Below are 144,179 nucleotides of genomic sequence, written 5' to 3'. Positions count from 1 at the left end.
TTATTTTTGAGACAGAGAGACAGAGCGTGAGCAGGGGAGGGGCAGAGAGAGAGAGGGAGACACAGAATCCAAAGCAGGCTCCAGGCTCCGAGCCATCAGCACAGAGCCCGATGCGGGGCTTGAAACCACACAAGGACCGTGAGATCATGATCTGAGCCAAAGTTGGATGCTTAACTGACTGAGCCACCCAGGTGCCCCTCACTGTATATTTTAGAATTTTAGCATGGATCAAGCCAAGCTGATAGAACAGAAACTTGGGGGCAGACCTAGGTAGCATGGAAACTTTATCTTCATAAAGATGGCACCAAAAATCAGTTTGGAGTAAAAGGATTGCTCTGCATATTGGATTGGCATATGGTGTGAGGTAAGGATCTGATTCAAATTGTGACCTGAATGTGAAAGGTAAAACTATAAAGTAGGGTTCTTAACATAGAACCTTTTGTTAATCTGAGGAGACCTATGGGCTCTTTCTCAGAATAATGTTTTTAAACATCTAAAATGAACTAGATAGGATTACCAAGGAAACCAATTAAGTAGAAATGCAGATATTTTAAAAATTCTGACGTAAAATACATGTTTCTTTATGAAAGCATTAAGTAAAGCTCTAGTAGTAAATCCAATGACTATGCAATTTTGAAATAGTGATGAACATGAAGAAAATTTTGAGATATCCATAACAACTGTAATAGAAGGTGAAGATATACTTAGTTTGTTCCAAGTTCACTGACACCTAGGATTCTAGGTTAATGCCCTCCAGGTTAAAACCTCCTTTCAGGGGCGCCTGGGTGGCGTGGTCGGTTAAGCATCCGACTTCAGCCAGGTCACGATCTTGCAGTCCGTGAGTTCGAGCCCCGCGTCAGGCTCTGGGCTGATGGCTCAGAGCCTGGAGCCTGTTTCCGATTCTGTGTCTCCCTCTCTCTCTACCCCTCCCCCATTCATGCTCTGTCTCTCTCTGTCCCAAAAATAAATAAACGTTGAAAAAAAAAAAAAACCTCCTTTCATACAGCTGATAGAAGTGGAGGACATTATTATGTTCGTTAGGCTAGGGAAGAACTTTTTTTTTTTTTTAATACAATTTATTGTCAAATTGGTTTCCATACAACACCCAGTGCTCATCCCAACAAGTGCCCTCCTCAATGCCCATCACCCATTTTCCCCTCTCCCTCACACCCTATCAACCCTCAGTTTGTTCTCTGTATTTAAGAGTCTCTTATGGTTTGCCTCCCTCCCTCTCTGTTTTTTTCCCCTTCCCCTCCCTCATGGTCTTCTGTTAAGTTTCTCGAGATCCACATATGAGTGAAAACATATGGTATCTGTCTTTCTCTGACTGGCTTATTTCACTCAGCATAAGACCCTCCAGTTCCATCCACGTTGCTACAAATGGCCAGACTTCATTCTTTCTCATCGCCAAGTGGTATTCCATTGTATGTATAAACCACCTCTTCTTTATCCATTCGTCAGTTGATCAACATTTGGGCTCTTTCCATAATTTGGCTATTGTTGAAAGCTACAAGCATTGGGGTACATGTGCCCCTATCCATCAGCACTCCTGTAAGGGAAGAACTTCTTATAGTGGCCCCCAAACACACAAGAAATTGATGAATTTATCTGCATTAAAATTCAACAGTTTTGTTCAATAAAGCTCACTAGACTTTAAGAAGGGGACGGGCAGAGAAAACTGCCACCTCCAAAACCAAGAAGGGATTAATATCTAGAACATACAAGTACCTTCTGTAAATCAATAAGAAAAAGACAGGAAAAGACAGCAGAAGGTGGGTAAAGCATAAGAACAGACAGTTCACAGAAGGGAAAATCCTGAATGTGTAATTAGTACATAATGAGATGCTCAACCTCACTTGTAATAAATAATCAGAAGATTAAAACATCAGTGGAATAGGTACTACTTTGCACCCTCCCATTTTCCATAAATAAAAAGCCTGTAACTACCAAGTGTTGGCAAGGATGTGGGAAAATGAGAACCCTCATGCACTGGTGATAGGATATAAACTTTTATAACCACTCTGAGAACAATCAGAATGATACTGAAACTAAGGAGTGCATGTCCTATGACTCAGCTCTCCTACACTGAGTATATGAACAGGGGATTCTGGCATGCTGTTTCCTAAGTGAACACACATCAGGATCTTGATCTCAGTGTTAGTGCTGGTGGATACTCGAGCCAATTTGATGTAAAAGTGGGAGGTGCATACTAATGGATGTATACAATGGAACATATATGGCCACAGGTACAATGTGCTATATACAGCCAACAGCCCAGATACACCCTTGGCTGATAGTGTTGAGTGAAAAAAGAAAGAGTACGAACATCAAAAGATTTATGCACATGCTCTTTAGTAAATTAAAAACGCATGCACACAGAAAAAACCCGCTACTGATTTTGTAAGGTACCTGTACCTTGAGATTGAATATACAAACAGACAATGGCTGGATAGAACTCTGACCCAGGATGTGCAGCAACCTCCCCAGGAGACCAAACCCTTATCTATGCTAATCAGCCCAGGAAGCCAGCCTGCTATGTCATTCTTGTAGGAATCAGACTGCTAGACAATCCAGAAGCTAAACAAGAACTTCTGATCCAAAATGGCCAGAACTTGATTAACAACCGACAGCTTCCCTAATATTTGTCCCCACTTCCAACCTAAGATGCCAATCGGAGAAAGCCAAACTTGCCACACAGGATGCTTTGCTTCTGGTTAGCCACCTCCAGCTTCGGCCCACAGCCTCTAATCAGGGCATACATGAAGTCTCCCCCTTCTCCCCGTGAAACTTTCCCACTCCTCCGCCTGCCTTTGAGTCTCAGCCAACATGCATGTGACCGTGGCTGACTCCTTTGCTAATAACAAGCTCGGAATGCATAGCCTTTGCTTATTCTCATTTGGTTGGTCTTTGCTTATTTCCGTGATTTCCAAAGATCTGCCGGGCACATTTGAGTGGCACCCTTTGTGCAGTGGGAATGACTTGGAATGGAGATCAGGGCTGTGCATGGACCCCTGTAGACTGCATGCCACAAATGTGAGGAAGGGATGGACAGAACTTTCAGAGGGCCGTGAAAAATAAACAAAGACATTTTATTTATTTATTTATTTATTTATTTATTTCAAGCTTCCTTTTAAAAAACTATTTATTGGGGAGGAGAGACACAGAGAGAGAGAGAGAGAGAGAGAGAGAGAGAATCTTAAGCAAGCTCCACACTGAGCTCCAACGTGGGGCTCGATCCCACAACCACGAGATCAATGATCTGAGCCGAAATCAAGAGTTGGATGCTCAACTGACTGAGCCACCCAGGTGCCCTTAAACAAAGACATTTTAAAAATGTTGGTTTAAATTTCTCTCTGCATGGTACCTTCCTTTTCTGAAATTTCTTCTACTGCCTGCTTCCAGGCTTTGCTCTGCTTGGACTTGGGGGCAAGTATCCAGATCATTCTTCAGTCAGATGAAGGTGCTCAAGGTATAAAAGGAAGCTGCACTCATCCCTGGCGTCTCCTGACACGTGGGTAGCCTGCCAAACCTGACCGTCTCTAAGAAGCTCTCCTACCTCAGCAAAGGCAGGAGGAGTCTTGAATCCAGGTTTTTCTGCCTATGGCCTGGTTTTCTGTCTGTTGGAGCACAGTTTAAAGCCGGGGTCCTCCTGACAACTCAGGGCAGGAGATTAAAGGACAAAAGAGCCCCAGTGATGTCATCTCACGCCTGTTGAGTGCACATTACTTTTCAAAACGATAAAGTCTTGTATGAAGGTTACAGTAGAGGACTCAGGTTCAGTTTAGCCCACTTATTAAGATATAGGCTATCAAGCCCCGATAGAAAAAATAAACAAACAACTAGTAGTTTACTTGGATTTATGCAGTTTGTCTAATCAATCGATCTATAAACATTATGCAAATGTGTGTAAACCCAAACCTCGCCCAGACTTTACGTATGCATTGTTATGTAAACGATCAATCTTGTTAATGCAAATATTAATATAAACCTGACATTAAACACAAGTTTACACAGCCTGGCTTGTTGAAGGCGGCTTGATTTACATTGAAATGTAAATAGCACCCGTGTTCTTTCCGGGGCTTTGGAAAACAGACTGATTAGAGTCCACTGGGCGGCCGTCCCCCTCGGGTTCCCCAGACCCACTCCCAACCCCTCCATTCAAAATGTCTCATGAGGAATTTCGGAGAGAATCGGGACTGCAGCTCATCGGTCCCTACTGGTGGGTGTCCTTGCTTTTGATATCCCTGTTCCTTCTGGCCTCCTTCGGGACTCCAATCTCCAAACCGGTGTCTCAGGGAGAGTCCTTCACCAGCTTTCACTCTCTCATGGGTTGAGGGCCAACAAGGTTTGCTATCGGGTGGCCTGCTGGGCAGCTCTGAGCAGGGGCAGGTCTCTGTTCAGTGTGCTCATCCCTCCTTCCCCTGGCTGGCCCCTTACCCTTCAAGTCTGTTTTATGTCACCTCACCTCTTCAGACAGGTCTTCCTGGGTATTCTCAGGTTTTCTCCTGAGCTGTCCTCGAGCATAGCACCCTGTACATCCCATTTGTGTTGCTTTTCTCAATTTGTGACGGCAGGTTGATTTCCGCGTTTACTCTTCCCATCCCCCCCCCCCCCCCCATGAGCTCCATGGGATCAGAGCTGTCTGTTTTGTTCGTCCTTTTCCACTCAGTGCCAGGCACATGAGGCATGCTTAGAAAAATTCTGTTGGGTGGATGGATGGTTGGACAGATCGACGCGTCTGCTCCAAGGCTTGTTGCTTAGCACAAAGATCCACCTTCCTTTCCATAGGCAGCCTCAGGAACTCACCTGGTTCTGTCTTTTCTTTTCGGACCTGGGTCCTGCCCTGAACACACAGAGGAAAAGTAGCTGTCATATATTCAACGTTTAGTGGGTTCCAGGTTTTACACAGGGTGCCTTACACCCATCATCTCGTCTGAACTTGAATCTTCAAGGAATATTTTTTCCAAAGATCGGGCCTTGACAGGGGAGTCAAAGGGAAAAGGTGCAGGCAGGGGTAGTGCAGGCCACAGCTCAGAGTCCAGACGTGAAGTTAACTAGACATGAGTTCAAATCGTGACTTCGCTTGTATGGATTGACATGGATTTTTACTGAATAATTGTTTCCTGTGGTTGTGGTGACAGTTAAGTAGGATTGAGAGCACAGCATGGGAATTTAGTAAATATCCGTAATTATTTCTAGCCCTTCCACAAAAGTTCAGACATCTAGAGACCAAGGACTGTGTTTATTCTCTTCAGTCACTTTGTCTTCTTTATCCTCTTTGAACCCTTGGTTGCTTTCTGCTCTCTCCTGCCCACCCAGTACACCTTCTGGTAGAGAATTTGTCTTTTTATTTTATTTTCATTTATCTATTTATTTTTTTTAAGTAAGCTTCACGCTCAGTGTGGAGCCCAACATGGGGCTTGTTCTCACGATCCTGAGATGAGACCTGAGCTGAGATCAAGAGTCAGATGCTTGGGGCGCCTGGGTGGCTCAGTCGGTTGAGCGTCCGACTTCAGCTCAGGTCACGATCTCGCAGTCCATGAGTTCAAGCCCCACGTCGGGCTCTGGGCTGATAGCTCAGAGCCTGGAGCCTGCTTCCGATTCTGTGTCTCCCTCTCTCTCTGCACCTCCCCTGTTCATGCTCTGTCTCTCTCTGCCTCAAAAATAAATAAACGTTAAAAAAAAAAAAAAGAGTCAGATGTTTAACCGACGGAGCCACCCAGATGCGCCCCCCCCCCTCCAACTTTCTAGTAGAGAATTTGTATGGGATGTACCTTCTGGGGCCTCCACTGAGATCAACGACCCCAAAGGGAGACTGAAGAAGTCAATGACCCAGTCATTTCCTTGTGGAAATGAAAGAAAGAGGTGCTAACATGATCTGGAGGTCTTATACATACCAATCAGTCCTAACCTTAAGGGTCCTGACACTAAGTGAGTGCAACTGGGCTTTGCAAGGCACAGCTAGCTGGTTGGTCACTACCACCAGCCAGAGCCTATCTAATACTGGGCATGTCTGTTTATATCTGACTCCCTCGGAAAGCAGGCCCAGTATCTTACTCATCTTTGTAAGTCACCAGCCAATCCAGTGCCCGCACACAGTGGGTGTCCAACCAATTTGTCGAATCAATACTTCCGTTCCAACCCCTCTCACCCATATTATTGGACCTTTACCTTGTTAGGGTGCTTTTTGGAGGGTCTACTTTTAAAGTTGTCTTTGATCTTCACCTGGGTGGGAATTGGGGGGTGCAACAAGACCATACAAATATAATTTCTCCTAGGGTCTCTACATGTCTAGGCAATGCCTGCCTGAAAACTGCCTGCTTATGGAGAGGCTCAGTCCTTGGCCAGATGGAGCTCTCGTCCAGCGAGTGAACCCCAATCATCAATAACAGCTGTGGGCCCCAGGAGCTCCCTGCAAAAGCAGAAATACCAGCTGATATGAGAAACTTCCCACTGACTGCAGTGAAAGCAAGAAAAACGAAACTGGAGTGTGAAGGTGGGGCTAAACTATTTCTCTCACATATTATTAACAATAACATCATTGTTTGAACAGGGCTTTGGAATTGATAAAATGCTCTTTATTGTATCATCTCGTTCATTTGTCTTCCAATTTGCAGATGGAGAAACTGCTCTGCGACAGGCCACGACAGCATCTGGAACCTTCTGTGATCAGCTGCCAGTATCCTTTAATGAGAACTCGTGTGTTCCTTGATATCTCTCTGGGAGCACTCAAGGTAAGTAAGGACCTTGTGGCGGTCAGCTGGATGACCCCTAGCTGAGTGACTGTAATTGTTCTGACCGTTATGGGCTCACAAACCCTTTTTTTTTTTTTTTTTTTTTTTTTTTTAGAGAAAGGAGATGTTCGCCAAGATGGGATTTTCCCAAAAGAATTCTTTAGAAAAAGTGCCAGAACTTTTACCTTCCACCTTGACAGTCCCCAGAGACAAACTGAAAGGACCTCGCTTAAATGCCTCATCCGAAGGGTATTTGCAATGCTGGCTTCATCATTCAAAGCAGGAAAGGCCTTTGTCATGGTCAAATGGCTTTAATGTGTTCTGAATGCTACATAAATTCAAAGTTGATGGCTCATTTATTTGTTGGATTGAAGTTTTATACAATAAACTAAGCCTTGGTATTTACTAATAACTTGTGCACTGCCCTTTGTTTGTTTAGAACAGCCAGAAGGCAAAGAAGTTGACCGAGTCCCTCATGGCCAATGTGGTATTCAGATCCTGGCATTTCCTGGGACAGTTTATGGATTGGTGGTGGGGATGATAAGAGGGTTGTTTGTGGAGGGGGCAAGGGACATTGTGGAGAAAGGAGAAGGGGAAACATTGCAGATACGTGTTTCCTTCCAGGCTAATTTGACATAGTCCCACCACACATGCTTCAACTGCTGAACTCAGTGAGCTGGGAATTCAGAACATTGAGTGACAGGCCAGGCTTGGCTGGTGACTTGTGGCATGACCTTGGAAGATTCATTTTCCCTTGCTGTGTCTCGCTGTCTCACTCTGGAAAAAAAAAAAAAAAAAAAAAAAGAAAGAAAGCAAGCAAGAAAAGAAAGCTTATAATAAATTCTATTCATTGTTCAAGGTGAGTTTCCTTAAACTACTCTCCTTTCTGGAGATCTTTGCTCTATACCTCTATCCCACCCACAAAAATCTCTCTCTTTCTCAGAATCCAAGAGGTATCATTTGTCCCATGTATTAGGGGCAGGAACACAGGCTTTGGTGGGCAACTGAGCTGGGTGTGAGTTCCAACTCGGCCACTCATCTCAATTTGAACAAGTTCATGGATGTTTCTGAGCTCCCATTTCCTTTTCTGTAACATGGGAATAACAGCATATATCTCATTATGTTGTCGTAGGAAGTATAGGATTGGATACATGTTGAGTCCTCTGTTAAGTGCCTGGAATTTAGGAAGTAGTACTCCTTACAAATAAGAGCAATATTAATTACAGCCTAAACTTTGCGGTCCAGCATAGATCGTTAGCTCCTTGGACTGGGTGACCTTCTGATCCTTCATAGCATTCAGCACATAGAGATTTTTTTCGTGGTATTTTCTGTGGCAATAGATGCTCACAGCCTATCTGTTCAAGACAGATAATGTGACCGCCTCTCAGAGGACTCACTGAGAGCAGAAGAATCTTTGGGTTTATTTGAAGGGCAAGAATGAGTTCTGGGAATGACACATGTGGGCAGTATCTGAAAATCTCTCCATTTCCATGGCTGAGGAAATAGATTCCTGTTAAGATTGGATCATAGGATTTGCCTTCAGCACCTCCTCATTTCCGGACAAAGACATTCTTCTTCCAGTCTCACTTATGAGGGCCACCAGCGGGCTCATAAGATGGGGTAGGTTCTAGTCACAAAAGGAGAAAATGGCTTGCTGGGCTAAAGCTTCAACTCAGGGTCTCTGGTATCTCATGGCCTCTTGGATGCTGGCACCTGACTGTCTGGGTCCTGACCTAAGGCTTGCGGCCCTTGAACACCCTGTAGATGACACTGGCAAGTCTTTCCCCTCCTTCCATGTTGGGCAAGTCTTAGTTTTTCCAGTCTGCGTATCTTCCCAAGTTATTTAGAGGAATTCAGACTGGTTTAAGCCAATCAACAGTAGTTCCATTCCCCAAATGTAGCCAGTGAGAATTGAACTCCTGAATAAGATTTCTTAACTCTAAAAAAAGGGATAAAAGGGGGGCACCTGGCTGCCTCAGTCAGTTGGGCATCTAGCTCTTTATCTCAGCTCAGGTCATGATTTCAGTGTTCATGGGATTGAGCCCCACGATGGGCTCTGTGCTGACAGCATGGAGCCTGCTTCAGAATCTCAGTCTCTGCCCCTTCCCCCCATCAAAATAAATAAACAAACTTTAAAAAAAGGGATAAAGGGATACCACAAAGAACTGGTTCCTTATATTATTAGGATTCTCCAGAGAACCAATAGGATCTGTGTGTGTGTGTGTGTGTGTGTGTGTGTGCATGTAGATATATATTTACTACAAGGAATTGGCTTACATGATTATGGAGACTGGTAAGTTCCCAGATCTGCGTGGTGAGTTGGTAAGTTGGAAACCTAGGAGAGCCTATGGTTTAGTTCCAGTCTGAGTCTGAAGTTCAGAGAACCAGGATCCAGTGGTGGAGTTCTAATCTGAAGGCCAGCAGGCCCAAGATCTAATAAAGGCTAATGTTTCAGTTGGAATCTAAAGGCTGGAAAAAGACCGATGTCCCAATGTGAAGGCAGTCAGGCAGAAGAATTCTGTCTTACCTGGCAGGGAGGGTCAGTCTCTGTGTTCTATTCAGGTCTTCAACCGATTAGATGTGGCTCACCCACATTAGGGGAGGCAATCTGCTTTACTCAGTATATTCATTTAAATCTCATCCAAATATACCTTCACAGAAATACCCAGAAGAATGTTTGATTAGATATCTGGGCAACCTGTGGTCTAGTCAAATTGACACATAAAACTGGCCATCACATTCACTTTCTGATTTGGTATACATCATTAGTTGATTGTGTCTCTCAAAAAGATATGTTGAAGTTCTAACCCTTGGTACTTTAGAAGCTGAACTTATTTGGGAACGGGGTTCTTGCAGGTGTAATTAGTTAAGATGAGGTCAAATTGGAATAGGGTGGGCCCTATTCCTACATGACTAGTGTCCTTATAAAAAGACGGAAATTTGGACACAGCTCCGGAGAGAAGGCCAGGTAATGACAAAGGCAGAGACTGGAATTATACAGCTGTAAGCCAAGAAATGCCAAGGATTTTGCAATACCAGAAGGTAAGAGAAAGGCATGGAAGAGATCCCTCATTGAAGCTCTCAGAAGGAACCAACCGTGCCCACACCTGTTTTCTGACTCTGGTGTTCACAACTATGGGACAATAAGTTTTCTCTTAAGCCACCAGTTTGTGGCACTTTTCTACAATAGCCCTCAGGAACAAACGTGTATGATGATGTCATGCCTGGGGCTGCTTACAGATACACTGAAGATTATGGTGCAGAGTCAGAAAAACATGGGTCTTTGATAAATTTGTTGAGCCTCTGAATTAACCAGCTCAGAAACTGCCCTACATCTAAATTTCTTGTAATAAGGATAGTACGTATCCTTATTGTCTCAACCATTTGGGATTGAATTTTCTGATACTTGCAGACAAGTGCATCTGACTAATGGACTGATCTCACATCTTCCCTGCTCAGACAGAGCCCCCTTCCGAGTTCCTTGTCTTTGTCAATGGCATCACCATTGACAATCATCACCCATCACCAGATGCCTAAAGGAGAAACCTGGTTGTCATCCTTGGGTGCCTGCTTCTTCCCTCATCCCTCTAACTTAATCACTCATTACGCTTTAACAATGACCTCCTTACTGGCTTTCAGTCTGGCCAGCCATCACTTCCTTGGTACTATCCTCCCTCCTCTGTGTTATCAGAGTAGCTTAACTGGACTCCCTGTGTCAAATCATGATGGACCTAAACCATTCTCTTCACTGAGACAGAGCGATGTTCTGTAATATATAATTTTTTCAGGTCATTCTCATTGTCTTTAGAGCAAAGTTCAAGTCCAAACTTCTTAGCCTGGTGTTTGTTGTCATTCATGGTTTGACTTCTGGTTGCTATTTCAGCCTCCTCTCTTATTACCTGTCCTCTGGTCAGACTTCGAACTGCTGAAATTTTCATTGTCTCTCTCTTGCCGCAGGACCTTTGCATATGCAGCTCCCTCAAGATGAAATGCTACCCACCTCTCTTGCCCTGTCCAGTGTTGACTCATTCTTCAGGCTTCAGCTCAGCCACTCCCTCCTCCAGGAGGCCTTTTCTGATACTCTGCCATGCTCTGGTTGGATATTTTCAGATTCTAGAACAACACGGATTCCACCCTTATCCTTCACACGGCCGAGAGGGCCCTGGGTTGTGGTGGCAAAAGCACCCGTGACTCTGAACCAGTGGCTCACAGCTGATAGGGAGCGAGGAGACCTAGGTTCTTGCGTGTCTGCCACTGAGGAGGTTGTGGGACCTTGGGAACGTTCCTGGCATCATCCAGTGAGGGAGTAGGGCTATGTCAGTAATTTTCAAACTATGTCCTTCAGAACCTGGGGGTTCCAGAGAGATGGCCCAGACAAGGGGCCAAAGAAGGGCAAAACAACTCCTAGATCCCATTCAAGTCTTACTTGAATCTGTATCATATATTGTGTTTCATAAGAATTTCTTCAAAAACAAAGAAAGTCATTAAGAGCTTAAAAATGTTAGAAAGCCACAAATCTTTCGTTTTTCGTTTCTTGTCTTTTAAAGTTTCTTTATTTTGTGAGAGTGTGTGTGCATGTGGTGGGGGGGAGGAGGACAGGAAAGGAGAGAGAATCCCAAGCAGGCTCCACACTGTCAGCGTGGAACTGTTGTGGGGCTCCGACTCACAAACCATGAAATCATGACCTGAGTTGAAATCAAGAGCTGGATGCTTGACCAGCTGAGCCACTCAGGTGCCCAGAGAAGCACGCATCTTTCTAACTAAGGTCTCGTTCAGCTGCCTTTGTAACAGAGGCAGGTGGAGAGGAGGAGAGGTTGAGGAAACAGGAGGCGAGCATGGCGATGTCTACGAGAGGAGGTGAGGAGAACGTCAACCTCCCCGATTGCTCTGGCCCGGTGAAACCCGGTCCAGGTTGTGGGAGAGGCTGTGTGCTGGGACCTGGTAGTAGGAGTCTGGAGTCCAGAAGGCCTGTGTCTTTCAGACTCTGAACCAGTGGCTCACAGCTCGTATGCTCAACAGAATCACCTGGGAGCTTTTAAGAAACACTGATGTCAAGGGCACTTCCTCGGACAACTGGACCATCTCCAGGGGTAGGGCTGAAGCATCTGGGTGATTCTGAAGCATCTAAACCCTGAGCGAGGAGGGGCTGTGATTGCCTTGCTCACCATCATATTCCTGGTGCCTAATGCATATGGTCAGCAGGCAATCAGCAACAGCAAATATTGAGTGAACAGGTGAGTAAATGAGTTTCATATTAGCAACTGATAGGATTTATACCACCGGCTTCAGGTTACTGCAACTTGCTGAGGTTCAGTTCTCTCATAGGCAAAGCGAGAAAAGTAATTTCTACTTGGAAATGATGCTTTGAGAATTAGCAATATGTCAAGTACCTTGCAGTGCATATTGGCACATAGTAGTTGGTTAATAAAATGGTACTATAATCAGGGCGCCCGGGGGGCTCAGTCAGTTAAGTGTCTGACTCTTGGTTTCAGCTCAGGTCATGATCTCATGGTTCGTGGGTTCGAGGCCCATGTTGGGCTCTATGCTGATGGCGCAGAGCCTTCTTGGGATTCTCTCCCCCTCTCTCTGCCCCCCCCCCCCAGTAAATAAACTTTAAAAAAAAATGGTACTGCAATCATTAGTGGTAATTGATATTGATCAGATCCAGACCAAAAATTAACTGGGTTCAAATGTGGCTGCCATGGATCAGTCAGGATCGCCTAACTTGGTGACAAATATCCCCTAAATTTCAGGGGGCATAACATAGCAATGGACTCTTGTCATCACAGGTTGGCTGGGGGCTGTCGGAGTTTCAGTCCTATGGAGCATTAGAGATGCTGTTTACCATGAGACTACAGAGGAATAGTCTAGAGCTCCTTCCAATGGCAAACAGCCCAGAAATGACCCACATAACTTCCACTCACTGTTGATTGGCCAGAACTAGTTAAATGGTTCTATCAACTGCAGGGGCCCAGAAAGTGCAATCTCACCAGGTGCTCTGAAGGCAGAGGACTGAAAGTTACATTGATGAGCAACAAAAAGTGATCAGCCCAGGGGGGTCTCAGTGGTCCGGCCTGACCACACACACCTAACTCCAAACAAAGACAGCACGTGTCAATGCCAGTTTGAGGAAAGGAGCTCTGAGTATTCGTCGTGCTTTGAGACCCACCATTAATTCCTCCCTTTGGAACTGGTGCTCGAACATAATTTTTAAACAACCTAATGAGATCGAACTTACGTCCCACAAATTTTACCAGTGACAAATTTCAATGATTTTTAGATTCACGGAGTTGTGCAACCATCACCCCAATTCAGCGTTTCCATCACCTGGTGCCTATTTGAAGTCAGTCCCCACCCCCACACCCAACCTCAAGCAAATATTAATCTGTCTCCACATATTGACCTTTTCTGAACACATCACCCAAATGAAAGCTTGCAATATGTGGTCTTTTGTGTTTGGCCTCTCACTTCACGTGTTTTTGAGGTTTATCCATGTGGCAGCTTTGTAGAGGGTTCAAAGGATTTGGGGGTGGTCAAAAACAATATATACGGTGCTCAGGATTGCATGAGAGGGTAAATCCCTTTCGGGATGAGACCATCCAGAGGCTTATGGTTCTGGGACCACCATCCAGAAAGCGAAGAGAACGAGGAACTCCCCACAGAAAGCTGGGTCAGAAAGGGGCTTTTGTGTCTCAGTGATGTCACTTAGTGCAGCAGTGGTCTCTGGGTCTGAGAGAAGCGCAGGAGTAGCTTGGGGTCTCTTTGACCCAGGATGTATCTTATCTACTGCTAGCAGAAATAGGATGACGTTTAGTGGGAAATGCAAAGCATGCAAGCTCTAAATGGTTAAAAATCTGCTTGTTTGGACTATTTTTAGAATAATTGGATGTATAAGAGTTTTGGTTTCATCAGGCTTTTTTGCTAATGGGTCTCAGCCTGCAGGAATAACCAACTTAGAGCTCAATACACAGAGACTTTATTTGGCTCATTTACATAACAAGCATATATCAACTATTGAATATAATTCCTTCCTTCCTTCCTTCCTTCCTTCCTTCCTTCCTTCCTTCCTTCCCTCCCACCCTCCCTCCCTCCTTCTTTCCTTCCTTCCTTCCTCCCTTCCTTCCCTCCCTCCCACCCTCCCTCCTTCTTTCCTTCCTTCCTTCCTTCCTTCCTTCCCTCTTTCCCTCTCTCCCTCCCTCCTTCCTTCCTCCCTTCCTTCCTTCCCTCCCACCCTCCCTCCCTCCTTCTTTCCTTCCTTCCTTCCTCCCTTCCTTCCCTCCCTCCCACCCTCCCTCCTTCTTTCCTTCCTTCCTTCCTTCCTTCCTTCCCTCTTTCCCTCTCTCCCTCCTTCCTTCCTTCCTCCCTTCCTTCCTTCCCTCCCACCCTCCCTCCCTCCTTCTTTCCTTCCTTCCTTCCTCCCTTCCTTCCCTCCCTCCCACCCTCCCTCCTTCTTTCCTTCCTTCCTTCCTTCCTTCCTTCCCTCTTTCCCTCTCTCCCTCCTTCCTTCCTTCCTCCCTTCCTTCCCTCCCTCCCACCCTCCCTCCTTCTTTCCTTCCTTCCTTCCTTCCTTCCTTCCTTCCTTCCTTCCTTCCCTCTTTCCCTCTCTCCCTCCTTCCTTCCTTCCTCCCTTCCTTCCTTCCCTCCCACCCTCCCTCCCTCCTTCTTTTCTTCCTTCCTCCCTTCCTTCCTCCCCTTCCTCCCTCCCTCCCTCCCTCCCTCCTTCCTTTCCCTTCCCTTTCTTTCTTCCTTTGTTTCTTTGTTTCTTTCTTTCTCTTTCTCTCTCTTCTTTCTTTCTTTCTTTCTTTCTTTCTTTCTCTTTCTCTCTCTTTCTGTGGAATAGTAGTCCCTTATATGATTCACCACATTTTGTTTATCCATTCATCAGTTGATGACCATATAGATGTTTCCAGTATTTGCTATTATAAATAATGGTGTTATGACCATTCACAAACAAGTCTTTTTTTTTTTTTTTTTTTTTTTTTTTTGAGATACGTTTTCATTTCTCTAGGGTGATTCCTGGGAGTGGCATAGCTAGGTCATATAAAAAGTTCATATTTACCTTTAAAAGAAACAAACTTTTTCTAAGGCAGCTGTAAACATTTTACATTATTGCCAGCCATGTATGAGGGCTCTAGGCTCCCCACATTCTTGCCAACATTTGTTATTGTCTGGTCTTATTGATTATAGCCATTCTAGTTCGTGCAAAGTAGTGTCTCATTGTGGTTTGAATTTGCATTTCCCTGACAACTAATGATGTTGAACATTTTTTACATGCTTATCAGTGATTCATATATCTTCTTTGGTGACACATCTATTCAAATCTTTTGCCCATTTTTAAACTGAGCTGTTGTCTTTTTTATTTATTCTGTTATTCATTCTGGACACAAGCCTTTTATCAGATATATAATTTGAAAATATTTTCTCCTGGTTTATGACTCGTTTCATTTTCTTAATGATATCTTTTGAAGCACAAAATTGTTAATTTTGATGAAACCTGATTTCTCAATGTTTTCTTTTGTCGATCATGTTTTTGGTGTTGCATATAAAGAACTCTTGGTCTAATCCATGGTCACATCACAGGGATTTATTCCAGTTTTTAATTTCTAGAAGTTTTATAATTTTAGTTTTAAATCTATGTCTATGGTCCATTTTGAATTCATTTTATGTGTATGGTGTGAAGTAAGGATCTAAATTCATCTTTCTGCACATGGATATTCAATTGTCCCAGTACCATTTGTTGAAAAGATTATTCTTCCCCCATTGACTGTCTTGGAATCTTTGTTGAAAATCTATTGACCATAACTATTTTTATTTGAGTTGATTTCTAATCTCAATTCTGTTTAATTTAAATATATATATATATATATATATATATATATATATATATATACACACACACACACATATCTCCTTATGCCAGTGTCAAACTGTCTTGATTACTATAGCTTTATAGTAAATTTTGAAGTGAAAGTTTTTATTCTTTTTCAAAATTGGTTTGGCTATTCTGGGACTTTTTGCCTTTTTAAGATCAGTCTTGTCACTTTCTGGAATTTTATTTTATTTTAAAGTTTATTTATTTCTTTTGAGACAGAGAGAGAGAGAGAGAGAGCACGAGCCATCGAGGGGCAGAGAAAGGGGGAGAGAGAATCCCAAGCAGGCTCTGTGCTGACAGCTTGTGAGATCATGGCCTGAACTACAATCAAGAGTCAGATGCTGAAGTGTCTGAGTCACCCAGGCGCCCCAAGTTCTGGAATTTTAATAGAGAGTATGTTGAAGCTAAAGATTAATATGGGCTACATAGAACATTGTTAATAATTAAATGCACCGCATGGGCAAATAATGATAATGTGGCATAAACAAAGTTAAAACCACAGCCTTTTGAGCCAAGAAGAAAAAAAATATAATTAATAAATTGAGACCATGCAACTAGGAAAAAAATAAAGATTAATTACGGGGTAACTGATTAAAAATTTTTTCCAATCCACTAATGTGTAATGTTTCTCATATATTCAGATTTTCTTTAACTTCTCTCCATAACGGTTTATAATTTTCAGTACACATGTCTGCAAGTCTTACACTGTATTGGTAAATCCATTCGTAAATATTTTATCCTTTTTGATACTATTATGAATGATATTGCTTTCTTCATTTCATTTGGTGGATTGTTGGTAATTACTATGTAGTAATTGATTTTTGCATACTGAGTTTTTTAAATTTAAATTTGAGTTAGCCAACATAGAGTACAATATTGGTTTTAGGAACAGAATTCAGTGACTCACCACCTACATACAATACCCAGTGCTCATCAAAAGTGCCCTTCTTGATATCTGTCACCCATCTAGCCCATCACCCACCTCCCGCCCTCCATCAACCCTCAGTTTGTTCTGTATCATTAAGAGTCTCTTGTGCTTTGTTTCTCTCTCCTCTCCCCCTCTTCTCATATGTTCATCTGTTTTGTTTCTTAAATTCCACATATGAGTTAAATCATCTGTCTGACACTGTCTTCCTATGCTTATCTCGCTTAGCATAATGTTTTCTAGCACCATCCACATCATTGCAAATGGCAAGGTTTCATTCTTTTTGATGACTGACTAATATTCCACTGTGTGTGTGTGTGTGTGTGTGTGTGTGTGTGTGTATCACATCTTTATCCATTCATCAGTCATTGGACATTTGCGCTGTCTCCATAGTTTGGTTATTGTTGATAATGCTGCTATAAACATTGGGGTGCATGCACCCGTTTGAATCTGTATTTTTGTACCCTTAGGGTAAATAGCTAATAGTGCAGTTGCTGGATCATAGGGTAGTTCTATTTTCAGTTTTTTGAGGAACCTCCATACTGTTCTCCAGAGTGGCTGCATTAGTTTGCATTCCCACTAATGGTGCAAGAGGGTTCCCGTTTCTCCGCCTCCTTGCCAACACCTGTCGTTTCTTGTGTTGTTAATTGTAGCCATTCTGACTGGTATGAGATGGTATAGTATCATGGTTTTGATTTGTATTTCCCTGATAGTGATGTTGAGCATCTTTTCATGTGCCTATTAGCCACATGGATATCTTCTTTGGAAAAGTATCTATTCATGTCGTCTGCTCATTTCTTAATTGGATTATTTGTTTTTTGGGTATTGAGTTTGATAAGTTCTTTATAAAATTTGGGTACTAACCCTTTATCAAATATGTCATTTGCAAATATCTTCTCCCATTCTGTAGGGTGCCTTTTAGTTTAGTGGATTGTTTCCTTCACTGTGCAGAAGAAGCTTCTTGTCTTCATGAAATTCCTATAGTTCGTGTTTGCTTTTGTCTCCCTTGCCTTTAGTGATGTGTCTAATAAGAAGTTCCTCCAGCCGATGTCAGAGAGGTTGCTGCCTGTGTTCTCCTCTAGGATTTTGATGGCTTCCTGACTCACATTTAGATCTTTCACCCATTTTGAATTTATTTTTGTGTAAAGTGGTCCAGTTTCATTCTTCTGCATCGCTGTCCAGTTTTCCCAACATCATTTGTTGAAGAGACTGTCTTTTTTCCATTGGATATTTTTTCCTGCTTTGTCAAAGATTTGTTGACCACATAGTTGTAGGTTATGTATTGATTTTATATTCGGTGACCTTGCTGTACTCATATATTAATTACAGTAAAAATAAAATTGTATGGATTCCTTAGGATTTTCTCCATACGGGATCATGTAATCTGTAAATAAAGACCCTTTTACTTCTTCCTTTTAATCTGAATGGTTTTAATTAAACACTTTTGCCTTACTGCACTAGCTAAAAGCTCTAGCCTAATGTTAAGTAAGAAGTGGCAAGAGAGGACATCCTTGCTTTGTTCCTGATCTTGAGGGAAGTGCATTAAGTTTTTCGCCAATAACTATGAAATTTAGCTGTAAGGTTTTCAGAGATGCTCTTTACCAGGTTGAAGAAGTTCCCTTCTATTCGTAGTTTGTTTGACAATATTTTACTAGAATGGGTGTTAGATTTTGCTAAATACTTCTTCTGCATCTACTGGGTTAATCATGTGGCTTTTGTGTTTTATTCTATTAATGTGGTGCTTTACATCAATTAATGTTTAGATGTTAAACCAATCTTGAATTACTGAGAGAAATCCTACATGGTCATGGTGTATAATTCTTTTTATATGTTTCTAGATTCATTTTCTTAATATTTTGTTGAAGATTTTTGCATCTATATTCATGAAGACATTATTCTGTAGCTTTATTTTCTTGTGATATCTTTCACTTTGGCATCAGGGTAATGGTGCCTTCGCACAATGATTTGGGAAGTGTTTCCATTCCCTGTATTTTCTGGGTGGGTTTCAGAATTATTGGTATTATTTATTATTTAAATATTTGATAAAATTCACTAATGAAGGCATCTGGATCTGGAGGTTTTTGTGTGTGAGGGGAGAGAATTTTTAATTAGCAATTTAATTTCTTTTTTGTTGTTGTTGTCATAGGTCTATTCATATTTTAAAATTTCTTTCTGAGTCCATTTTGATAATTTGTGTTCTTCAGGAATTTGTCAATTGCACTTATGTTGTCTAATTTGTTGCCATAATGTTGTTATACTAATCTGTTATAATTATTTTAATTTCTGTAGGGTAGGTAGTGATAGCCTCTCTTTCACACCAAGGATTTTTGCCATTTGTGTCTTCTTTTTTTTCTTGGTCAATCTAACTAAACCTTTGTCAATTTTGTTTATCTTTCCAAAGAATTTAATTTTGGTTCCATTGATTTTTCAGTGTTACTTTATTTTTTGTTTTGTTGATGTCCAAGTATAATTTTTATTCGTTTTTCTGTTTGATTTAGGTTTAGTTTGTTTCCTTTTTCTTGTTTCTGAAGATGGAAATGAAAATTTTTGATTTGATATCTTTCTTCTTTTTTAATACATTTAAGCATTTAAAGCTATACTTTTTCCTGTTAACACTGCTTTAGCTGCATCCCATAAATTGTTGATATGTTTTAATTTTCATTCATTTAAAAATATTTTCCAACTTTGCTTGTGAATTTTTTCTTTGACTCATTGGTTATTTTGTAGTGTGTTATTTAATTTCCAAATATTTGTGGATTTCTCAATTTTATTTCTATTGCTGATTTCTGATTTATTTCCTTGTGATTGGACTTTTTACCCCCTAACGCCTTCAATATGTCCTTCCACTGCCCTCTGGCCTCCATTGGTTTTAATATTTTTATTTATTTTATTTTTATTTTTATTTTTTAAATATATGAAGTTTATTGTCAAGTTGGTTTCCATACAACACCCAGTGCTCATCCCAAAAGGTGCCCTCCTCAATACTCATCACCCACCCCCCCCTCCCTCCCACCCCCCATCAACCCTCAGTTTGTGCTCAGTTCCACTGGTTTTAATAAAGAGTTAATTCTTAATTCTCTTTATGTGTAATGAGTCATTTTCCTCTTTGGTACATTCAAGTTTGTCTTTAACTTTCACCAGTTTGTATACGATTTAGGTGTGGATTTGTATTTAGATGTAGATCTATTTATATTAATTTTATTTAGAGTTCTTAGATCTTCTAGAATCTGTAGATTAATGTTTTCTCATCAAATTTGGGGATTTGCTGGCCATTATTTTTCAAATATTTTTATGTTCATTCTCTCACTTCTCTCCCTCTGAGGTTACAATTACATACATGTATTTTGGTATGCCTGATGGAGTCCTGATGGAGCTCTTTAAAGTTTCTCTGCCCCCCTCCTCCTTCTCCTTCCTCTGTTCTTCAGAGTGGATAATTTCTATTGATTTATATCCAAGGTCATGGACTCTTTATTATGCTATCTCAAATAAGACATTCAGCCCCTCTAGTGAAAATTCCATTTCACTTACTTTATTTTTCAATTCTAGGTTTCCCATTTGGTTCTTCTAAAATATAATTTCTTAATTTTTTTTAAGTTTATTTATTTTGAGAGAAAGAGAGAGAGCGAGCAGGGGAGGGGCAGAGAGAGAGAGAGGGAGAGAGAGGGAGAGAATACCAAGCAGGCTCTGCACTATCAGCACAGAGGCTGATGTGGAACTCAAACTCATGAACTGTGAGATCATGACCTGAGCTGAAACCGAGAGTCAGACACTTAACCAACTGTGCCACCCAGGTGCCCCTTAAAATATAATTTCTATCTGGATGTCTATATTCTGTATTTGATAAGTCATTGGGCATATTTTGCCCTAATTTTTTTTTAAGTTTATTTATTTATTTTGAGAGAGAGAGACCATGTGCAAGAGAGAGAAAGTGGAAGGGGCAGAGAGAGAGAGAGAGAGAGAGAGAAAATCCCAGTGCAGAGTCCAACGCAGGACTTGAACTCACAAACTGTGAGATCATGACCTAAGCTGAAACCAAGGGTCAGACGCTTAACCAACTGAGCCATCCAGGCACCCCTTACCTTAATTTTTAAAGTGCAATTTCTTTTAGGTGTTGAATGTATTTTGACCAGTCGCTTTGAAATTGTTTCCACCGTCTTAGAGGACCTCTCAGAGACAGTTTCTATTGATCGCTTTTCCCATTTTCCTGTTTCTTTGGATGTTCTGTAATTTTTTTTTGGAAGCTAGACATTTTAGATTATACATTATAGTAGCTCTGGAGTCTCACTCCCTCTCTTGGGAGTTGCTGTTATTGCTATTTTGTTTTGTTTTGTTTTGTTTATTGACTTGCCTGGACTTATTCTGTAGAGTATCTCCTTACTTCAGTATTGATAGCTGATATCTTTTTTGTTCTTGTTTTTATTTCGAAGTTTGGCTTCCTACCATTCACCCTCAGTTCAGCACAGCTCACTAACTGGTCCGAAGTTGGGCACCAACACATTGAGCCACCAAGCCTTCTGCCCTTTGCTAATGGATCTCTTCATGGATTGGGGAAGATATTTAAAGGCCAGGCATTTTATAAATCTGCTCCTGTCTTTACTCTCTACTGAGCCTGTTTGTGCCTTCTCTGCATGTCCACAAAGTCTCACATTCCTCTGGGGATGTGTACTTAGCTGGGGGCTTCTCCACTCTCTATTGAACTTGTACTCAGCCTTGAGCGTGATTACAGCCTCTCAGACCTCTAGGAATAGCTTGGAGCTTTCCTAGGCCCACTATGCCTGTTTTGTTCCCTATGTGTCCCTGTCAAATTTCTGCCTGGGCTTCCAGTCTATTGTTTGTCCCAACCAGTATCACAGCCTCAGAATACCTGTGATACTGGCCTTCCCCAGATGTTTGATAATGCAATCCCTACCGTTTCCCATGATTTCTGAGGGTGTAGGATTTTTTTCCATACTCCATTCCAAATCAGGTCTGCCTCCTCTGGAAGAAAAATCTGCTGTTTTTCACAGCTTGCCCTGCCCTGGTAGACCTACTAGACTGATGGAACTGAGGGGATACTGGGAACAGCCCCAGGCTAAAACACCCTAGGGTCCAGCCATCCTTAGCCAAGTTTCAGTAGGTTTACTTGAATAAACACTTCTCATTTTTTTGCATGTCTTTGGTCAGTCTCCAGTGTCTCAAAGTTGTTTTTGATAATTTTGTCCAGCTTTACAGTTGTCTGGTGGGAGAAAGAATTTGCAGAGCTTCTCTCTGCCGATCTGGAAATCCCACCTCCTCAATATAATTTGGGGTCATTATCTTTCTATTGTGCGCTGCTTTGCTGCGACTGCTGACTAGAGGCCCTGCCCTTTTCTTGCCAGGGGGTACCTCTGAGACACAGCTAAGCCATCAAACTCCCCTGATTCAAATATTAAGTTTTGACAGGAGAGATACAAAAACAGAAAAAGGTTTTACTCCATTCATTTTAGCCCCACCCTGACAAGATTCCCAATGATCTCCTGCTACCTACGTTTCCAGAGCTCCCCGGTTCCCACCATGTACAAAGCCTCGTTCTCTGGCCTTTTATCAATTGTGGAAGAACCTCTATGTCCATCCAAAAAATACCCTTCCCGCTCAAGTTAGCCAGAGCCTGTTTCTGTTGCGTGCAAACAAAGAACCTGACTGATACAGCTTTTCAAAGGATGTGCAAAAGGGAATCTTCTAAAGACTCCAGATAAGAGGCCAATTATTCACTTGACAGTTTTCAGGACTGCTGCAACACACACATGCCTGTGGGAAGCTCCTGAGCCGGCAGTGTGCTGTGTGTCTGATGAGATCCCACTGGAGGGGCCAAATCTGCACCTGTCACCATCCACAAAGAGGATCCAATTTTTATCCATTTCATCTGGAGAACCATCTGGGCTGGGAATAGCAGTAATAATAACAAATCATTGTCACCAGATTTCCTCACAGATAACACTTCTTTTTTGTTGCTCTTGTTAAAAATCAAGTTTTCGAGTCTGCCGGTGAATAAGCAGCCAGCAATCGTTTTAAAGGCTGTCCCGGGCTGTCGAGGGACTGGATCGGGACTGGGCCTAGGACCATGGCATAGAAGGGCTTGGCTGCTGGTAGTCTTTTCTGGAGGGGCAGGAGGTTAGGAGGAAAACCCCAGAAGGCTATGGTAGAAAGAAGTCATACTAAAAACTGTGCCTGGAGTGCTGGATAGACATGGGTTACTTACTAACATCATGTATGCATATTTAGGGTTTGTTTGGTGTGGGCCAGCATCAGGATGTGGGTGCTAAGTAATCTGTGATTTCTTTCAGAGCTTCTTTATGTATTTTGAGAGAGAGAGAGAGAGCAAGTACAAGTAGGGCAGAGGCAGAGAGAACGAGAGACAGAATCACAAGGAAACCCCATGCTCAGCGCAGAGCCTGATGCGGGGCTTGAACCCGTGAACTGTGAGCTCATGACCTGAGCCCAAATCAAGAGTTGGATGCTTAACCAACTGAGCCACCCAGGCACCTCAGTAATCTGTAATGTTAAGTAGCATTAATAGAGATAGATTACCTTAAACAAGGGCGATGATAGTCCTTCTCTATTTCAAGTTTCTCAGAGCACTCAAAGTTATGGCTTCATTTTGCCATCATATACTTAGCGTGCTACAGACTCATGAGAACACATCTAGAAGAGAACAATCAAGACGGCAAATTGACTTAAATGACCATGTGATGAACAATGGAAGGAACAGAAAGCATTTAGTTCATAGAGGAGAAAATAAGGGGGTAGATATAGAGAATGGGAGGTAGGATAGCTATTTTTAAAAACCTGCAGGTCTGACAGGTGAAAGAAGGATAAAATGTGTTCTCTCTGCCTCCAGTGACAGATCTGGGATCAATGGGCAGAAGCTACAGATAGACACATTTTAATTCCATATCCCTCTATGTGAAATACTTAAATATGTTTTCCCAAACATCACCTGAAAATGGGTTTTCACTTTATAATTCCAGTCAAATAATGTATTACTATGAAAACCAAAGCTATTAGTTTATAAAAGCTGACAATGATACATGGCAGGTAGGCTATGGCTATATGAATTGTGTGTGTGTGTGTGTGTGTGTGTGTGTGTATACACATAACATATGTAAGGTTTTTTTTACTTTTTTAAAAATTTAGCTTAGCAACCATACTACACAACCATACTACTGTTTCCTGTTTTAAAATTAATACAGTGTACAAACACTATTTGTAAAAGAACGATGTGTGTTTTGAGCATTTATTTGCTTAAGGGTGTTTAAGAGTTTAAAACAATTTGCAGAACCGTGTATAAGAGCTTTGAGAAATGGAAGACGATACGTCAATAAAGCCTTAAAGGAGAGGAGAGATCAGATAGCTGACAGTGAAAGGCTAACAGTGAACCTGGAGGAAAAGTGTAGGAATTAACAGAAGAGGAAACAGCCTGACAACTGTCGGGAGGAGCAGAGAATAATCTGTCACTGTAATCAAGGCAGATGCACACAGCTTAGAAAATGCTAGAGCCATGTGCACTGATCGTGGACAGGGGTACCCTACTGTAACAGTAATCGAAATGATCATCCATAGTCACAGGAGTAAGACTCAGGTCCACAGCTAGCTCATCCAACACCTTTGGGTGAATTAGAAAAAGTTCTCCTGCTGGGTACATACAGCTCTGTAGGTGAATCCCTCATAGAGTGGAACGTGGGCTAGACTTTACCCTTCTCATCCCCCTTCCACTGAGCTGCTCCATGCAGGGAATAGCCGATTCCACAGACCTGGAGAGTCCTGACATGATCTGTTCCTATACTCTGAAACCCATATACAGAGCTCTGTATCTGAACTCCTCAAGGGCTGTGTTAGAAGAATGAGGTTATTCATTGTGTTTGGAATGGAATGGAGTATGTTACCTTACATACAACTGGTAAGGGTGAACTTTCACAGCTATCCAAACTTGAAAGGTAAAGCTTTTTAAAGGAAAGTGGATTCCCCACGATTAGAGGGGATCAAGCAAAAGTTTGGTCATCGGAAATAAGAAAGCAATCTAGTTACTACAACCAAGATCTCAAGTCTGAGTAGAATTAAGACAAAGCCAGTGGGGCTGTGCCAGGGATTTTCAAATGTGAGGGTGCATCAGAGCCTCCTGGAGGTTTCAAGCACATACTGCGGACCCCACACCCCCAGAGTTTCTGATCTAACAAGTTCCCAGGTCATGCTGATGATGCTGATCCAGGGATCATACTCTGAGATTGCCCTAGACAGTCATTTGCAAATTTTAATGTGGGAACAAATCACTTGGAGACCTTGTTAAAATGCAGAATCCGATTCAGTGGGTCTGGATTGGGGCCTCAGAATCTGTATTCCCTGGACAAGTTTCCAGGTGCTGGCCCGGGGACCAGGATTTGAGTAGGAAGGGACTCAGACTGGTTCCAAGGCAGATGCTGAGCCTGAAGTCATGTGACAAATGATCTCGGCTGTAGAGACTAGAGGAGTGTCAGGCAGGGAGCCAGGTCATTCATTCATTCCAAAGATATGAGCACCAGGTTCTGTGAAAGGTGCTGGGAACACAGCATTGAACGACCAAAATGCTTGCTTTCATGGAGTTCACATTCCAGAGAAGCAAAGTCACATTTACAGCTCATTCCCCAAAACTCAGAGGATTCTTCTTCTGGCTTCAATATTTCATATCACAGCTTATCCTGAGAAAGGAGAAGAAATATAAAGGACTGCAGAAAAGTAGAATAACTTAAAATACTTTTTTTCTTCCCATTTTATTTAAGAAGCATAAAATTTCTCAGGCTTGTGAATAAATTTTTTCAGAAAAGATGTTCATATATTTATGTATGCATACTCACTTTTGCTTTCTCCAAATAATTTCTAAGAAAATGCATCTTAACGCTACTGTCGCGTAGAGGTACAGACGTAGTTAAAACCTGGACGTTGACTTTTCAATTGGTATAGTTCAAAGGTATGGATCAGGACAACGTTTGGAGGGTGTGCATGAGAATTTTCCATCACCTCTACCTTCCTCCCCCAAAGTCTGGGTGAGTAGGAAGGAAACACCCAGCAGATTGGTAGTCTGAGGTAGTGTGGTAACCAAAAACATGGGTTCAAATCCTGTCTCATCACTTATGCATCATGTGACCTAACAAAGTCTACTTTATAAGGTGGCTGAGCGAAAGAATGAAATAACATATGTAGGTCTCACAGCAAAGATAGTAAAGTCTCCATCAATAGTAACAATAGCAGGCTAGAGGTAGACCAGAAAGCCAATATAGTTCAGGGATATTTTTAAGAGACAGGCAAGCAATGTGGAGGGCTAGATATAGCCTAGGCTGCTAAGGTTCTCCTTGGCCAACTTTCCAGAAGGATACTGGGGATACAATAGAGTAATTTTGTTGGGATAAAAAGAAACATACCAACCAGATAATAAAGGACTGAGTTAGACTGAATGGGAAAGAGCTCCGTGGCTACAACTGAGGAGCCTTCCTTTCTAGGAGTAGGGTTAGCGGAATTCTGCAGTACATACGCAAGAACAGCTTTTAAATTTGTGATGCTTTTAAATATGCTTAAAATTACAACACCCAAAGCTGAAGAAGCTGCAATAAAGCTGCTACACCCATAAGTTTTCAGTGGCAAATTGATATTATCTTTTAGGAAAGTAATTTGGCAGTGTGAATTAGAAGTTACAAAAATGCTCATGCTCCTTCACTCTCATACTCTTTCACTTGAAAATGTGTTCTAAAAAATTATCCAAAAGAAGGAAAATGAGGAAAGCGATTTTTATCTATATTTGAGAAAACAAAGAGGAAGCAGCTATAGTAACTTTTATTTTTTATTGATGCAACTGACATCTAACATTGTGTAAGTTTAAGATACACAATGTATCGATCTGAAACATATATTTTAGTGTGACTACCACAGCAGCATTAGCCAACACCATCATCATGTGACATAATTGTTATTTCCTTTTTGTGATGAGAACATTTAAGATCTAATCTTTTAGTAACTGTCAATTACATAATACAGTATGCAACTATAGTATTGTTAACTATAATCACACTGCTGTACTTTAGATCTCCAGAATGTATTTATTTTCTGACTGCAAATTTCTACCCTTTGACCAACAACTCCCCAACTCCCCCAAGCCCCCATACCCTGGTAACTGCCATTTTACTCTCTGTTTCTGTAAGTTTGCTGTTTTTAGATTTTTAGGTCATATAAATGATATCATGTAGTGTTTTTCTCTCTGACTTATCTCGGGGTAATACCTTCAAGTCCATCCATAGTATCGCAAATGGCACGATTTCCTCCTTTTTCATAGCTGAATAATATTCCATTGTATATATACGCCACTTTCTATATCCATTCTTTGTCTATTCATCCACTGATGAACACTTAGGTGGTAACCATGTTTTGGCTATTGTGAACAATGCTGCAATAAACATAGGAATGCTGGTATCTTTTTGAGATCCTATTTTCACTTCCTTTGGATATATACCCAGAAGTGGATTGTTGGATCACAGGGTAATTCTATTTTTAATTTTTTGAGGAACCTCCATACTGTTTTCCACAGTGGCTGCACCAATTTGTATTCCCACCAACGGTGCACTTTTCTTTTTAGTCAGATTCAGTCCCACTTGTTAGTTTTTGCTTTTGTTGCTTGTGTTTTTGATATCATATCCAAAAAACTATTGCCAAGACCAGTATCAAGGAGCTTTATCCCTGTATTTTCACCTAGGAGTTTTATGCTTTTGGGTCTTATATTTACATCTTTAATCCATTTTTGAGCTAGTTTTTGTGAGTAGTGTTAGGGGTCCAATTTCATTCTTCTGCATGAGGTTATCTGGCTTTCCCACCACAATTTCTTGAAGAGACCATCCTTTCCCCATTGAGTCTTCTTGGCTCCCTTGTCGAATATTAGTTGACCCAATTTTGCAGATAGTTTCTGGGCTCGTGATTCTGTTCCATCGGTCTATGTGTGTATTTTTATGCCAGTACCATAATGTTTTGATTATTATATAACTTTGTGGCATAATTTAAGATCAGGATATGTGATCCCTCCAGCTTTGCTCCTCTTTTTCAGGACTTCATGGCTATTAGGAGTCTTTTGTGGTTCCACACAAATTATAAGATGGTTTTTTGTATTATGTGAAAAATGCCATTGGAATTTTGAAGAGGATTGCACTGAATTTGTAGATGGCTTTGGATAGTCCATTCTTTTCTGTAATAAACAGCCTGTGTTTGCAGCTGGGTACCTTTCTCATTCTGCTTCCTTCCTACAGAAGGTTGGAGATTCAGAGGCCTTTTTTTCATTTTGTGCTGCTTCTGACTCTTTCGGTCAAGATGGCATTGCTTTGGTCAAAAAAATTCGTTTGAAAAATGTCTGGTTTTTATGAATCTTATTAGAGTTCTCTTCATTAGACAAAAACCACAAAAGGTCTTTGAGACTGACCCTTCTCTATCTTAGACTGCCTGTAAGGCTGCTAAGGGTAATATCCCAAAAAGCCCAGAAGCTCTATTATTTAAGAGGTATGATCTACAAAGCAGGACTTGAAGATCCTCAGACACTTTTTTTCTGGTTGACAATGTCTATGAGATGCCGCCTTGAATCCTTCTGAAGTCTTTAAAAACATGTTTTAAAGTGACCCCTCTGACGTCATTTTTACCCTATGATCACATTTTCTTAAAAATCTTTTCCCAAGGCTCTTTCTTACTTTAAGAACCCTTTGCTGGCTCAAAATATTCTCTTGGGCCCTTTGTATTTCTTCTAAATTCTCCCTGAAAACTGAATGGTTGGTTCTTCAGCTTATCTGTTTATATCTCTCTGCTCTCATTTTATTATAGGCAGTCCAACAAAGGCGGGTGGGATCTTAAGCATTCTGCCTGGAAGTTTTCTTAGCTCAACTGCCGAGTTTACTGAATGCATTTTCTAATTATTGCAGGTGATAGTTTTGCTGAACCTTCCACCATTACACAACACTGGTCTTCAGCTTCTTGTAACATTTTCCTCACTTTGCTTTAAGCTCTCACTGACGTACTTCTCAAGGTCCTTCCAGCCCTTACCTCTTGCCCAGTGTCAAAGTCAGCACCACACGTTTTAGGTTTTTGTTACAGCAACCCCTCATCTCCAGGTACCAAAATTAATTTTGGTTAATATGGCTGCATGGGAAATTGCCTCCAAACTTACCAGTTTAAATGAACCGTTTAACTTTTCCTCAAAAATTTGTGCATCAGAAACTTGAAAAGGGCGCAGTTGAACAGTTCTCGCTTGAAGTTACTCATGCAGTTGCAGTAAGAGGTCAGCTGGGGCTGCAAACATCTGATGATTTGGCCGGACGTCCAAGATGGCTCATTCATATGGTGAGGAGTTGACACTCGTATCAGCTGCGAGCACATCAGGGTCATCAACCAGTTTGTACACATGGCCTCTCCAGCATGGTTGTCTCAGGATACTTGGCCTTCTTACGTGGTGCTAGTTTCCCTAGAACCAACATCCCCAAAGAACCAGGCAACAGCTGAACCCCCCCTCCCCTCCCAAAGAACCATGGCCCCATTTGAGCCAGTTCTGGATGTTACAGCATCACTCCTGCTGCCCTCTAATGGCTACAAGGAGGTCGCTAAAGTCACCCCAGATACGAGGGGAGGAAACACAGTGCCACCTCTCAACAGAGGAATGACAAAGAATTTGCAGGTATGTTTCAAAAACTGCCACACAACACATTAAATTCTCTAAGATCAAATACAAAAGGCAGAATCTAAGATTGTGTGGATACTGCGATTGAAGTGAGACACAAGGAATAGGCACGTGGAAAACACTGGAAATATGTGCAAAAATTATTCCAATTATTCTGTTGTTAAGGATGATTTTCTCCATTTATTTTATAGTAAGAAGGAAAGACAAGAAAACAACATATGCGACCTATTTCTAAGTGATTTTATATTTTTGCTTTCTAGCCTCTCCCATTTTTCTCATAGTTTACACTCGGGGTAACCATGAACAGTGAGGGTGAGAGGGGGCACTGACAGGGGGACTGGTTGGACAGGGAGGCAACACTGACTGTGGTGGGAACTGACTGAGCAGTGGTTGACTTGCCTTTATATGACACTTCCAGGACTACCTAATTTAGGGCCAGGAAGGAGTGCACCCACAGCTGTTATCTTCTTGGATACAGGCTCAAGAGCTCCCAAGGTAGGTTAATACATTCCATTACAATGAAATTCTGTCTCCCTCACGAAATAACTAACAGGAGAAATAAATCAAATAATGAAACTGAAAAACGGTACAAATCTGTGCTTGCTTTCAGCCACCCAACCAGTGCAGAGTCAAAGGCCACCTGTATGTTATACACCACAGCACATCTTGCTCCCCACATTCTGACATCCAGAGAGCTTTCTTGATCTGTTTTTGCTCACACAGCAGGGCCTAAACCACAGTATAGGTGGAAGAACTATTGTGAACTGAACTGTGTACTCCAAAAATTTGTATGTTGAAGCCATAACGCCCAGTGTGACAGTATTCAGAGACAGGGCCCATAATGAAATAATTAAGGTTCGATGAGGTCATCAGGGTGGGGCCCTAGTCCCACAGGACTGATGTCCTTATAAGAAGAGAAGACACAAGACAGCTCACTCTTTCAGTGCATGCACAGAGGGAAGGTGGCCATTTGCAAGCCAGGAAGAGGGGCCTCAGGAGTAATCCAACCTTCCCCTTGATCTTGGGACTTTCCAGCCCCCAGAACCATGTGACAATAAAATATCTGTTGTTTAGATCACCCAGTCTGTAGTGCTTTGTTATGGCGGCCAGAGCAGACGAATACTAGGCCCTTCAACTTGGCTTCTGGAGTCCTTTTGATATATCCCCATCATTAATTGAGTACTTTCTGGTACAACGTGATGTTTTAGGTCATCTAATGTCCTCCGTGCCTGTGGAAGGCAGAATAATGCCACCCATCCCAAAGATGTCCATATCTTAATTCTCCAAACCATGAATATCTTACCTTGAAGGCAACAGGCCCAATATGTATGCCACCATATACAATTGTTTTCCAGGAGAACGAAGAACAAATTTTGAAACACACACATTTGTAATTTTTCCTGATGCGAGAAATACTGAAAATGAACTTAACCGAAACTTAAGAAAATGAGGAGCTCTTTCAAGGATAAGGGTGGTGCAGTTCTTACCCCCTCTGCACAGGACAGGTAAGTGGAAATGGTCCAGGATGGACTTGGGTGGGTAGTAAGGAGAAATGGAGGACTTACACAATTGGAACAAGCCAGGCATGAACTGAGAACTATTCTTTGAGGGAAAACTTAGAACACATAAACCAATTCCCAGCAGTTCCAATGCGTCTGCCACAAAAGGCACAGGTCTAGGAGCTGAGGGGAAGACGAAAATGCTTGAGACACAGTTCCTGTCCTCAAGGAACTTATAATCTAGGGATAGATTCTCTTCTCCATGTGCAACCAGAGACATCACCTAGTATATACAAGGACATTATTCTGGTATTGGCAAGTAAACCAGATGACTCATTTAGTAATCCAAGTGATGCACCGATTTAAAAGAAAGAAAGCAGAAAGACACGGCAGTGAGAAATCGGATCGGAAAAGATCACCCCACATGGAGCTTTATTTCTCACAGCTGAAAGAAGGCTGGTACAAAAGAAACTACAGAATAGGACAGATCAAGGTCTTGTGAAACCACTTGGCTTTTGTGATCATCCCACCTATGTTTGCTGACCTTATAGTGTTCGCAGGAGCGTGGCAACTGAAGAACTCAAGAACACGAATGCCTGAAGCCACGTGGCAAGAACTCAAGCCACGAATGCGTGGCTGACGCTGCTGTCTTGACATTACCATAAGATAGTGAAGAAATTACCTGGACGATTTCACAAGGATTCTGCTAGTGTGTCCTCTTCTAAGCTTCTCATTGTTGACTTATTCCATATGAAACCCACCAGAGGTCTTCATGCTCAATGTCCTGTTTAAGTCATGAGTGCCATATGCCTTTTGCACCTTTGTAACTTATTGATAATTGAAATTTTTAAGAACTCTTAGATCCACATAGGAAATGTGTTTGTGTAGTGGCTCAAGCTCAGGTTTTAGAGTGATCGTCCCCGTACAAGGCCTTAGAAGCTTTACAGGCTATGTGAGCTTCATTGAGTTACTAAACTTTTCTGGACCTCAGTTTCTTTTCTGTAAAATGGGAATGACACTATAACAAACACACTCATGGTAAGTGGGGTCTGTACCTGGCTGACTCCGGGTCCGATTCCTTTGCAGGATGCTCAGGCCCTTCCAGAGAGACTGACTGAATCCAGTGAAGTTTCACCTTGGCTAAGCTATCAGTCCTCTGGCAAGCCCTAGAGCTGGGTGAGAAAACCCTTTCTTCCTTGTAGTGGAGCTAGGCGGAGTCAGCCTTGCCTAAACTCTAACACGTGGTAACATCTGGGGCCTTTCTAATGGCAGCTGAGTGAAGCTCATCCAAGCCACAAAGCAGCCAAAAGAGTACATGTCCGGGAAACTGACCTGCTGGGACTCCAAGATGGGTCTGGGGCCCATCAGAGCTATAAACTTTTGTTTGTACTTTGCTTTCCTGTCATTATCGCCTCACCTACACTAGGCCTCATTAAAAGTGACATCCCGATTTCTGATCCCCTGTGGAAACCGAATGGAAGTGGCTGCCTACTTTGGGGATTTGGTGGACACAAGAAGGAGAGCCCTCGCTTCTTAAGGTCAGCTGGCAGCGACAGTGGTGTCACCAACAGAGGGGGGGTAAAGGCACTGAATGGTGGCATGATGAAGAGGTCTGAATGGCAAAATCCGAGAGTCTGTGCCCAAGCACATGGGAGACGGCAACCCAAGGACTGAAATAGGCGGAAAATGCTGTGATGAAATGGAGGAGTATTTTCTGCAACTAAGTAGGCAGGGTCATGGAAATAGTCCCTTGGGTCACCAGCCCAACACCTTCCTTTGATAGAATACACACATACCTCTACCCAGTCAGTGGTGATGCTCACTGTATTTAACCACTGTGCTACTGTATTGACAAGGACCAGTTCAAAAGGATGTAGCTGGCCCTGGTGCTGAAGCTTCCAACTGTAGACAAAAGTCGCCGGTGACTTGGAAAGGCTATAGAACACTTTTACAAAAGAGACAAGGGGGCAATTGGGTTGTCCGTGATTTTCCCAACAAACCACAGATTCATTCCTGAGGCCAGTAGAATTTTCAACACCAATGCTTCTGAATTCTGAATTTTGATGCTGACGTTCTTTCTAGAGAACAGAGGGAATCAGATTTTCTGGATGTCCTGCTGTGTCAGGAATTAACCCTCTAGTTGCAGGGCACCAGGGTAGTCGGTGAAGCCCCAGAGGAGGGAATGGGTAGCTGCCGGTAATAAGAGGAAAATAGAGGACTTAGGTCAATGTCTATTTACCAAGTAGCATGAAAATACTCCAAAGTTTTGAAAACCAGGGCAGCTGGGTACTGATGCACACCAGTCTTACGCACACGAAATCCATATACAACGGACGTGTCCGCACCACCCTGATGTCGTTTCATGACAGCATTTAGATAGCAAGCTGAGGCTCTGCCCCGCCCCCCCCGACTTTAGCTGGGGATGGGATAGGTGAGCAACCATGCTTCAATTTAGGCCGCTTCCCGTGCTCAGACATGGGAGGGACATACCTTGCTCCACAGGCAGGGAAGCTACATGAGCGAGACCCTGGGCTACTGCCCCTTCCCCTTGAGTTTCCAAAGAGAAGCAGGTCCACATGCCCCAATTCCCATTTTAGGGCTGTACTCTGCCTTGCCTAAAAATAAAAGGTTGACTTATTTTTAACTTTAGCTCTTCTGCTTCTGGGCCTGCATGAATGCGAGTTGATTCGTAGCTGGCAAAATGAAACTATTTCCATGACCACAGAAACCCACTCAAGGTCCCGACAAATCCAACCCACACCCTCCTGCTCCCAATCAATAAGGCTGACTCAGTTTCCTGTTGACTCACAGCAGCCCTGGCCCTATCAGTCAGCTGGTTCCACAGGTTACAAGTGGCACGAGGCAGAACACAAGGTCCCTGGGACTCAGAATATCACACAGGGCCACTACGAGAGACTCAGAAGGAGTCTTCGGGCTGCCTGCACTGTCCTCATGGCCTAGACCTCCTTGCTAGGTTGAGCATTCCCAGGGTGCACTCTGGAATGAGAGCTTGAACAAGAGTGGCAAGTGCCAGGCCAGCTGGAAGCACAGGGCTGAGATTGCTGCTGAGCCAAAGGCCTCCCAACTCCTCATCCATTACTCGAAATCAAATACCTTGGGATTTTCATGCAACCTAACGGTCAGCTATTTAGAAAAACTGGATTCTAGATGAAATCCCCAGTCACTCTGGAAGAACATAAACTCTATTGCTGGTGATGTGGAAGGGCTCTAACGTGCTTTACATAAAGGGGAGAAGGGATAATTAGGTTGTCCATGATTTTCCCAATAAACCACGGATTCCTTACTGTGGTGACTGATAGAATTCTCAACACTAATCTCTTTTAATTCTGGGTTTTGATGCTGGGGTTCTTTCGAGAGAGCAGAAAGAATCAGATCTTAAAGGAATATATTCCTGGCTTAAGATCAACCTTTTTACATCCACTCTAGTGAATCTCCTTGCACAATTAACGACACTCATTCCTGCTGACAAAAGGGGTTGATAATCTTCTAATAAAAACATCCAACGGCAAGATGATGGAACAAAATACTTTATCTTCTCATAATTCTTAATTTTAATAAAATCCGCGGGCTCTGGGAGGAAGACTTACAAATGACAAGTAAATGGTTAGTTCCTCTTGGAGGCAGCAGCCAAGGAATTTCGGTGACAATCTGTAACCATACGAGAGAAACACACCTTCAAAGGCACACTAAACTCCTGTCTCTCCATCCTCAAGATGACGTTTTTGAGTAACCCTAAACAACTGTGAAACAGTGATGGTTAATTATATGGGTCAGCTTGGCGGGACCACAGTGGCCAAATACGTGGTCCCAACATTATTCTGGATGTTTCTGTGACAGTGTTTGTGGATGGGACTAACATTGAAACCAGTGGACCTTGAGTAAAGCAGGTCACCTTCCCTAAAGTAGGTGGGCCTCATCCACCAAAGACACCCCTCCAAGCAAGAGGGACTTCATCAGCAGGTGGTATTTAGACTTGGACCACAGCATTGGCTCTTCCCTGGTCTCCAGCCTGCAGTCCCATCCCACAAATTTTGTCACCTCTGTAATCACATGAGCCAATTACTTAAAATAAATTTCCTTCTATGTGTATACATATCCCATTGGTTCTTGTCTGGGGAATCCTGACTAATACCAATGTGTTTTCCTATTTCCCTAATTTGATTCCCTTCTTCTAGTCTTTTCACGGTCGTGGCTGAACAGTGGAATCACCAAGGGAGCTTTGAGAGACTCAGATGCCTGTGTCCCCCGACCACAGAGCCTGATTTGATTGGCAAGGGCTGTAGCCTGAGCATCAAGGTTTTAAAAGCCTCCCAGATGATTCAAAAGTGCAATCATGGTTGAAAAACATTTTTCTATGTCCGTTGGTCAAAAAATCTAAGTAAGAACTGGGCTAAAGTCTTCAACTATCCTATTCTTAACCAGCTGAATGGATCCTTTTGCTACAAATCACATGTGTATCAGGCTGTAGAGCAGGGTCACAATGTCCAGGGAATGGATGTTTTTCTCATCAACCTACTTGTGAGAGCTCTTTAGGTCACCAGGTGTGAACCACGTTACTCTGTGTTAACACAAATTCCTGCCTCCAAGAAGAAAAAAGTGCTTTAAAATTTCATCTCAAAGTTTGACATTAATTTTTTAATGCTGGCAAGTGGAGGGTTAATTTGCATCCATTTTATTCACAAGGAAACTGGGGCAAAACCAGACCGTTTCTTTGCACAGAATTCTTCCTAACACCATAACTGTCCAATGAAGGAATAAATTGCCTTTTCAGAATTTCTTCCCACAGTGAATCTCATGAAGTCATGGAACCATGTCTACGGCTATATTTGCACATGAGCAAAAATGACACACACACAAGGTTATCCATTAAAACCAGGTTTATGAAAGTAAAAGACTGGAAACAACCTAAATGTCTACCACGAGGGACTGGTTAAAAAATTATGGTGCATCCTAAAATGACATGCTATGCAGTCATAAAAGGGAATGAGGCAGTTCTTCATGCTCTGATGTGGAACGATCCAGTTGTGTGTTGGAGGTAGCTTGGACCAGTTCGTAAGGGCGGATTATTAGCCTGTGTTCCTAATTCTGCAGTCAGTGACCTCACACAGCTTGACATTGGCTATGGCGGCAGTTATGTCATGGGAATCTGTACATGCCACCCCATCCAAGCCCTCCTTACCCCATAAGCGCTGGTGCTAAACATTTATTAGCATATCACTGAAAAGATCTCCACCACCTACTGTCAAGTAAATAAAGCAAGCGGGAGCACACTGCGCCTCGTGTGCTAGCAACTGTATAACAACGGGGGACACTACATGTTAAAAACCTCTGATTCTTCAATATGTAAGTACAGAATTACCATATGACCCAGCAATTCTACTCCCAGGTATATACCCAAGAGGAATGAAGACATACGTCCATACAGAAACTTGTACACAAGTATTTGTAGCAGCATTAATCATAATAGCCAGTAGATAAAAACAACCCAGGGCCCCCCCGGGTGGCTCAGTCAGTTAAGCGTCTGACTTCGGCTCAGGTCACGATCTCGCAGCTTGTGGGTTCGAGCCCCTCGTCGGACTCTGTACCGACAGCCCAGAGCCTGGAGCCTGCTTCGGATTCTGTGTCTCCCTCTCTCTCTCTGCCCCTCCCCCGCTCACACTCTGTCTCTCTCTCTCAAAAAAATAAATAAACGTTTAAAAAAAATTAAAAAAAAACCAACCCAAATGTCCATCAACGGATGAATGAATAAATAACTGTGGTATGTGTGTACAATAGAATGCTATTTAGCCGTAAAAAGGAATAAAGAACAGATACATGCCTAAACCTCGACAACATTATGCTAAGTGAAAAAAAGCCCAAAAGAAAAGGTCATATATTCTGTGTGTGATTCCCTTTATATGATGTATCCCACACGGAGGCAAATCCATAGCGATGGAAAGCACTTTAGTGGTTACCAAGGAATGCGGGAAGGGGAAAATGGGGAGTAATTGTTACTTAACGGTGAGTTTTTGTGGTCTCTTTTTTCTGGGTTGATGAAACAGTTTGGAAACTAGAGGGAGGTGGTGGCTGTACAACATTATGAATACGCTAGAGGCCAGTGAACTGTACACTTTAAAATAGCTATATGTGAACTTCAATTTTTGAAGAAACAAAAAAGACCTCTGGGAGATGCACATAGAAACAGGTAAACTCATCGCCTCTGGGGAGGAGAACTCGGTATTTGGGAAACAGGGCGCAAGGGTGAGTTTGCCTTGTATGCCTTTTTGTACTTTATTCATTTTTTTTTTAATTTTTTTTTTAACATTTATTTATTTTTGGGACAGAGAGAGACAGAGCATGAACGGGGGAGGGCCAGAGAGAGAGGGAGACACAGAATCGGAAACAGGCTCCAGGCTCTGAGCTGTCAGCACAGAGCCCGACGCGGGGCTCGAACTCACGGACCGCGAGATCATGACCTGAGCCGAAGTCGGCCGCTTAACCGACTGAGCCACCCAGGCGCCCCATGCCTTTTTGTACTTTAAAATGTTGAAGTCTGTGGCCAAGAGAGGCTATGAAGATGCAGCGGATATATGCACACCCTCTACAAAGTGCAAGATAAATAAGTAAAGCATAAGTTAGTGGCAGATCACAGTTGGCTCAGAATCTACAAACTAAGGTCCTATCTCAGTTCTCCAAACACTAGCTTCCCAGGCGCCCGTTGGTTGGGTTAAATCTCCCATATTCCAGCAGGTGGGAGTATCTTCTCCAGAGGGCAACTGGACCTCTGGATTTACTCTGCCCCGTGAATGGAGGATGCAGCAGAATGCTCAGGAGGCCCGGTCATGGGGGTAGGTGAGGTGGATCTGGGAAACGGCCATATGTCCTTGGGTCAGGCACATGATGTCTGTGAGCCTCAGTTTTCTCCTCTGTAGAATGGGGATGATCAGACCTGCCTTTCAGAATTGATATGGCAGTGGTATAACTAAGATAAAATACGGGCATGTCTAGCATGTGACAGGCACTCGACGCCATCAATATTCTTTCCCAGGAAGACGGCCGTGCTGCAGGATTCTGCCTGCTCAGGAGAATCTACCCGGGGACTTACCACGAAAATTTGCTCAGCCTTCTTTGGGCAACGAGTCCAGCTGCTAGCACGATCTTTCTCCAGTATCTATGAGCCCTCCGTTTCTTTTGCCTTTACAAATCAAGACTATCGTTGAAGTAGAGAGGGAATAAAAAAGTGACAGAAGTAGGCTCCAAAGAGTAACTGGGGCTGAGATTTATTGAGTGCTTACCTTGGGCCTCGTATTTTACGTGTATTATTTGTAACACTTACAACAGCCCTAGAAGCGATAGATTTCAATTTTCATTTTACAGGGCACAGAGGGTTAAGTCACCTGCTCATGGTCACCTAGTGCTAACAAAGTTCCGAGCGGAGACTGGAGCCCAGGCGTGCCTGACTTTCCGCTTTATCGCACCCCGCTATGGAACCCAACTTTCAAATTCCCAAAGTCAACACTCCTGCTCTGTGTGTGGGCTTAGAACAATCAGAGAATGCAGACGAAAGCTGGAAGGGGCGCAAAAGAGTATGGAGCCTAACCCCCACCTGACAAGGGCCTCTGCTTAGACATCCCTGCTTCGGTGATGGGGAGCTCACCACCTCATGTGACAGCCCCTTCCATTTTTAGACAACCCCAATTACTAGGAAGACTCCTAATGTGCTATTTGCCACTCAGGTTCGCCTGCTATTTTCATTACCACCTCATACACCCTGATGAGGCCATCATTAAGACGCCCTCAACTGAAATCCGGAACCCCATTACCTCCTGGACTTGCAATAAGGCCCCTAACACCATTGCCAAATAAAGCTTCTCCAGAACATCAGCATTGCAGACAAAGTCATGAAAGGGATGTTGATTGCTGCTTCAAATGAGTCTGGGATAGGTGATTATCTCTTCCTGAGAAAAGGTTATTCTGGGTGGGATGTATTGTCACTCGGGACAGAGGTATATCGTATATTGCAGGAGTTTAAAATAATCAGAGTCGTGTGTATGCAACGCAATTCCTTGGTTAATTAAAATGCCGGGAAAAGCAACGAAAGCTGATTTTTGTGTTTCTCCTTTTCCTGGTTTTCAGCTTCTCTGGCAGTTTTCTGTGAGTTGAAGGGCAGTCAATTTTAGATGATCAAAAATGAGCTAATGTCGCTCGCTTCCTGCACCATGAGCTTACTGTAAGATCGAACAACCAGCAATGGAGATGAAAAATGGACAGGGATTAGAACGGGGGTATCCGAGGTCTTCCTGGTGTGTGAGCCGCGCTCATCGGATTCTCCGCGGGGGGGAACACAATATGTTTACGCGATTGTGTGAACCGCAGGAAGCGAAAAGATGCCAGGGTCAGAAGAGTGATGGGGCCCCTCTGGGATTTCAGGTGGCAAACAGGATTGAGAATCTTAACTTTAATGAAGACAACAAAAATCGCATAATTAACACACACTGTTAGCACCTCATTAGTCTCCCGGGGCTTAAGTTATGCTAAAAATAATCAACACGTTTTGCTTGGATAAGGTGCTCTTGCACGTGGCCACGAAGTCAGCCTTGGCCAGAGCAGAGTGAGACCATCCCTCTAGCTTTTCTCCAAATGCTCAAGAGCAGGTTTTGCCTTCATTCCGCAGGATGGATGATTAAAAACACATGTGGAGCTACGGAGTGGGAATAAGTGCATTATTGAAGTCTCTCTGACTCTGAGCCAGACTCCAAAATTGCACGCAACCCTATTTCACCACCCAGCCTGCCTCCTGCGTCAAGGCTGTCTCCTAAATAAACGTGACGGGGGCGGGGGCCGGGCGCTGGTGCTGGCTAGGAGGCAAGTCATGAGACAGGCAAGGTTTGTTCAGCCCCTTCCCTTCCCCTCCTCGTGGAATTCAAACCTGAATGCTTTGACCAATGGCATTTGGTGCTGCTCCAGGAATTCAGAGCTCAGGGAAGCTGTGGCCATGCCCTGAGCACCTGAGGCTCAGACATCCAGCTTCGTGGCAGCCCCAGCCACCCAGTGACGGCAACTGTGAGAAGGAACCCAAGTTTCTAGTGGACAGCCTCTATTCATGCTCAAGGTAACCAGCAGCAGTTAATTCACGGACCGAGACGAACCCTTCTCATCTGACCTTCTCGCTGTCTTTAGAAAAATCCTACATTACAGAACTTCCTTAGTGCCCTAAAGAACTAAAGATAAATACCTGGACCCGTGTGGCAGACAGGGCTAGCTGCCTACCTAGTACACATCCTCCCTTCCTTCTTAATAAGAAAAACTCAATTTTGTTAGGGTAGCAACACGTTCCGCTAAGAGCACTTGCTCTGCCAAATTTTGAAGCGTCGAGGGATGCCCCGGGGCCACGAGACATAAGCCAAAGAAGCCTGGGAAGTAGGGGGCTGCTACTCCTCCCCTTTCTTCTTCCTGCCTGAAATCAGAGTCAACATCCAGATGTGCAAAAGCCACGGCGCAGCCATGCGGCAACAGGCGTGAGGTCAGAAGTCTACACGCGGGAAAGCCCTGTGCCCTGACGGCATAACGGAGCCACCCTGCCGGCTCTAGACTTTGTGTTCTATGTGACAAACATCTAAGTGTTTCAACAACTTTTTATCATCTTTTCTGTTAGTTGCAGCCAAAAGCCCTCCTTGGCAGTCACTCTTGGGTTGAGCTAATTGCAAATTGCAGTCTGAATTCTGGTGCCCAGAGGAGATAAGGGAAAAAACATTTTTTGTTGAACACCGCCTGCATAAAAGGCCACTTCCTTGCAGGGTACGCTGTGCTAGTTTGGGCTCCAAATAAAAGGAACCCCTGGCTTGCACTAATTTACGTAACAAATCACAGAGTGGGAAGTCCAGAGGTAAAAAAGACACAGGTGCAGAACCATCATAGCCTCAGGGACCCAGATTATTCCATCCCTCTGCTTGGCCGTCCTTGGGGAACCCTGTGTGCCAGTTAAACTAGACTAATCAGAAACTTTCCCTGCTGAGCCCCTGCGTCTTGTTGGGTAGAGCTGGATACCTGAACAAAAGGAAAGGAAACGCAGGGATCGATCAGCCCAGGGAACCAAAGTGGGCTCTACACACGTTGCATCATCTGCGAATGCAGAAAACCCCAAAGTACAAAATGACGACGATGATTCTACCAGCTTACTGCCAACGCTGGTTTCAACACTGTCTGGCTGCTACTTAAAAAAGGAGGGCTTGTTTTCTTGTCCATTTTGCTAACATTTATGGTTCCAACTGAATGGTCTAATTCATTCATCCTATTTGACTGGTCTCATAACAGGAAGCAATTAAAGTTTCCCAAGGGACCAAACAGTCTACTTGTAAAAAGGGAATATTTGAAGAAAAAAAACACAATTCCTCCCTTCTTTTCCTCCCGAGTCACCTTCACTCTACTAGAGCGTGCTGAAGTCAACCCAAACTCTGTTTAAGTGGAAAGAAAAAGATTGCAAAGTCTGTTTAATAACAAAGCAAAATCATGGTTGCTTATTGGAAATAGTCTTTTTTTTTTTTTTCTTTTAGTGTGGAGCTAATGTTCTTAGGAATTTCCAGAACTGGTGCCTCACTGGGAATGGATGTGAAAAGTGATGACAGGATCACATGATGTACAGGCAGCTTCGCAAGAGTTAATTCCTCCCCAGAATGCTAATCTGCTAACGCATAAAGCCCCATGGTATTCAGTGGGGAACCAGGGGAGAACGAGTTGTACCAGGAACCGCCTGCCAGACGGACAGAGCCAGGACAGGACAGAGAGGCACCTGTGTTTTCCTTTGGGGAACCCTGTCTTTCCCTCTCTCCCCATGTGGTTCTGGTGTGCTGGCCTAACTCCTGGCTAGAGGGATGGGTCTATGACACAATCTCGTATTCCAATCTCAGGAGTTGGTTCTGATGGGCAAACATGACCCAAATAGGTTCTGTGAGACTCAACCTGGGACTCTGTTGGAATTATCAGGGGTTGCAGAGCTACTGGAATGTAAGCTCCTGGGGTTTTTAGTTACATGAACAAATAAAACCCCAATTACTGAATTTGACATGAGTTGCATTTGTGCAATGTAAGGAGATCCAGTTAATACAAGAAACACATAGTGCCAGTCTCTTGAGTCTTAAAGAGGAGACAGTCACCCGTGACTATATAAAAAAATTAATTTTATATTCACAACTGTCTCCTAACTCCACCCTAATATCTTTGTCTATTTCCTAGCTCAGTGTAGAAAATGAGACATCCTCAAAAACAAGTGATAAAATTACACAATGTGGTTACCATATGCCACACACTCTCTTATTACTTTTACATCCATATCTCCTTTAATCCTCACCCAATTCCGGTCTCTGCTCTTACGTGTGAGAACCCCAGGGTTCAGAGTGGGCAAATGCTGGGAGGGGTGCCAACTCAGTCAGCATGAGGTCAAGAGCAGTGCTCTCACCTCTCCTAAGGTCTCAGGGAGAGCGGGTCCAGCTAGCTTCAGTTGTTTTAACACCTTAACAAGACACCCAGCCCCGCAATGAAGTCTTCTCTTTTTACTCTAGAATGCTGGCTCATTGGAGGTCTGATCTCAAACGCTGCAAGACTGAATTTTAAGGACCAACAACGTATCATACAAAGTTCCATTTAAATGACTTTGCCTGGAAAGACTTTGAACTTGAGGCTATCCTCACACCAATGAGGTCAGCCCAACAGCTGCCAACCTTGTTATCAGGCCATTTACAAACGTTTCTGCTTTCCAAATTTATTAAAGTATAACTTACAAGCAATAAAATGCATGATCTTTGGCAAATGTAAACCCTCACGTAAGCATCCCATATTCAATATTCTGTATATAGAACACCTCATCACCCTAGAGAAACTTCTCAAGTCCCTCTGCAGCCAAGTCTAACACACTCATATCCAATGCCCCTGTACCCTAACCCCTTCACGATTCTGACTTTTATGATAATAGATTAGTTGAGCTGTTCCAGGACTTCATGTGAACAGAATCATACAGTATGCACTATTTTGTGCCTGGCTTCTGTCACTCAGGGTTAAATAGTGTTGAGGTCCATCCACATTGTTGTATGTGCCAACAGCTTTTTATTTCTGAACAATATTCAACTGTGGAAATATAACACAAATGATCTATTCACCTGCTGATGAACAATTGTGATGTTTCCAGTTTCCAGTAGAACTTACAATTAAAGCTCTTACATATACTCTTGTGTCTTTGTATAGACATACATTTTTGTTTCCCTTGAGTAAATATCTAGGGGAAAAAATCAGATCACATGTTAAATATGTATTTAACCCTATATGAAACTTACAGTTTTCCAAAGTGGTTGTACTGTTTTATACTCCCACCAAAATGTATGAGTTTTAGTTAATCTACGTCCTCACCAACGTTTACATTGCCAGTCTTTTTATTTTTAGCAGGCACCCTGATCAAGTGGCATTCGATCGTGATTTTGTTGTGCATTTTCATGATGACCAATAAAGACACTTATATTTATATATCTTCTTTTGTGAAGCCACTGGTTAAATTCTTTGATCTGTTTTTAAAATTGGGTCATCTTTCTTCTTCTTCTTATGTTCTGAGAGTTCTTTATATATTCTGGATACAAATCCTTTGGTAGATCTATGTATTAGGAATATTTTCTCCCAGGCTGTGATTTGTTTTTTCAGTTTCACAAGGGTGTCATTTTTACTTAAGATGAAGTCCGTTTGTCCATCTCTTCTCTTATGGCTTCTGCTTGTCGTCCTTCTATTAAGCAATCGTTACCCTCTTGAGGGTCACAAAGATTTACCTCCTATTCTAAAGTCTTACAATAGTCAGGTAGTATTAGTCTGTGAACTTTTTTTTTTCAGAATTATTTTAGCAATTCTAGATCCTTTGCTTTTCTACGTACGATGTGAAGCCACTTCTTCAATTTCTACAAATAAGTCTGCTGAGATTTTGACTAGAATTACAGTCAGATAATGGACATCTTGACAATACTGAATCTTATCATTCGTGAATATGGAATACCCGCTTTTACATCTACGTTAATATCTCTCAGAAACATTTTACATTTGTGTGCATTTTGTACACGTTAAGTACAGAGGTCTTAAATTCTTTCCCAAATTTATCGCTAAGTATTTTCTTCTTTGGTGCTGTTATAAATAGTATCTATTCTATTTTCAATTGTTTGTTGCTAGTATATAAAGTTCCAACTGATTTTTATTTTCTGACTTTGTATTATATGACCTTAAGTTCTCTTGTTATTCATAGTAGTGTTTTTTTAATAGCCCTTCGACTTTCCTATGTAGATAGTCGTGACGTTTGTATGTTTACTTTCTTCTCTCTCAATATCCATGCTTTTTATTATGTTTTTTTCTTGTCATATTGCCCTGGCTAGACTTCTACTACAATGTTGAGTGGAGGTGGAGAAAGCAAATATCCTTGCCTTGTTCCCTAAGTGGAAAGCGGTCAAGATTTCTCCATTAAGTATGCTAGTACCCGTAAGTTTTTCATAGCTGCCTTTAATAAAATTGAGGAAGGTCCCCTCTATTTCTAGTTTGCTAACAGTTTTTTATCTCACGAAAATAAAATATTTTTCTTCTTTATTCTGTTAATGTGGTGAATTGCATCCGTGAGTCTTCAAATGTTAAACCAATCTTGCATTTCTGAGATAAATTGTACTTGGCCATGATATATTTTCCACATATATTTTCTGGATTTCTTTTGCTATTATTTTTCTCAGGCCCACGAGGGATATTGGTCTATCAAGATTTTGGTTTCAAGGTTATGCGAGCCTCATAAAATGAAGTGAGAAGAATTTTCTCCTTTCTTCTCTGCAAGAGTTTGTGTACGTTTGGTGTAACTTCTCAAATATTTGATAAGCGTTTGGTAGAATTCACCAGTGAATCCATGTGGACTATACTTTGTGGGAAAAAAATTTTTAATTAGAAAATAGACTTTAAATATATGGGGCTATATTGCATTTATAACCATAAATTTGTTCAAAATATTTCCTTATCCTTTTGTTAGCTATAGGACATGAAGTGATATGCCTTTTGTATTTCTCACAATGGTAATTCAGATTTCTCTCTCTTTTAATTAGGCTTGCTAGAGCTTTATCAATTGTATAATCTTCAAAGAAGCTACTTTTGGCTTTTTTTAACTTTCGGTAATGTTTATCTGTTCTGAACTCCATTGATTTACGTTCCTATTTCTTTCCTTCTATATACATTGGGTTTAATTTGCTGCTACTTTTATAGCTTCATAACATTTAAACCTTTGTATTTTTCTAGGCATTTAAAATTATACATTTTCCTCTCAAAACTGCTTTGGCTACATCCCACAAATTTTGGTATGTTCCTTTCATTATGACTCACTCAGAAATATTTTCTAATTTCTCTTATGGGTTCTTTGGCTCACAGATTATTTAGTGTGCATGATTTAATTTCCATGCATTTGGGGATTTTCTAGATCTCTCAGTGTTACTGATTTCCATTTCTTACTTCATTGCAACCAGATAACATAGTCTGTAAAGCTTTCACCTTTTCAAATTTAATGAAACAGGACAGACTAGGATACGGTCTATCTTGGTGAATATTTCGTGTAAACTTGCAAAGAACACTTGTTCTGAATTCTTGGGAAAATATCATTTCAGTCATGTCGGTTGATAATGTTCAGATAATCTAAATACTATTTCTTCTATCAACTAGTAAGAGGGTATGTTAAAAATATGCAACTATGATTGCGGATTTATTTCTCTCTTTAGCTTTGTAAGTTTTTGTCTAGTGTATTTCAAGGCTTTGCTATTAGAGAGATAAACACTGAGGATTATTGTCTTTCTGATAAATGTGCCTTTATCATCATGAGCTGTCCAATTTCTGTGACCATGGCAACAGTCTTTGTCTTGAAATCTACCGTATCTGCTATTAAGACAACCATGCTCATTTTATGCTTACTGTTCACATGGTATATCTTTTTTCCATCCTTCTACTGCCAACCTATCTGTGTCTTTATATTTCATATGTAACTCTTGTAGGCAGCAAATAACCCTAATGAACTACTTCTTAATTTTTTTTAATTAAAAAAATTTTAATGTTTATTTGTTTGAGAGAGAGAGAGGGCCACAGAGTGTGAGGGGGGTGGTGGGGTAGAGAGAGAGAGGGAGACACAGAATCTGAAGCACGCTCCAGGCTATGAGCTGTCAGCACAGAGCCTGATGTGGGGCTCGAACTCACGAACCGGGAGATTCATGACCCGAGTCGAAGTCAGATGCTTAAGCGACTGAGTCACCCAGGTGCCCCTTAACTACTTTCTAAAAAATGAGAGGTATCACGTGGAAATCTGAATCTCTGGCGTCTCTTGAGGAGTGGAAGATCTGGCGGTAATGGGCTGCATTCCAATATGGCAACACATGGCTGGGCTGCCCCTGCCCCCAACAGACTTGGCATCTTGTGTTCTGCCCACGCACCGGGGGCTGGATTGCTATTTTTCAATGAGCTGCAAATATTTCTTCAGATAAAGATCTCCACTACAATATGAAGACACGAGGTAAATAAGAAGGCTGTGTGTTTAAAGGCAAAAAGGAAAGGCCATGCACTTGGCCTATTTTATTCATTGTATAACCTGTCTGGCCCCCACAGGCATTTGAATTTTCAATTCCTGTTACAGTAAATATTCAAGTTCCGTTTGAGATGATCTAACTTTGAGGCTTAGAATTAAGAAAAGGGAGGCTGGTTTCAGGCTATGCATAGCCATTTTCTTTTACAAATAGCTGCTCTCAGCTGCAAAAGCAATTTTAAGTCTATACTAGTGATTATATAATGAATATATGCTCACAAATGAAAAGACAACTTTATTCTGATAGATAAAACCCAACTAGAACAATGCTCTGATTATTAAGCATGTCTCCATAAGTAAAATAAAAGAGTTGAACCAATAGTTAGATCCCATCTCTTTTGCCTTGGCTTTTGAGGGAAATAGGCCAATGAGAGATAAACGCCTGTATTTGATGTACGTTTTGTGGAGAAAGACCAACGTGAAAAGCTTCTTACACCGCGATGGACAAAAGTTGAGGGAAACACCCAAAAAGTTCCACGTCTTGGTCCCTGGTTGGAGCCACCAGTAGATCCTCTCACCTCTCCATTGTGAGCAGAATGTCATAAGACCCGACTTTATCTCTCCTGTTCTTTCCAGAGAGGGCAAGGTGGTGCCCTGTACATCTGGGCCAGGGCCCAGAAGCACTATGAGGAGGTTCATGACTTTATTAGATTGCTCCAAAATTAATTCAATTTATTAACTACTCTAACTGTCCCAATCTTCCAGATGCTGCTGCCCCCATCAGTGGGCCTGGTGGGCGACAGTGATTTGGAAGCTCTGATGGGGGTTCCAACCCACTCCCTTTGGAACCATCACTTAAGAAGGGCCAGAACCATATTGGATTTGTTTTCTGAATGAATCACATGGCTGCTTCCCTATTTTCGTTCCCGGGCCTTGATTCTAAGGCTTTTTGAATCCTGTTAGCATGTAGATTTTCTAATTTCTCTTCTAGAACAGAAGCTGAGTCACAGGACCTCTCTTTTCTCTATAGTTGCTTCCAGCAACAATCTTCCATAACCCTAGCAGTAGAGAATATTCTATCGCCTTTGTCTCTAGATTTCACTCTCTACATGTCGCGACATGTGCTTTTTGCGCAAGTTCCTGAGGAGTTTTTCTGCCCATCTTTTCTGTTAGTTTGGTCATTCTAGGGTCTTGAGTGAGGACAGTATTGCTTCTTCAGGGTGAGGTTGCAGGGTGTGTGTGTGTGTGTGTGTGTGTGTGTGTGTGTGTGTGACAGCATGGGAAAAATGAAGAGATGGTGAACGGAGCCTCAAAACTGGTGAGGTACAAGGTCAAGAGCCTGACAGCTCAGCCACCTGGGCATGAGTCCCTCCTCTGTACCTATAGGTATGACACTGGACAAGTCAGTTAACTCCTGTGAGTCTATTTCCTTATCTGTAAAATATGGGAGTGACTATATCCTCCCTATAGGAGTATGCTTTGGTCTCTCATATATAGGTCTCTCCGAATAGACTACAAGCTGCTTGAAGGAAGGCTCTGATTTCTACAAGTTCCTAGTCATGATGCCCACCGAAGGGTCTGGCATCTAACCGTATCAGTTGGGCATGAATTTGGCTGCAAATAACAGAATCTCACTAACAGGAGAACGTATTGAGGTTTCTTTTCTCCTAGAACAAGAAGACTAGAGCTGCACGGGTGTTGGTTAAGGTGCTCAGTGGGGCACTGGGTTTCATTTAGTTTTTTTTCTTTTTTTTCACCACGTTTTCCATGAGGTTTCTGAGGACCTAGATTCTTTCCATCTTTCCCCTCTGTTGGCTTCTGCTCTCACTCTTGCCGACACGTAGTCCCAACGTGGCTGCCACGTCGTTAGACGTCGCAGCCACGTTCAAGGCAAGAGCAAGAGGAAAGAGGCACCAACCATTTCTGCCCCTTTTAAAATTCTGCCTTCCCCAAAGCGACATCAGGTTCTGGATCTCACTGCCGGATTACTGGGTCCCATGAGTGCCCCTGGGTGAAAGCAAGTGTCTGACTTTCCAGCTTCTGCAGTGGGGGGGGGGGGGGGGCAAGAAGAGGGAGGGGCAGGTGTGGTCGTTGTGCTCGGCAAGTATTTTTTTTAAAGTATGACGAGAAAGTAAGCTGAAAATGCTTCCCTTTTCCCAAGAGGAATACACTGTGCGATTATTTTGAGGAAAGAGGCACCACGCCCGATGTGCTTTTTGGTTATTCACGCTGCTATCTTGTTTTCAGACGGTAGGTAAAGCAGGAATGACCTGTTTCCTCTCGCAGATATGGGCAGGAAGGGGAACCGGAGGCAGGGTCAGGGCGCGTGCAGAGCTTCGCCTGGAAGGGTCTCACTCTGGTGCTTTCCTGAGAGTAACTTCCTTCGCACACCCTAGCCTTCTGGTCGGAAAAGGCACCGCTGTCGTGTCCTGTCATTGGTCATTCTCGTCACATGGCCAGCCAAGTGTAATTAGTTGAGAAGGTCCTGGTTCTGACTGGCTTTCATTACCTTCTGATTCGCACACATTGTCTTGACCTGTGAGCGGAAGGGTGACGCGTTCACAGGGAAGAGGAAACTTGCCAGAATGCTCCACGGACCCAGAATGCAATCTCCGTTCTTCACTGAGGAGCGGGGCTATTCACAGGGACGCAAAGGTGCACACAAATTGTTTAACAAGTGCCCGGCACACAAGAGCCACTTTAATAAATGCTAGATGTTATTAGTTTATTGCTATCACTAAGAATGATGCTTCTTTGCCCAACCTTACTAACAAGGACCTCCTTGCCCCTGTATTACCCTGATGTGTTTGGACAAAATGACCCAGATCCAAACTTAGACCCTGTTGTTCCCTGACTCCGTTTCCCTCCCTCTGGGGTGTCTGGGCCAACCTGAGGCAGCAAGACACAGTTGGGAGTCTTCTCAGGTGTGTTTAAAGTACTCGGGTTGGGTTAAACTATCATCACACAGAATTTGGCCTTTTAGGGACGCCACCTGGAGACCCTAATCGCTGCTTCGAAAAGTTTTCTCCTCGTGGGAACCGCTTTATTTCCTGGTGGAATTTTGTTCTATGCGTTTTCTGAACACAATGAAAAGGAAACTATAATCGGTGTCCCTGCACAAAGGAAGTTCAAAGTTCTCTAGCAGAGATCTCTTCTACACAGACAGAAGTACCTCAGACTGCATTTTCTAATACTGCTGCTTTTACAACACTCCCTTGATTTTTTCGGTTGTTGTATTAGACATTAACCGACGTGAAAAGAAAGAGAGGTCAGCAGTTCAGTGTCTGGCTGCAAGGCAGTCACTGATGCGAGGAGACAGCCGTGGGGGGCCGGCTCACCTGTTGTCTCTTTCTTTCATCTCTCAGCCTGCGAGGTAGTAAAGTGTAACGATTAAGGAGGCAGGCTTTAGGGATCAGAGTCTTGAGTTGAGCTCTCGACTTTGCCACTTACTAGGCTCTGCAACCTCGGGCCCCTTCCAGGTTCTTTCCGAACCTCATTTTCCTTATCTACCAAGTGGGCAAGCTAACGCCCATCCCACACCATGAATACAAACGTTACATAAAATAACCGTATGAGAAAGTGTTCCGCAAAGTGTTCAGTTGCCAGTTCGGAAAACCCAACCCAGACAACTTGAGCAAAATGGGAACGTATTGACTGACGTAAAAAAACAGAGCTTCAGGTACGGCTAGATCCAGGGGTGCAAACTCTGCCCCTGAGTCACGATTTCACTCAACTTTTATTCCGCTTCCCTCCACATTGGCCCAGTCTTCAGCTGGGTTCTCCCCCAGTGGGGGCCAGAGGGTGGCTAGAACTCCAGTCTTTCTAAAAGTCCCGGCAGAAGTGGAATTACATTTCACTGGCTCTGCGTGAGTTATCCTGGAACCAATGCAATGTTTTGATGAGTCACAAGCCCACCTCTGGAGTGAGGGATGAAGTCAATTCCACCTGCATGGAATGAAAATGCAGAAAACTGAGGTGCCGTTGCCAAAGGAAGGGTGGGGGCGAACAGAAGATCCCAGAGCTGGCTGCCCGCCAGAATGACCACCTTGAAAAAACGAGCAAACAAACAAACAGTTCTAGGAAGCTGGCAATTGGTTCACTCAGCCTCGGGTGGGGCCCAGAATCTAAGATTTTGAACAAGCTTTCCGGCTGCCAGGACTAGTATTTGGGTCTCTAGGGGCCCTGTCCGTCCCTTTGCAGCCTCACTCCTCACTCTGTACTGGATGGATCTGTCCACATCACTCTTCCCTCCCAGACTACGAACCCCCAGAGGGCAGGGGCTTCTGCAGGTTTGGGCACCCAGCATGGAGTGAGCACCCACAGAACATTTGTTGAAGGAAAGAAGGCTGGAGGGCGGACAAGCAGGCAGACAGGACTGCCTTCTCCCATGTGGGCTTTTCTGGGAGAGAAAAGCTGCTATTTCAGGAAAGTGCTGCTGTGATTGAGAAAACATGATGGCAGCAAAGGAAGGAAGGCCACTGGGGGAGGGGGGGATGTGGAAAAGGCTCGCGGTGCCCTGGGCCGCATACTCTCCAAAGACTTCTCGAGAACTTTAATGATAAAGCGACAACAGTGACGATGATTGCTGAGGAGTTTGATTGTGTGCCAGCCGCCGGGTTGACATCATATCCCCATTTTACAGATGATGAAAGGGAGGTCCCGGGGGAGCTGGTCCGGGAGCAAAGTCAGGATGTGACACAGCGGGGCCTGGGCAGCCGGAGTGCACGGGCCCCCCCCCCCCTCCCTCCTGCCTCTCACCTCTCAAAGGCTCTGGGATGAAAACACCACGTGTATCTGCAAGGGGCCCATTCCCTTCTTGGTAGCATCGAGCAAAAATAAGTCAACAGCTGAGGAAATCAGGGAAGAGCTAAAGGCCGCTCAAGAAAGAGACCATTGTACATCTCTCCAAACAGGCTGCTTTCTGTCTCCTTCTTATCCCCCTGCTGCCGGCTGAAGGTCACTGGCTCCGTCTGGGCGCCACTCAGTGGAGTCACAGGAAGGAACAACTGGCCAGGGAGCCCGGGGGCTGGGGAGGACGGAGGCGGGTGGAGTCAGAGGAGGAGGTGAGGCAATCGGACGACTAGGGACCTGGCCTACATTCCTTCGCAAAGTCAGCCCAATGGCCTTCTTTCCTTCCTCGCCGTGACCACTCCCCTGGGCCAGCTTCCCCTCGCTGCCCGCAAACAGCCCGGCCTCAGGAGCCAGCCTGCATTCCTGCGAACGCTGGGTGCAGCTCCCCGCTTCTCAGGAGGAAAGCTCTCTTGGAAGAGCGGGAAAGGTGGGTGCCAAGTTGGAGTTCGTTTCCTTCTTCCCAGAGCGCGTTTTTTGAGTCTGAAACTGGGGCGGGGCATGGGGGGGGGCGCTTCTTGGGAAAGCGACTGATCATCTAATGACAGAACCTGGCTGCTGGGGAGGGGACGAGCGGGGAGGTGGAGAAGGGGTGAGGGAGGCCTCCGGGGAGAAAGGAACTGTTGTCCTTTGCACCGCGGAGGCCAGTCCCAGTGGACTTTAGTGTCAGGAGTGATCCCGAGTGAGGAAGGCCGCCTCTCCCAGGACCTCCTCCTGCAGAACCACCTGCTTGGTTGGCGGAGGCACAGAGGGGGGCTCCTGGCCGGTTCAGGCTCACGTCCAGGGCTCCTTCTGGGAGTGGGCCGAGGGACCGGAACACGGGGAAGGTGTCAGAAGGGCCACCGTCTTCCCAGATCCAGACCCAGGAAGGAGGCACAGGCCTGGTGGCTTCCTTTGACCTCTTTCTCCAACGACCTGTCTCCCCTTCCAGACCAGGCACATAGCAGGGCCCCCCGAAACCACTTGGTCCTTCACAGCTCGATCTCAGGGGGACACGGTGTGTGTGTGAGAAAGGGGAGCCTCCCGGGGACCGGCCTCAGGACGTAGAAGTCCAGGTTGAGAACCAAGGAGTCCCGGCTCACCTGAGGTGGAGGAAGATGTTTTTTCTCTCAAGAGAAAAGGATCTCCTTAAAATGTTAATTATTACCCAGCCAATTCTGAAAAAAAGCTTCATCGACACACCCCGCGCCATCTGTTTTTGTTCTGTTTTTAAGGAAGAGTTTTCCAACTGGCAGAGCCCTCCTGGGGGGCAGGACGGCCAGCGGGGCTGGGGCAGGCAATGATGGTGGACAGCTTGAGGCTCAGGCCTGGGACGCTCCCCCACTTCCGCTCCTGCTCCCTGGGGCTCCAGGGCGGGAACCCCATACCAGGCCATGTCTGAGGTGGTGGTTCCCTGGACCTCACTTTCTGGGCTTCCTCTACTTCTCGCCACTCCTCCTGGGAGCCCTTCCCGGGCATCACGTCCTCCTGTCACGGCTTCAATAGCATCTCTCACCTGATTGTCCTGAAACTTCTTCTCCTTTTTTTTTTTTTTAATGTTTATTTATTTTTGAGAGAGGGAGGGGGAGAGAGAGAGAGAGAGCGAGCATGATGAGCCGGGGAGGGAGAGAGAGAGAGGAAGAGAGAGAACCCCAAGCAGGCTCCAAGCTGTCAGTACAGATCCCGACAAGGAACTCGGTGCCACAAACTGTGAGATCGTGACCTGAGTTGAAACTGAGAGCTGGATGCCGAACCTAGTGAGCCACCCAGGTGCCCCTGTCCCGAAACTTCTATCAGCAGCTTCCCTCTGGTCGCTACGAGTCGCCATGTACTAGGAACTTTCTACCAACCAGGCTCTATGCTAAGTGCCTTCGACTTGAGAGCCATTCGGTGTAGCGGCTAAACCTTGGCTTGGACCACACACTTTTAAATCTTGCCCTCAGCTATTCATTGTGTAACTTCGGGCGAGACACTTGCTTCTCTGTGCCTCAGTTTCCTGCCCTTTGGAATGGGGATAACAGTGACACCTACCCCATAGGGTTCATGGAAGACTTATACGAATCAACATATACAAAGTGCTTTTTAACAGCGCTTCTGTGTGTTTGATAAATGTTAACGATTCGAACTGTCTCCCTGAAGTCTCAGCCAGCCCCTGAGGTATGTATTATTATCCCCATTTGCAGATAAAAACAAAAAACAAAAAACAAAAAACACACTGAGGCTCAGGAAAGAGCTGGAGCCCCACCAGTTTTCAGTCCAGCAGTTACTCTGCCTAACTCTGCAATAAAAATAACTAAACCCTCAGAGAGTAAGTGGCAGAGGCAGGCTTCAGACAGTGAGTTCCAGAACCACCTTCTTGTACTCACCATACTAGATTGCCTTTCTGTAACGGTTACGGAAAGAAAAAAATCCTCAACCCCAGAGTTTATTTTTAAAATGATACCTGCTGTGGGGCTGGAGAAGACCCTTGAAAGTGCCGCTGACCTGACCCCTGAAGATGCACTTAAAAATATGAAACTGGCCTGCCATATAATACCTCATTTAATCCTCGCCGTGATCCTTGGTGACATTACCCTATTTTACAGGTAGCTAAGACAGAGCCAGTAACTCCCCCACAATATCGCCGTGAGCAAACGTTAGAACTGGGATTTGAACCTGTGTCTGACTCTCAAGCTCTGGCTGGGTCCCAGAATCTCTGACGGAGCTTTACAAAAATAATAATCCATGCCCACTGAATCAGAAGCTCTCGGGCAAGGCCTGGGCACGTGACTTTTATGAACCGGAATGTGACGTGCAGTCGTCACGGGAAACCCCTCCCAGTGACGCTGCCTTTTCCAAGTGCCAGACCTGTGTTTCCAAATGTCTACCAAACACCCCACGTGCGTCACCGACCAGACTCTCACCCCCGGGGGCTCGGCTGAACTCACCCTCCTCCCTGCTGTCCTCTCAGGGCCTCTGTCCATGGGCCCAGCCCAGTCTCCCCTGCTGGCTACTCAGTCATCGCGCCGGCTCGTGCGCCCCCACTGTCCGTGCTATCCAAGATGTCTCTCAAGTCCATACCCCTCCAGCACTGCTGCCTCCACCTTGGTGAAGGCCTTCACTGGTTCCCATCGGGGTTGCTGCAATTGGGCAACTCCTCTCCCTCCGGCTGTCTCTACTTCTCCCACACAAAATCTCCCCCCGTCCCTTAGACATGCCGTGTCCTTTCACAGGCTGTGAACACGTCAGGGTGTGCCTCCTGCCTGAAAGCAGTCTCCAGTCTGGTTCAGCTCAAAAACGGCTTGTCTTGGGAGACCAAGCTCAAATGTCATCTCCCCTGGGGAAGCGTTCCTGGCGTTCCCCTGGCGGGATGGGTACTACTTTCTCTGTCCTTCCCCAGCCCAGAGCTCATCCATCTCCAATCACAGGATGGTGTTAGAATGACTTGATGACATGCCTGTCCCTCGGTGAAGTCCTCATTCAACAATCACATATTAAATGTCTCCTTACAGCCAGGTGTGGGCCCAGGTGCTGGGGCTGATGAGGAGGAAAACCGAGTTTCTGTCTTCAAGTCTGCTGTGCCCGGCAGAGAAGAGGGGGCAGGACACTTCGGAGAGGGCACGGCTATTCTAAGGGCCGAGAGTGAGGGGTAGGAAGTCTTAACTGGTCTGTACAGGAGGATGCTTAGCGAGGGTGGCAGGGGGTGATGGGGGAGGGGAAGGTCTGGAAGGGCCATCCTTAAGTGCCCTGAGACTCTCCCCCCATTGCCCCATGACTTCCTCCAAGTGATGTAGACAGGACTTGAGAGGGCCATGATCACCCTGGCGGCTCAAAAAGATCCCCATGAGTTGCTTGAGACTGTGTCAAAGCCATCTTTACAAGCACAGCACCTGACCCAGGTCCCGGAGCACAGCAGGCCCAGAAAGGCACGGGGCCAAAGGCAGGAATGCGCGCTGGGCGAGGAAGCCCCTGGGGTCGGGGGTCCTCACGTTGCCAGGGACTAAGGCTCGCTCTGCTCCACCCCTGGGGGCGCCCGCAGGTGCCCGACTCCGGCCATGCTGGCGCAGGCGCTGCTGTGTGCCTACCTGCTGCTGGCGGCCCGCGCCTCGCGCGCCTGGTCCGACCCGGACCCGGAGGAGCCAGGCTCCAGCACGGCGGCGCAGATCCGCGACATGCACGAGAAAGTGACGGCGATCTGGCAGGAGATGACGCAGCGGCAGGCGGCGGGCGACCGCCCGGACGCCGCGCTCCACGCCGCCTGCCGGGTGCAGCCGTCGGCCACGCTGGACGCGGCGCAGCCCCGGGTGAGCGGCCTCGTGCTCTTCCGGCAGCAGGTGCCCGGCGCCCGGCTCGAGGCCTTCTTCGACCTGGAGGGCTTCCCGGCCGAGCCCAACAACTCCAGCCGCGCCATCCACGTGCACCAGTTCGGGGACCTGAGCCAGGGCTGCGACTCCACCGGCGCGCACTACAACCCGAGGGCCGTGCCGCACCCGCAGCACCCGGGCGACTTCGGCAACTTCGCCGTGCGCGACGGCCGCCTCTGGAAGTACCGCGGCGGCCTGGCCGCCTCGCTCTTCGGCCCGCACTCGATCGTGGGCCGCGCCGTGGTGGTCCACGCGGGCGAGGACGACCTGGGCCGGGGCGGCAACGCGGCCAGCGTGGAGAACGGCAACGCGGGCCCCCGGCTCGCCTGCTGCGTGGTGGGCGTGTGCGGGCCGCTGCCCTGGGCGCGCCAGGCGCAGGAGCACGCCGAGCGCCGGAAGCGGCGGCGGGACAGCGAGTGCAAGGCCGTCTGAGCGCGCCCCCCGCCCGGGGCGGGGCCCGCGGAGACCCCCTGCGGGCCCCGCCGCTCCTCCGCGCGCCAGGCACCTGCCCCCTGCCGGCCTTGACTGTCTCCCCCCAGCTCCCAGAGACACCTTCTGGCCCGGGGTCCCAGTTCTGCGCGGCTGAGGTCTCCCCGAAAATCCCCTCCACCCTGAGGCCTCCAACCACGTATGCGGTAACACCCCTCCTCATCCAGAGGGCAGGCCGTGCCCTCTGAGACCCCCATCTCGAGCTCTGAGGAGCCCTGGACGTATTGAAGTAACCCACCTACCCTCCCGGACCCCCCACCCCCACCCCAGCTTCCTTTCTACCCTCATTCCAGGAGCCCTGAACCAATCCTGCTATGCCCTAAGGGCTCAACTCCTCCCACCCCTTAGAGTCCTTCTAGGCGCTCTGAGACCCTTCCTGAGGTCACCTAGCCCCCCACCCCAACCGCCGACCCCCGACCTCTCACACACCATGCCAGCACATGCAGCCTGCAGTTAGGCGCCCCTGCCCGGTGTCCTCTGCTGTTGCTCGCCCGCTGCCACCCACAGAGAGGCCGATTGGCAGTCTTCCTGTTGCATATTAAAACTCAGCAATTCAGTCTTGCACTGGGGCCTTGGTTACTTTTGTTTGTTTGTTTGAGGCTCTGCTCCTAGGCTCAGCTACTATTTGGAAACCGCAAAGAGATTTCCCCAAAACAGGCAGGATTTCTCCTTATCCTCTTCTCTCTCTACATCTGCTGACCACGACGTGGGGTCTCTGGTTATCTTGTCCTTCCGTGTGGCTCCCAAGATGGAGGGCACCAGGATCACTCAGGAAAGTGAGAAAAGAAAAAACCAAAAAAACCCCCAAAAAACCCTGGGCATCCTGGGCTGGAATCCAAAGGGAAAGATGGACAGCCATTTGCAACAAGCTTCCTGGTGGTTCTGATGCTGGGGCCGCCAGCGTGACACAAGGCCAGTGCCACTTCGCTGGGTCCTGTGTCTCCTCACACGTGCCTCTGAGGGCAGCCTGAGGTCCCAGATGGTGAGAGGGCCAGTGAAGCAGTGTGACAGAGCAGTTTACAGGGCGGTTGGCTTTGGGATCTGAAGTTGCTGGCCTTCTCCACAGTCAGGATAAGGACAAGGCTTCTCTTGACTTCTTGACACAGAGGCGGTTGGAACAATGAAGCCCATGGGCAGGCTGATATTGACTAAGACTTGGATGTTCAGCCTGTCTTTTTGAAAATTATAATCTCTACACAGACTAGATTAGAATGCGTAGCCACCTTCATTTGTGCAATAAAAGCACCCAACAACTTTTTACGCTCCCTGGGCAGACCCACTTTCTAGCTGCGACTTCCATTCCTCCCAGACTCGAGGCAGTGAGTCAAACGGAACCTTCGCCAGAAACCCATCCCCGGTGGCTATTTTTACCGCTTACTAGGACTAACTTGTTATTTACAAATCTTTCCTTGAACCCAAGTGACAATTGGAGAGAAAGGTTTTTGCCTGGTGACTTTGCTCCACCAACTGTTCTCACTGGTTTGAAGCGTTCGCTTGAACCGTGCAGATTAGCGTTGAAAGGGGACTAGCAAACTGCTTCTTTAAATATCCTGATCCCAACAGATGTGTTTGCCTATCCCCACAGTTTAAAGTGGTGAAAACGAGGCAGGAAGCACATAGGACACACAGTGGAGAGGAATGAACACCCCACGGATGGATGCCCAACACCCCATCTTCCACTCGCTGCCCCGATTATAGGTTAAATTCAGGATCATCAAGGGAGGTTTGGATTTCTTTTTTAGAAGGAGACTGGTGCTTCTCATCACTTACCTTATGTCGTAGTCCATTTGGGCTGTCATAGAACAGTCCAGACTGGGTGGCCTATAAACAACACAACTTCATTTCTCACAGTTCTGGAGACTGGAAGTCCAAGGTCATGGCACCAGCATGGTCAGGTGAAAGCCCTCTTTGGGGTTCACACCCAGTGCCTTTCACTGTGTCCTCACATGGAGGAAGGAGTTAGGGATCTCTCTGAGCCCCTTTTATAAGGCTCCCCCCCTCATGACTTTGGGACACCTTTGGGAAAAGGTGTCACCTTCTGTTACCATCATCTTTGGGGGTTAGGATTTCAATGTATGAATTGGCGGGGGGGGGGCACAAACATTCAGATCATAGTATCTTCTGTTTTTAGTTTCTCTCTTTATGACCCTCAACCCTCCAAGACTAAAGAGGTAACCTAGCAGACCCATTCCATGTTCTTTCGGTCCATCGGTGGGAATTGGATTGATAAGCTCTTCCATGGGGCTCCAGAGGCGAGAAACAATGAAAGGAAATAATAGAAGGGTGAAGTGGCCTGTTTGGAACCCCCGCTCCGCCACACTTTTAGAAGCTGTGTGACCTGAGTTAAGTCACTTCACCTCTCTGGGCCTGGGTTTTCTCATCTGTAAGATAAGATCATTATATTGTATTGTTGTGAGAATTAAATCGAGTGTTATTTGTGAGAGCTGTATAAAGGGAGGACCTAAGTATCTAATAAATGTCTACTTAATAATGATGGCTAATGTCAGAAAAATAGCTACGTACCAACAGATTGAACGACCTTGTGTCCTAGTGAGTGCCTGCAACTAGAAAGATTCAAGTAGAGGAAACGTTGCTTCCACTTAGGTTTGAAAGAAAGTTTCTGCATCCGGTGAAGAGGCTGGCTTGCTGAACTTTGATCCCCGCTCCTGGGGGAGGGCAGGTAGAGTTCTGGGACGGAGGAAGATTGTGAGTGGTACAGGCAGGCATCTGGTTTTGGGCACAGAACTTGATGCGTGCGGCCAGACCCACCCACTGGACCCCACTTGGCCCCTGGAAGCTATTTTTACCCCTCTCATCTTACAGATCTGTTTTGTTAATCTCCTTATATTTGCTGTTTTGACTTCCCAGCCAGCTTGCTAATCAGTTTGCCTGTTTGACTCACAGGGTTTGCATTTGTCACTGAGACTTAAACACACACTTGTTTTGATTTCTTTTTGTAAAATTAGAAGCGTTTGATGTAATGACTCTACCTAGACACAGCTGGTAAAGTGAGAATAATGCTCGAGTTTGCACAGTTTAAACACAATGTAGACAATAATTAGAAATGCTATCTTTAGATGTTTAGGATAAGCTTTTTCTCAGAATTGCAGTGAATTTTTTTCCGAGTGGGGCTTTTCAGTGCATATATATATATATATATATATATGCAGAAATACTAAAAACGTAAGAAAATAGAGCAAATCAGTGAGTGCTTTGGTCAACTTGAAAGACTGCAGGAAATAAACTAACTGATTTTAGATCTGGCATTTTTGACGGAACGCATAAAATCTTTACATTCTCCATAATTTTCATGACTACCATACGATCTAATAATTTTAGGTGGCAGATTGCCACTGATAAGTTGTTACAATATGTTCAGAAGGAACGCTCAGTCTATATGCCTGGCCTGTGGCGAGGGTGGAGAGGGAGAATGGTGCAAATAATAAAGATAATCATCTGTATCGGGGAAAATTACTGCATGTTTATTTCAGGTAACAAAAAAATATATATAGTTATGTTACATGATGGTCATAGAATCCAATAACACAAAGTCTGCAAATGAATAGAAGTTACTTCTGTCTTTAAGTTAAACTACAAAATAGCAGCTGGTTTTCTCTTTTTCTTTCTTTTTTCTTTCTTTCTTTCATTCATTCTTTCTCTTTTCTTCCTTCTTTCTCATTCCTTCCTTCTTTCTTTCCTTCCTTCTCTTTCTTTTCTCCTTCCTTTTTCTTTCTTTTTCTTTCTTTCTTCCTTTCTTTTTCTTTCTTTCTTTCCCCTTCCTTCCTTCCTTTCCTTCCTTCCTTCCTTCCTTTCTCTTTCTTTCTCTTTTCTTTCTTTCACCAATTGTTTTAAATTTAATAGGCTATCACTGGCCTTGGCTAAGATCCAAAATATATTCCTGGGTTTACATAGATTCCAGAAAGTCTAACCTATCAGTATTGTACAAACTTTCCCTATAAAAAAAAAATCCCATTCAAGAGGTGATATGAAATGTAAGGCAGCACATCTGTATCTATCATCTTAAATTGCCTTCATGCTGTATCAACTTGTTTTGTTTTGTTTTCGTGAGCAATCATAATATCGAGAGACAGGCCCTTCTTATTTTTCTGCTTCTCATTTCTAATTAGATTCACTACTGAGCTCTCTACTGCATCTCGGAATTTCCAATTTTTCTCTGTGCAGAAAGACATCTGGAAAAAAGGAATATATTAAAGTAGTGAGTTAAGTAAGGGGAATCTTTTGGCTCTTTGACATCCTAACTGAGCTGTGTGATGGTACCCTCTGTATTATTAAGAGAGGTTGTTCCAAATGGAGGCGTCCAGAATGAAAGCAGAGGGCAGAGCAAAGAGAGGGCTTTTTCAAGGAGAAGTCGGATACCAAGCCATCCCAAGGGCTACAGGAAAGTGATGGAACCAGAAGAAAAGCGTGGCAAAGGCGTGCTGGAATTTTAAAGAAACGGACGAAAACACCAATGGGCAAGTAGCTGGTCTTTGAAATTCCTTGAGGAAGAGATTGAACCTTTTATGTCACATGGTGAATAGGGGCACAAATGCCCCAGTGGGAATAACACATCCCCAAGTTCACCCCAACATGTGAACGACTGATGCCAGTCGTTTAGAATTCCACATCGTCACAAAATTCCACGTCATCACAATGGTGTGTGTTTGGGATTGAGGACACAAGAGGACCCATAGGGGAAAATGAATTTAGCGTAAGATTGCCAACTGAGAGGAGGCCCCAGCAGGGACTGAGCTGAATGCCAGTAGGAGCCTCCTAGCTAGAGAGGCTTCTGGAATAGCCACGTGAGGTGAAGACCACAGAGGGGGAGGGGAAAGTGGACAGAGGAGGCATGGAAAAAGGAGTTAAGGAAGAGAAATGCCTGATTTTAAAAAGCCAATCCGTTTCCAGGGGCCTTAATTACAAGAAGGACAAACGCTCGTATGGAAAAATCCACACCTAAAGGCTCTCAGGTACAGAGCCGTCACAAGAAATGCAGTATGTGCAAACAAGCTCTCATTAAGAGGCCTGTCAGCTCTGTTTCATTTATCCAGACTGCTCTGCATTCTGCTGGCAACCGAGCTGGAAAAATAATGGAAGGACAGACATACTCGAAGAGTATGGGAACAAAGGTGGGAACGTTCCAGCTGCAAAACAGAACAGATGATAAAGAAGCCAGGGAGGAGCAGAGAGAAGATGGCATTTTTCTTAACAAACAAACAACCACTGCCCCTCCCCCCACCTCCAAACCCATGAGTAACGCAACATTCTGGCTTTTAAAGGGAAGAAAATGAAACAAGATCAGACATGGACTTCAGAGACAATGCTGTCGGTGGTCTATTTTAAATCCATTTCTAACTTTCCTGTACTTCTTCAGACCTGATTTTGTTTTGGTGTTCACCCTTTTAGAGTGTGCGTGTCCCGGGTCGGGCCCTCCCTAGTTCCCATGGTGATCTTACGGAACCTAACCCTTCGCAGGAATATTCCATCTCCCTTGCCAGGCGTTGGTGTAGACAGAGGCATGCGATAATTCTGACTGATGAAATGTGCCAAGAACTAGATTTCTTGCTCTTGCTCTTAAACACACACACCACACACACACACACACACACACACACACACACACACACAGGGAGAAACTTCCTTCTGCCTTTGGACACAAACGTAAGAACAGGTGACTGATGCTGGAGCTGTGGCAGCCATCTTGGCAGTTTGAGGGAGTAGCTGACACTGAGGTTCGGCAGAGCAGGAAGATGGGAACCCAGATACTCGATGACTTCTTGAATAAACCAGCCCAGGAATGCCCTACTTCTGAACTGCGTGTTACGTAATGTAATTCATTTCTCTATTAAGTTTCTTAAAGTATGAGTTGTAGCTGAGAGGACTCTGACTGACACAGGGTTACCTGGTGGAGGAGAGAGAATGCTGTATGCTGTATGCAGCTGTATGCTGTATGCTGTATGCTTCACGACGACTCTCAAAAAGACAGAAGACAACCATAAATAATTGCTGAAACCTGTCCTTTAATGTCTGTGGAACAGGAGAACCATGTCGGGCTAGGACAGCAGGGCTGGGGGAGTGTCACGTGCGTATGGGGCATTGTCAAGGTTACACATGTGACAGGATCAACTCATTGGCTCCGATTCCATCCATTGACACAAAACCCTCCCAGGCCCTCGGCACACACAGTTTGGCTTATCACTCCCTCCGACCTCCGTACCCCAAACCCCCCTCTCTCTGGGACTCAGCGTTTCCCTGCCCCTGACGGAATGGGACGGAGTTTATCGTAAGCCCTGCTTTCCAGAAGGTGATTCAATGGGCCCTAAAGATGTGCACCTGGCCGACCGTGTGTCAAAACCAGAGCTTCCGAGGGGAGAGATCTTTCTTTTTATTATTATTGTATTAAATCTGGCTGTGTTTTCCTTTGGTGGCTCTGGCGGACGATGCGGTCGCGCTGAACATTTGCAGATAGTTAAGGCCTCGTGCAGCAGGAAAATTATTTCTGTGGCTGCTGGCCTGTGCAAGGTCTGCAGCTGCAGAAGCGACCTCCCTGGAGAGGGAGTTGAGGGGGTGGGTCTGGAGAGCGGGGAGGCGCTGAAGCGCAGACCGATGAAAGGGGCATCGGGGCCTGACGGGCAGGGGCAGGTGGTGTGTCCAGATCCCAGCTCCTGTGTCCAGGGGCAACAGAGCACCGACTCGGCCGTGCCACCTCTCCCACTACTGGGGTGACCTCTAAGCGAGCGGGAAGAAAGCAGCGGGAGGTCCGCCCAGGCGCCCACGCTGGACCTTCTTGCCTACACTCCGCTCTCCTGCAGCGTAAGGCAGCACACGGCACAGCAGAGTAACGCCGCAGATGAGACGTGGCAGGGAGGTATCAGGGTGGGCCGGCCCTCCCCGCCCTCCCCCTCCCCCTCCCCCACCTGGAATCACAAGCGTGCTATTGACAGCTGATACTTCGGAGGAATTTTCAACTTTCCCAGCTGGGGAGCCTCTCTTTTTCCTGCAGGAGAGCCTCCCCAAGGAGTGATTCTGGTTCTCAGGGGGTGTTTGGAGCTTTGGGATCTGGTATCGGACCTTTCTGGGGAAATGAACGGAGTTCAGCGGAAAGAAAGGTCTATCATTCGACGAGCCTCTAATTTCCTGTGGCTCCAGATGCCACCTGCAAGAGCTCATTTGATCCCTAAGGAAAGAACCAGGAGGGATGGTATCTCCCCTGTTCCCACCCTTGGTGCTTGGCCCCACAGTCCCCCTTAAACGGGCTGTCATGAAGTTATCTTGTTTTCCTCTCTCTCTCCACCCTAGGGCCACTTGCTCTGTGTCTTGTCTTTAAAATCTCAGTACGTGGCAGCACAGAGGAAGCGAGGTGAAGGGTTCAAGGTTTCAGGTGGCACAGGGAACTGCTTATCTTGCCCTAACCCTACACGGCCATAAAACCCTATAGGCAGCGCAGGTTGAGTGGAGAGAACCAGCATTTCCAGGTTCTGGCTCTTATCTCATCTCAGAAACAAAAAATCAAAACACCCCTGGAGTCCCCTTCCTTGCCTTCTTATCCCCGCCCCCCCCCCCGCTCCCCCTCCCCCCCAGCCCCACTCCATCAGTCCAGGTCGATTAATCCTTCAGAATTACAGGCTGGAAAACTCAGCTCTAGCAGTCAGCAAACAGGGCTCAACAGGGGCTGTGGATTTCAAACCGGAAGCCCAGCCTTTTGAGCCTGCTTAAGCCCCTTTCCACCTGCCAGTCGGGGCCGTGACAGACAGGGCTGCGGGCAGGGTGCCAAGAACACCCGTGCTGGGAGGCCTTACGGGGCCCTGACATGATGAGGCGGAGCCGTGGGCCCTCTGGACCCATTACGCTCAATTACACCTTTCTCTCCAGCCGCCTAACCATTACAAAGACAGGGGCCTGATTAAAAACCCCATCCCTTTCAAGCTCTTCCCACAATCTTGATCGACAACATTAAATGCTAAGAGAAAAACATCTTATCTCTAATAAAACAAACGCCGACAGAAAGACGGAAGCCAAAACCCAGCCGTGTGGGGGACACGATGCTGCGCCCGGCCGTGTTCACCGCAGCACGTCTTCGGCACAAAGAGAGGACACTGGGAAGCTTGAGGACCGGCATTTAATAAATCGCACTGTGCTGGCATCATCAGCATGTTCAGTTTGCAACAGGACCTGTGTCCCTTCTCACTTGCAGACTTGGAAGTGTTTTAGGAGAGAGTCGCCTCCGAAAGCTGCTCTGATGCTTGATTCTTTACTGTCCCCTGTGCCTCTGACGCGACATCGCGGGGATCCCTTTCCCCTTCATGTTTTCACGGGGCTCCTCCTGCCTGCACCCTCCAGGGTCTCCTTGCTGTCCTCCACGGCGGAGGCTTCGGCCGCTGCCTGGCTGGACTCAATGGGGCCCTGGCAAGATTTGGGGGCCTCCCCCCTGGAGGTCAGGCCCAGCGTGGCTGTCCCCATCTCGTTCCTCTGAGCCTCCCCGGGACCTGCTCTTCTGGCCCCTTCTGGTTCTGCCTCTGCCTGTGCCTCTGTCAGTTTCGTGATTTCCCTTCCAAGCCTGTTCATTTCTTCTTCCTCAGAGGGTACCTGCGGTAATGAAGGATGAAAGGGGTTGCGTTGGTTCCCGTGGCTCTGGTTTGCCGGGGAGCTGATGGCGGGCCTTCCCGCGTCCTCGGGTGCTGTCAATGCCTCGGTGGCGGCACGACTTTCATCTCGTTCTTGCGTCTGGATCTCCCCTGAAACAGACCCAGGACAGCATCACACCTCTGGCAGGAAGTCAGCCCTCACTCCCTCTCTCCTCTCAACCCCAGGCCCACGTCACAGGGGCTCTCAGATAGAACATGCTGCTGGCGGGGGCCATGGGACCCACATTAAAAAAGAAAGCAGCTGCTCTGTGTCATTCACGGAGGGAAAGGGAGCCCTTGGCCACGTCCATAACCATCATTTCCGTGTGCCGTTAAATATCTAAATCGAGGCAGGTTTTATAGATGTTGCAGCTCAGGAAAGACCTGGGACCTTTAGTAATGACAAGAGGTGCTGGCTGCCTTCAGGGCAGGAAAGAGAACAGTTGGGAGGGATTTAGGGTCCCCCATCACTCTTTCTCCATCAGCACCTCATTCTTCGATGCAGACAGCTGATGTTTCCTCAGTTTCAATAACATGCCATGTGTAAAAGAAGCTTTAAGCTCCCCACGCCTCCTAACTAAATTGTTCCACCAAACTTCTCTAAATAACAGAGATTGTCGAGTTCAACTGGAGGGGGATGGATGGCAGAGAACGGGGTCTTGAGGACTGGTACCCAGCCCCATTTTCCTACTCATCGCTTTGTGATCAGGAGGACCCATCTGGTCTCCTTTCCTCAGACACAAAATGGGGGGGGGGGGCGGGACACTGACGTCCCTTCCAGACTGCAGGACTGAGACCCACTTGGGGAGCAGCTTCTTAGCACCCGATCATGTGCGCTCCACGCCAGACTCTGAGGCCCCCAGAAGTCAAGATTTTCTTAGCTCTCAGACCAAACAGTGGTGAAACGCATGCAAGAGCCTCACAGGGCTGATTTCAGGGGCAAGGGGCCTGGGGGGAACACTTCCTGGTACCCATAAGGGGGCCCGAGAGGAGTCTTACTGCGATTGGGCTGGCATCAGACACATGCAAATATTTTCAGGCTGACAGCTGGCATTTGGGGAAACTGGGGGACAAATGAGGGCAGTTAGAGGGAGTTGACCTTTTTTTTTTTTAAGTTTATTTATTTATTTTGAGAGTGAGTAGGGGAGGGGCGGGGGGGGGGAGCGGAGAGAATCCCAAGCAGGCTCCACGCTGTCAGCTCGGAGGCCAACTCAGGGCTCCAACTCATGAACTGTGAGATCATGACCTGAGCCGAAATCAAGAGTCCAACACTCAACCGACTGAGCCACCCAGGCGCCCTGAGAGTTGAGCTGTTCTGACCATGTGCTTTCCTGCTTAGAACCTTTCACTGGAGGCTTGCTGCTTTTAGGATAAATTTTCATTCCTTTCACTTAGGTCTTTGGCAGGATCCTAACTGATGAGTTCTTGCTTCAGTCCATAGCCTCAGTTCCCACGTTTCTTTCACTTCTGTGCATTTTATGCAGGCACCTTTGGTTTCTCCCTCTCTAAAGTGAATCGTACTGGCTAATGACCTTTAGGTGATTTTCTGTGCTGGGCTGAGTGCTCAGCGTTTTACATGTTTACCTTATTCTAGAATATAAGCAGGAGCCTCACCTGACCTGTTCACAGTGCCTGGCACATGCTAAGCACTCAAGAATGTTTATAAACAGTCCCTCACTTTCCTTTTTTTCTTTTGATGGAAGTATAACTTACATAAAAGTGTGCAAATCATTATGTCTACAGTTCACTGAATTCTTACACTGTGAATGCGCCCATGGAAGCAGCGGCCGGGACAAGAAGCAAAATATGACCAACCGCAGTGCCCCTCATCTCCCCCAGCTGTGTCTGCGCCTCCGAGGGAGCTTTGTACTTTTTACTTTTTTACCCCTAACTTGTTACTTATGTATAATTAGCTCATAAAAAATCACCTGAAGTATAAAATCTTACCTGATTAATTTTTAAACTTTGTCAATTTTCTTTTTAATTAGCATTTATTTACCTTTGAGAGAGAGACAGAGACAGAGGGTGAGCAGGGGAGGGACAGAGAGAGAGGGAGACACGGAATCGGAAACAGGCTCCAGGTTCCGAGCTGTCACCACAGAGCCTGATGCGGGGCTCGAGTCCATGAACCGTGAGGTCATGACCTAAGCCGAAGTTGGGTGCTTAACCGACTGAGCCACCCAGGGGCCTCAAACTTTGCCAGTGTTCTCTAGTGGATACTCACCAGACAGCTGATTAAATGTTTGAATCCGTGGACATATATATGAATAAATGAGTATATTAGTACATATATGTAAATGTCACACATAAATAAATGTGTTTAGGCTGTACTCAGGTTGCTACCCTAAAAGTTCCTAAAATGGCACTCTCAGAAAAAAAGATCTCTAACTCACGCAAACGTTTAGTGGCATCTGAGGTAGCTCAGGGAAGCAATAACATAATTTCCATACTAACGAAAAGAAAGTTTTTATGGTTGTTGTACGGGGGTTATGGGAAACACCGAGTCAAAACGAGCAAGTTTCCAGCATCGTGCAAGGAGCTGTATTCAAAAGGAGTAAATTATGGTCCTTTCTGCAGTTAAATTTTTCACCAACGTGAGATGAATAAACTCCGTCTGGAAATTACTCTTATGAAATTACTCCTTCCAAGACACTTAATAGTATATTCTGGTGCCCCTGAAAAATTAATTAACCTTACCCGTAACAACCTAACCCCTAAACCATTCGCGGTGTTTTTACTGTGGGTCAGGTTAATCTTCTCTACCTTAATTTACATCTAAGTGAGGGTGGTCTAAATTACACGGGGGCCTTTTGGTCGCCGGTACTTTGCCTCGTGCCATTTCTTTAGATGACATTCTGCTCATGTCCAAACGCATGAATCTTTTTTAAAATGGCAAACCTCTGAGATTACCAGGGAGAACTTTTCAACCTTTTTTTTTGGCTGGGGATTGGGGGGGAAGCGACATTGCTGTCATCCTTAGAGGTCAAAACACAGCGGCAAGAGGGGGATGGGCGAGGCTGTGGTTCTCCCGTTTGGTCTGGTCAGGGAGTTTGTTTGTTTGTTTGTTTGTTTGTTTGTTTTTCCTGAGAATGGCTGGATTTTCAGAGCCTCAGGACCATGAAAACATAGGCGCCAGGCTCCACCCAGGATTAGATTATAGGTCAACAGCAAGATTTTTCAATCCTCTCCTCCCTTGTTATCCAAAAGATGTCTAAAAAGTATGCACAAGTCATTGTCAGGAGACAAAGAAAAGTTCCCGAAAATGCCACAAACGCTGATCTATGTAACTAGGACCTCCGCTCCTTGCTGGAGGTGCAAAACCTGCCCTTAAGTCTGGGTTTATGGAATGTTGACTCCTAAACTGTGCCGAGTTTTGGTTTCCCCTTGAGAACAGACATGTTGCACTGCCATTTCCATGAAAGAAGGATTTTTGAACTGGCTCGGCATGGGAAGATATTATTAGAAAATAACAGTAATTATTCTGTGCTGTTTTAGCACGCAGGATTAGTATCATTAATCCTTACTAATAACAAACACGTGTCAATAATGATGACGCAATCGACCGGTAGAATTGCTTCATGGCGTAAATAGTAAGGAAAGAAAAAATGTTTTCTCAAAAAGATGAAGAAATAGTAGCTCTTTGTAGAAAGGCTGTTAGGCTCCTAAAACCGTGTCACCCTTGCACATTGGCCCGAAGGGGACATTCGTCTTCTTTTGTTAACTGATCTCTGCCGAGCTTTGTCCTCCCAAGTGTGGGCTTCTTTCAGTTGGAATTAATCAGAGATGCGGTGGGGATGAGACCTTCCCAGACGCTGACAGCCGCTACGTAAATGCTTCCTTGTTCCTACCGCACTGGTGAAGGACGGGGTTGGAACAATGAGAGGTAATGATGGAACTCTGGAAGCTATCATTTTGAATCAGGCCATTACTTATGCTACCCTGGTGAAAATCAAGCCGGTCTCATGTTCCATTTCAATTTCGCAGGCCTGGGCCCACCCACCCAGGGGCTAAACAAGCTCAGAGCAGATAGAGGGTTTCGGATCCAGTGTGGACACTGGATGCTGGCACGGGGTGACCATCAGCCAAGGCACGTTCCAGACTGCACCGGACCATGGTGTGTTACGGGCCAGATCTGCAAACAGCCACGTGCTGCTGGCTGGAAAGACCCGGCCTTGCCTTCTGGCCAATATGAAACCCACCCGAGTTGGGGATTCTCTCCAAGAATTCTCCCTGCGTATGCTTGGGGATCCTCTTTGTTGAAATCCCAGACCTGTCCAATTCTTCCCATTCCATGCACTATTATAAGTGATTGAGACAAGCTTCAAAATACAGCTGTACCCAGTGAGCCTTGCCGAGCCCAGCTCAGATTAGCAGAACTGCTGGTCTGACCCAAAGACTCATGATTAATAATACATAGTAGTTCCTTTCAGCCCTAGGTTTTGGGGTGGCTTGTTACACAATGGTAACAACTGTTTCAAACTGGTTAGTACAGCTGGATAAAAGCACAGTTTTCAAGTCAGATAATCATCAGGTCAGAAAGACAGGGTAGGCCAGTTTGCCGGTTACGATTTCAAGGGGGAGACAGTGGGGAGCCACCGAAGATTTCAGAGCAGGGTGCGCAGGTGTAGGAGAGCAGTGCTCCGGAAGCTTTACCCTACAGCACAAGGGAGGAGGATGGGAGTGAAGTAGGGAGGGTCCAGAAGATAGGGAAACCGGATGGAAGCCCTGCAGAGGAAGAAAAGAGGGTTGAGCCAAGCCAGAGGTGGGAGGAATGGAGGTGGGAGAGGGTCTGAAGAAGAGTGGCCACAGACCAGATGCGATGAGGAAGGAAAGCTGACAGGGGTCGATGAGGACTCCAAAGGCAGCTGCAGAGCCGAGAGGGTGGCAAAAAAAGGGAGGAAGCGTGGAGAGTTGGTGACGGCATACTTGAGAAGCCCACAGAATACTTAGGTGGTAAAGTCTGGACTTTGGCAAATAAGGGACTGTAACTCTGCAGATGGGACCCGGCTGGAAAAATATTTCGAGAATATTTTCATAGCGCTGATGGTTGCAGACATGACTCAGAGAGAGAGGAGACGGAGAGAAAATACCGGAATTGGGGAGAGACCCTTGGCACCTGCAAGCTGGGTATGTGAGTTACGTGCTACTGTGCCACAAGTTAACTCAAAACGTAGCAGCTGGAGACTCAGGAGCCTGGGAGCAATTGATCGGGGTGGCTCTCATTAGCGGTCTCTCATGAAGCTGTCACCAAAATGTTAACTGGGGGTGTTGTCATCTGAACGCTTGACTGGGGCTGCGGATTCTGCTTCACGGCTGGTGGCTGGAAGGCCTCAGTTCCAGACCGCATGAACAGCATGGAGGACTGCTTGGGTATCCTCAGCACATGGCAGCCGGCTTCCTCCAGGGAGGATGACTCAAGATAGAGACAGAAAGGAAGACCCCGTATGTCTTTTATGACCCAGCCTAGGAAGTCACATAAGGTTACTTGTGCCTTGTATTCTATTAGTCACCCAGATTAACCCTGATACGATGTGGAGGGGAATATGCGAGGGCATGAATACCAGGAAGTGAGGATCACTGGGGGCCATCCTGGAAGCTGGCGATCACACTAGGGATGAAAAAGACAGACGAAACTTGGAAAGATAGGAAGGAGACATAGTTTAGCTGGGGAAACAAGACTGCCACGTGGGAAGATAGCTGTATCTCACATTGTGAGATGGGCCCCTGTGGCACCCTCAACGGTACCTTCAAAACACTCTGCCTCCGGAAAGTGTGTCTGGTAGAGGAGAAGCTTTTATTCTCTCCTCTATATCATTTAAATGATTCCCAGGACACTTAACCTGTGCCAGACAATGGGCCAAGATTTCCCTGAGGTTGGCACCATCATCTCACCATTCTATGGATAAGGAGACGTGCAGAGGTTAGAAGTCCCACTTCTCAGAGCCAACACAATATGGGGTTGGAATATGAGCCCGACCTGTTCATATCCTGAGCCCTTTCTCTTAACCTTGATGCCACTGTTCTGAGTCCAGAGGCCTGCATTCTTTGGCTGGAAGCTCCAAACAAGACAGACCCACAGAAACAACAACAGGAAATGCAAGGAATGACCCCACGGGGCCACAGAAGCTGTAGGAAGGGGAAGAACTAATGCCCACTGAGCCCTTCCTCTGTGATCAGGTAGAGACAGAGAAATCAAGGTGTGCTTACTGACCGTCCTTGGAATTCGTTTTGTTCTCAGCAGGCTGCTCGATGAACTTCAGCAGGGGAGACCTTGATCTCTGTATGGTGGGAACAGCGGGGTCGCCGAACAGTATGGTGTCCTTGCCCCCTGTCGTGGAAAAGGGGAAAATGGACACAGGATGTCACCAGTGCGGTTATAGTTACATTCACCCCACACAATGGACTGGCCGTTTGGGTGAACAAGGCACTTTCTTTAATCACAGGCCATGCCGTGGAAGAGGAATGGCTGACCGGCCCCTTCTGTAGCGTGACGACCAGGCAGGGAGGTGCAGGGTCAGCTGTCTAGTGTCCTGAGAGTCTGCTGGGACATGGCTGCCAATAAATGCCACCGTTTGTTATGTTGGCCACAAACCGAATGGCTTTGGTCTGGGTTAGGTGAGAGCTAACCACCTAACTGCGGGGTGTTCGGGAGTGCAGGCTCTGGGACTACTACACGGTTTGTGTTCTGGACCCCGCCACTTGCTAGATGGCTGACTTCAGACAAGGGACTTAAGCCTCAGAGCCTTCCTCTGTAAAATGAGGAAGGACAGCACGCACCTCGCCGGGTAGTTGTGATGAAATGAACGGACTCGTGTGAAGCACTTAAGCATTTCATTAGCGCTCAGTGAATGTCACATCTTGAAATTATTGCTTTGCAGTGTAGACAGCTACATACACTCTAAACCCTTACACTAGGGGCGCCTGGGGGGCTCAGTCGGTTAAACATTCGACTTTGGCTCAGGTCATGGTCTCACGGTTTGTGGGTTCAAGCCGCAAGTCAGGCTCTGTGCTGACGGCTCAGAGCCCGGAGCCTGCTTCGGATTCTGTGTCTCCCTCTCTCTCTGCCCCTCCCCGCCCCCCCACTTTGTCTCGCTCTGTCTCTCAAAAATAAATAAATGTAAGCAAAATTTTTTTGAATTAAAAAAAACACACTCTACTTGCCATACACACTATATTTGATTTATTTCAATTTGATCATGTAGGCTGAGTACTAACTCTGTCATGTGGACGATAGTGTCAGGTCCCCCAAATTATCACAGCTAAACTTTCACTTACAACATCTACTCCCATACTGGCCAAACTCTTTCATCTATCAGGAACTGGTAGTATGAACACCCTAAGTGGATAGAGAAAGTCTGAGGAATGAAGAAGACCATTACAACTCTATTGTTGAGGCCATGGCAAGTTCTGGAAGTTAGGAGCAGGGAAGTGTGGCTTTGGACACAGTGCGGCTCATGGACACAGACACACAGACACAAAACACGTGGACATAAAGGGACACTGCCCAGGGGTCAGGAGGGCACGCCAAGCAGAATCTGATCCCAGACTTCTGTCCACGAGGCCTTGTGACTCTGAGGGTGGGAAGAGCAGTGCCCAAAATGAAAACCCCAGGGCTATGGATCCAGCCTGCTTAGCAGTCCAACTTTGAGCAAGACCTTTTTCTTTCTTTCTTTCTTTCTTTCTTTCTTTCTTTCTTTCTTTCTTTCTTTCTTTCTTTCTTGACAGTGCTAATTTTATGCTACTTTATTATTATTTTTTAAATATATGAAATTTATTGTCCAATTGGTTTCCATACAACACCCAGTGCTCATCCCAACAGGTGCCCTCCTCCATGCCCATCACCCACCCTCCCCTCCCTCCCACCCCCCATCAGCCCTCAGTTTGTTCTCAGTTTTTAAGAGTCTCTTATGCTTTGGCTCTCTCCCACTCTAACCTCTTTTTTTTTTCTTCTTCCCCTCCCCCATGGGTTCCTGTTAAGTCTCTCAGGATCCACATAAGAGTGAACACATATGGTAGCTGTCTTTCTCTGTGTGGCTTATTTCACTTAGCGTCACACTCTAAGCAAGACCTTTTCTAACTCCAAGCTACTCAGTCTCTCTGGGGCTCACATCAGGGGCCCTAAAGCTCTGTGATTTTACTCTGCTTCAGCCTCAGCAGATATAGAATGGTATTTCTATAAAGACGTTCCCTCCCTTAGAGAACCAGCTGAACCTTGGACTGCACCCCTGAGCCCTCAGTTTGTTTACAATACTGGCTTCCCAGTAGGGAACTTCATTTCCAAGACTGTAGTAGAGGGTCCGGCATATGGGAGGTGCTTAATAAATAGCTGATAAGTGTCTGGATAAATGGGTGATGGGTTCTTGGGACGTCTGATGTCTTGGTGGGCACCGGTGCCTGCTGCTGTTTCGGGCAGATGGCATATGTTGTCAGCAGCCACAGCACTCTGGTGTCTGCTGAGGGTCATCCCAGGAGAACAGAAATCTGATAGAAGCTGATCCTGAAGCTCCCCACCAGCACAGCTAGTGTCTAATGTGGAAGAAGCTCCAGAATCTTCAGGGACACAGTCTGGAGAAGTGTCCCAAAGAGAACTGTACATGTACAGGTTGGGATGTTATTAAGAGGCCCTCAGATGAAACAAACACCATCAGGTCTCCCTTTGTGCTGCAAAGATCCAATCTGGGAACACTTTGAGGGATTAGTGGTTACTATGAACCCATAGCAGATGCCTCAGGGTAAACTTCTTTTGCTTCTCTCCATCAAGGCAACAGTTACTGTCTTCAAGTTAGGAGCAGGACTGCGTTTCTTGAGCTTTCTCTAGCAGGTAGACTCGTTCTTGCAGGAAGAGACACACTCTGCCACTCTGTGTCCCAACCAGTCTTCCAAGTCCCCTCTGCCCTGGCGGCCGAAGAATCAGAATTACCGACTGAGCTGGGAGCTGGGTGCAGCCGAGTGACTAAGGTGGCCTGAGGGCCACCTCCTCCTGGCATGAGGAATTCTCTAGGGTGCAATGTCTCTGTGGCCCTCTCCAGCCACAGAACATCATCCTTTCCACAGTGGCTCCTCAAAAATGCTGGAGCCAGCACCATGAAACCTCTCCAAGAGTCTGAGCAACAAGAATTAGCAAAGGGAAACTGAAGCCGTCACTCTCCATGGCCAACCAAGGTGGGGGTTGGGGAGAAGATAAATACTTCCTGAAATTCCTGCCTGGAGAGATCATTTCCTGATCTGGAGGTAAAATGCCAAGATTTTGTCATTCCTGCAGCGTTTGAAGGATTCAAAGGCTTATCAGAAGGTGGTCCTATCGTTTCTAAGTCTGGATTCCATCTATGCTGATGAATGTGAGCTCTAATCTGATGGTCTGCTGTCTCATTGTTTCATTTTGATGCCTCCACCTGGAGGAGGAGGGGTGAGGCCAGGTGACCCACAAGGAGTCAGACCACAGGCGGTGTGGAAGGCCACAGAGGCACCTCCGTTTGCTGGGCGTGTGAATGTCTGGGAGCGCTCTTGATTCCCTGTAACACAACATCCCTCTCTCCCTTCTCCGAAGTGTGCCAAGTACTTTCAAAATGCACACTTTCCTCCTCAGGCTGATGCTTAGAGTGGAGAAGAGGGAAGTAAAATGAAAAACTCAAGGAGCCAGGCTCTGCTCTTGCCAGGTTTTTTTCTGGCTTTCAGTGTTTCTCTTCAGAGCAGGAGCTCGTCCAGGAAACCTCCCCTCAGAGCCCCCAAGCACCCACCCCTCTCCCTGCAGAGGCCAGCAAAGGGCTGGAGGGCTGAGGCTGGGGGGTGTCATTCCCTCCTGGGGGACCAGGTCAGCATCCCTTCCTTCTCGCAGGAGCCCCATGCCTTTCTGCCTCATAGGAACCAATTAAATAGTCTGGAGTGCCCTCTCCTATCCAGATGATTTCTCCATGCAGGCTGTGCTGTTGTCGAACTTGCCTTCCCAGCAAGATCCCAAACCTTCCCCAGTTCTATCAAACGACATCAAGAGCTACATATTGTGGGTGCAGAGAGTGAGGAGGGAGGAGAAGAGACTCAGAGAAAACTCACTGCTTGCTCAAAGCCCAGCGGTGACCCTGGCGTGGAGTGAGGCGGAATTCACCACAGTCCTTCGGAGTCTCAGGGCAGACTCTTCCGGCTCTGAACGCCTCTTCTCCAATCCACTTTGCTTTGAAATCCAGTCCCCGGGTGATCTGACTCACCCCATTCTTCTCTTCTCTGAACTGCAGGTCCCCAGGACAGGCGGAAACACCTGAGTTCCAATACCGGCCTCGGTGGCTGTAGGTTCCCTTGTAATTCCTGAGCCTTTGTTTCCTCATCAAAAATGGAGGGGGTTGGACTAGATCAGGAAAGGGAAATGTTTTCTCTCACATGGCAACTCGAACCAAGAGGTGGCTTCCTGGGAAGCCAGTGGGGATGTCTGTTCTGAAGGCCACATATGAGATCAGTATGGAAGAGTCATGTGATTGATTAGTAATGTCTGCCGCTGATGTAGGAATGGGTGTGTTCTAATATACCCCAAGGATTTGCCATCCTTGAACCCTTTGCTCTCAGCTGTCCTTCCAGATCTGACATTTGATGACTCTTCACATCGTTTACTCACACACACTAACACCTTTGTCACTCAGCACTTAGTTATATATCACTTCGTGCTTTCTTCTCATTGCCACGTGTGTATGCATCTTGCTGCCCTAATGGGACTATGGGTTCTTGGAAGGGGGCAAGGGGCATGTCTAGAATGCCCCGTACAGAACTGAATTCACAGAGGTGCTGCTCAAAAAGGTATCAACATGCTGATGGGCTGATATATTGGAGAAGACACTGATCCTTTCAAGATGCTAGCAAATAAGAGAGAGCTAGCAATTCTCTGAAACTACGGGGACTCAGTCCCCTCCAGGTGGCTGAAACACTGATATGGCTTCACCCTGGGGAGGGGAAGAGGAGGAAGAGGTGGAGAAGAAGAAAGGAAGAGAAGGAGGTGGGGGGGGGGGGTTGGGAAGAGGAGAGAAGGAGAGAGGAAGGAGGAGAGTGACCCTTGCTCCACTATTTGGTGTGTTAAAAGCACACCGTCAGCAATGAGCAGATAGAAGGGCCTGATTGGATTCATATTGCAAGAGGCCCTTCCCTTGTATTTCTCACCAGCGTTTAGAAATGATCGCAAGCCATGCCTCATTGTAACATCCTTCACAAGTGTACCAGAGCAGCTCTTTCCCTTACATTAAACTGTATCAGATCTGGGGAATCCCCACCGTTTTGTTTTGTTTTGTTTTGTTTTTTTCCTGTCCTCTCACTTTGTGTCTATGTGGGGGCCGGATACTAGAACCAACACAGCCATGGCATAAAATCCATTTAGCTGGGTCCCTGAAAGCTAATTTTACCGTTCAATATTTGCTTTGTACTAATTGAATTCTCTATTTCAATTGACTGCTCTAATCAGAAAAGTGCAATGATACATAGAGAATGCATTCCTATTTATTTACATGCAGGGGTGTTATTAATGCACTGCTGATACCAGACCCAAACACAGATATTTTAAATAGAACATACTCCCGAATCCTACTGAAACATTGTAGCTCAGGCCTTCAGGCAGCAAAAAAGAGGAAAGAAAAAATTGTTAGCGCATAATACAGCCATTCTAACCCAGACCAAACATCACCAGAGAGAGAGAGAGAGACAGAGAGAGAGAGAGAGAGAGAGAGAGAGAGAGAGAGAGAGAGAGAGAATTCTCGGCATTCCTTTACTTATTCAACTTCCATCTTTTTACATAAATCGTAGAAATAAAACACTGTGAAATTTCACTAAATCACTTGGAGGAAAAAAAAAAAAGTCAAAACTCCAGTACAGGCACAGAAATAGCAATCTGACTGCACAAAATAAACGATAAATTTGCCTGTGTTGAAATTCAATGCAATGAAAGAAAGGCCTTCAGAGAAGATAAGGTTTTAACTGCATCAAAAGGTTCTTGTGCAAAATGGATCATTCAAATCCCCAGAATGGCACTTGCCACTAATTAGTTCTGTTAGGTCTTTTGACATCAAGTTCAAGGAATCTCTGCTAAAATTTCCAATTTATGAAACGCACTTGCAGACAAACTAAGGCAGCTATTCAGGTTTACATTAGGAAAACGTGTTGTCCACGTCCCTATGGCAATTTTCATTTCTCACACGTTACTGGGAAGCAACTGATATGATTCAAGGGTACAGGAGGCTGGTTCGTGCAGAAAGGTTAAGTAACTAAAAATATGTGTACAATGTTGCTTCTAGGGAAAGAGTGGGTGGTGGAAAATGATAAATACAAGTTTCTGGAGAGTTTAAAGCAAAGGGGAATAGCTGACGGGGGTCTCATGAAGGGGGTATTTTATCAAGACAAAGAGGATAAATATAGCTAATTAAAGTGAGGCATCAGAGTTTCCTCACACAGAGTACAATTGTGGGAAAAAATCTCCAAAGGAAATTCTGATTTTCTTTTTTTTTTTAATTTTTTTTAATGTTTATTTATTTTTGAGACAGAGAGAGAGAGAGAGAGAGTGTGCAAGTGGGGGAGGGGCAGAGAGAGAGGGAGACACAGAATCTGAAACAGGCTCCAGGCTCTGAGCTGTCAGCACAGAGCCTGACGCGGGGCTCAAACCCACGGACCGCGAGATCATGACCTGAGCCGAAGTCGGACACTTAACCGACTGAGCCACCCAGGGGCCCCAGGAAATTCTGATTTTCAAGCTGCACAAATAGGATAGGGAAAGAGAAGGGAAGAAGGTGGAACTAACTGTTAGCTCTTATATGCATTTTTAGGAATGATAAATAGAATAAATTTTTGTCAGTTCTTATATTCAGTTTTAGATTGATGATTAAATTGTACAAACCTTTGTACATTCTTATATTCCTTTTAGGGATCATACTTAAAACGAACAAATCTTGGGGCATCTGGGTGGCTCAGGTGGTTAAGCATCCGACTCTTGACTTCCGCTCGGGTCATGACCTCACAGTTCGTGAGATCGAGCGCCATGTCGGGCTCTGCGCTGACAGTGTGGAGCCTGCTTGGGATTCTCTCTCTCCCTCTCTCTCTCTGCCCCTCCTCTGCTTGCTTTCATGTGTGCTCTCTCTCTCTCTCAAAATAAATAAACTTACAAACATAGAATAAAATGAACAAATCTTTATAAGATACCTATGGGTAAAAAAAAAAAGAAAAGAAACAATTTACTACACTCACAAAGGTGAAAAATAAAGCACACACAGACACATACAATGACAATTTCTGAATTTAGGGCAGCGAAACTTGGTAAGTCCATAGATGGGAATTTGTATATTTTTATTGAGTTTTCCCGATTGTTTTCCCAAATCGATGGCTTCTAAGTTTGAAGTGCTTGTAGATTTCTCCACAACGATCTCCAAATAAAAGGACATTTAAAAAGTAGAATCTTCTTTGCAAATTATGTGAGGGCTTCCTTAAAAAAAAAAGGAGAGAAAAGAATTTTCATGAAGATCTGCTTACCTGGAAGACTCCACAAACCAGAAACTTCCAGAGTTCTTAACTTTTTCTCCAATTCAGCCACCCGATTCCCTAGGATTCTGGAAAATGAGAGAAAATGGCAACAGACAGATTAATGAGTATCTTATCAGCTCTCAGGGCTGTGAGCAAGCTACTTGGGAAAACGCCGTGGTGCCCTGATAGAAAATGTTTTGAAATTTAAGGTATATGCAAAAAAAGTGTGTGTGTGTGTGTGTGTGTGTGTGTGTGTGTGTGTGTGTAAAGAATATATATTCTATTCATATACATTCCATTGAAAGTACATACGAAAACATATACAAACGAGTGATTAAAAAAATACTAAAATGTTGCCATGCGAGTCCTCTCCCACGTCGATTATTCCATCATTGCCCAAATATTTTACACAATTTCTATACGGGACTTTCTCATTGCTAGAGATTACAATTCATCTTGAATACCCTTAGTAGTATCACAGCTGATTCTCTGAGAGTGGATCTGAGTTCTGGAAACAACCAACTCTAACAAATAAGGTGGGTGAACATGCTCGGTAAAGTTGCTTTGAGTCAATAAAACAATAAGATCTGCCTTCTTATACCTAACCTACGTCCTACTGACGTCCCCACCCTTATTACCTAGCGTAATGCCTGGTTGATGGTAGGTGTTCGATAAACATATTTGATTACACAAAATGCCTTCCTTTTTCCAAGGCCTGTAATTATCTGTGGACGGAATTAAGAAATAGGCATTGCAAAAGAACTTCTAGCAATTGCAGAATCACTAGAAGAATTAATTATATTGCTTTCCAAGGTGACCATTCTGGCTCATTGTGACATATAGGTTCTAGAATGTAGATCTAAAAGATTATGCTGTTTACCTGGAGGCCAAACTTGGTCTACGTGCATGGAAAGACATAAATGCGGGCATATATTTCCCATGTTTCACTCTACGTGACATTAAATATAGTTGCGAAATGATTCCATAGTCATCTAAAACTTCAATCACTTCCCATTGGCCTGGAAACTGAAAAACCAGTCTTTATATTATTTGGGGGATTTTCTTGACCCTGCTGTGCTAACATGATGCGGAAATCACCTTCAAGGTCAAGTTTCGATTCCTTTCAGCAGGAGAAATCAGAACGCCAGAATTGTTCTCCTACCTCTCTTTACATTCCAGAGATAGCTGCACACACCCACATACATACAGAGGCATGAATATGTATATATCTGCACGTATATATATGGCTTTGGATCCCTCTTTATTTTACCTGAATTGACTTGCAGCATCTTAATTAATATTCTCTTTGAGTTCACAGAAAACTCTGACGTTACTAGATGTGGTTTTCTTCATCTAGGTACCTGGAGCTTTTCTTCTTTTCCTTAAGTCTTAAATTCTGCGAGGTCTTTATCAATTACTTTTCATTTTCACCCTATTTGTTGGGTCTATTCTGCTTTCGTGTCACCGACCCTTCAATAAACACCATTCTTCGTAATCTCGCTTTCAATATTTTGCTCAGACCTTCTGATCCAAGCTCCCTTTTCACCAGTTGATGGGTTTGAGATGCAATCACGGCAGAGTTCAAGTTGATGCCTGTTTCTTAACGAGATCAGATCATCTGTGTGTGGCTGCCTCTTGGAAAACAGAAGATAAGGCTTAACTCTTCTGTGTATACTGAAGGATGCCATCAGAACAACGTCTGAAGGCGTGGTGAAGAGACATTTGGTTCTTTTTTTTTTACTGATGTTCCCGGATAACACAGACCTGTCTCCCAGAAATGGGCTGAGGCGAATTTGCTGGTGTCCCCTACTTTGAGGGACCCTGCTTGTTTGTCAGCAGTGACTGTTCTCTTTGGCCTGACATAGGCATCTGATACAGAGCTGGAGGTAATAAAATGGACCAAGTGGAAACTGTACTGGTAGCAATGGTAGCAATAACGTCATCAATAACAATAGCAACCACACCACTGTTAACATGAACAGCAGAACTAATCTTTCCCGAGTCCTGGGTATGAGCCAAAGCCCGTGCTGAACACTTATGGAACTTACGTGATCTCAGCTGACCTGACAAAAACCCTGCGGGGTACACTGTATTATCTTCTTTTTACACGTGGACCCTAAGGAACTTGCTCAAGGACACGCAGTTTATCTTCAAGGTGTATCTTTTGCCCACCCCCAGCGCTCTCTTCCAGCCCATCCCACTCGATTGCTCCCACTGGGAAACAGAGGCGCAGAAGTTCGTTAACGTGCCTGAAAGCACAAGCAAGACTCGGCTGGTGATGAATCTGGATTTGAAGTCACAACTCGGTTTGTTGCCGAAGTGCAGGCTCTTAGCCAACACCTAACAATGGCACTTTAAAACAAGCACTCTTGCGTCAGGAACTAGTACTCTTTAAAAACTGTTCACGGGGCACCTGGGTGGCTCAGTTGGTTAAGCATCTCACTCTTGGTCTCAGCTCAGGTCATGATCTCATGGATGGTGAGATCAAGCCCTGCACCAGGCTGTGTGCTAACAGTGCGGAGCCTGCTTGGGATTCTCCGTCTCCCATTCTCTCTACCCATCCCCCACTCCCTCCCTCTCTCTCGCCCTCTCTCTCAAAAATAAACGAACATTAAAAAAACAAGTCTTGAACACTGTTCGTAATTGAAATATGGATGCAGCCGGGCTGACCCGAACAATATAACCCAAGATTCCTCAAATGACAAAAAAGGCTTTTCCTTGTTGGCTTCCCACTTAACAAATATGGCAGGGCGTCCACTGAACGTGGTGTGGTGCAGGGAGACAGGCGGCGGTATGCAGAGATGAAGACAGCAAAGTAGGAACAGGGTCCCTTGAATTCAATTAGACCGATTCAACGCACAATTATTGAGGCGGTAGGGGATGATAAAGGGAAGCAGCCTGGGTCCCTGTATTGGAGGGACTAAAAGTCTGGTGGGAGACAGACGTGTACAGAGATACATGCACAGAGCCTGTGGCAGGTCTGAATCACATTTATCAATCACTTATCCTCTTCTAGGTACTCCTCTAAGCACTGCACAGATATTATCTCCCTTAGCCCTTTGCAACAACCAGTGAGGCAGCCCTTAGTAAGTTTAGTTTGTATGTGAGGGAACTGAGATTCAAAGAGGTCAGCTAGCTTGTCCAGGGTGACACAGCTGGTAAGCGGAAGGTCCAGAATCAGAACCTGGCCCTGAACGTACACAAGCACTTACAGAGAACTGAAGACAAGAAGTGGAGTCAAGGAAAGACGGATCCAGAGTGGTTTTTAGGGACTCGGCTCATGAATGATCTTGTTGCCATGTTGAGAATGGTGAGACTTTTATACACTGGCAACAGGGAAAGACTGGAAGGTTTTAAGCAGAGAAGCAGCATAATGGCGTTTAGGGAAAGTATTCTTGATGTGGAGTTGAGAATGAACGGCACCAAGTATGAGCAGGAACAGAAAGACCAGTCAGAAGGGTGGTGCCCAAGTCAGCGATGGTGGGGGGCCCCAAACAAGCCACTGGGGATGTGGGAAGTCAACCAAAAGGAGTAATAACATGGAGGTGGGTGAGGAATTTGAAGTGCCGACAGGATATCCATGTAGACAGCTGGCCACGTGGGAGAAGGAAAGTCTGGGAGTGCAGAGAGGAGCACGTAGGCTGGGGAGTAGGTCTGCTCACCAGCAGAGTGTGAGAAGCCAGAGGAATAGGAGTCTCGAGTACCTCCCACATGAGGGAAGAAGGGACTCGAGAGGCACAGGTAGACCGGGAAGAGGAGAACCAGGCAAGGTGGGACCTGCAAGCCAAGAGGAGAGAGTGTTCCAGGTGGGACGGTGTGGTCAATATTGCCTCATTCTAGAAAGCGGTCACACTGGCTGAAAAAGTCCACCGAGAACATGTGCCTGACCCTTGAGAGAGATGTTTTAGGATGGTGGAGAGGGTGAAACCCAGAATCCAAGTGACAGGGTTGAGAGAAGCAGACTAGGAGAAACTTTAGGCGGTGAATACAGATGACTCTTCAAGTAGTGTAGCAGGGAATGGAAGGAGACAGCTAGGGCAGTAGCTCGAGGCATAAACAGGTTTGAGAGAGGTGTTTTTGTTTTTTGGGTTTTTTTTTTTTTTTTGTAGGATGGGGGAGATTTTAAAATAAGGTTTTTATTTAGCTATGGTTTGTTTTGGGGGGGGGGGGGTTTCGGCATATGTTTGCCTAGTGGTCTAGGAAATTCCCCAAGATGCCAGGCCTCTAGACAGATTTTCAGTAGTAGTTTCTGATAGTGCCAACCTCACAGGAGATCTGCAAAGACAGAACTAACTCAGGAGCTGACCACCACGGTACGTCTGCTCTTGCTCTGCAGACAACACAGGGAGCAGAAATTCCAGAGTGAGGGCCCCCGGGGAGAGCCTGGTCCAAAGAGGAAGAAGGGACTATGGCTCTACACACGCCTGGCAATAACCCTGCCCCCACCTCCACCTCAGGGAGCCTCCTTTTGAATCTCCACTCTGATCCATGAGAGCTCACCCTGCTATCAATATCTTGAACTTCCAAGCTACTTGCCATTGGCCAGGGAAGGGGCGGCGCAGTAAAAACAGTGTGAGCACAGCAGGAAGGGTAGTGAGAGACCAGCGTGTCCTTATTTATTCACCACCACCACCACCACCAGCACCCAACCACCGGCAAAGCGTTGCCTGGAAAACTGAATGTGGCGTTCAGGAAAATAGGACTTCAACACCTGCCCCTTCCACGACTGCTTTGCTACCTGTTGTTAGGTCACATGAACCTCATCCCTTCTTTGGCAAGCGTCAGACAACTGCCAGCTCTTTGGTGATAAGCACCTCAAGCCAAATTGGATTCATCAGTTCTTCAAGATGGCTCCCACTGGGCCTTCTCCAAGTGGGGGGAAACTGTCGGGCAGCGGAAGGCCAGTAGGGGGAGCACACGCTTACAGAACAGAATATTCTCACAATGCTCCACCAACCCAAAACTATTTTATTACTTTAGTCACAAAGGGCCCACTCAACGGGGATAACAGCAAGCAGACCAAGTTCAGATTCTATTCCTAGTTCCCACTCCATTTGTTGTCTAATTAGTTCCTTTACATGCTCCCAAATAAAACATTTATTGAAAGTATGAAACTTAAGACCTTCTAAGTATTAAAAATGGCACATTAGGTACTTTATGTACTGATATGAAGCAATCTTCAAGATCTATTGTTACGGGGGGAAAAAAAGGCAAGGTGCAAAACAGTGAAAAAAATGTTTTTTGGTGAATACTAGCTACCATTTGTAAAAAGAAAGAAAAGAAGGAAGGACAGAAGGAAAGAACAGAAAAGAAAGACTATCTCTATATAAATATACATGAGTATTCATATGTGTCTATATAAATATATTATACACTTACTTACATATGCATCCTTGGAAAGGATACGTAAGAAATAAGAAATGGTGGTTTCTTCCAGGAAAGGAGTTGGGTGGCTGAGTGATAGTAGTAACCAATAGACATATTGTTATTTAACCTTTTAAAATTTGAACCACGAGATGGCACAAAATTATTAAACAATAGTTGAAAAGGTGCATTACAACAAAATCAAACCTGGCAAAAGGAACATGTCTGTTTCTCAACAGAGGGTGAGAGCCCACGGAGCCTGGGGAGTGTGCTGGCTGTGCGGGTTATGGTAGGAACCCGTTAGGGAATCAGTGTGTCCCAACAGGTAGAAGTGTCAGGCTGATGGCTTGGGGTCCCTGAGTTTGGCAGGCAGCGGGACTCTGCTTTAAAAGTCCAGCCTTCTCCTGAAACCAGTATCACACTATATGTTAACGAACTAGAATTTAAATAAAAACTTGCAACAAACAAGCAAAAAAATAAAAGTCCAGCTTTTAAGTGGAGGCTTGTGATGCGTTCAGCTGGAGGGCAGGTATGAGAGCGCTGGGGCTGGAGGTTGTGCAGGAGGAACTGGGGTCTGAGGCTGGAGGATAGATGGGAAGGTCTTCCCAAGGAACAAGTGATAGTCTGGTGGGGACAAAGCAGGGGGGCAGGGGTGACATGTGCACTGAAGGCCCATGGCAAGGACTTGAAATACATACTGAATGCATGAAAACCATGAAGAGTATTAAGGGAGTAGGAACAGGGGCGCCTGGGTGGCTCAGTCAGCTGGGCGTCCGACTTCAGCTTAGGTCACGATCTCACAGTTTATGAGTTCGAGCCCCGTGTCAGCCTCTGGGCTGACAGCTCAGAGCCTGGAGCCTGCTTCAGATTCTGTGTCTCCCTCTCTCTCTGCCCCTCCCCTGCTCATACTCTGTCTCTCTGTCTCAAAAAAAAAAAAATAAGAAGAATAAAAATAAACCCTTAAAAATGATTTTAAAAAGGTGGGGGGGAATAGGTACAAAGGATTAGAAGATAGTTTCATCATCCATTCATTAAATAATCGTAAGTACCTACTATGGGCCCAGCACTATTCTACGTCCTGGGAGAGACCAGTGATTCTAATGAATAAACATTCTGGTCTTGGAACAGCTTCAACCTGCATGATGTGGAGGTTTGTGGAGCCGGGATGTCAGGATGGGGGGAAGACTCCATTAAATATTCTTCCAATCATGCTTTAAATGGCTGCATAATATCCTCTCTTAGGCCTAACCAGTCTCCAACATAAAAATACTTGGGTTGTTTCTGGTTTTTTTTCCCTCTTATAAACAAATCTATGGTGAACATCTTATGTATGCATCTTAGGGAATCATTCCGATCTTTTTTCCCTTTGGATAAATTCCTAGATGCTGACCATGTAGGTCAAAGGGCACAAGCACTTTGAAGGTTTTTTTTTTTTTAGTTTAGTTTATTATTATTATTATTATTATTTTTTTTTTTTGAGAGAGAGAGAGACGGAGAGAGCAGCAGAGGGGCAGAGAGAGAGAGAGGGAGAGAGAGAATCCCAAGCAGGCTCTGCATTGTCGGCACAGAGCCCCACACGGGGCTCACGCTCATGAACCGAGATCATGATCTGAGCGGAAATCAAGAGTCAGACGCTTGACTGACTGAGCCACCCAGGCACCCCTGAAGGGTCTTAAAGCGAACTAAGGAATGGATGGCCCAGAGTCGAGACTTGCTGAATGTGAGGAGCTGAAGGGTATCAGGGGGAAGCTGTCAACCTAGCAGCTGGCCATGTGGGTCTTGCTCTTGATGGTGAGGTGGGGACATGACTTCTGAGAAGAGCCTGAAGAGAGCCAGAGGTAAAGATTGGGGGGGGGGGGGAAGGATGCCCCCCTCCCAGGTAGGGAAGAAGAGCAGAAGACCTGGCAGAGGGGATGCCTGGGCGGCTCAGTCGGTTGAGCGACCGACTTCGGCTCAGGTCATGATCTCGCGGTTTGTGAGTTCGAGCCCCGCGTCGGGCTCTGTGCTGACAGCTCAGAGCCTGGAGCCTGCTTCGCATTCTGTGTCTCCCTCGCTCTCTGCCCCTCCCCCGCTCATGCTCTGTCTCTCTCTCTCTCTCTCTCTCTGTCAAAAATGAATAAACATAAAAAAAAAAAAAAAAAAAGAAAGAAAAGAAGTCCTGGCAGAGGCCTGGGGTGGAAGGGAGGAACGCGGAGAGAATCGAGGGGAAGAGGCAGCGGAGAAAGTCAGAGGAATTCTGAGAGAGCAGTGCAAGACGGGAACTGGGATGCAGAGAAACTGGAAAAGAAGCAGACTCAGAAAGTGGGGCTTGGTGGGGACTGGAGACCCTGCTGTGGAAAATTTGGGAAGAAGTCTTGGGAGGTGTTGAAGCGTAGGTGGTCTTTATTTCCCTTGCACGGCAGCCCCTCCCCCCTAGGCAGTGTGTGCTAAGATCCAGAACCCTGACACCCCCTCCTCTCCCTCCAGAATGACCCCCCCCCCGCCCCCCGGCCGAATCTGCATTTCTAAACAAGTGCCTCCAGGTAATTCTGACAGAGGTGCCCCCCCCCCCCCCACACACTTTGAGGGGGTGGCTGTTGAAGAACTAAAAGTGTCCTTATTCACAAGTACACTAGGTAAGCGGAATTTGAGGGGAGGTGCAGAGTGCGGAAAGGCTTTGGGGGTTCAGGGAGCTCTGTGTGGTTTCTGGGTGAAGAGGCAGGAGCCAGGGGAGGGGCAGACGTTGAACAGGTGGGAGGAGGCGTGCACAGGAGATGACGGTGTGGACCAACAGGAGGGCGGGCCAGTGTGTTTCGCAGAGATGGGGGAGAGGGTGGAAGGCACTGGCTCCATCCGAGAGTAAGTTTTGGGCTTCACAGTGAGTAGCATCTATTTTCTCGGTCAAGGAGAAGCTGAGGCTGCCTGCTGAGAATAGTCTAGGGTTTAGAAGACCTGACAAGTTTTGAAAGAGCCCCAGTGGGTGCTTTATAGGAGTCAGTGAGGACAAAGAAGGCTCGTGTGGAACACTGGTGGCTGCAGGGGATTCTTCCTGAATAAAATAGACCTGGTACCTATTCTGGGGAGATTTCCGTTTCTTCTCCCTCCCCTGAGAAGTATCTGAATTTTAGCACCTGACTGTTTCATTCCTTGGTTAAGATTTCTTTTAAGAGAATTTTAAAAACTTCTTCTGTCAATAAATTACCCTTGTCATCCCTCTGAGATTGCCCAGACTCCCTCCACTGCTCTCTGCCTTCTTTTATATGTATCTTCATCTCCTGCGTGATCTTCCCTTCACTCCTTGCTTCCCTCTTTTTTTTTTTTTTTTTCTATTTTGTTTTTACAATACTCTCAATCATTTTCCGGTTGCCTCTCTCCCTGTGCCCCCCCCCCCCCCCCAGCCCTCGCCAGGACCCTGATTCCCTCATCCCTCTCCTCCTTGCTGGAAGCCCGCTCACTCGTTCCATGCCTTCATTTTGGTTCTGTGAGTAGGTTTTATAAGCAGGACCCGCTACGTGAAAGATGGAAACGCAGGCCTCTTCGTTAGACAGTGATGAAGGATTTCAAGATGGCGACAGGGGGGCCCTGGACCAAGCGTGGGGCCTTTCTTGAGCATGGCCGCCCACCCTTGGAATCAGCTCTGTTTGCAATGTTTGTTGCTTTAACTTATTGTGTATTCACCATCGTCTGAACACCTCCAATTCCTCATGCGTCTCTAATTGCTATTTTAACTTGCTTGATGTTGCCCCTCGTAGTCAATATGTTTGTAAAAACCAACACACTCTGTTTTGACTATAGTTCTGTCCCACCACCGTTTTTGCTTATCTGGAAGAGTGACGCAACACTCCCTTCTGGGCCCGGCTGGCTGCCTGTGGAAATTGACGCTTGATGTTCCTCTCTGTCCGAACCCCTCAAAGTCATGCTGGAGGCTACGATGGCACTGAGGAGGTGCCTCCCCTGAAGGAAACCTTGCAGGAGAGGTAGGTTACATTCCCCAGGCAATGGCACTACCCAAATCACCCGTGTAATATGCATTTCTCAGCGAGTGGCTCAGAGTAAGTGTTCAATATGTAATGACAGGTAGTATTTCCTCACCCAAATCTGGCGAATGGCCAAGATGTTGTCATAATGCAGATGGACCATTCCAGTTTAGTTAAGTTTCCTTAACGTGAGGGCTCCCCCGCTTCCCCCAAAGGCCTGCAGACCCACCCGGCCGCCACCCACTGCTGGTAGGTAGACAGTGTCCCACCTCTCTCCCACCCACCGCCCACCCAAGGGTTTATCTACATACTTGCTGGTCTGCCTCTGGTGCTGGATGACCATGTTTTTCTCGTGGATTGTCTCTAGTAGGGCCGTTGCCAGAGATTTCAGATCAGAAATGGACTGTGGAGTAGCTGGGAGACTGCACCCATGATCCTCAGACAACAGATCCTGAACTAGGTGGGATTAAAGTTTACAACTCAGTGTTAAGTCCTTCTGAAACGCTGGAATGCAAACCAATGTCCATTCTTCCTGGATAACAAAGCTGGGATACGTTCCCAGCTCCTAAATGCTACGATGTTGTACTGAAGAATCCGCATCAAGTGTCAAAAGTAAAACAAAACAAAATTCAGCATGAGGGGTAAACGGAAAGTAAAAGGAGGAAGTTCTCGTGGACTTTTACCAACAATGTTTTAAAAGGATAATAATAATCTTTTGTATTTGTCCAGTCTTTTGCCCTTTCACAACATTTTCATACTAACTCATTTGAGGCTGAAAATTAAAAAAAAAAAAAAGAAAAAAAACTCACCTGGGAAGTATTATGTATTCCCATTTCACAGACAGGAATGCAAGGTGGTAATGGGTTAAAAATATTAGCTAAAGGTCACACAGCCTAGCAAATGGTAATGAGTCTGGTCCTGAGCTCCTCGCTTTGTGGCAAAGTTTCCTACGATGTGGTATGCTCGGTGGGTGGGAAGATCATATAGGGCATTACTTAAAATACAAAATATATTTTGTGCACGCATGTTTTTAGGAACTAAGAGTCACCACAAAAGAGATACCACTTGGACTTGCTTACCAGACAGAAACAAATAAATCTCACTGTCTACCTTTGAGCATCACTTCCTATATGCTTATATGCAGGTACACAAATTCATACATTTTTCTTTGAAAATGGGAAAAAGCTTTTCTTTTTGCACTTAAGCCTATTCCTCATCATTAATATTTTTTAAAACATAAAATAGAGCAGCTGCTTGGTAGCCCATATATAAAATATAGAGTAACTTCTTTAATTACTGTTGGACATTTATGTTATTTCCTATGTGGGTTTTTTGGGGGGGGGGTTGTTTTTATTTTAAGTAATGCAGGAAGAGCTTTCTTCAAGCAATAAGTTTTTCATACATCTGTCATTATTTCTTGCTGCTCAAAGGGGATGAGTTCAAGGCTTTTCGATATAGGTGGCCAAAGGGTTATCTAGAAAGGCCGTGCCAGGTTGACTGCTTGGCCATGGCTGGCATTCCCCACATCAGCACAAGGCTGGATCTCACCATTCAAACATGTTTGGCTGTCAGGGGTACCCAGGGCTAACCTCACATGAACCACCCCATATTTCTGTGGAGTATTGTGGTTTTCTGTTTAAAAACGATTCTAGGGTTTCCTTTTTTCAGTCAAGTGGAAAAACAAAAGTTGCTTGGACAAGTGCCTTGGTTATTAGGTGGGCTGGAGATTCAGCACTTTTTTCTTTCTTTTTTTTTCCCCCAGCCACTGTAGCTCTGATTAAGACTGCCGCCTGATTGTTCTGGTCTGCACGGCCGGCAGCCCGAGAGTGGGCCAGTCGGGCGTGTTCAACCTGAGGCTCACGTTGAGAACTGAATTCCCAAATATTAAGTGTCAGAAGCAAGCTCTCTGCTATTTATTCCCCTGGACTGTTCCTGGAAGATCATTATTTTTCATCAGAATCGACAAGGAGGAGGAACAAAATTGCAATCAATAAAAGCTTCTTTGAAAAAGGCACGTGTTCCGTGATAAAATGATTTCAGCAGCTATGAGACTTTTCTATTCTGGTCACAGAGGCCAGGAAAAGGGGAAACTCGATGAGGCTGGAACATGTACTCAGCGATGCTAAACTGGTGATGAGAGGGTAGGGGGAAGCATTCTTGAAAGAAGAGCCCAGTGGAGGGGAACAGATGCAAATGGGGTCCCGTCATTAGAAAAACATCTAATGTAGAGGTTCTCAAAGCAGGATCCCGGAACAGGCATCAGCATCACCTGGGAACACTTAAGAAATGCATATTCTCTGCACCCCCCCCCCCCCCTCCAGACCTGCTAAACCAAAACCTCTGTGTGTGGAGGGGACAGTAATCTGTGATTTCACAAGCCTTCCAGGCAAAGCTGATGCAGAGGCAGGTTTGGGAAGGCTGTTTTAAGAACCGCTTGGTTCCCAACCCATAAACCGAGATGTAGACCCACAGCCCCAGCGCCGGATTGTCATCAGAGGTCGACCCATACCTTGCTTTGCAGACAAGACTCCAGTTAGCGCACTGCTGCTGGATTTACTCTGGCCTTTTGAGTTTTTCCGTCTCTCGAGAGCATTCTAAAGCAGCATTAGGAAAAAATACAAATCTCTATAAAAAAAGCCAAATAATAGAAAAATACCTCCTTATAGTAGATGCATCCTCCCATCTGGCATGCAAGAACCCTGGCAAACTCCAGATGCGGACCCAACTTTTAAAATTCTGAGTCCCTGCCAAAGAGTTATGAAATGTATGGATCTGGTAAAGAGGTTTTTTGTTTTTTTTTTTTTTTAAGTTGGTGCCCAGCAGAATGGCAGTCATCACCTTCTCCTATATATAAAAGACACTCCGTGCATATTTGTTAAATTAAATCAAATCTGAAGCAAGAATTCCATCTAATGTGTGAAGTCACTAGTTATGGAAACCCCTTCTGAATAGACATGAGATGGAGAACAGGTTTACTTCCATATACCAATGCCAAAAGATTGTTATTAGTATTTGGAAGGCTTCCGTGGCTGGGCTGGAAGAAGACACGGTCGAAGAATGACATCGGTCACGGACACAAGATTAGGAAGTGTGACTGTGAACCAGAGTGCCATTCTGACAACAGACCCTTATGTTAAAATTGATATGCACCGTCTAGCCAATGCTTAGCACGTAGCAGAACCGAATAAAGGCTGTTAAATGAATGCATACACACATTTTTAAAATGTATGTATTAATTATACAACTTTAAAAGCTGTATTCTTCTTTGGCTCCATGTGTATATATAGACTGACGTAAAGTGTGGCCCCCACCGCATGGAAGAGGACGAACAGTGTAGAGACTTCTGAGGAAAAAAGCTAACGTCAAAAGCCAGGAAAACGAGAAGGTTCTCCCAAGCATCGAGACTGCTGTAAAACTTCACCCTCAGGAAGAGAAATCAATCTATTTTCAAAGCAGAGAAGCCCAGGAGACGTTTCTAATTATAACGCTCACAACCAACATCTGCAGAAATAGATATTATCAAGCTAATGGTGCCGGAATTAGTCTAAACAACAGTGGGAGAATTTAAACATTCTGTCCTTTTAGTGTGACGTGAACATTGTCTCTCGGATCGTGATTTCCCAATCTCTGTTTCTTTCTCGCTCAGAAACCATTTTCTTAGGCATGATTATGCGACAAATAGCGCCTGATGGCAGCATATTGCACAGAAAAGCAGCAGAAAAAGCGCTAATTCTACGTGCACCGAGGCCGTAACGTGGCCGTGTCCAGATTCGGGTGGTCTCTGTGTGCCCTGTCCCAGTAACGGCAACAGAAGGGACTCTTGCAAGAGCTGTTTCTGTTGTGTTTGTCGTTTGGGGTATAATTCTTCCTGGTTACCTCAGTTAAAGCTCTTATTCTGTCTGGGAGGGGAGGCAAGTACTCAAACGTCTTTGGCACATAAAAGGGAATTAAAATAGAATGGCATTTAGATGCGCGATAATGAATCATCACTAGTGTCACCATGACTTTCTACCTTGTACTTGGCAATGTTTGATTTCAAGAGGTTGACCTCTTCATGAAGTTGCTTTAGTCTCTCTTGAAGGTACCTAGAAAAGAAAACATTCAACTAGGGAGTGTTTGGGGACAAGATAAAAAAAATACACTCAAGTAGGAGAGGGGAAAAAAAAGAAAAGGACACATCCCAAGAGCCATCTTTTACATATAATGCCTTCTCACCACCAAAAGGAGGAGAAAAATGCATCTTTGTGACCTCTTCTTAAATGGATGCGATCAAGGTCAAATATGCCCAAATCACAGAAACCCCACTTTAGAACAGCCTTCTGCAGAGATCCCCTACGGGATATCGACACAGTTTCCACATAATTCTCATTAAGATGATTCCACTGGGAAGGCAGGCAGGAAGAGGCGACACAAGACATAACATGAAGTTAGACACACACACGCACACGCACAAACACACACGCACACACGCGCGCGCACTGAAACTTGCCTCGGGGAAGAGAAACAGCTACGGGAATTTCTCAATTTATTTTCTTATTCGTTTCCCCCTCCTTGATAGCAATACTGAGCAGCTCTTGCTGGCTCCCTACCCCTCCTGCCCAACTGGGGAGTGGGGAGGGCAGGGGGAGAGAGAGGAGAGAGAGAAGGGGGTTCGTATGTAGGCATATAGGTATGTGGTGCTTCCTTTCTGACTTTCAGAACTCATCCATGACACTGACGTCACCATTTTAGCGCTGAGACTTCCCTTCCATTGTAAGGCAATTCCCTCAAACGTCACTAGAGCTGCAGATGGCCCCCAGAGCGCCCGCCGGGGCACGGCCACTTGCCTGTTCTCCATGCAGAGGGCATCCACGTCAATGAGACGGTTCTCGTGCCCGCCCAGGATACGGTTTAGCTCCTGGTTGAGCCTCTCCACTTTGTCCTGGTAGGAAGACCGCTCCTCTTTCACATCCTGAAGCTCATCCACAGAGGCCTGTAGGTCATGCTCCAGAGACTCAATCTGAAACCAATAAAAGCTTAAGGGAAGGGACAGACTTCCTGCCCGACACTCATGATGTCTGAGATAGGATGAGTGCCACGTGGAAGCAGAACCCACCCCCTCCCAGTGGCAGCTCGCCCCCAAGCCAGAGGCTCCGAGAGGGCAAATCCAGACACTGAGAAGGGCAGCCGGTGTCTTACACATGCATACTTTTTCAAGCTTCTCGAGACGCAGAAATCTTGTCCTGTTCTTTGAAACCAATGAGCAAAAGAAGGAAAGGAAGTCTAGGCTCTCTTCCTCATTCCCTAAATAGGGCTCTGTACCCTTTGAGATTCTACCTGAAAAGCATCGCTCGGCATTTCAGGAAACTTGCAGATTAAGGTCAGGGGGTCACGTTTTGTTCCTGTCTATACTGAGTGTGAGTGTGTGTGTGTGTGTGTGGGGGGGTGCGTTTCTTTCGTTCAGAACAATGGCATCCAAAGTAGGAGGGCACATGTGCAGGAAGCCCGGACCCCAAGAGGGAGGCTTGGAACTCGCAGAGCACAGGGGAAGTAAAAGCACGCATTACACCCTCTTCCGCCTCTGACTAGCATCCCAGGCACATCACCCTCTCTGAGGAACAGGGGACAGAATCCGACCGTACAAACACATCCCCCACTCATAACAGATGTTAGCAATAACCTGCTCCTTGGCTCTCTCCAGCTGCTGAACCAAGTCTTCACGCTCATGAGCTGCGAAGTGTCGCACACCAATTTCTTCGTCTCCAAGCCTCTGTTTGGCAATTGTCATTCTCAAGAGCTGCATTTTCCATTGGTAGCAAAGGAAAGGAGAGAGAGAGAGAGAGAGAGAGAGAGAGAGGGAGAGAGAGAGAGAGAGAGGGAGAGAGAGAGAGAGAGAATGGGTGTATGTGTGTTAAAATGAATAGATCCAAACAAATACTCAAGCATATTGGGCAGAAAATTTTGGAAGGTAAGACTTTTCAAGATATACTAAGGAAGGGCACAAGACAAAGAAACTTCTTGGGGCGCCTGGGTAGCGCAGTCGGTTAAGCGTCCCGACTTCAGCCAGGTCACGATCTCGCGGTCCGTGAGTTCGAGCCCCGCGTCAGGCTCTGGGCTGATGGCTCGGAGCCTGGAGCCTGTTTCCGATTCTGTGTCTCCCTCTCTCTCTGCCCCTCCCCCGTTCATGCTCTGTCTCTCTCTGTCCCAAAAATAAATAAAAAAAAAAAAAAGAAAAGAAACTTCTTGACAGTATCATGAATTTAAAAAACCAAATATAATATATATTATACTTTGTACACACATGCATGTGCATGCATATACAGTATAAGTCTAACAGGAACACAGTCCTGGGCATTTGAAGGTGAATGTCCTTTACAGCACTGCCACAGTGAGGAAAAAACTCTGGGTCAGAGATCAAAGATTAAAAAATGGTAACACAAGGTTAAGAAGGGTCTGGTGAGTCGGGCATACTCCCATGCTCTGAACACTGAGGCTACATCATCAAGGGCCTTAAGAATGCCCCCACTAATGACCCAGTAACCCTGCTTCTGAAAACCTGGGCTAACAGCAATCCCAGACATGCTTTAGGAAAAGAGAAAAAGTAGATGGCACTGTCCTTCACAGAAAGAACTAAAAAATGAGAAACAGAGTCTAACAAGAGTGGAATGGCTAGCAATCAATCAATGGGCTAGTTTGCAGCTGTTTGACACAAGGGTGATGAACTGTGTAATAACGCAGAACATGCTTATGATAGCATGCTAAGTGGGGAACCAACAGCAGACGACTAACTTCCATTTGCAGCATAATTGAAATTACACTAAGAACCCAGGCACAAAAGAAAAAATGACCAAATACATCAACATTTTTTAAATGTGCACGTTTAGGTAATGGTGAAGCTTGCATGGTCTCTGTTTGGATCTCTGTTTTCTAACTTTTCAAGTAAGCACACACAACTTTCATAACAGGCTTTTCTTTAAAAATCCCTATAGATAAAATTCCAGTCTTCAAAACGTCTTTTTCCAAAGGGTCCCTAGAGAATCTAGAGCTGCCCCAGACTCTGGAACCTAGCTCTACGCACAGCCGCAAACCTTCTGGTGGAGCCGCGATGGGAACTGTGACCCCAGGATGATCCCACGGTGCCAGAACATCCCTTAAGTGCCTATCTCAGTGCCAAACAGGTTGCCATTAGAGTGAATTTTTCAAGTTATGGCACTTCTTCCTGATGCTTCTTCTAAAAAGGTTGTAAGCCTGACTCCCCCACCTCCCTGTAGGGTGTGAGTGGGTGGGCTTCGTAGATGGATGAGATCCTGGAGACAGGTTTTCACAACCCAGCCATTAGGGTCTGCTTGGGGCATGCTCTTCCTTGTTCCAGCATGGATCTTAAGGGCTTCACTGCTGGTAAAGAAATGGATTTTCAAGTCTCTAAAGGATTTGGGGGCAGGTGAGAGATAGAAAGTTAAAAGCCAAGGTAGAATATTAACAAGACTGAAACAAGATATACCAGCAGTGAACGCTGAAAGTAATGATGCCCAAGGAAAAGCAAAGAGCATTTTCTTTTCTGTTTTTAATGTTTATTTATTTTTCAGAGAGAGAACATAAGCAGGGGAGGGGCAGAGAGAGAGGGAGACAGAGAATCCAAAGCAGGCTCTGCACTGTCAGTGCAAAGCCCAGCATGGAGCTTCAACCCATGAACCATGAGATCATGACTCGAGCCGAAGTCGGACGCTGAATCCACTGAGCCACCCAGGTGCCCCGCAAAGAGCATTTTCAGGTGACATCTATTTGGGGTCCTTATTTGAAAACCACTCAATTGAATGTGACAGACATTTATTGTGCACCTACTACGAGCCAAAGCATCACTGATACTGAGCAGACAATGTTCCAGGAAGTCTGCACACAGAGCTGGCGGGGGACGTATGGCACGTAGGTATCCAGATGGCTGTGCTTAATGGAACCCGCTTCCGGTTGATCCTCGTTACTGGAGGATTCTGTATTTGTGAATTTGCCTACTGCCAATGTGTTTGTAATCTCAAAATCAACATGCATGGTGCTTTTGCATCATGGGCAGATGTGCAGAGAAGTACAGAGGTGCAAAAAGTGTGAATCATCCAACAGGCGCATTCCCAGTTGAGGTAGAACAAGGCAACGCGTGTTGCCTTATTTCAGTTCTGGTACCGTGAATAAATACCCCTTTCGTGATCTATTTAGTGCCATGACTGTTCATCCTTTCGTGTTTTTTGTTGGTGTTTTGCTACGTAAAATACCTAGTGCTGAAGTGCTATCTAGTGTTCCTAGATAGGCTGTGAGGTGCCTTACAGAGAATACATGTCGGGCATGAGTTACAGCACGACAGGCCCTGAGTTCAATGTCACAGAACCAACACTATAAATTAAATAAGGTGGCTTTAACCAGAATCACACATAAAGCAAAGTTATGTGTTAATTGATAAAAACGTTGTGGCCAGAGGCTCCAAGGAACCTGGTCTTGGGCTTCTCCTAGGAGCGATGGGTCAGTATTTGCTAACTCACTGTTCGTAGAGAATTGAGAGAGCAGAACTACAGCAAATAATGAGAATCGTCTGTATTAGGGGAAGCAGGAGTTTGTGGCAGAACTGGCTAATTCAGCTGAAAGCTGACACGTGAAACCATCTTTTACATCACACAGCTTCTCGGTTCAGAACTTTCGGAACCCCAAGAGGGCATACAGAAAGACAAACAGCTAACCAAATGAGAAACATTTCTCGGAGCAAAGGGTCTAGGAGCAAGAAGTCTTGTGCCTTTTTTTGGCACGAGGCAACAGGCGGCCTTTGACACGGCTTTGAACGGAGGGCACTTCTCTTGATCTGTGAAAAGCCAGACTGACAGCCTGAACTTTAAGTAATAAAACACTACGGTGGTTTTCCATTCAAAGTACGCTTCACTGAACACCTAATTTAGAATCACGCAATTATGTTTGCTTAATGCCAATTAATTATTAAACATGTTTATTGAGGTCTGACAGCCATATAAGAGAGTCATCTTTTATATGCCGGATGCCTGTTAGGCCTCAATAAATATGTTAACAATCATTTGGTGTTTAATATGCATACAATATTATCTATTAAATTGCAGGGCTGGACTGGTTGAAACATTTGTTTTTTTTTTTTTTAAAGTGAGGTCCAAACTGGTAATAGCTGGATCATTAGTTGGTCTGAAATTCAAGTGCAAGCAGCCCAAGTGCAAGTCAAGTCAAGTGCAAGTCAAGTCAAATGCAAGGGGCCAAGGAGGGGGTTGCGACAGGGATGCTGAAGGCAGAGTTCACCCTCCTTCCAGGGCACCAGCCTCGCAGGCTCTGGAGCCTGTCTTGGCTGGGGTCTGTGTCCTGGCTCCACAGTCTGCTAGCTGTGCAACCTTGGCACACGCCGGAACTTCCCTGGGCTGCAGTATCTTGCACTGAAACAACACAAGGGTAATGGTATAGCTTCCTTGGAGGGTTGCTGTAAGCATGCAGTGAGAAGGAATGGGGTTGCTCTAAGTGAACATTTCACTTAGGGGCTCAAGCATGCGTGCTTGGCGAAAAGATGAGGGAAAGAAAAAAAAAAGAGGAGGAAGAGAGGGTGAGAGAGAGAGGAAGTTTTTTAAGTTGGGTGACTACCCACTTCCTGCGTTCAATGCCCCGGACAGAGGGGTGTGGGGGCGTGGCTGGTAACATATTCAGGCACGATCGCATTGTTCATACGAATGCATCATGCCGTGTTCGGGAACATAAATGCCATGTGCCCTGAACTTGATGGACAATTTCAGGGACCATCGTGGGGGCGGTGGGGTGGGGGGGCTGGGGGGGACCTGTGGCTAGACACAAGTTTTTGCTGTTCACATGCTGACTTCAGAACGTAATCCTAAGAGAAGATGGGTTTCTCTGTGATCCTTAGCACAGCCCCCGGAACAACAGAAGTGTGCAAGAAGTGTTAGCTGCTATTACGATTATTGTTACGAGTGTCATCATTGTCGTCCTCCACGTTGAGTTTCCCCCCACACTCGCCCGCTGCGGAAGTCCAATCTTTCCTTCAAGCTGGAGGAAGCAGGGCTCCAGGGCCAACCTTATCTGCAGACTGCAGGCAATGATGTTGATTTCCCACCTTGGAAATGGCTATTGCTACAACTGCTCCGGGCACTTAATTCCCCCAAACAGGGCGGGCAAAACTCCGCGGCCAGCCTCCCTGCGCCAGCCCCAGAAGTAGATCATTGCCCCGCGAGGCACTTGCCTGCCACCAATGGATGTATTCATTTGCTGATTTAGATGGAAATAAACGTTTATGAATGAATTACGGGTGTGAGTCGTCAGCTTATGGATGAGGAACGGCTGCAGCTGGGATGTGGCTGGGGGACGTGGCCACAAAACCATGTGGCTAAATGACTCTTGGGTGCCCTTCCCCCACCCTGCCCCCTGAGTCGATTCCTCCGCCGAGGCCCCCTGCAAACTCTGGTCCTCCTCCCCCCAGTCGGAATGACTCACTCCTTTCCACCATCTCTTCTCAGGCTTCTGCCGTCATGGCCCGCCATATCCTCTCCTCACCTGGCTTCCACTTGCCCGAATCCATTTTCCCCATGAGACAGGAAGAGGAAGCCAGAGGCAGGAGTGGCTGCTGTTCCCTGGGTGTCACCTGTTCAGACCCTGATGCTGCTATTGCCTGTCATGCATCCTGGGAAAGTCACCCAGCCCTTGCTGGGCCCCAGGGGACATCCGTCCTTTTGAAAATGGGGATTGTCTTAGGGCACCCAGGCTGCAGTAACAGACTGCCATGCACTGGTGGCTTATAAGCAACAAACATTGATTTCTTGCAGTTCTAGAGATCACGAGTCCTAGATCAAGGTGGTGGCAGGCTTGGTGTCTGCTTCCTGGTTCACAGAGGGCCATCTTCTTGCTGTGTCCTCACATGGTGGTGGCGAAGACAGAGCTGCTGGGCTCTTTTATAAGGACACTGATCCCAGGCATGAGGGCTCCATCCTCATGACCCAATAATGTTGCAAAGGCCCCACCTCCCAATACCATCCCATTGGGGGTTAGAATCTGAACACATAAATTTAGGAGGGGGAGGGGACACAATATTCCACCCCTGACCCCTTAAAATTCACAGTCTTCTCACATACATAATACATTCATTCCATGTCAACAGCCCCCAAAGTCTTAACCCATTCTGGCATGAACTCTAAAGTCCAAAGCCTCACTGAAATAGCGTCTAAATCAGATATGGGTGAGACTCTAGGTATGATTTGACCTGAGGTAAACTCCTCCAGCTCTGAACCCATGAAACCAGACAAGCTATGTGCTTCCACCATACAAAGGAGGGACAGGCACAGGATAGACATTCCCATTCCAAAAAGGAGAACTAGGAAAGAAGAAAGAGGTGACAGGTCCCAGGTGACCTAACAGAGCAAACAATGTTAAACCTTAAGGCTCAAGGATAATCCTCTCTGGCTTGATGCTCTGCCTTTGGACTCACTGGGATGGCAATGTCACTTCTGTGACCCCATGACTTGGCAGGACAGCCCCACAGTGGCTCTCTGCTGGCCTTGCAGTTCTGGGAGGCCCCATCCTCTATAACCAGGTGTAGGCTGCCGTGACCTCCAGGCCCATGCACACCAGGCAGACTTGGTGACCTCAGATGTGCCTTCATGGGCATTCTTCCACTGTTGTGAAAAACAGCACCTGGCTTCTGTCTGAGACGGTTGATCAGGACAAATCTCCTTATCAAATGGTCACCTGGCCACATGCTTGATGATTTTTTTTTTTTTTTTTTTTTTTTTTGCAATACAGATAGCCTGAGGACTATCCATAGCCTTAAGTTCTGGTTCCTTTTGTTTAACAATTCCATCTTCAAATCATTTCTCTCTTCTTGTAATTGATAAGCTATCAGGAGGAACCAAGCCATGTCTCCAACACTTTGCTTAGAGATCTCCTCAGCTAAATATCAATTTTATTGCTCGCAAGTTCTACCTTTCATAAAACAATGGATTCGAACACAGTTCAGCCAAGTTCTTGGCTACTTCATAACAAAGAAGGCCCTCCCCACCCCCCCCAGTTTCCGATACATCATCCATGACCTTCACTGTCTACATTTCCACCGATATTCTGCTCAGGATTACTTCGGTATTCTCCAAGAAGATGTAGGCTTTCTCTGCAGCTCGCCTCTTTTCTTCCTGAGCCCTCACCAGAATCGCCCGTGATGGTCCATTCACAGCAACGTAGGCTTTATCTAACACGCACCTTCGAACTCTCCCAGCCCTACCAATTACACAGTTCCAAATTCACTTCCACATTTCTAGGTATTTGTTATAGCAACTTCCTACTTCTTGGTACCAATTCCTGCCTTGGTCTGTTTGGGATGCTATAATAGGATGCCATCGTCTGGGTGACTTCTGAACAACAGAAATGCATTTCTCATCGTTCTGGAGGCTAGGAAGTCCAAGCTCAAGGCTCTAGAGGATTTAGTTTCTGGTGGGAGCCTGCTTCCTCATTCACAGACAACCATCTTCTTGCTGTATCCACACGAGGCAGAAGAGGCAAAAGAGCTCTTTGGGGTCTATGTATATCAGCCTCTCCCAGTTAACCGGCACCCAACTTGAGCACCCAAAAACGTGCTAGAAGCTCTTCTTACGCATATCGTCAGTGGCTTTTCATTGCACTGGAATCAATGCCCAAGTTTTCAGCGGGGCAGATGAGGCACAACATGAGGACGTGAGCTGCTCCCATCTGCCTCCTGATTCCATCCCCAGCTGCTTGCGTTTTCTCTGTTCTCTGGCCTGGCCGGCTTCCTTTCAAAGCCTCAGACACACAGGCTTGCGCCTGCCTCTGGGCCTTTGCACATCCTCTTGGTCTGTCCAGAACCCACTTCTTTCAACTCTTTCAGGTCTCAGATTAAAGGTCACTCCCCTCTGTGAAGTCTTCCATGGATACCACTGCTGGAGCTGTTCACCCCTACATGGCTCTCCTTCACACCACCCTGCCCCACTGTGTTTATCGTACTTACCAGAAATGATCTCGGCAGTCTCTTGCACCCTCCCTACCGTCAGCTCCACCCCAGCGGGAGCCTCCCTTATCACACGCAATGGAATACCCAGCACCCATAGCGGCGTCTGGCTTAACCGTAGGGGTCCTCGAATACTTCTTAAACACAGGAAGCCTCTCATTCCATGCTTGTCACAACTCCAGGAGACAGACACTGACTGCCGTGTCCTCTACAGGAGAGATTCCCCTGCCACCCGAGAGAGGCTGACACAGGCTGTGAAGTCGAGGAGTCCATGCTCGGTTTCCTGGGCTCCAGTGCTCCCTCTCCAAAGGTCTTAGTCTCCTAAGACTTACAGCAAACACACGTGCAATTCTTCCCACACTCCAAGCCCCGGCCTAGGTGCTTACACACATGAGCCCAGGTAATTCCAACAAGCACCCGGGGAGGTACTGTGATATCCCCATCTTCAGAGAAGGTGAAGCGATCTGCCCACGTTGCCAACCTTGTAAATGGCAGGGCTGGGAGGTCGACCCTGACTGGCAGTCTAGGGTTCTGGAGTTTATGTGGTGCTGGCTCTCTCCACGACGACTATGACAGCCATTGCACAGCATTCCCCCCACGGAGCGAGTTCTGTGTTAACCGTTTGTATGAGTTTTCATATGTGATTCTCCTAAGAGGTCCAATGGCCTCCCTGCCACGACTTTATGCATCCCAAGCTTGTTCCTGCCTCGGGGTTCTGCACCTCGTCCCTCGGTTACCTGACCACCTCCCACCACACAGCCTTCAGCTTCAGGGCAAAGGGCACATGAACAGACACGCCTTCCCCGAACACCCGATGTAAACGGTGCTCCCCCCCCCCCCCCCAACCCCACCAACCCGTCTGCCCGGGCTGCACTCCACAGTGCTCTGAGTAATTTTCTCCTGTGGCGCTAAAACACCCTCCGACATCTCATGCTGTGCTTCATCAAATATAAAACTCCATCAACGTTGAAGACCCACCATGACGTGTCTCTAAAAAAAATAAAAATCGGCAATCGTAACAACATGATACCACTGACTGTAGGTCAGAGATGTTCAAATGTGAAAAACGACATCTCCGGATCTGTGAAATACAATGTATTTATTTATTTGGTTACTGTTCATCTCCCCTTACTAGAGTGGAAGCCCTGTGAAGGCAGGGACTCACTATTTCCTGCCCTATCCAGAGAGCACGTGGTTGGGTCCTCAATAACGATGTGGTGAAATGATTTGAACCGAACCATCCGCTCTACTGCTGACATCTCCACTGTACTGATGAGAATAGCGGTGACACAGAGAAGTCAAGCGTCTGGCCCAAGATCACACAGTCAGGAAGCCCCCGAATCACCTTCGGACAGTTCGGTACACATTGACCGTGGAGCCACAATCTTTATAGGGTCCCACCGAGCAGTTTTAAGGCTGCTTCAATTTCTTGGTAGTTTAGTGTAGTTTGGATATGGTGGGCGGTAAAATGAGATCGCTTTCAGAGCCTGCTCTCTACTAAAAAGTAACTACAAGCACATGGTCTATGGGATGACTGTTCAAAACCACCGGTCTCATGGGCCACCCAAGCTACACGCTTAAATAAGGCAGCATGGACTCAAATACAGTCTCTGAGACCAAATGTGTCCAATTCATCTGACAGCAAAACATTAGGGAATCCTGAACATTAGGGAATCAGCTGCTGGCTGAACTGAGCGTTGCCTCTAGTTCACAATCAAGATCCCAGTTAGAGCAGGATACGCTGGGGCTGAAGCAGGTGAGGGGCTCTTATCCTTCATTTTAATTCTTTGTAATTAATTTCTATAATGCCCCAAGGTAAGAGCTTTTCATTAGTGCGCTCTCTTCATTTGGGTTTCCTACAGACTAGGACATCTCTCTGTTCCTCTGAAGCATAAAGAGGAACTGTTTACAAAGAGCTCTCTGATTCCTCACCCTGGACCATTACAAACAGCCACAGCTGAACACTCATTTGTTGTTATCTTTTTTTTTTGAAACAAAGTATACTTTAATTAGTCACCTGCATGCTCATTGGTCTGTCTTTATTGGCTCGTGGCTTTGACTTAATTGGTTTGCGCTCCGAATCCATCCACAAGTCCCACATCAATAGAGGTATGTTCACAGAAGGGCTCCATCGTTTTATGGTGCCAACGCCAGATAAAACAGAGGTGCTTAAAGACCGTCAGCTGGTGTAACATAAAGCTCATTATTAAGGGCAAAACCTCGTGTCTACGCAACATGACAAACAGCTACGTTTAAAGTGGCCAGCGGGGGCCCGGGAAATGTGGACGTGGAACACAGCTGGGAGCAGCTGTCCACCTGAACTTCCTTGCTTTTGAATACTTGCATTTTGTGACTGTTCTTCTGCACCCAAGTGCCAAAATCTGTAAAATGAAGAACAATAAAAGCAAGTGGACAAGAAAACCAAGTTCTCAATGGGAACCTGAGTTCCTGTTCCTGGCACATTCTGTTAGGTGGTTACCCTGCAAGGGGCACACAAAATGCAAGGAAGCTTCCAGAAGCTTTGTACCAAAGCAGTAATGCTTGGTGCTGGCAAAGTCTGGGGTGGCCACAAGGAGTGCTGAGTTTGGGGGATCCATCCTGCAGGTGCCACGCTCTTTACCACAGTTTCTGTCTCTATTGGGAGGCACGTACCCAGCGCGCTGGAAACAGCTGATCAACAGAAAGAAAGACCTTGAGCTTCCTGGTGGCATACCTGCACAAAAAGACTGTAAGCCAATCTGGCCCCAGGTCATGGCAAAATACCAGCAACACTTAACCCTTTATGGAACACTTACTGGGTGCCACACCCTTACAAACACGTGCGCGCACGCACACACGTTAAATCTCATCGTCCTGCTTTCTTCCCAGCACTAACCACTGTCTGATGATCTTACGTATTTTGTTTTCTTACCGTGTGTCTCCCCAACTAGAATATACGCTCTTTGAGAATGAGCACCTTGTCTTTCTTATTCCTGGATGTATCCACGGCTGCTAGAGCATTAAGCGGGATGTAGCCATTCCCCAACCATGCGCTCATGAATACCTGATAAAACCTAACAACAAATCTAGGAGAGGCGTGGTTACTCCCATTTTCCAGATGAGGCACCTGAGGCCAGGAGAGAACGCCAACTTGCTCGCGCCCATAAAACAGTAACTGGTGGACCCAGAATATACACCTGGGGCCTCCTGATTTCCAAAGTTGGACCCCTTGGACTGTATTTCCTGACGCCACTTGACAGGGGCAAGGCTGCAGCTGGCCTCTCCAGGAGTGCCAATCTTTCCAACTCCCAGGTCAGTGCCTTCACTTCGGTGGCCTCCTTGTTTGTCATGGAAGTTGGCAAGGCACTATCAGCCCGGCTTCCTCTTTTAGAGAGCTGGTCTACCAGCTGACCTCTGGCTATCGGATCCAAATGCGGTCTGCTAGTTTTCTTGACTGCCTCTTACCGCTCCTTAAATTTCTCGGAGAACCCCTTCTTCCTCCCGGTCCCCTCTGCCTGAATCCACTCTTTTCTTAGTGGCCAGAAGATTCGGAGCAGGCAGACCTCTGAGGTAAGAAGGAAAGCTACGGTTCTCTCTCAGCGGGCTGCTTTCTGAGACTGGAGGCCCCGGCCTCATCTGGGTCTTTCCTCATCATTGGTCCTTATGCCTCACAGACTGACTCACTGAGAGCCCAGGGCAATCTACCACCCATGAAAAGCTTTTCCCAGGGTGATCTGTAGAAGTGTGAGTCCTTGCTTCGCCACGTGCCTCCTCTTTCCTCATTAACCTTTCAGAACTAGAATTATCAGGGAAACGGAGGGTGTCCACTGGGCTTCCCTTTTCACACCTCTCTTCAAGCTCGGATGAGGGGTTTGCATCCCTCCAGGAGCCCCGAGAAATTCTCGGGCACAATTCAGAGAGATGGCAGGTGGTATTTGATCATGGGACCCCCCCCCCACCCTATCACGGAAACCCCCACCCTCTCCACCCCATGGGAGGGCTAAGCTGCTTATAAGCCAGGGTGGCAACAAATCTTTCAAGAGGCTGTTTGAAAATGCTTTATGGCACATAGGGTTACAAGGCTCTAGCTGAACAAATGGAAAAATTAGTCTACCTTAAAATATCCAAGGCAAGTAATTTCCTATCACCTTGTTTCTTAAATGTACTTAACATCTAGAATCTGGGCTTCCCAAAATACGGATAAGGGTCATCAGTTAAAATGGCAACTTGGAGATAAAAATCCTGTACTTTAACAGTTGCTCATAAAATGATGCCATCGGCGCTTCTGTTTGGAATGAGGGGGCGGGGGGAGGAGTCAGGAGCCCAACAACAGCAGTTATTGAGTGTTCTTGATTTTGACAGGCTTAAACCAACCTCTGAGCAGGAATCTCACCCTGAGCCCACCATGGCTCAGCCTCAGACCCTCTGCTCTCTCCACAAGGGCTTCCCAAGGTCTCATACCTGGGGTTTGGTTTGCTTTTGCTTTTACTTGGGTGAAGCGGTTTGCTTTTCTCCAAATTTCTAAACTTTTCTCACCCCACAAACAGAGTTACTGATGACGACCAGGGCTTGTTTTCTCAGTCTGCATATTTTCTTGTATGCTTTTTCCTTTTCATCTCCCTTTTCCTCTTCCTTGAACATTTTTGCTCTCCTTTTCATTCCCTTCATTTGTTTTATTCCTTCACTCGTTCATTTATTCCACTCCATGTCTTCAATAAAGATTTATTAAATAATGTTCACGTATCGGGAACTAAGAGTGCCAATTCTTAGCAACTGCAGTATACCAGTCAGGAATTCAGCCTGCAAAGAGCTTACTCTTGGGTGAGGGTGCCACACAAGTGTAAGCAGAGGGGAAAGAGCAGAGCAGTGTGGGCTCCTAAGAGTTGAAGAAGGCTCCATTTGACCTAAGACCTAAACGATGAGCGGGAGTTTGCGAGCAGAGTAAAAGGGAAGAGAGTCCCAGACAGAGCAAACAGCAGGTGCAAAGGCCCTGAGGCACAAGGCAGTATAGCTCAACAAAGGGGCTGAAATTAGTGCTGCTGAGCTGAAGCATGAGGTGACCAGTGGCGAGAGATGTGGCTGGAGAAATCAGTAGGGGCCAAATACAGGAGGGCCTAGCCCGCCATGGCAAGGAGGTTGGACTGGATTTGGAAGGCAATGGAAAGGTTGGAGCAGCTAGTGACATGATGAATTAGAAAAAAATAAATGAAGGGCTAACCATTCTACACCGCACACCTAGGAACAGGGGCCTCTGAGTTTCCCAAGATGCCTGGTGTCATTATCGAATGAGTAATCTGGCTTTCGTGTTGACAACTGGGGGTGGGGGGTGGGGGGAGGGTGGCTATGATTCACGGGGATCTGAAACAAATCAGCCCTATAACTTTAGATGCAAATGAGAATAAATGGAACCTCTGGGGCTCACTGAAGCTGGTGTTTTTTTGAGGAGAGAGGCTGGATACTGAGACAGGGGGTCTGCTGAACATTGTGACATCTTTCCCGTACCTTTGGGCAAGCGAATTACTTCATAGGCCATGAATATGAGTCACTAGATTCCAAACCTTGAGCAAGAAAACAAAGTCTGATAAATGTGTCCAGCTACTGGCATAAAGACCCAGAGTGCAAACAAATCACGAAGTTCAGACTGTGCCAATGCAAAAGGAGGCCCGGACCTGTGCTTAGTGGCGCACATGCACGCACATCCCCATGCTGAGTCCTGCACCTACTCACACATGCATGCATACACGGTCACGTTCACACACACCTTCCTTTCCCTTGAAATACCAGTTGCAAACATCGATCCCTAAAATAGCACGTGTCTAAAAGGTGACAGAATTAAAAGTGACCAAAACAAGAAGCAGAAGGTATATTTAGGAACGTTAGGGGGTGGGGGTAGCTAATGTAAGGGCGGGGGAAAGAAATAAAGTAAGAAAAAAAAATCAATCAGGAAGGGCTATAAATCCAAAAATACCATCTTCAAAATGTTTTAGTATTCCGTGGATTTATTATGTCTCCAAAATTCCTGTAGTATTTTCATGGGTTTAAAGGAAACCGTTAAACACATCTCACTTTATTCTCTAGAAAACCTTGTCCTCCTGTTACCACTTGAGGAAGTGACTAAGAAGGTCTGGCCCTTAATTATGGACCAAACACCTAGGTTACAGAACTTAAATCCTTTTAGTGGTGAATAAAGCCATACCAGAGGCCTGATTAGCTTGTCCAGTGTTAATTAGAACCCTTCTTTAGGCATTCTCTCCCACCCCCAATTTCATGACCCGGAATAGTAAAGCCTAATTTTTCAAATACGTATGTTAAATCCAAGAGGTTTCAAACAACACTTAAAGGCAGGTTAAGTGGAGAAGATGCTACAGAGGAAGACTTCCCACTTGGCCCTCAGACTGAGCCTCTCAAGCCAGCAGGAGCATAAAACCCTCTCTGTTTTGTTACGAAGAAGTCTCTGGAAAACTCAAGACACTTCGTGCATTTTTTTTTTTTTTTTTTTTTATGAGCCAGCGTCTTTCAAAATGGCGCCTTCCAATAACCAACAGCTCCCAGAAACAGTGAATGCCACCACCATTTGTCAAGGAAATTTGGTAACATTTAAAAGGCATTTCCCAAGGAAGGACCTCCTCCCTGCCATGCAGTTTTCTTGCGTGAAACTCCAGTGGCCATCTCTATCAGGAGAGCTGCTCTGGCAAGGAGCTGAACATCAATCTATCGTGGCCAAACAGAAAATTATTTGGGGGGACAGAATTAAACTTTGATAGTTTCTCTTCCTTTCTCTCAATTGTACTTTTGTTCATAGCTTCAGCTGGGAGAGAGAGCGCACACATTCAGTTTGGAGTTTATGAGTTCATATTTTATAATTAACGTTGCCAACAGGGGAGTTTGATTAATACCACGCAGCGGATTTTGAGCAATGTTCCATACAAATTGCCAAATTTAGCAATAAAATAAATTGGTTATGTGAACATAATTAGTAGGATGACTACTTAAAATTCAAAACTGAATGTGAATAATTCCAAATCATCTGAGCCACAAATCCATTATTTGTATAGAAGGGGGAAAGTATAGCGTTTGGGGTTTTATTTTGCCCTCAACCGCAATGTTATTCACCACCAAGCTGAACATAATGAAACTTCTATAATGGGTTGTGGCAATATTTTAGAGCAACCCAGAAGCACGCACATACGCGTGCGTGCACACACAAAGGCAATGTAATAAAGATAAGAAATGCTAAACTGTGAATTTTCATTGCAAATGTAAAAATCTATAACAAATTTTTCAGCAAATGCTGCATTACATTTTTCTGATGTGCTCTACATAAACCTCTAGTGCACAATTACACGGCAGAGCTTTTTCCCTTTAAATATTCACGGTACCTTATTGTCACCCTGGACTTCTGCAAGCCTTTGCTGAAGTTCTTTAATTTCTTCTCCCAGATGTGTATTTCGGTCCTGAGAATCTCTCAGTAGCTGTGCAAGATTAGCCTGGAAATATCAACATATTATGAAATACGTTCAGAAACACAGGAGTGGATAAAAAGCGGGGCTCTGCGAGGCTCACTGAAGCTGGCGTCCAGGCCCAGCACAACCACACAAAGCCCATTAGAGTAAACGCATACACGAATGTAGCAAGTGTGCAAATCACGCCTCTACAGCTGCATGGGGGCAAACGACATTGGCCGTGAACCTCGGTGCGGGGACGTGCTCGGTCTCCAGGAGAGCTTCACAGACAAGCAACGGGGGGAGTCTGCCACATTCGACTTTTTAGAAAACAATTTTAAGAGCTCTGCGCTAAAAATCTTGCAATGGCCATAGAGGTCAGTTCTAAATGTTGAGCCAACGATACAGGAAAAGCTTTATTTCCTTGTTTAGGTAGTTTTCTTCCCCTTCAAAGAGAACTGGCTTAAAGAGCTTTTCTGTGCTACCTCAGGGTCTAGAATTTCAGTCACAAAATGAGGCAGCCAGAGAGGCTCAGTCTGAGGGCCAAGTGGGAAGTCTTCCTCTGTAGTGGTGAGCAACCACTTCCAAAATCGGGGTCCAGAGGCAATCCACCAGTCTCCTGGGCTGGTTTTCTCACCTCCTTATTCTCCTCTTCTAGTCCTGCAGTACCAGCATGAGGATGTCACCCCTTCCCTAGGATGTGTCTCCAGCTCAGACTCAAATCTCTCTGGCCCATGTGGATGGCTCTCCATTCACCAGCCTCCCTCTCTCAAGCCAGCTTCCTGTCACACCATCACTGCCTGCTTTTCCGGAGCACGTGAGCACCTCTTACCGGGCCCACCCCCCTTTCACGGGTGGCCCGAACCTGGAGATGCTGTCACATGGCTGCTCGTCCTACAGCACGGTTTGTATTTTGCTGGTTGCAACTTGCTCTGATTCTCGCCTTGCTTATAGCTTCTTACCTAAGCTCAGCAAGGAGACCTCAGGCTATTTTGAACGAGAGATTTTGTTCTCCACTTCCTCAGCATCCAGGGAGGAATGTTTCAGCTCGTGTTCCAGCAAATGTTTTAAATACTCACGATGAGTAAATGAATAAAGTAAGGAGGGAAAGAAGCAAGCAATGAGAACATGACTCCTGGAAAGGAATCACTCAGCAATAGTCGTACAGGGGCTTCTAAAGATTATCTAGAAGATTCCTTTCATATTATAGCTGATGAAACCCACATCCAGAGACATTAGGGGACTAGTACAACTGCAGTGGCCAAATCACCAAAAAGCTCAGTGCTAATACTTTTGAGGGGCGTCTGGCTGGCTCAGTCAGTACATGCAACTTGATCTCAGGGTCGGGAGTTCAAGACCCACATTGGGTATGGACCCTACTTAAAAAAGAAAGAAAGTGGGGTGGAGGGAGAGAGAGAGAGAGGGGGGGGGAGAAAAGGGAAAAGGGAAAAGGAAAAAAGGAAAGAAAGAAAGAAAGAAAGAAAGAAAGAAAGAAAGAAAGAAAGAAAGAAAGGGAAGGAAAGAAAGAGGAAAGAAGGAAGGTTGCTTTAAAAAAATGTTAATACTTCTGAGAATACTCAATTACATCAGGTACTTTTATAAAAAGGGAATGAAGGTGAGAGAGTAGGAAGATTAAGCCCTGGCTTGGCTCACCCCTGACCCCGCATTCTAGCTCATCTCCCATGTCCCATCTGTTGGGGTATCAGGTTGTCTCTACCCTCAGGGTCTCCCCCACTCCAATTCAGCTCCCACCAAGTTTCCCTCCTCGTTGTTCCCCAAGCATATCAGGCATGCTCCCATCCCTGCACTGTTGCTCTGTACTCTCTGATGGGAATGCTCTCCCTCCAGAACACCTCTTGGTTCCCTCCCTCTCTCACCTTCTTCAGGCCTTTGTTCAAAAGCCACCTGGACCACTCGATCTAACAGTGCAACCTGCCTGCCTCCACCCTGATCTTCCAAGCCCCCTCTCCTACACTAATTTTTTCATTCATAGCCCATGCTACCTTTTAACACACCATGTAATTTAGTTCATGGATTGTTGCTGACTACTTATTTCCTGCCTCTTTCTCCCTACAAAAATAGAAGTTCCATGAAGGGCAGGAAACTTGGTCCTCTCGATGGATCTACCCTGAGCACCTAGTAGGTGCTCCATCAATATTTTCTAAATGAGAGACAATATGCTGAGTCTGGAGTTTGTGGTCTCAGCCTAGCAGGGAATTTGGAATAACAACAATACGTACCAACACTGAAGCCAGTGCTAAGCACAGAGTCCTACGTGAAAACTGGACTCATCCCCACTGGCTGGATTTAACCAAGTCCGTGTGACTCAATTAACGCGATCTAATTTTCAACCGCATGCGTGCAAAGTTCGTATTTTATACTAACTGCATTCTGATTTTCCCAGCTCGCTGTTCTTACCAGGAAAGTTAATTCCCATCTTACAGGTACAAAAGCAAAAAGACAAGAGATACTACGGCCAATTGACTATTCTGGGAAATCTGTGGAAACCGGATGGATTAAGCTGAATCGCACCTTCTGCCACTTACCGGGCTGGGTGGCCCTGTGGGAATTCTTCAACCTCTGGGGTTTCCCTGTCTGTAAATGAGGCTAACCATACATGCTTCATGTGATCCCTAAGGTGAATAATGAACACAGGGCACCTACTGCAGTGCTTGGTAAAGTAGGTGCTGGTTAAAGGGTGGTTAGCTCCCCTTGACTGCGCCTGTCCAGTGGCTCCAACTCAACCGCTGGGCGGACAGTTGGACAGACGTGGCGGAATGAGACCTTGGACACAACTGGCTCCTTTGTGATCCTGCCCCTTCACTGTTCCCTGTTCGTCCATTTACTTATACAGCAAGTATTTATTGAGCACCTAGCATGCATCACGCACTGTTTTGGACTCTGGGGATACAGCAGCGGGCAGGAGCGACAAGACCCCTTGCCCTTGTAAACGTACATTTGAATAGATGATGTTAAATTAATTATATTATCTTGCCATAAAATACATAATGACCCAGGGGTTGGATGATGAGTGCTATGGAGAAAAATGAGGTAGGCAGACGGAACAGACTGTGTCCGAGGAAAGGGCCACATTTAAATCAAGACTAAAAGAGCAAAAAGAGTAAGTGTGAGCCTTGTGGGTGGGAAGGGAAAAGTCTCAGATAGGGGGGAATGGCACTGGCTTCCCTCTCTCCCTCTCCCGTTACATCAAAGATCTCCACTAAAAAAAATTTTTTTAATGTTTAGTTTTGAGAAAGACAGAGTGAGAGCGACTGGGGGAGGGACAGAGGGAGAGAGGGACACACAGAATCCGAAGCAGGCTCCGGGCTCTGAGCTGTCAGCACGGAGCCCGACGCCGGGCTCGAACTCACCAACCGTGAGATCATGACCTGAGCTGAAGTTGCATGCTTAAATCGACTGAACCACCCAGGTGCCCCAAAGATTCCCATTTTGCTGGGCAGTTCAAGGCCACAAGAGCAGGCTGACCCCAGGGACGGGCGGTGAAGTGATGATTCCGTGGTTGCTTTTCCTTTCCCCGCCCCTCCCCTCCGGCCGCAGCTCTCCTTCCTTAGCGAAGCTATCCCCGAGGGGGCCGCCCCCACTTCCCCTCCACGGAACCCCAGAACGTCTTCCAGACATTAGCTCAGCAAGCATGATCCCTCCGCCACAGGCAGGGGAGCCGCCCGAGGAGGGGCGGGGAAGTGGTGTTTCACACCCCCTCTGCAGGAGACACAGCAAAATTCACCTTCCCGGGACCTGCCTCCTCTTAGGCGGCGGAAGGGGTTCTCGGAGAGAAACGCTTGTAAGAGGACCGGTGGGGGAGATCAGGACGCCAACTGTTATCACGACGAACAGGTTGTGATGTATGGAATGGATGAATCACCACTGTACGCCCGAAAGTAATGTCACAGTCCGTGTTAATTATACTGGCGTTAAAAGTTTTAAAAATTAAAATTAAAAGTGCCAGTGGAAACTTAATAAAAGGCTACCCGCACCCCTCCTAAATAAATAAATAAATAAATAAATCCCAAACAACAAAACAAACAAACAAAAACCCCTTTCCGTTTTGGATCAACAGTGGCTTGAGAGCCCCCGGTTGGGGGCAGCCTGGTGTTCACTCGGAAGCCTGACGTAGCAGCTACACGGATACAAGTCCATCTGTCAGTGGCGAACCGCCTGCTCTCAGCCTCCAACCTGACCCAGACCAGAACTTTTGTAAAGTACGACAATCGATTACTAGAAAAATGAACTTAAGACGAAAGGATAAAACCCCAAGTGTTCGTTAGATTCAACGGACATAAAATCATGCTGGCAAATTGCCCTAAGAGTTTCTGAACACTTTCTCCACCTCTGTGCTTATCCCGCCCCCTGGCATGGTCCCTGGGCCTCACTTTGGAAAGCACTGAGCTTAACGAGCTCTCCCTAGCACAGGGCAGGGACCCCCTACCCCCGTCAGAGGTTCCAGTGCCACACGAAGCAGAGGACAGGGCTGCTTTAGCAAATAGTGACTTGCAGAACCGGTGATGGGACAGTTATTTACTCTGCAGGCAGCCGAAAAGAAATCTACTAAAGCGAAGTCAGGCATTTCTATGGTAGCTGCAGAATTAGGAGCACACAGCCTCCAAGCTAGGTTTTTAAGTTTTAATTTATTTTTTTTATTTTTGAGAGAGAGAGAGAGAGAGAAAGCAGGGGAGAGGGGTAGAGGGAGAGGGGGAGGAAGGGAGAGAGACAGAGCGAGAGTGAGAGCGAGAAAGTCTCAAGCAATCTCTGTGCCCACCATGGAGCCTGACGCTGCTCAATCTCACAACCCTGGGATCGTGACCTGATCGGAAATCAAGAGTGGGAAGCTCAAGTGACTGAGCCACCCAGGCGCCCCCAAGCTAGGTTCTAGTAAATCTCCCCCAGCTTTGAAACTGACCTCTCTGGGAGGGCCAGGTGGGGGAGGCACCCTGCTTCAAAGCAGGGAGACTGAAATTTTACATTTCACAGGCTGGGTTTCCTGTCAACACATTTCTTTTTTCCTGTTCAGTCTGTTTAGTCCTTCCGCCTCTTCAACTCCAAAACAGTAACTTTGGGAACCAGAACATGACTGTTCTGATATGGTACCTAATCCCTTGCTGTATACCTTAAAGGGGGGTGGGCGAAATAAAGAGAGAAAAGAAAGTAGTACATTTCATCAAAGCACTCAAAATAGAGGAGAAAAGTTCACACAATTCTTTTGACCAAAAATAACACCCATGACTCACACACACTCACTATAACAATCCATCAAGCTAACACGTGGCTCCTGCTTATAATTTATCAGCTATGCAGAGCATTCTGTCTCTGTGTTATTGAGAAGGACTCTGTGACCATCAGTTTGCAACAGCAGCACTATAGAAAGGAAATGTCAGAGAAAGCATGGCAGACAGGCTAACACTGGGAAGGAAAACCAAACTGAGAAATTATTTCCTCTAAGTCTCTGGGGCAGGAGGTAGCTTAAACAGCAAAACATAAAAAGGTTTAAAGAGAAGCCTCTTTTAAATATTCAGATCTAGCCAGGGCCGATGTGAAAGGGTGACATTTTAGCTCTGATAACAGGGGAATGAATACAGTGGAATGTATCATAGGACCCATATATCGCAATCACTCTTTCTGGCTGGAAGTTCAGTAAAATTGTGATGGGGAAGAGAGGAGAGGGAGATTTGATGAGGACATAGCTGGAACATTCTGGCACACCTTCATCAACGAACAATTCAACCCCCGATTATAAGCGATGTCTGCAGAAGCGTGCTTCCAAAGCCAGTCCTTGGTGTGGGCACCATGGCGCTCATGGAAATTCTCTCTGCACAGAGGTGAGGGCCACAGATCCCGATAGTTACGTGAAGGCAAAGATCTGGAAGTTGAGAGAGCAGTGTGGATCTCACACCCCAACCTTTCCGCCTTTGGGGGCAGAAATTCTCACCGAGGCAGAGTCCCATGGGCAGGGGGCATCATTTTTCCGGCTTTCTTCAAGTCCCACTGTATCCTAAGCTCTAGCTTAGCTTAGTGCCTCTGCCACTAGGTCTCCATTCCCCTCTACGTGCCATAAAATATGTCAGAAAAGTTTACATTCTAGATGCAATACAGTTTTGTTTTGTTTTTTAACTTACCAGAAGTGATGGGAGGGAGATTTTTTAAAAAGTAAATGATATATAAGTTGGCAATGACAATTACTGTTAAGGACTCTTGCTTTCAATGATCAAGTGATCGACACTCATGCACAAGGAAGGTTTTCAGGACACTAGTTGTAAGAAACAGCCTTGGATCTTTTATATGGGAGGGAAAAAAAAAGGATCCACTACATACCATTCTCCTTGACGTAAGAAAAGATGGATATGAAGGGGATCAGAATATGCCATTCCAAAATATTCCACTTGGCCATAAGGATATTTTGAGCTGAAGGCAATTGAGAGTCCATAGATAGAGACAGTTTCCTTCCGTCCTCCCCATGTCTGCCTAAATGCAGGGCATAAATTTCCCTTTGTGAAGTGTTCCATCTTCTTCCATACCAGGAAGAAGCAAGAGACTCATCACCAGAGAGCAGCCCCTGACACCGATGAGTCTGCATAAACAAACCTTACTAAAATAACCCTTAGCTTCCATTAGTTTCCTCGTACATTTCCTAGTCACTTTCCCAGTTTATCATCCCTTGAAGCCCAGACATCCTTTCTTTTATTAAAACGGTATATAAGCCCCGAGTCAACGACTTCTTTGAGTCTCACTTCATCTGCAAACTTTCCCATTCATATAAAATATTCACAAAATTGTATACTTTTGTTCTTCTGTCTTTTGTCGATTAAATTTGCAGGCCCTTGTGTACTGAACCTAACAGGATAGAGGAAAAGCAACGCAAAATAAAAGAAAGCGATAAAAAGCTTAAGGTTAACCTTCTAACCTTGCACTAGCCCAGATGCTGGGGAGAGCAGAAAAAGGGGAGGAGCCACATGTTTCCAACGAAGTCCTTAAATGATTCAGATCAGCAACAAGGGGGCAGGGGCAACATTCCAGGAACAATCTCTCACACCATCCTCAATCTCGGTAATTTATTAGCTATACGGTGTTGCAGTAACCTAGCCATGGAAAAGTTAGTCTCTATCATAGTGTAGAAATGATGTATACCAAAAACTCCGAAAACTTACTTCTCAGTTGACTGACATATCAAAACGACAATTTAAAAGCGGGAGGAAAAAAAAAATAAGTAAAAGTCAGAGAAGTAAAACCTTGACCTATGCACTTCCCGGAGAACAGTAAGGAAAAGAGAGGGTGAGTGGGAAAGAGACAGAGACCAGACTTAGAACAGGCTGCTCGACAAGGTGTTAAAAAGTCCGAGTCTCTGGACTCCTTACACCCACACCTTTGATAGGGGAAAATGCTAGGTTAAACAAGAATGTTAAAAAAAAAAAAAAGTTTGATGAAACATCAAGTATACTTGAGTGGTGTGATTGATGGCAAATTTAATGGCAATTTCTACTCTGCTGCTTTGGTCTATGGCGGCAACTGTGTTAATAGTAACAGACTGAAGCTCACTTTGCTGAGCAAGGAACCCCCTATTCATAGCAACTGCCAAGATGACGACCTCTGCTACAGTGACAGTTTTCTTATTTACAAAAAAAAAAAAAAAAAAAAACAAAAAAAAACCACCCAGCCAAAGCTCACTCCATACATAGTTTTTGGCTGTGCAAACGGGGCCCTCAGCAGCCTACTCCGACCTCATCATCTCAAAGCACACGCTTGCGAAGGAACCCATTTCCAGGCCCACAGGCAAACAACACTCTTCAATAGATCTAGGAGGCTGCTGTTACGATGAACGTTTGCTTCATCTTGGCCATTAGGATTCTGCGCCTGCCCCTTAGCGTCCCCCGCCCCCCTTAGTAACTCTCAAGTTGTCTGGACTTGTCGAGCCTACATTTCCTCATCTATAAACTGGGGGATGGGGGTGGGGTGCTCTCACCTTCCTCCCAAACCCCTCGCAAGGATTCACAGAACCGATAGCAAGATGCACTGGTGCTCAGAACAGAGTTGCTGCTGTCACGGAGATGTGGGAGGGCTCCCACAGGCTGGGCCTGCACTTCTTCCCAGTGTCCCTGGTGGGACAGGAAAGTCGTGCTATTCAAAGAGTCATGAAAAGAAACATCTCAAAGCACTCAAGATCTTTGAAGGAAGTTTTAGGTTCTGAGCATCAAACCAGGGCGCGTAAACAAAGTTGCTCTGATTTGCAGTCACCGGGGAAGAAAAAAAGGTTGACCAAGAAGACTTTTCTACTGAAATAAAAGGCTCCCTCCCATCCCCCAAAGGGCCCCTGCATGCTCTGATTTCTCCAGGGTCAGCATTCTGGCACATGTCACCGTCTAAAGAAGCCATCACTCTACAAGGGAAGAAAGCAGAGACTCCCGCTTAAGCCAGGAGGAATTATCTCCCGTGATGTGTCAGCTCAAAATCAAAACAAGGGAAAACAAAGATGCATTTGATTGTTTACTCAAGGAGGAGTTTGAATGGGGAAAATGTGCTGCTGTGACCCCAAAGAGTCCCATCTTCTAAGAATATTAACCCAAGGGAATTTAAATTATCCTCCTTTGGAGGAACTGCTTGCTTAACAGAAGAAAAAGATTTCAAAGGTTGTTTGAGATCTTCTGGTGATCTCTCAGTGCAGTGCAGAGAGGTACCCTGTGTGCGGATGTGCTGGGGGCACCAAGAACAAATTTTCATTTCGACATCCCAGGAGAAGCGATTAGGCCATCGCTGTTGTCACGATTTCTTCACAGCTTCTGGAATGGATGGCTCAACATTGGAAATTGAGTTGTTTTAAAAAGGAGTCTAAGTTCTAAGGCTTTCTTTAGCCTCAACAACTATATTTCTAGAACTACAAACACGAAAGTTCTGGTCTGTCCTCTGCGGAGGAGACGAAGCAGGAAAGTTATCTATGGCCAGACGCTGGTTGCCACAAGAAAGAACACTGGCTTCCCAGGTAGAAATTCCTAGCTGCTTCTGGTTCTCCACCACTTCTAAGAAGAGGGCTTTGATTAAAGCACCTGAATGTCTGGACTTCCAAAATGGGTTGGATTCAATGTTGACTATGCTTCCTCCCCACTCAGTCTAAGAGTCGAATCTAGAACAAAAAAACCTGAACGAGAGCACTGAACTACGAGTTAGCTGACGTGGATTTTAGTTCTGCTCTGTTAACTGGTTGTGTGACCTTGGACGAGTCACAGGAAACATGAAAAACATTCACCAAGCACTCACTAAGTACCAGGCAATGAGCATTACAAGCATTATCATACCAATGCCTCATAAGAGCTTTGTGAATACGCCTCGTTATGATGTTCACCTTGGAGAGGAGGAATTTGAGTCTCAGAAAGGTCAGGCAGCTCCCCTGTACTCCCCCAGGCTGCAAGTGGAAGGAAGGGTGAAATTCGAATCAGTACGACTGGACACCAGAACCCAGCCTCTTACCACCTACTGCTACCCAACGATGCGACCTTGCGATTTTGCGGAAGTCCTAACTTGCCCGTGTGACTTCAGGAGAGAGTTGGGAGATTACGTGTGTACAAACGCGTGTGCCTCTACGGTCTGTGAAGAGCACAAAGCACTACAAAGGCTAGGGATGTGGTACTGGTTCCACCTACATTCGAGAAGAACCCTCAAATACGTTTATAGTCAGCTCAAGATGCGATAACAAAGTGCCACAGTCTGGATGGCTTGCAAATAACAGAAATTTAGTTTTGCAGAGTTCCACAGGCTGACAAGCTGACGCTGGGGTGCCAGCATGGTCAGGTTCTGGTGAGGGCCCGCTTCGGTTGTGACTCCTTATTGTATCCTCACAGCGCGGGGAGCAGAGCAGAGAGAGCGAGCTTTGTCATGACTCCCGTAAGGGCACTAATCCCGTTTGTGACGCCTCCACCTCCAGGACCTCATCTCATCCCAACTACCTTTCAGGGGCTCCAGCTTCTAATACCGTCACACTGGGGAGGAGCATTTCAATATATGAAAGGCGGGGGGGATACAAACATCCAGTCCGTAACAGAATGATCAAGCCATCTGTCCCTCTGAGTTGAGCAATCAATGGGGGAAGGGGGCAGTAAGTAGAGACCAGAGAGATTCTTCCTCCTAAATCAAGAAACAAGGCTGATGGGCAATGAGATGCTCAATGTGGCCTCTCCTCCTTTTCCAAGAGGTGGATCTCTTGACCTCCATGTCCCATCCATTAACCTGACAGCTCGTTCTTGTTCCAGTGCCTTCTGCTTATATAAGATGTACTTGCTTTGCAGGGAGAGGGGTAAATACGTCACCCACTGGTTTGCCTTTGGGATAAGCATGTAATGTGACATAGGAGGCATTAGATCAGAGTGCAGGCTTCTAACCCCTTCTTGCCAGAGGAAAAAGTTAAGGAAATCATTGTGCTTCTCCCTTCCAATCCTGTCACATGTATGCCAAAGCTGTTTGCTTCTGGCTAAATGGAAAGTTTCATTGTCACCAGTGACTAAGCATTTAATGGTGCATTTTCTTCCCCACAAGGAGCTAAGGAAGAAGGCATCTTAACACCAACTCCCCAAAGACCAGTCACATGCTTTCATAAATAAAATAACCAAAAGTAAATAAAATTGACAAAATATATTTTGAATGGGTAAAATTCTTTATTTTTCCAAATAATGGAACTATTCTCCATCACCCCCCCGCCCCCCACCAATATTTATCAAGACGTTTCCTGGCAATACTAAGCCAGAATTCTCTCTCTTGCATCGGGTTCTACATTTCTCCCCATTGCCACCAGTGGCCATTGACATCCAATATATTTTAATTATTTTCTGTATTATTTGTTCAAAGCATCTCTACTAGAATTAGGGTGATGATATTCCTTATTGTCTAAACCAAGAGATTTTGGAGAGAGGAAAGGAGCACTAATAGAGATTATGCCATGAAAAACTGGAAACGTTCCTGGAAAAACGAAGGTATGGTCACTCTAACTACAATGCAAGTTCTATAAGCTCAGGGAGTTGGCTCTGACTTTTTCACACCTGTGTCTCCACTGTCTAAATTAGCACAAGACACCCATGAGATGCTCAATAAATAGGTACTGAGTCACGGTGGCTCTGAGCACCTGCTCTGAGTAAACTGCAGGGGTTCAAACTCTGCTCCAACACCAGTTAATTACCAACCCCTCTGAGGCCCTACGAGCCAGGAACCTCCTCTGTGGCCCGAGCTACTTCAAGCTGTCAAAGGCAAACAAAAGGGTCCCGACAAGGGCAGTGGTAGACAGATTCGACACACTAATATACAATTGATTAAAAAAGAGGATAAGGCGGAGGAAAGGATGATAAATATTTATTGGTGCTCACCCAGTGCCAGGCACCATGGTGAGGACTCTGCCTGCACTCTCTCATTTGTTCCTTACAGCCACACTGTATGGTGGGTACCATGTGGATTCCCATTTTATGGATGAGAAAGCTGAGAATTGGACACTGAAAGGAACCTTCCCGAGGCCACACAATTAGTTTCGTGGGTGTTATGGCCGGCTTCCTAGCAGCCCTTCTATCCTGGGTGATTAATCTAAGCCAATTAACATATGATATTCTCAGGGCAACTGGGTGGCTCAGCCCGTTAAGCATCCGACTCTTGGTTTCAGCTCAGGTCCTGGTCTCACGGTTTGTGAACTCGAGCCCCGCATCGGGCTCTGTGCTGACAGTGTGGAGCCTGCTTGGGATTCTGTTTCTCCCTCTCTCTCTGCCCCTCCCCTGCTTGCATTCTCTGTCTCTCTCTCTCAAAAAATAAATTAAAAAAAAATTAAACTAACGAACCAAAAAAAACATACGAGACTCTCCTAGTGAATGTTAGTAGACCAGAAATGGTAGCATGTCCTACACTTGCCCAGTCAGACTGGAGAGAAGGACTTCTATTCCATGCCTGGGGTTTCTACCTCTCTTGCTTAGGGAAACCTGCCTGAGAAGAAAGCTGATACTCAGGTCAAGAGAAAGCTGATGTTAAAATCGGCACAGTGGTAGAGTGATCAGATAAAACACAGGAGCCCTGTTCGATTTGAATTTTAGATAAATGATGAATAATGTTTGGTGTAAATTTGTCCCAAATACCGCATCGGTCATACTTTTATACTAAAAAAGTACCAATTGTCTATCTGAAATTCAAATTTCCCAGGTGTCCTGTACTTTTATTTGTATTTTTGTTTGCTAAGTGTGGCACAATGGAGAGAAGGTGTCCACGCGATGAAGAAACAGCACGTGCTACCTCTGAGCTTCTGGTTATGTGAGGTCATTGATTTCTTCACTGTCTGAACACTTTGGAATTTCTGTCACCTGTGCCCCAACGCATTCTATCCCACGCAGCAAGTCAGAGGTTCTAAGCCAGGCGGGAAGGATGCAGAGCCAGTCACACCATCACACAAATCCTAAAGGGACAGAAACTGAATGCCATATGCAAATCTAAAAAAGCCAGTGCTTAGGACCTGAACTGGTTTTTTTTTCAGAGCCGTAAGAATGCAGCTTGACAGACTTACTGGAATTCATCAGATTCTCCTCAGTCAATGTAAATTTTGTATTATAAAGTCACGGAACGCGAATTCACTTAAACTGTAAAACCCCTTCATGAATACTAACAAACTCTTAAAATTTCAACAAAGATAACTGTTCGTAGACACCAAAAACACAAACACATGTAGCAATTCCAGACTGAGGATCCCAAATTTAAACCGTTCATGACAAATCTCCTTGTAATTTTGTTTGGGAAAAAAAGTCAATTAGCTCCATAGCAAAATTTGCCTTTAGATCAAACCTGGAGCATTGCAGAATAATCAAATTAAAGTAGGAAGAGAGTATAGGAATGAGCAGAACCGAATAACCAAATGGGTAACCATAGGACTGAGCTGGTGTTTAAGGGTAAATGCCCCGTATGTGTGCGTGTGTGTGTGTGTGTGTGTGTGTGTGCGCGCGTGCGCCTTGGGCATACTATTTACTCAGCATCAAAAATCTCAGGGTCGGGGGGCGCCTTGGTGGCTCAGTCGGTTGAGCGTCTGACTTCAGCTCAGGTCATGATCTCTCAGTCTGTGAGTTCGAGCCCTGAGTCGGGCTCTGTGCTGACAGCTTGGAGCCTGGAGCCTGCTTAGGATTTTGTGTCCTCCCTCTCTCTGCCCCTCCCCCGCTCTTGCTCTGTCTCTCTCTGTCAAAAATAAATAAACATTAAAAAAAATTAAAAAAAAAATCTCAGGGAAATGGACCCAACACATTTATATGTGATGCCAGGTATATCACCAATGAACAAAACAGGACGTTTGGGAAACAACATATATATATATATATATATATATATATATATATATATGGGTGTATACAACTGGATTAAAAGAAATGTGATTTATAATATTCCTGAACATAATGTTATGAAAATCCTTTTTTAAAAAATTTTTTTTTAACGTTTACTTTTGAGAGAGAGACAGAGTGTGAGCGAGGGAGGGGCAGAGAGAGAGGGAGACAGAATCTGAAGCAGACTCCAGGCTCTGCACCATCAGCACAGAGCCCAACGCGGGGCTTGAACCTACAAACCGCGAGATCCTGACCCAAGCCGAAGTCGGACGCTTAACCGACTGAGCCACCCAGGCGCCCCTAACGTTATGAATATCTTAACTGTCCCCAAATTAATCTATAAATTTAACAAAGCCCCAATCAAAACACCCATAGGTCTGTTTATTTGGGTGGGATCAGAGGAAGGTGTGATAAAATGTCAGTTTTATCTGGAAAAAGTAACAAGAAAGTTGTGAAAAGCAAAAGCAAAGGGAAGGAGACTAACCTAAACAGATGTCTCAAGTACTATAAAGCCAAAACAACTAGAACAGTGTGGTACAACCCCGGAACTACCCAGGAAGCTCAAGAGAACAGAACAGAAAGTTCATAAACAGATCCACAAATATCTAAGGATTTGTTCAGTGACAAAAGTAAGCACCTAAAATGTGTGGGGGGCGGGGGAATGGATTCATCACTAAACAACATTGACTACCATTTAGGAGAAAAAAACATAAATGGCGTGGGAGTTTTGCTGGTAAGGAAGCTCTCTACACATTTTGGGATTCCCTGATCCCCCAGTCATTGTAAGGCGTCAGTGTGAATAATCCAAGAGTTACCAAGCTTCAGGAATAAGTCTTACCTGTTTCCTTTTTTCAGGGGGAAGTGATGGATCTCCATCCTACAAAGAAACAAATATTACATTTTACTTAAAAACAATATATGTGCTTGGATTCAAAAAACCAAACCAAACTATGAACTAAATTCAGACCCACCCACCTGCAATCAATAGTGTCCTGAGCCAAATTCAAATATAGTTTAAGAAAAAAGTATAAACTGAACCAGTTATTTTGGAAAAACCTCTAGGAAATAGTTCCAACGAAACATATATACTTTCTTTTTTTTTTTTAATGTTTTTATTATTTTTATTTTTCACAGAGAGAGAGAGAGAGAGAGAGAGAAAGCCAGAGCATAATCAGGGGACAGGCAGAGAGAGAGAGAGAGAGAGAGAGAGAGAGAGAGAGAGAGAGACAAAGAATACGAACCAGGCTTTAGGCTCTGAGCTGTCAGCACAGAGCCCAACATGGGGCTCAAACTCATGACCTGTGAGATCACGACCTGAGCCGAAGTCAGACATTCAACCGACTAAGCCATCCAGCCATCCCTATACTTTCTAAAACTATGTGAAACAAACAAATAAACTGGATTTATCACAATTATTTTTGAACAGAGCCAAAAATAAGATAATATTTCATTTGGGTTGAGTTGAATTCATCTTTTAAATTGTTAGATCCAAAGGAATAATAGTGGACCCACACATGCTTGAGTTTTCTCTACTGGCAGAACACTTTTAGCGGGTAGGGAAGAAGGGATATGCTCAAAATAAGCAAGAATTAACTGAGCTCTTCCAGTCCACAGGCTTTCTGTCTTAAAAGGATCTGATTCCTCTCCCTCTTGTGCCACCTGGGAATAAAGAGAATTCAGGTTCAGGTGAATGTGTAAATGTTCAGTAAACTCTTCTATCTGATGCTGCCCGTGTGTAAGTCGACAGTATTTTAACCTGCAGAATCTTTCTATTCTATTTCTGTTCCAGGACAATGATCCCAGTGCAGACAGCTAAACGTTAGCCATAGCGTAAGCACCCCAAAACAGAGACTGTATCTGTGAGAGAAAAAAGTAGGAAGCAAAATAGGGCTCTGCAGTTGGTATCTTCCATTTCAGTGTGATCTGTATCCTTAAAAATCCTGCCACATGAAGACCCAGAGAGAATCTAAATGCTCAGGATAAAGGAAAGGTTAAAGAAATTATGGGAAACTTACTCTGCAACTGTTTTTTAAAAATGAATTGAATCTGTACGTGTGGCCTAGAGAGATGTCCCAAATAAAGTACTGACTGAAAAGAGCAAATGTTGGAACAATATTCACACAACGCTGTTCAACAGCGCTCTGCAATGATGGAAATGTCCCAGATCTAACTGTCCAATACAGTGGCCACCATGGAAATCTATACCAACATAATCCAATATGGCAGCCATCAGCCAGCCACCTATGGTGACTGGCCCCATGAAGTGTGATGACTGAGCCTGATGAAGGGAGTTTTCAATTCTATTGGATTCTAATTAATGTGAAATGAGATTTAAATAATCTCATGTTACTAGTGGCTTCTAGTGCAGATTTATAATATGAATCCTATTTTAAATCCCCATAAAAGGGTTCCTGGCTGGCTCAGTCGGTAGAGCATGCAACTATTGATCTCCAGTTGGTGAGTTTAAGCCTTACCTTGGGTATAGAGATTACTGAAGAAAAAAAAAAAAACCAAAAAACAAAGATAAAAAGTACAATACAAATAAATTAATAAGTAAGCACATATAAACACACATAAACACATAGGTATATATGCCTATTTCACGGGTGCCAAAGCAGGTGGCCTGGAACCACATATACATCAGCTAGCGACTAGGGCTGGGCTGTGGAGGAAACGGGTGACAACTTTCACATCTTAATATTTCCACTTTGGAACTATTTGAATGCAATCCTTTTTTTAAAGAAATGGCATGTCAAAATCCCTGCTTTATTTATTTTTTAAAATTTTAATTCCAGGGTAACCCACTTTGTGTCATAAGGGACAAGGACGTCACCGTGACGTAACACGTACGATCAACTCTCGGTATTTCTTCTTCAGGGATTGGTGGCGCTCTCGAAGCTGATTGGCCATGAGTTTGTACTGGTCCCTTTCTTGCTGGCATGTGTCCAGCTCCTTGGAGAGGATCAGCAGAGCTTCCTTTTTACTCTCCAGCTTTCTTTTACACACTAGGTACTGCAAAACAAACAAATCCAAGCCGTTGGTCAAAAACATCAATGGACCTCCGTTTGCCATACGCCGTATTTAATAGACCCCGTGGGGCTGGTTTCGTTTTGTCGCCTTTTTTATTTTTAGAGGTCATATACCCAGAGACATCAGTGAATGACATGTGCACGTAAAGATGGCTACGGTACATGATGTATTCCTCTCGTGACAGAACCAAAAAGCCTTATATGTTTGTGAACTTTGGCAAACTGGGATAAATAGATAAAATCATTTAACCGACGTATAACGCAAAAAGCAAAATATTTTTTTAAAAAATGACACAGATAGATAGTTGGAACCAAATTTTGTTTTAAAAGGATGTATATATCCAGATAAGATTATGTAAAATCGTATTAAAATGTAATGGAATGATATACACAGAAAGACTATTCAATACAAATTTTGAAAAAAAAAATGTTATTAACAACTCTTGGTAACAAAAGTATTTGCATGTGTTTTTAAAGATTTTATTCTTTATGCTTTTCTGTGTTCTCTAGAATAAGCCCTTATGACTATTCTATAATTAAAAAATACAAAAATGGTTATTAAAAATAACTTAATTGAACTATATATCACTGCAATAGATTTCACTTGTCCATTCAGCCCAGCAGACATTTTCTCACCTGAGAACATTTGTTCACTAACTCCACCAAGATATGTACAACTTCCGTGGTTCCAATGCAGGCACCCACCCCCAGAGACCCACTCCCCAGAGACCCACTCTGTGAGCTAAGTATTTTAGCCACACTTTGAATTACCCCCAAACAGTTGAGTGTACCTAGCTGAAGCTCTTCTTCAGAGATACAGGATATCTTTGTCCCTCCTTCTCCCCATCACCAACCCCCCCCCCCCCCCCCCCCCCCCGCCCCTGACCATGAACTACCCTCACCTGATAATCATCCACCACCTGGGCCACTGTGAGCCCGACTGGGACTCTTTTACTTTTATTGGATATATTGCACCGTCTGGCGTTATTCACATATGTGAAATGTGGCATTAAATACCTTTTGAATTTGCCCCGTAAAAGACCAAATTCAGAGCATTCATGAAAACAATTTATAGTTTCATTATACACTCTGACATGAGCACTTTGTCATTATGGACGCTCACACAAAGCAGAGAGAGAATCAGTGCTCCCGTACCATTGGAGTCAATGCTCTTTTATGGACAAAAAGCATTACTCATATATAGTGCTTGCTTGGAACTGACTTTGTTAAGTTCAATTTCAAATAAATGAAAGGGGAAAAAGAGAGTTTTGTGCATTAGCACAATTTTTTTTTCCTTAAAAAAAAAAAGTAATTGCTTAGCTTTAAAAACAAAGGGGAAAGAAAAGCCATTCTGAGACGGATTTGCGTTCTAAGGGAGGACACTTCCACCTTGGGTGAATCTTATTCCTGGCAGTAATGAGGTTGGAATCCTGCCTTAAAACGTCCTGGATTTTTAAGACTTTGACATCGCCTTCATGGAAGCAAAATGGTTGTATTGCCACTGTGATTTTTCAAGAGTAAAATCCCCAGTGAGTAAATATCAGAGGAGAGTGGCTCAAAAACCCTAAACTGCAACATCCTAAAAGAGGTATTGAGATCTCACAGGAAAAATCCCATTTACACACAATTTAGCCGATCTGCCCTTGTGCCTCCGGTTCTGCGGCCGAGATCAGAGGCCTGGGTTGTCAGTGCTGTTAGTCCTGGTGGCAGGAAGATGGCCACCCTTGTCCCTCCAATTGATCAGATCCAAATCTGAGGCCCCAAAGATACTTAGTCTCCCAACTTTGGGGAAGAAAACCCCAGCTGCATGGAGACGCCGTTAAGGTGCTGTAGGCAAGATTGGCTGTAACAGCCGGTCTACTGAAGGAGAACAGGGAAGGGCCACCACCTAAGGGCAAAGTGGAAATTCAAGTTTCCTGACCTCGAACTGCAGTCTGATGGGATCAGAGAGAGAAGCTGTTTCTCTCCCAAGGCAAGGTCCAAATCAGGCCTCGGAAGCTGTGAGTAAGAGGACTCCCTTCCCTTGGGTCTAAGGTGCCCTGCAGGAAATAGGCACAGAGGCCTTTGCCAAGGCCCCGTGACCTGGGATTTGATGAGTGCAGTCCTGCAGTTCTAGTCCCTTCAGGGCATGGAAAACAGGACAGTTATTCCTTCACCAAAGGGGAAGAAAGCAAACTCATTCTGTACGGAACCTAGAGCCCCAGCAACAAAAGGGTGGTCTCGAGGAAGCCACTGCTGGACTGCTCTTCCTTCTACTATGGTCTAGAACAGCCAACTGCAAAAACTGCATTGTGTCACTTATTTTTATCAGTAGAACCCTCAGGCTGAAGCCTCATTGCTGCAGCAGCTCAAAGCGGTGCTGCCCTGGCGAAGGTGGGGACACCTCCCCCACAGCGCCCTGACCCCGGTGTGGCAGCACCAAGAAGGAACACTAGAAAACGCTGCTCTATGTCCCCCTGGGATGCTCATGAAAATGCGGGTTCCCGGCCCCAGCTCAGGGAACCCACTGACTTGGAATCTGGAACCGGCTCAGGAATCTGCATCGTTAGCCCACGGCACGGGTGATTCTGACTTCATCTACACTTGGAAAACACAAGCTCCGGGGACCTCCAGCCTCGTGGCATCTTGGAAGTTAGAACCCCAACTACAGTAGTCTGGAGAACCTGAGAAGCCAGCGGCAGCTCACGGGTCCAAGGGCGAGGCAGGCTCTCAGGACTGTTCCGGGGATATCTGAGCCACTTTGTGTAGAAGAGAAGAGTTCTGAATAAGTACAAGCATGGACTATGTTTTATTGCATCTGATCAAAGAGCTTACATGTATTATTAAAATAACAATAGAGGGGCGCCTGGGTGGCTTGGCTGGTGAAGCATCCGACTTCGGCTCAGGTCATGATCCTGCCTTTCCTGAGTTCGGGCCCCGCATCCAGCTCTGTGCTGACAGCTCAGAGCCTGCAGCCCGCTTAGGATTCTGTCTCCCTCTCTCTCTCTGACCCCCCTGCCACTTGAGCTCTGTCTCTCTCAAAAATAAACAAACACTTAAGAAAAAATAACAACAGAAAACTCTGGAAGGGTTATGTGTGTGGAGGGGATGATACTGGGGAATGGGATGGAATTTCTTGTACTCGTTCTAAAATGGTGATAGTTTAGTCCCTATGGTAGCTGTTAACATGGCCCATTTCGTATCCCTCCAATTGGAAACAAACAACAACAACAACAACAAAAACTGCAAGGAAAGGAAAAGGTCCCCAAGAGCCTCCTTGTTGGCAGCTGTGAACAACCAGCAAGAGCATGACTCCAGCCCCAGCCCTGGTGGCGGGGCGGGGGGGGGGGGGGGGGTGGGGAGGGCAGAGGGAAGGGGGGACAAAAATAGAACAGAAAGCCAGACAAGCCAAGTTACCGTACTTGAGACATTTCAGCTCCTAAAGGAGGATGATGGAGGAGGTGGACAGCAGAAAATCACCAGGCAGAGCCAGAAGGCCTCCATCCAGAAGCAGGTCTAGTGAGGAGCTAATCATGAACTTTGGGGACCCTAGGAGAGCCACAGAACAAACACACACTGCCTGGTCCTCGGTTTCCTCCCTTGGAAAATGAGAGGGGTTCCCAGGTGCCCTATAACTTGAGCAACCCACGATTTTAACACCACCATCCAATAGCAATGGGGGTAAAGGGTGTCTGAGAAAACACTGGGGGTGAGGGGCTCCCGTCCAGGAAGTATGACTCACTTCAAGCACCCAGAAATCTCTTCTTCTGCCTTATCTAGGATGGAGCTGGCTCAACGATTTCCAGAGACAGGCCAGGATAGTGGCAGTTCTAGAATCTCTAGGTAGCAGAGGCTAAGGACACTACCTGGTTGCAAAGGGTGCTGGGCTGAAGCTGTGTTTGCAATAACGATGTACGATAAAATGAGAAAAGGCCAATGTCTATGTGGTCGATGTTAGTGTCTCCCTCTGACATGCCCAGTTCTCCTTTCCTTCCAGGCACATGGCAGGACTGTCCCTCGTCATGCTCTGGAGTGAGATAGAGCCATGTTACTTGCTTTATCCAGTAAAGTGGGCCTGGAAGGGACACGAGGGACTCCCAGGGTGAAAGCACTGAAGAGCCAAGGTAAGAATCCCCAAGCCTTCTCCTCCCCTGCCACAACACATATTGCTATGGAGACGTCACAAGAACAAAAGAGCCTGCAGTGTGGTACCCACATGGCAGACAACTGCCCTGATGAGTCATCTGGGTCCACGGAGAAATTTACATGATCCAGAAGTAAAACTCTGTGGTTGTTAAAGTACAGAGATTTGGGGGAGGTGTTTGTTACCGCAGCATAACTTAGCCCATCCTGGCTCATACAGTCCATGTCAAAGAAAAGGAGCACAGGGAGCCTGGTGGAGATTATATTTGTGCACCCCACCCCTCACTGTGCTGCTGCTGAATCACCACAACGATGAAGACACACAAGTATTATTATCATCACTATTAACAAAAACCAAAGTTTTTGTGACAAATGCTTTCCATGTATGTGTGCCTTTAATCCTCACAGCAATCCCGTGAGGTTACTCTGCTGTCATCACATTCATTGTCTAACGAGGAAATGAACTTGAAATAAAAGAGTTCATGTAATGTGCCCAGGGATGGACAGAGTCAGAATTTGAACTTAGATCTTTGTAGGGCCAATCCCTTGAAACCCCAAATCCTGAAAAACTAAGCATTCTGTGAAAAAGAAAGAAAGAGAGAAAAAGAAAGAAAGAAAGAGAGAGAGAAAGAGAAAGAAAGAAAGAGAAAGAAAGAAAGAAAGAAAGAAAGAAAGAAAGAAAGAAAAAGAAAGAAAGAAAGAGAAAGAAAGAAAGAAAAAAGGAAGGAAGGAAGGAAGGAAGGAAGGAAGGAAGGAAGGAAGGAAAGAAAGAAAGAAAGAAAGAAAGAAAGAAAGAAAGAAAGAAAGAAAGAAAGAAAGAAAGAAAGAAAGAAAGAAAGAAAGAAAGAAAGAAAGAAAGAAAGAAAGAAAGAAAGAAATCCTCAGAATATTCATGGAGTTGGTCACTACGTTGAGTCAGTATTCCCAGCACAAGGAGCTATGGGAGGGCAATTCTGAATTTGGCTACATTTTAGACCTAGAACAAATGAGTGAAACCTTTATCTCTTTGCCCCCTCCCCTCTAGATCTAGGGGGCCTGCCTCTTCTTTCCTCAGATTCTAGGCCTGAAGGAAGAAGGAAAAAAAAACAAAAACCCAAACCAAGATGATCCACAAGCATCTCTCCCCTGTGCTTTTTGGAGGGAGCCAAGTGGAAGCAATAAGTTTTCTATCCACTTATAAGAAATGGGATAAACTAAGGGTGTCAGAAAAGAACCAGAGGGCTGTTTCCTCCAAAGAGGCTTGGTCGGAACAGTCTTGTGTAAGCTGTAGCTGGTCTCAGCCACTCATTCAACAAATATTTTCTAGGTGCCTTCTCTGTGGGAGGCACTGAGCCAAACACCGGTCTCCCCAAGGGATAAATGGTCCTGTTGATTTTGAAAATGAAAAACATGATACCTGGATAACAAATCTTATTTCCACAATCCCTTATGGGTTTTTCTGAATCTCCCGACGTTCGGAAAACTGAAGACATTTTCACATCCCATTAGTGACCTCAGCTGACGTGAGGGTGTTTATTCTTTTTTTTTTAGTTTTATTTATTTTGAGAGGGAGAGAGAGAGCACATGTATACAAGAGGTGGGGGGGAGGGGAGAGAGAGAGGGAGAGGGAGAGGGAGAGAGAGAGAGAAAGAGAGGGAGAGAGAGAAAATCCAAAGCAGGCTCCACACTGTCAGTGTGGGACCTGATGTGGGGCTCAAACTCATGAACTGTCAGATCATGACCTGAGCCAAAATTAAGAGTTGGATGCTTAATCGACTGAGCCACCCACGTACCCTAGATGTGAAGGTGTTTATGGTCTCTATGCCACTAAATGTCAATATTCATACATTTGCTGAAGACAAATCAATGTGTTTGATTATTGACTAGTCACTGCCCTGGAGTTTGCTGGGGCCAATACACAATGTACCATATGCTTAAGGCATTTCCTCTCAGATTCCAATAACTTCAGGAACTGAAACGCCTCTGGGGCCCAAGGAGTTTAGACACAGGGAACCTGACTTTTATTTGAAAGTCACCCTTGCAAATCTCTACATAGTCTTGATGACATGTGTGTGACTAAAGTCCAATCTTTCTTGGATAATAATTGTCCCACACCTAAGCATTTATTGGATATTGACTTCCTCACATAGGCCAGGAAAAACTAAAAGTACATTACATGCAGAAAATCTTCAAGCTGCCTTAAATGCTATGTGTCTATTCCCATAGCCTCCTATTTTCTTTATTATTTAGAATTAGCATTGAATGCTGGAGCTGGAATAAACCTCACAGGTAACCCAAGCGACCTGCCCGACTGCAAAGAACAAGGTTTCTGGCCTAATAGTGTTTTCCAAGTGGTGGGTCACGACACATTAGTCTGGGTAGTGAAATTAATTCACCTGAAATGTCATTTTCTTCAAAAAGAAAAAAAAAAGATACAGAACAGAAGATATCCCTGTGCATCCCATGAAGGTAAGCATTGTTTCACCAAGCTTTTCTTTTGGAGCATGTGTGTAGGAATAAACACATGTATCTGCATATCTTCACACATTGAGCGTGGACTGCCACTCTAAAAGCCTATAAACCACTATTCTGTAAGAAGCCACCCTGCACATGTATTCGTTCATTCGATGGATGTTTCATGACGGCCTCCAAGGGAGGCAAGAGTGGGATGGAGGTTGGCTTTATGGGCAGGGGAGGAAAGCTACATACAGGAGATGGCACTTGATGCATTTTGAGAGTTGAGTGGGCATCATGGCGCCCAAATAAAGGCCATTATGTCATGGAGATTATTAGTTCTTTGGGACTGAGGCACAACCCTGATTAATTGATACCCACTCTGCCCCCCCCCACTGGGCTTCAAACGGAAGGTGCTATGCTAAAATTGGACTTTGTGAACTTTTTCAAAATTCAAGGTATTACGTCCATGGCACTTAAAGCGAACGAAACACTTTCACAGACATTCTCTCATTTGATGGTCAACATTGTATGACAAGGGGGACAAAAACCGTTTTCCTCATTTTAAAAAAGAGCTGAGATTGTCTTCCCCGGAGTAACAGAACTAACTACTGTCAGCTCAAACCAGGAGTCTGAAGTACAAATTCCAGGCTCTTTTTAGTATGCTATATTGGTCCCAAATACATTAGTAGCAGGTCCACATATTACCTCTCTTGGCCATATTTAAAAAAAATGTCTATTTATTTATTTTTGAGAGAGAGAGAGAGAGAGAGCAGGGGAGGGGCAGCAGAGAGAGAGAGAGAGAGGGAGACAGAGAATCTTCTACACTGACAGTGCAGAGCCCAGCGTAGGGCTCGAACTCATGAACTGTAAGATCTTCACCTGAGTTAAAACAGGAGTCGGACCCTCAACCGACTGAGCCACCCAGGCGTCCCAGGGTCTAACTACATTTTTAACCAAACGCTCTCAGAGATAACTGTGTACTCGGAGTGGTGCATTTTGACTCATAGTGTGTTGAGGCCTCGTTTGGAAGACAGGTGGCCCTCCTGGGACCCTTTTCAATCATATTCCACGGGGAAGGACTGAGGCGCAAGAGGCCACCTAGCCATCTGCTCGGTCACCAACCAACTCCGTCCCGGAGAGTTCTCGCCGCCTGTGTACTGATGAACACACTGGGCTCTTCGCCGGCTGAGTCACATGGATGAGACGCATAGTTTTTCAAAGGGCACTTGCACACGGTTACGTAAGCTGTGACTCAGGCCCCGGACCCTCTTCTCTTCATTCACTCAAAACCTTACCCCCCTCAACCAAGGGGATCGCCTTCAGTCCAATGGGCTTTCCCGTCATCTCTTGCTGGTTTCATCCAAGTTGGTGTCACCAGCTCAGCCTCTCACCTGCGTTCACTCTCGTCTCTAACTCTGTGTCTCCATCTGAACATCTGAGAGGCAGCTTCAACTGAACCCTCACTATCCCCTTGAACTTGCCCTGCCCTGAATCTTCCCCATTGGGAAGTGGTACAAACCATGTTTGGTTTTCCATTAAACCTTGGAGTCCTCCTTGCCTCTTTTCTTTTGCTCGAAGCCCTCATTTGCTTCATCAGCTAATGCCATGGGCTCTACCTTCACAGGGTATATTGAATCAGGTACTGCTTACCCACTTCCCCCACTCTCACTCTTGTTCCAGCCACCATCATCTTTAAGTTTATTTATTTTGAGAGAGAGAGAGAGAGAGAGAGAGAGAGAGAGAGAGAGCGCACAAGTGGGGGAAGGGAATAGAGAGGAGAAAGAGAGAATCCCAAGCAGACTCTGCACTGTCCGCACGGAGCCCCATGTGGGGCTCAAACTCATGAGCCATGAGATCATGACCTGAGCCAAAATCAAGAGCCAGACACTTAACTGACTGAGTCACCCAGGCGCCCCCGCCATCATCTCTTGATTAGACCGTGGCCCCAGCCTCTTGCTTCACACTGTCTGCTTCTACCCACCTACAGTCCCTGCTCCGTGTCATAATGAGAATGATGCTTCTTAACGGAAAGCAGATGGTGACATGTAGTGACTCAAAGTCCCCCACGGCCTCCCATCACATTTAAAACAAAACCCAAAGTCCTCCCACTTACCCTTGCTCACTGCTCTCCAACCTCACTGGCCTCCTTGCTTGTCTATGACCACATCAAGCCCACTCCAACCTCAGGGCCTTGGCCTTGCTGCTTCCTCTGCTTGGATTGCAGGCTTGTTCCCTGGCTTCCTTCAGATCTGTTGTTAACGTCTCCTTCTCAGGAAGTTCGTCCCTGTCTGCAAATACCCAGACTCTCAATCCTCTTACACGGTGTTACTTTCCTTCATTGCACTTAATACTTGATCTTGAGTTATGTAACTCATGACTATTGGTTTATTTTCAACATCTCCCTCTCCATGGCCACGAGTGCTTTGCTTTTTCATTCTAGGTGCCCCACATTCAGAATGATGCACGGTATATAGCTGGTGCTCAATACATACATATAACGAATGAGAAACTGTCATGCATTATCTTACTATATCTCACTATAGCCTCAACGGTCTGTGTGACACATGTGGTTTTATCCCCATTTTATGGATTCTCAAACTCGCAGCTGGTAAAGACCACAAGAATCACCTAAACCAGACCCCTAATCATACAGGTGTGGAAACTGGAACCCAGACCGTGCACTGACTTACCCAGGGCTGACTAGTAGGACCCAGAGCTGGACCTAAGCTGAGGGTTCCTCTCAGCCCAGTGCGTTTCTCTCCACACACCAAATTAAGGCACGCATCCCTGGCGAGACATAAGTGCCTATAAACGTAGAATGGTGCCTGGTACTTTTTATAGCAATAAAAATTATTAATAAAATAAAAGAGAGAGTAACAGATGATAATAAGTAGCCTGATAATCATTCATTAATAGTCACGAACTATAGTATGCTAAATGTTATAAAGACATACAAAGTTCCCAGAAACACAGGAAAGGCAGCTTAAAGCAATGGTTGAGAGCATGGCAGAAGGAACTGGGACACTGCAGTCAGATCTTGACTTTACCGCTCACTAGCTATGTGATCAATTACTTAGCTTCTCCGTGCCTCAGTCTCTCCGTCCGTTCAGTGGGTATGATTATAGTATCTTCATAGGGCTAGTGTGAGAATTAAAAGAATTAGTATGTGTGAAACATTTACAATAGTAAGTGCCGTATGTGCATTGCTATTCTATTTTTCATCACAAGGAGAGGATCACAGCTCGGCAAAGAAGGTGCTCAGAGAGTCAGAGGAAGATGTGAATGTTTGAAACGGATCCCAAAGGACAGGTGGAAGGATTGTTTTGCTGGGGGGGGTAGCTGCGGTTGTGACAGGTAGTGGTGATGGGAAAACCATACTCCTGGCAGGAAAACGGTCCCAGCAAAGCTCAGAGGTGAGATGCCGGAAGACAGGCTGTCCGCATGGCAAGCAGCATGCTGGGCTGTCTTGGGGGGAGGAGTGGGAACGAAAGCTACCTAAGATAAAGCTGGAAAGAGAGACAGATGGGTGGTCAGGTCAGAAAGGGCCTGGAAGTGGTGTTGAGGAGTTCAGATTTGATTGTTCCAGCAAGCAGGAGCCCCGAGGGTCTCTGAATAGGGGAGTGACATTAAGAATCCTTTGAGGAAGACAATTTCGGCCTGACATCAATGCGGTGTAAATTATCTTTGACTATACAGCTTGGGTAAAATTTGCTGCCAAGCTCGCAGGGGGAGGGGAAGGCAGCTGGGGTTCAGGGCCCCGCTTTGCAGACACACCTTTGGATCCTGCAGTTTGATCTGATCTGTCAGGCCGACAAAGAACACACTGGCTTTGCTGTTTCTTAATGTGGATTCTGTTATCACCTTGTCTAACGCAGTTCTGTTAGGCGGGGTGCTACCCAGGCAACCGGCTGCAGGCACGGGGTTAGCCTCAGCCACGCCAGCTGCTATCAGAATCTTATCAGTGGGCGGACGGGTCACGTGGCTGCCCAACCGCAGGTCAAAGGGCGGAGACGAGCAGGGCAAACCTCACGAAACCGGCCGCTCTGGCCAGGGGGTACACACTTGGTTCTCCCTGTCTTCCATCATTGCTCCCCAGTCAAGGCGTAGTTCTGCCTGTTAAGTTCATGTGTGGCGTGGGGGCCACGCCCCCTCTTCATGTGTGGCGTGGGGGATATTTGCTCTCTTCTCCGCCCAAGAAAAGGAGGGTTTGGGTTTGTTTTCAGTAAAGGAGAAGGAGAAAACAAATTAGTATTTTTTGAACGTCTACTATGTGTCAGGCACTGTTAGGAGTAATAACGATGAGAAGTGTAGACTTTCATTTCATTAACAATAGTAATTAGTGGCATAGTGACCACTATTTAGTGAACATTTTGTTCCAAACTGTACGCAATGATCAACTTGAAACATTAGATTCAATCCATACAGCTGCTCTATGACATAGGTTGTATGATTAGCCCCATTTTAGGCAGGAGAACACTGAAGCCCAATGAGGTCAATTTATCCTTCATTCCTAAAGTAGTAGTCAGTAGCAAAGCCAGACTGTTCCCTGCGTTGGGTTCTAAGCAACAGGACCCTTTAGCTGTAAGTGACAGTAACTGATACTCTAACGCAGGAATGTACTGGAAGGATATTGGCACTCATAGAATTGGCAGAAGGACAGAGAAGTCGACTTGGAAACAAGTAAGCAGCGAGGTGACTCTGGTGGCTGCAGGCAGGACGAGGAACCACCAGGTCTCAGTGCAGGAAAGATGAGGTTAGAGGCCACTGATCGGGGCAGAACGGGGTAAAGTTTCAGCTTCTTCATCTCTCACCTCAAGGGGTGGCCTAAAGTAGATCATGTGCCATCCTTTGCCTGGGGGAGCACAGGACACCCACACTATAGTCTTGTGCTCTGTCCCTGCAGATTATATCCAGGGGTAATGCCCTCCCACCCGGGGTGTTGGTGCAAAGAGAAATGAATGCTGGGGAGTGAGAAAACAACGACTGTTCACACACTAACCTGGGTAGATCCATTCTATTGAGCTTATTCCTCAACTTTGCCAAGGTCCTCCTTCTGGGGGCTTATGAATAAAGGTTGAAAAAGAAACAGTGCACATTTAATAACAATTCCTTTTATTCTGATTAACCTCTGAGACTCTATCAATCACACCCAGAAACACCTGGAGAAAGGAGAAAACCACCTGGAGAAAGGAGAAAACCACACACCAAGTACACGGGGTAATCAGTGAACGTGAATGCAATAAATGGTAAAATATGCCCGGTTTTCAGCACGTGTGCTAGACCTCGTGAAACACTTTTATTATCCTCTCCAAGATAGACTTCTTTTGAACTGCATTTCAATTGTATTTTTTAAAGCACAACTCACAAGTCATTTGTCGATGTCAATCCCTACCTGCATACAAACGCCACGTAGGTAGCCTTGTGCTCTCATCCTAAGAACCGAGACCTACAGTTTTCACCACTGAGTGGCTTTTATCTACCCACTTACTGTTATCTGCAATAAAGCAAATCATAATTTGCTATAAGGAAGATCATAATAATTAAACGACTATCTGAAATACCACATTACTGTTTAGATGGCTTTACAGCTAGACAAATGCGATGAGAGATAAAGGTGGCCAGGCTGTCAGGGAGGGAGCCTCTCCACCGAGTGACTCTCTCCCTCGAACAGTGACTCGTGGTCCTTGGCGATTTTTACGGATGGGGTCAGGCTAGCTCTCGTTAGCCGCTTCGAGAATATTACCTGCTAATCCCCAAAGGCTTCACAATGTGCTGATAAACTCGTGTGGCTGAAGGGTTCGTGTTCAGGAATGATTTAGAAACTTCTCAACTGTAGGCTCCCTCTTTTCTGAGAGGTATTTCCCCCTCTGGTCCTCCTCTACTTCCTACTTTCTCACTGCCCTCTTCTTACCCTATTCTCCGTCCTCCACCCAGGAATACCTCCTTTCTCACCCAATATGCGGCTTCGGGCAAACAGTATCCGACAATCGACATAACTTCAACTTCCAATAAGCCACTTCCTCCATTCTCAGAAGCCCTACTCTGCCCTGCCCAGTGATGTCTGGCCGGGACCATCACGACAGCCTCCTCTTGCCTCCTTACCTGTCTGGCCCAGGTACGAATCCCTTTGAAAACCATACATCAGGTCCTGCCACTCACTCACTTTTAAAAATATCCCTGTTACGGAGATTGGCAAACAAGAGCTCTGCGGTACCTGGCTGCAGTCTGCTTCGGACTCCTCCTGCCCTCTTCCTGACTCCTGGTAACCATGTGACATTCCAGGTACACCTGAAGTAGGGCATCACAGCCACCAGCCCACCCATCTGCCTCCCCACCGACTGAGGCCTCCCTGCAGCCAAGGTCCAACTCATTCACCTTTGCATCTCCAGAGCCAAGCTCCTGACCAAGAGTTGAGTGCTCAATACACTTTACATTTGAGATGTAAATGAATTTTGATTTCTGCTAAGCTGAAATATATTTACCTATTTGTAATATATTTTTTAGGAAGCTAATCAATTATTATTTATTATTAAGCTTAACTCTCGAAAGTCCATTTTTAGCATCATTTAGAAAAAGAAATCTGGTGGGGCGCCGGGGTGGCTCAGTCAGTTAAGCGTCCAACTTTAGCTCAGGTCATGGTCTCACAGATTGTGGGTTCGAACCCTGCATCAGGCTCTGTGCTGACAGCTCAGAGCCTGGAGTCTGCTTCAGATTCTGTGTCTCCCTCTCTCTCTGCCCCTCCCCTACTTGCACTCTGTCTCTCTCTCTCTCTCAAAAATAAAAAATAAACATTTTTTTAAAAAATGTAGAGAAAGAAATCTGGTTGCAAAAACTTGATATGTATGGAGAGGTCACAAGACAGTTCCTATAGAATTGCCATAATGGCATTTGTAATTTCACCTCATTTTTATTCCTTAAAACGAGCGCTTCCCCATATCACAGGGCATAAACTTCCTTTACACCTTCATTCTCTGAAATCTTGCAGACTGACCACTCCAGATATACAGGACTGTCACTTAGGGACACACTGAACCTTGCCAGGCAGAGTTTGGGCATCTATGGAGTAAGATGCTAAGTGGGGCCAACCCCACGTGGACAGTCATCTCACGGAGGTCCTCCAGCCTGCGGCCATCGTGACCACACCACACTGACTCACCCGTGGGAGCAGCCTTTGCCAGCCACGATCACACCCCAGTCTCCTAAGCACGTCCACAGCCCCGTTCCAAATCTGTGTTCGCCTGTGTAATTTTTAGATAACACTTCAGCAATTTCAGGTTGGTAACAATGATTCTAATGCCATTCTCTAAGATGACTTTTTTTTTTTATGATCTAGCTTTCTCTGAGTCACCATGGCGGCTTCCCCCTCTTCAGTATTACTTTCGACAGGCAAACTTTGATGATTTGAATGCCCCAGGGGATGTGCTGGAAATTTAAGTTAAGTGAGATTTCAGGTAATTGGAAGAGTTTATAATGTGAACTATGGTAGCTGGGGGGTATATGAAATTCACTGACAGTCTTGGTTAAGTGAAGTTAGGAATAACGAGGGTTTGCCTGAATATCTATTTCAATCCTTCCCTCCTGTTATTCCTTCCTTACTCCCTGTCCCCACCTTCTCAGTCTCTGTACCGTCTGAGTGCACCTCTGTTCTTTTCAGGCCAATAAAAATTAGGAGGAAATGCAAGGAAAAAAGACTGCTTTCCTTCTAGTTGGCCATAAATGGGCTAGGAAATCCCTCTCATTTGCTGAAGACGGCATATATTTTTAAAGACCATTGCTTGCCTAGAGCGACTTTGCTCTCTCCCCAGTGCTAGGCTGATCTGACCTTGCCTCCGGCTGAGATGCTGATGGCAAGGCGTGCAATTCAGGTTTGTTTCACAGAGATCCAGGATTCGGGATGGGGCACTAAAATCGCCCACGCATCTGAGGTTCACCCTTTTCCATCCAGGCTGCCAGGGGCCTGGGCTACACTAGCTGTAGCCGACAGCCCACATCACAAACACTCACATATACAATGACATATTAAAACATGTAACATTCACACATGGAATGTAATGAGAGATTCACTAGGCACTTCATTATGGGATAATAATTCAATTCCATTGCAGAAAGCTTTTCTTGTGGGCTGGGTAGCAATAAAAAGCCAACAAAGCATGGACAACATTTTGGTCAAACTGTCTTTGAAAGCTATAAAATTGCTGTGGCTCATCTTCCCCCTGTCTCAAAAAGAAATCATAAAAAAAACAAAACAAAACAAAACAAAACAACAACAAAAAAAAACAACCAACCCTGGGGCACTTGGGTGGCTCCATCGGTTAAGCTTCCCACTTTGCTCAGGTCATGATCCCGTGGTTCATGAGTTCGAGCCCCGCGTGGGGGTCTGTGCTAATGGCTCGGAGACTGAAGCCTCCTTCGGATTCTGTGTCTCCCTCTCTCTCTGCCCCTCCCCTGCTCACACTCTGTCTCTCTCTCTCAAAAATAAACATTAAAAAAAATAATAAAAAAAAACCCCTAAAATCCTTACTACTGTTGAGCCACAGTGACCGCTGTATATCTATCTGCCCCTGACTTCTCAGATCTGCCCTCAAACACCGTGAGGCAGTGCCTCCACTTCCCAGATGAGGCTCAAGTCGTTTGCAGAACTCCAACTGATTCCAGGACTATCCTTTAACAAAAGGGAATTTGGGAGGCACAGAGACAAAGGCACTATTGATAGACACAACATGGCACCTGGGATTTAGAGTGAAATTATGTGGCTTCCATGGCCATCACTTACCACTCACCCCCTCTGTATCTCGGTTTCCTCTTACATAAATGCTGGGTGAACGACCATCACCATAGTGGACTCTACTCAGTGCCCAAAGGTGATTCAGTATTTCCCATATATAAGTCATTAATCCTTATCACAACCCCAAAAAGTAGACATTCTCCCCTTTTACAGATGAAGAAACTGAGGACCTAGGAGATTTTTCTTTTTTTAAGTCACACAACTTGTGGGGCATCTGGGTGGCTCAGTCTGTTAAGCGTCCAACTCTTGATGTCAGCTCATGTCAGGATCTCACATTTTGTGGGTTCAAGTCCTGTGTCGGGCTCTGTGCTGAGAGGACGGAGCCTGCTTGGAATTCTCTCTCTCCCTGTCTCTCTGCCCCTGCCCAACTTGTGCTGTCTCTGTTTCTCTCAAAATAAATAAATAAACTTAAGAACAAAGTCTCGCAACTTGCCGGTGGCAACGGTGGGATTTATTTTTTTTTAATGTTTATTTATTTTGAGAAAGAGAGAGAGAGACAGCAGGGCAGGGGCAGAGAGAGAGGGAGAGAGAATCCCAAGCAGGCTCTGCGATCTCAGTGCAGAGCCCAATGCAGGGCTCAAACCCATGAAACGTGAGAACACGACATGAGCTGAAATCAAGAGTTGGACGCTTAACTGACTGAGCTACCCAGGCACCCTGGAAATGGTGGGATTTAAACCCAGGCCTGCCCCACCTCTCTCACAGGAGAGTCATAAGGGCTCTATAAGACAATGCATGTTTTAAAAAAAAAAAAAAAAAAAAAAGCACTCAATAAATTCTAAAGGCACCAATCTTATTAATAATCACAATAATCCAAAGAACTGCGTTCATCCTATTCAAAGAAAGAAAACCAATCTCCATTCCTAAGTTTGTCAGCAGACCTTGCCTTTGTGAAAAATATCATCTCCCTGCTGGGATGAAGTGTTCCAGAAGAGGGTCAGAGTGCTCCAGATGAAGACTCAACTCAAGATGGAGCATTTGTGGGAGTATTCCCTGGCTTCCATCTCTTCCATACTAGAGTCAGGTGCAGATACTCCAAGGCAAGGAGGTGTTCCGTCCCTGTCTGCCCCCGAAAGGCAGTCATCTGCAGACTAGAGATCTTGAAATCAGACATGCAAATCCATCACTATTTTAATTATCCAAGGAAGTAGAGCTCTTACCACCATCTGCCAAGATGCCAGCCAATCGTGATCATCACGGCTCCCCCCAGAGGTTCTCTCTGCATGAGAATCACGGAGTCATCATTAAAGGGCCACTTGGGCCCCAATTTCCGCCTACAGGATGAAGGTGTCCCCAGCTGAAGCTTGTGAGTGGGAGCTGTTTTTTTTTTTTTTTTTTGCCTTCTCTCTATGCCTAGCTCATATTTTCCTGAGCACTGTTAATTTGCTCCTGAGCTTGTCATTATCAGTTTCTTACCACCACCTCCAGGCAGTACTGATTAGTGAGAAATGTTCCTCAACAAGAACTGTCAGTTCAGAACTCGGCCCCACGGCAACAAGTTAGGTGGAGATTCATTCTGGAACATGGGTGGATGTGCAGTTCTGCTGATTCAAATCGCAGGCTTATTCAGAGGGCAGACTAAACTATAAACACTAATTAAGGCGAGGGCTCTGTCCAGGTCTGTTTCCCTGGCTGGTAATGGTGCAACTGGGTCGATCATGCTAGCAAAGGGCTCCTATGGATGATCTCAATTTAGTATGGCTTTCAGGGAGGATGGCAAAGTCTTCATTGTCTCCACATCACCAACAAGCCAACAGCCAACACTGGGCATAATTTTATGGCTTCTCTTGACAGCCCATTTGTCCACCACAATCACGGTTCATCAGAAGAGCATTGAACGACAGTAACATGGGTTGCTTCAGTTTGTTCCTCTGCAAGTACAGACACAAGACCTGGCGCTTAAAGGATTCCTTTGGAGAAGACATCACTGATGCAGGTAGCATCAAGGCATGGGCATTTCTCTTTCAGTAAGGAAAGTCACTGATAATCAAGGTCACTACAGACAGCAGCGTCAATAGGACTGACTAAATATGTGACCAGGCTAACCATTCCAAAAGGAGATGAAATTTTAGAGGCACAGAGACCTAAAAGCTCATGGAAGGCAGTGGATATCCCAAGTATGTTTTTGGGGGGAGGGGGTCAGACTTTCTTGGATTCCAGTCCCTGCCCTGCACCTGTAGCTGAATGACCTTGAGCAAGTTAATCCATCTCTTGCTGAGCCAAAGACCCCTTACTTGTAAAAGGGGGACCATGATAGTGTGTCCTTCGTAGGGTCTGCGACATAAAGGAGGCAATGGAACAAGGTATCTAGTCCAGTCACTGGCGTGAAGCTGGCATTTGCTAAGAGGTTATTATTTTTTTTATCTTTATAATCATCATCATCATCCTCCTCATCATCAATCATCATCATGTTCATGCTATATCATTAGGACTGTTGCTGTCCGTACTGTGTAGGAGGGTGCAAAGACCAAAGTAGTTAAAACAAGTCTTTGGGAAAGACCTATCAAGCCTGATGGGCCTAGACCCCAGATATGGCCATGGAGGCATCAGACAAAACACTAAGGGCAGACCCTCCTCCACCACTGACCGTGTGCCAGGTACTGTTCTGGGCACTTCACACACATTAGTTCATTTGGTCCTCACAATGAGGCCCTAGGAGGTAGGAGTTACTATGATCCCCTACATCTCCTATAAAGTGCTGGCCGAGAAGAGGGAAGCAGAAGTGTTCCAGGAGACTTCTGGGAAGTTTCCTTAAAGGAAGGAGCATATTCTTCTTCATGTTTTCTTCCTTCTGCAAAATATTCATCCCGAAAATGGAAAGCTCCACTGTTGGAACTGGTGGATAAAAGAAACAGAAGGTGCCTGGGTCCCTGAAAAACTGTAAGCTGCCATATCAGCCTTAAACGGTCTTCCTCTACAGTCACTGTACTTGAGAGAGAAATACAGATAACTCTATCTTATCCAAACCACTGCTGTTTCTGGTATTACGTTAAAACTAATCCTAAATAATATGCCAACACACCCAAGCAACTGATACTGAGGAAATCTGGCACCTTTTAATGTAAGATATGTAACTGAGTTCATAAGAGAGCCCTATGTCACCCCTGACAGGTGTCACTGGATATCCATGATACAAAACTGTGTAAGTACTATACTGAGGTTTTCATAGAGTTTAAATGAAAGAATACTTCCTTCTTGGCTTGATAATTCAAAATACACACCTCCTAAAAGTGAGCACCACACTAGAATGTTTTTTCATTCGTTCACTCACTCATCCATTTGGTGAGGCTACGGTAGACCAGGGGAAACATAGACTTTGGAATAAAAAGAACCCGAGTTCAAATCCCAGCTCTTGTATTGCCAGCATATTCTCTTATGTTTACTTATCAACTCTTAGCCATATTGATCACAGCAAATGAAATGGTGGTAACTCTAGCTGCCTCTCAAGGCTGTTGTGAGGTATAAATGAAATGCATATATAAAGCGTTCAGGACTGGGCACATTAAATAGCACCCAATAAACATATCCTTTTTCCTTCAAATATGTGCCTGCACCAAACCTTAGATGAACCTTATATGTATGGCACACAGGGCTTAATAAATGGACACATTTGTTAAGAATAACTTCACTGGGGCGCCTGGGTGGCTCAATCAGTGAAACATCTGACTCCTGATCTCAGCTTAGGTCGTGATCTTAAGATCGAGAGTTCAAGCCCCGCGTTGGGCTCCCTGCTGGGTGTGGAGCCTACTTAAAAGCAAAACAGAACGAAAAGAATAACCTTACTGCAGTTAACAATAATAATGATACTGAGAGAGTAGTAGCAATCACAGGAGTGGTCGTAGAAACAGCGGTAGTAAAATAATCAAAAGCTAAACAAAGAGAGTGAAAATAAGGAAGGTCCCCAAATGTGTGCGGTTAATACCTACATGATCAAAACTTAACTGTTCAGCACGAGGTCGGAGACTGTTTCTGGAGAAGTGTGGAATTTTTCTCATGAATCCTCACCAATGTTTCCAGTAATCAAAGCAGTGATTTTCCTTGCTCACCAAGCAATCTTATAATCTTAAAAGAACGTCTCCCTAAAACCCAGGTGTTTAAATTGTCCAATGAATTCCTCTCCTTTTTCAAAAATGAATTTTTAAAAAGAAGTTTATGGACAGGAAGAACGAACACCCTAGAATCTGCTCTCCTGTACAAACCTTTACACCGAGTGGTAAGATGCCAGATACCCTTGCCCCAGCGCACAGGGGTAGTTATTAGGTCGTTCAGCCTAACTCATGTGCATTCACAGAAACTAAGTAATAAGCAAGGGAAGATATAAGCCGGCTGTGCAAAAAACCACGGGAAAACCTTAAAGTCACTGTCCCTGCAGCCTATTCGAGAGTTTAACAGAACTCTGATGGCAGACATCTGGGTGTTCCGACAGTGGGAAACAATGCAGTTAAGAATTTCTAAGACATAGGCTCAAAGTCCAGCAAATGTTTGGTTTGTCGGCACGGTGTAATCCCGTGCTGCCACAGAGACTGATGTCGATGGAGATGAGTTAGTGACGTGGAAACTGTTCACGACTTATTGCTGAGCAAGAAAAAGAACACCTTATAAAACAGCATACAGTGACAGAATTCAAAAAAATGCTTAATGGGTGCAGGAGGGGTGGGTGGGTATAGTCGACTAGGAAAGGCATGCAGAGCCTTCTGGGGAGCTGAGAATGTTC

General features: G+C 45.5%; 2 protein-coding genes and 2 long non-coding RNA genes across 6 annotated transcripts; 2 read left to right on the top strand and 2 right to left on the bottom strand.

Annotated features, from left to right (window-relative positions):
• Nucleotides 1-48,985: 48,985 nt before the first annotated feature.
• LOC113595982 (uncharacterized) lies at nt 48,986-51,341 on the bottom strand. Of its 2 annotated transcripts, none has more exons than XR_003416704.2 (2): nt 51,033-51,341; nt 48,986-50,319 (listed from the first exon to the last, which is right to left on the bottom strand). It is a non-coding gene; the product is annotated as an uncharacterized LOC113595982 (long non-coding RNA). The 2 variants fall into 2 exon arrangements; XR_003416687.2 differs by having other exon boundaries at nt 48,986-50,219.
• A 57-nt stretch (nt 51,342-51,398) lies between these two features.
• On the top strand, nt 51,399-56,502 carry SOD3 (superoxide dismutase 3). The gene is made up of 2 exons (XM_027047632.2): nt 51,399-51,552; nt 55,120-56,502. Exon 2 carries the CDS (start codon nt 55,136-55,138, stop codon nt 55,874-55,876), a length of 741 nt encoding a protein of 246 aa, XP_026903433.1. The 5' UTR covers nt 51,399-51,552; nt 55,120-55,135; the 3' UTR covers nt 55,877-56,502.
• Nucleotides 56,503-63,891: 7,389 nt separating this feature from the next.
• CCDC149 (coiled-coil domain containing 149) lies at nt 63,892-124,105 on the bottom strand. 2 transcript variants are annotated; one of them, XM_027048008.2, is made up of 12 exons: nt 123,944-124,105; nt 121,932-121,970; nt 107,703-107,810; nt 93,016-93,132; nt 92,183-92,355; nt 91,369-91,441; nt 89,866-89,950; nt 87,668-87,812; nt 78,046-78,122; nt 76,105-76,137; nt 70,769-70,885; nt 63,892-64,668 (listed from the first exon to the last, which is right to left on the bottom strand). In XM_027048008.2, the coding sequence occupies exons 1-12, from the start codon at nt 124,001-124,003 to the stop codon at nt 64,235-64,237; spliced, it is 1,461 nt and encodes a 486-aa protein (XP_026903809.1). In that variant the 5' UTR covers nt 124,004-124,105; the 3' UTR covers nt 63,892-64,234. The 2 variants fall into 2 exon arrangements, with proteins under 2 accessions (XP_026903809.1, XP_026903920.2); XM_027048119.2 differs by lacking the exon at nt 76,105-76,137.
• Nucleotides 78,748-88,160, top strand: LOC128314579 (uncharacterized). The gene is made up of 2 exons (XR_008296384.1): nt 78,748-79,141; nt 87,175-88,160. It is a non-coding gene; the product is annotated as an uncharacterized LOC128314579 (long non-coding RNA).
• Nucleotides 124,106-144,179: the final 20,074 nt, after the last annotated feature.

This window comes from Acinonyx jubatus, chromosome B1 (assembly GCF_027475565.1).
Source record: "Acinonyx jubatus isolate Ajub_Pintada_27869175 chromosome B1, VMU_Ajub_asm_v1.0, whole genome shotgun sequence".
In the NCBI taxonomy this organism is placed as follows: Eukaryota; Metazoa; Chordata; class Mammalia; order Carnivora; family Felidae; genus Acinonyx; species Acinonyx jubatus.
The sequence above is the reverse complement of the archived record's forward strand: the minus strand, read 5'-3'. Positions and strand labels throughout refer to the sequence as shown.

Excerpts from the sequence above, each read along its gene's own strand:
- CCDC149 (XM_027048008.2), bottom strand. The coding sequence starts at position 124,003 with ATGGCCAATCAGCTTCGAGAGCGCCACCAATCCCTGAAGAAGAAATAC. Across the intron at positions 78,123-87,667 it reads CACCAGAGGCAGACCAGCAA|AATCCTAGGGAATCGGGTGG; the intron begins GTATGTAGATAA and ends CTCATTTTCCAG. Across the intron at positions 76,138-78,045 it reads TGGTTTGTGGAGTCTTCCAG|GCCTGAGCTACAATGTTTCA; the intron begins GTAAGCAGATCT and ends TGCTGCCTGAAG.
- SOD3 (XM_027047632.2), top strand. The coding sequence starts at position 55,136 with ATGCTGGCGCAGGCGCTGCTGTGTGCCTACCTGCTGCTGGCGGCCCGC.